The 144,179-nt window shown below is 39.8% G+C and overlaps 5 protein-coding genes across 7 annotated transcripts; 2 read left to right on the forward strand and 3 right to left on the reverse strand.

Moving 5' to 3' along the window:
* Positions 1-1,804: 1,804 nt before the first annotated feature.
* tmem267 (transmembrane protein 267) lies at positions 1,805-9,908 on the reverse strand. The gene is made up of 3 exons (XM_017700185.2): positions 9,860-9,908; positions 6,628-7,037; positions 1,805-3,322 (listed from the first exon to the last, which is right to left on the reverse strand). Exons 2-3 carry the CDS (start codon positions 6,997-6,999, stop codon positions 2,987-2,989), a joined length of 708 nt encoding a protein of 235 aa, XP_017555674.1. The 5' UTR covers positions 7,000-7,037; positions 9,860-9,908; the 3' UTR covers positions 1,805-2,986.
* A 5,831-nt stretch (positions 9,909-15,739) lies between these two features.
* Positions 15,740-18,597, forward strand: si:busm1-57f23.1 (uncharacterized protein LOC368621 homolog). The gene is made up of 4 exons (XM_017700183.2): positions 15,740-15,920; positions 16,880-17,031; positions 17,174-17,275; positions 17,418-18,597. Exons 1-4 carry the CDS (start codon positions 15,827-15,829, stop codon positions 17,496-17,498), a joined length of 429 nt encoding a protein of 142 aa, XP_017555672.2. The 5' UTR covers positions 15,740-15,826; the 3' UTR covers positions 17,499-18,597.
* A 366-nt stretch (positions 18,598-18,963) lies between these two features.
* On the reverse strand, positions 18,964-35,083 carry rassf6 (Ras association domain family member 6). Of its 2 annotated transcripts, none has more exons than XM_037547077.1 (11): positions 34,878-35,083; positions 32,211-32,281; positions 30,336-30,414; positions 27,704-27,858; positions 27,458-27,558; positions 25,771-25,964; positions 25,473-25,574; positions 24,453-24,504; positions 21,169-21,287; positions 20,986-21,083; positions 18,964-19,219 (listed from the first exon to the last, which is right to left on the reverse strand). In XM_037547077.1, the coding sequence occupies exons 2-11, from the start codon at positions 32,279-32,281 to the stop codon at positions 19,144-19,146; spliced, it is 1,047 nt and encodes a 348-aa protein (XP_037402974.1). In that variant the 5' UTR covers positions 34,878-35,083; the 3' UTR covers positions 18,964-19,143. The 2 variants fall into 2 exon arrangements, with proteins under 2 accessions (XP_037402974.1, XP_017555671.1); XM_017700182.1 differs by having other exon boundaries at positions 32,211-32,287.
* Positions 35,084-51,068: 15,985 nt separating this feature from the next.
* Positions 51,069-91,561, forward strand: musk (muscle, skeletal, receptor tyrosine kinase). Of its 2 annotated transcripts, none has more exons than XM_017700213.2 (17): positions 51,069-51,191; positions 58,506-58,632; positions 58,738-58,889; positions 60,468-60,595; positions 60,759-60,900; positions 62,209-62,333; positions 71,215-71,374; positions 75,059-75,065; positions 77,027-77,284; positions 79,209-79,381; positions 80,299-80,322; positions 80,468-80,556; positions 83,235-83,394; positions 83,544-83,730; positions 84,362-84,556; positions 88,136-88,284; positions 89,242-91,561. In XM_017700213.2, the coding sequence occupies exons 1-17, from the start codon at positions 51,113-51,115 to the stop codon at positions 89,922-89,924; spliced, it is 2,838 nt and encodes a 945-aa protein (XP_017555702.1). In that variant the 5' UTR covers positions 51,069-51,112; the 3' UTR covers positions 89,925-91,561. The 2 variants fall into 2 exon arrangements, with proteins under 2 accessions (XP_017555702.1, XP_017555703.1); XM_017700214.2 differs by having other exon boundaries at positions 84,365-84,556.
* Positions 91,562-97,059: 5,498 nt separating this feature from the next.
* Positions 97,060-121,214, reverse strand: lpar1 (lysophosphatidic acid receptor 1). The gene is made up of 3 exons (XM_017700211.2): positions 120,945-121,214; positions 108,113-108,858; positions 97,060-100,165 (listed from the first exon to the last, which is right to left on the reverse strand). Exons 2-3 carry the CDS (start codon positions 108,846-108,848, stop codon positions 99,864-99,866), a joined length of 1,038 nt encoding a protein of 345 aa, XP_017555700.1. The 5' UTR covers positions 108,849-108,858; positions 120,945-121,214; the 3' UTR covers positions 97,060-99,863.
* Between the last annotated feature and the right edge of the window lie 22,965 nt (positions 121,215-144,179).

Here is a 144,179-nt window from a genome sequence, read left to right on the forward strand (position 1 = left end):
TAGTTCTGCACCAAAGCTGTGTAGACGGATGAATTCTAAAGTGTACAAAAGGATTTTGACTGCCGAGATCTAAACGAACGCCTCAGCTCGCTGAGCAGCACAGAAACATACTGCTAAAGCAATGATGGAGCGCTCAGAGGCCAAAAAAGTGGAATGTTTTTGACCAGCCAAAGCAATTACTCAAGCTCAGTGACCCTTCAAAGCGACATCACAGACTGTGGGGAATGGTACGTGACATCACTGCAAGATTACTTCTCCTGAAATATGCGCCGTGAATCCTATGAGATTCACCCAGTATGGATCAGTATCATTAAAATAACGCTGACAGTCTCCACCTTAACCTCAGTCAAACTGGAGCACAGTGGCAAAACAACAGAAACCATGTCACTGTCCAGCTGCCTTTGGTCTGCACTGTACCCAACAGTGTAATCTCTGCCCACTTCACCTACTCTTTGTTCAGATGGACAATCTGTTCAGGGCGTTTTGTTCCAGTCAGCTGATGCTAATCTCCACTTTCCGGAATTCGAAACGGCAAACAGACCTTTTCCATTCACCTTCACATCCCGACACATTCACTACAGCACACGATCACACGTTGACAGCGTATCTAAAGCGCTTTTCACACAAGCTTTACAAACGACTGTAGACCACGCTGGCAAAACTGAGCCGTCGCAGGTTGTATCCATTCTAATAGTCATGGGCGCTACAATGATCTGTACATCACGATGGAATGGACATGACGACAGTGGAATCGATTTTGAATGTGTTAGTCAATTATAATAGTATATTCAAATGTAGCGCATTGCTTTATTTATTTATATTCTACTTCTGTAGCTTCTAATCTGAATATACTATTATCAGCTTCTATATTCTAATCCTCCAGCTACGTATTCAATGTACACTTCCAGTCAAAAGTTTGGACAACTAAATATGCATTTTTCATAACTAATATTTTTATCTAAAAGTTACAGTACATTTAAATAGAAATTAAGTTTCTACTTAAGAGACAAACCGTGAAGTTAATGCTTATCGCTGTTGTCGGAACAAAATCTCCAAAATGTTAACTTTGAAGGAGAAGGAAAAAACCTACTTTACTTTTAATGCAAGTCAATGGAACCAGACATTCTTCTAAGTAATTTTAGGTTATTTCTTTTAGTCCATTCATCATGAAATTTACACACAATGTAAAGGGCAACAGGTATTTTCAGATCATGTTAAAAACTGAAAAACAACAAAAATGGAGATTTTCTTCCGACAGCAACGTTATGTATAATGTTATTTCAAAGATGTAAAATGTGCATTAACCTCATTTTTATTATTATTATTTTTTAATGGTTATTTTTATTTATTTATTTTTATTTTTATTTTTTTAGGTATATCTAACTTGCGTTTACACTCATTGTCAATTTTATGAGGTCTACCTAGCCTATAGGTGTATTTTGTAGTTTAACAAGCACAGTCCATTCGTTTCTACATTTAATTTGTAGATCTGTTTAATTGCAGTGACTACACTCTGTAACTGTACAACCACAAAGTGCACCTATATCATAAACGGAGCTGGTAAATTAATTAATTAAGTGAGCCTTATTAGTCCCACAACTTTTTCACCTCCGCATTTAACCCATCCGTGAAGTGAAACACCACATACACTCGTGAGCACACACACACACACACACACACACACACACACACACACACTAGGGGGCAGTGAGCACACTTGCCCGGAGCGGTGGGCAGGCTTATCCACAGCACCCGGGGAGCAGTTGGGGGTTAGGTGTCTTGCTGAAGGACACCTCAGTCATGTGCTCTTGGCTCTGGTCGAACCGGCGACCTTCCGGTCACGAGGCTGGTTCCCTAACCTCCAGCCCACGACTGCCCCCAAAATTACAAAGATGGACAAAGAGTGTAGATTCAAGGTAGGTGCACCTGATAAAATAACCATGTGTATCTTCTTAATTCCTAACAGAAACACATTTCAGGTGGCTCTTTGTGATGCTGCTTGAGAGAATGTGAAAGTGTGTGCATTTTTTCAACAATTTATCTCTACATAATTCCATGTGCTATTTCAGTTTTGAAAAAGAAAAAAAAAAAAAAAAAAAAAAATAAGGAAAACGCTTCTATGAGCAGATGTGTCCAACTCTTGACTGGTAGCGTTTAAGTAAATTCTGATTTAGACTAAAGTAATCAGATCATGGTTAAATTTAAATTTCAGGATGTACTGAATCCTTTCCTAGGGAATCACATTCAAATTAAATTAGGTCAGAAGTTTAGACCACTATTATTAATAAGTATGACACCGACTATGAGTATACACATTATGGACACATTCACTAGCAAAGCCGCCGTTTCGCACAGAACTAAGTTCGAGGATTAATAATTTAGCGCCCTGAGCTCCCCTGTATATAATATTCAGCAAAACACCATGCTGACTGAACACAGCTAGCCAAGCTGCCACTGGGTCTTGACGTCAAAATTCAATGATGTACAGTATCTCTGGACTTTGGTGAGACTTGACCTACAGCTCAGGCTGTCTGTGCAGACAGAGTGACCGATATTCCTCTGGTGAGTGAGTGGATGCTTGAAACACATCTGGCAAATACAGCCAAAAAAAGTACACAGGAAAAAAAGCCATTAAGGGCAAAATGCACCAACATGTTCAATGTGACCACAAGGCAAAAAAATCCTTCCAAGCGCAACAGCTTGTTCAGTCTCTCTTACAGTTAAAAATAGTTTAAAAGTCCAATAAGGGAAGTTGATAAAACCTGATAGCAAAGAACCTGACCAGCTAGTTAAAATGACCATACATACAAGGGACAAGGAAAGAACCCACTGCAAATGGAAGTGAGGCAATGATGACCTATAAAGAAGACCAAAAAGTCACACCAGGTGTCGGCAGGCACAGATCATTCCAGCGCAGGAGTTTCCTTGGAGAAGATAAGAAAAAGACCCAGACATCGTACAAGCCCACGTAGGTTAAAGGCTCCCCTCAGACATCAATGGCCACGCCATGTTTGGTGGAGATCATGTCTCTGGTTCCGGTGAGATACATGAGTACAGAACAGAGGTGTGGCAGAGTGGCGGTGATGGTGATGTACAGCCAGTAGGAGATGGGCGCTGTGTTGCCGAAGGGACAGAGCCACAGGCCGTGGCGTACGCCATCCCGGATGTGGTGGGATGCCAGCGAGATGAAGAGCATCCAGGGCAGAGAGCACCAAGAATCCTTCAGGCGACAGGCCCACATCAGCAAGCGCAGGGAGAAGCAGAGTGCTGGGATGACCGTGGAACAGTGCAGTGGTGGCCGCTGGGGCAGATTCAAAGCAGCCTAGTCAGGAAAAGAGGACAACACAGAGTGAATAAGCAGCCATGGACTAAAAAAAAAAGGCTGAAAGGGGAAAAGAGGGCTGCACACACACACACACACACACACACACACACACACACACACACACACTTTATAAGCCGCTTCTCCCTCAGGGTCACGGTGGAAGGGGGGGGGGGGGGGGGCACTGGAGCCTATCCCAGCGGTCATTGGGCGGAAGGCAGGATGCAAGTCCATCATAGGGCAGACAGACAGACACACAAAAACACACATACACACACTCAAACCTAGGGGCAATGTAGCATGTCCAATTGGCCTGACAGCATGTCTTTGGACTGTGGGAGGAAACCGGACAACCCGGAAGAATCCCACGCAGACAAGGGGAGAACAAACACAGTCACAGTTAAACAAAAGTTTTCCCCCCATTACCCTAAACACTGTTGATAAGCTGAGGCATGTTTAGTGTCTGCACAACACTGTACAGTACTATTCAGATGAAATTAGTTTTACATGAACACTTAGTCAAATTGTATACCTCAAATAAGTTTCAGTGGTACATCACATTTTAGCTTTAAATTCAATTTTAATAGTGCTCTGAATGTGCCTTAGCTGGCTTCCAGAAGCCTGTCCAGCAAATAAAATTACTTTTACTGACATATTTAATCTCTTCTGGAAGCGTCCATCTTTTGAAAGAAAAAAAAACTAAAAAAAAAGCTTGGCTCCCAGATTTTAGGTCATAACTTATCTTTCTTCAACTTCAAATGACTACCAGATTCTAGAACCGATTCCTCTACTATTCCTGCTGTTTTTGGTAACCTCTATAGAATCAGAAGTACAGCCTCACACAAGAAAAATACTAATGAAACATCCATGCTTTCCATTACACTGTTGAAAAGTAATGTTATTACTATGGTGTAACGTGGATACTCGCATATTTCATTCTTGGAATTGCTCTCTATATGCATCACAAGTCATGGTGAGCTTCTTTTAACCAGTGATTTTGATTTTCATATTGATCATTCTTACTTAAAGACTCTAAAAAGCCAATTGTTTTATACTTCCACATTTAATTTACCTAAATTTACTCCGCTTGTGACAACCAACTCTTAAGCAGGGTCATACTCTAGATGTGAACATCTCTAATGGCTTAAGCATTAACATACATAACATTCCAGTGTATGTGGTGGTTTCAGATCATTACTGTTTTTTTTAGCTTAGCTGCTGGACTGACACAAAATGTAAAGAAAGTTTTAATTGGTAAAGAAACGCTGCTTTACAGAATCCACTTCAGCTGACTTGGTGAAAATGTCTGAGTGAATCCAGCCCATGTGTCTGACAGTACATGACCAAGGTGTGTTTGTCAACGCAAAGCTAACCAGTTTTTCCATGAAGTCTTTTCTGGGGGAAATCAAAGAGAAAGTGTTGCACAGTCAGCTAAAGGTTTTCATCCTACATTACAAGACATATGAAAAAACTCAGACATCGGGTCAGGCCACAGCACAGAAACAGCCTTGGTAAAAGTAGTTAATGACCTCAGATGGAATACCTCACTGCTACATTTGAAATTGTTGATCAAATTAAACTTTCTGGAAATGTACTTAAGTAGTTTCAAACATACTTGACAAGACATTGTTACCACTGGCGATTTTGTGTCAGGAAAACATGTAATTTGCTGTGGTATACCACAGAGGTCTATCCTCAGGCCACTCTTTTTTTTTTTATTATACATGCTGCCAGATGGTCATATCTTCAAAGAACACAGTGTTGATGACACACAGCTTAACATCTATGTTGCATCTGGTGAAAAGTGCTAATTTGATCAGCTAGTTAATTGTTTATCAAGTAGCATAAACCAGATGAACAATAATTTCTGGAAAACTGACAAAGACAAAACTGAAATTCTTCTAACTGGATCTACTGCACACAAAGTAGACTAGGAAGTTTCCTCAAAATCCCCCTGTAAAGCTAATGTAAAACATCCCCATGTAAAACTAATTCCATCTAAATAGCACTTATGACACACTATTATCATTAGAAATTGACCACTGCAGGCTTTGGAATGGCTCCAGGTGCTGTTTTTATAGATAAAACAAGAGTATGTCATACAAAGTCAGGAACCACATAAGCCTACCTGAGACCACTCAATGCTCCAATGCAAAACGGAAGAAGCAAATTTCAGGCACCAAATGTGCCTGGCGGATTAGGTATATATAGGATAAGAAGGGCCGGGAATATAGATGTTATGTTTCTCCGAAATATCACTTTAAGGTCTGTGGTGCTCAGTTCCTGTGATGTGGGTGCCCTGCACTGCTCCTGCTTCATGTCTTCCAATTACTTACCTAATCTAATTTACCACAAGAAATGCTGCTGGGCTGAACTAGGCAAACAACAGAATCACAGTGAAGTGGAGGAGGACTGATGCTGATCTGAGGTAATGATGACTGATGATCAGTACACCAGGTTGACCTATCTGGGCTTTTGGATTTTGCTCTACTGCATCAGTACCTAAGAGTAAAGGGCACAAAGTGTACAGAGGTCCTTAAAGTGCATCCAGTGACTAAATGCCTAGTGAATATTGAATGTTCTAGCCAATGAGAGGAATTATTGATCATGTCCTTCCTCCAATTTTAGTCACAGAGTAAGAAGAGAGATTAAGCCTCCTTTCTACACACATGCTGAAAATATCTGCAGTTTCATTATAAAGGAAAAACAAGCTAACATCGCAAATACAACACAAAGGCATGCTTAGTAAATCAACCTAACACTCAGAAGTTTTGATTTATTACTATACTGCTATATATTAGATTATTTACGTAATTATTTGTGTGTAATTGCAGAAATAATTATAGTATTTCAGTCACAGCACAACAGTAAAGCTGATAATAACGTACAATGAGTGTATATACAAGGAGGTGTACTTTAGGAAGTGACCAGTGAAGGAATTCATTGTTTTGAATTGTGCTATATATACATTCTTTATCTGTGTGCATGTGCTGACATTGTATTCTAGTCTGCCTATTTTTGTGGTTCCCCCTATATGGTTGTGTTTGTCACACCTGTTACTTGTCCTGTATGTGCTGGATCTATTCTTGGCTTCAGTCCAGCTATATAATTGTGTTAGCCCAATATCTTACGAGCTAGCTGTGGAGAGGTCTGGAAATAGTGGGCTATATGACGATGTTTTATTATTATCATCATGATAAACATATGCAATGATAAAAATATGCAATCAATTTTACAACACCTGAACCATCAAGACCTGAAGCAACACATTAAGCATTTTGTAAGAGGAAAATAAAAGGACTTACTTTGAGAGACAGCGATCCGGCCATGTAGAAGTGGTCCAGGTCAATGATGGAGGCGAGGAAGCCTGCTAATACGACTTCATAGAAGTCACTTTTCTTCCTCAGCCCAATGACAATGGCCCAGGACCACAGTCCAATCACACCATGCACAGAGTTATCCAGCACAGCCCTGAGCCACACATGGTGCTGGATGAATGGGGAGGTCAGTATATGGTCAGCCAGAAAGCAGAAGACTCCAAGGCCTGCGCTGGCCAGGAGGGAGGCTGTGCTGAATGTCTGGAGCAGAGCCTGAGCTTTTTCAGTCTCCACGGCCAGGTTCAGCGGCACCGCCATGCCCAGCGACGACGCATCCAGCTTGGAGTGGAAGCCTCGCATCGCTGGCCTCTACCACAAAGAGGGGTCAGCAACTGCTTCTGATGGAGACAAACACAAAGGCAAGAGAAGATTAAAAACAGAGAACAGACAAATATGTTATAACATGTAAAAATGACAGTGGCAAATCAGCTTACTCTAGATTACTACATTTGATTATAATCAATTATGTTAATACTCAATAGCAGGGGTGCAATGATTCATATTTCGATTAGATATGTTTTCGATACTGCAAAAATGAGGAGTGACTGAAAATGTGACTCATGTTAATATGTTAATACCTCCATTTCCATTTTTGGATCACACAGGCACTATACAGGATTCAATCATGTGCGTTGTTTTTCCCCTCTGCTATCCAGTTCAGCATTTTCTAATATCATTATCAACAGCACAATTCACTGAATCAGGGACAGGCCAGACAAGCTAATGAACTGCAAGGAAATGAGGCTATAGCCTCATGGAGCCTAGTCGCTTGGAGTTCAGATGCAGACCGAGGCTATGCTCTAAAAATACACCCACAAGTTCTAACGGACTGAGAGAACTCTACAGCCCACGACTGATGGAGTCACACTCAGCAGCCTCGCTCTCCAGAGCCTTGTGAATCACAGCAGGGGAGGAATACATTTTCTCTTTTTACCTATTCCATAGTGGTTGCTTTCTCCACAGTTCTTCTCTCCAAGTGAATACTTGAACCTGGTAATATTCTAAAATGCCTAGATACATAGGCTTACATGGTCAGTTCCTTAAACGTCCATGAAGCTTACACTTGTATAAAACTGCAAGCCCAAAAGCGTTTAAACATTTAAAACTTCTTGCCCAGGCTTAGACTTAATCTCAGTTTTGGTAGACCAGGCCATAATGTGTACCTGGAAAACTAAGGCTTAGGAAGTCTGCTAAATTCAGAGGAAGAGACAAGCAAGCAGCGAACGACAACACAAGAGATGTGCTGTGTAGATGAGTGTGTGCTGCATGTTCAATGATGCAGAAATTGATGAGGGTGCTGGCGGTATGCTTTAAAAATAGCAGATCCATCTGCCTGCCAAAGTGTAGGCTTATCTAACATCTGAATTGAAACCTACCATCAATGCGAGATTCCACCATATGACTTTCCTGTGTCATTTTAAATGTGCAGTCCATTGCTATGCAACTAAGGGCACTTTGAGAAAATAATTTGAAAAAGAATTAAAGGAGTGAACTAGCCAGTAACTTCTATTTTCACTCAAGAACCTGTATCAGGAACCACAACATTTAACCAGTAGCCAACCTGGGGGGTATTTCCCAAAGCAAGATTTTTCAGTTACCAATTTAACTATGGCCAAGTAGTGGAATTCCACATATTCCACATAATTCAGTTGCTGAGATGTACACAAAGCCATTCCAGAGTGGTTTGATGTAAAATGGCTCATTTGTAGAGAAACATACCAACCACAATTTCTTTACAGCGGCGGTGATAGGAATCAGGAGTCCTGATGTCTACAACGCAAATATAGCCATTTTATTTACTACTCAAAACCACCAGTGAACATTCATGCGTCTTCTAACTTTAAGGCGCAATGTATATTACCACAAAATTAAGCGACACTTTTTAATACCACAAACGGGGAAATTTCACCTCTGCATTTAACCCATCCACTAAGTGAAACACCACATACACACTAGTGAGCACACTTGCCCAGAGCAGTGGGCAGCCCTATCCATGGCGCCCGGGGAGCAGTTGGGGGTTAGGTGTCTTGCTCAAGGACACCTCAGTCATGGACTCTCGGCACTGGGGATCAAACCAACAACCTTCCGGTCACAGGGCCGGTTCCCTAACCTCCAGCCCACAACTGTCCCCAAACGTAAATCAATCAACCACTTCAAGTAATAAGTTTCTGCAGGGGAGTTTTCACACTTCTGGTTCCTATCACCATTACTATGAATAAGTCTGACTCTCTAGAACAAAGCATTTTACACCAAACCATGCTGAATGATTGCGTTGACATGTTTAATATTTAATTATGTGGAAATTTTGAAAAAACTTTAAGCCAAAGGTGATTCCTACTGAACAGTCCTTAGTTCAAAAGCATTTTCATGCCCTGAAACACTTGCTTCAGCTCCTGAAGGACTCATCAGCAAATGATGGGGCTCAGGTGCAAGAAAATACTATTCTGTGAGCAGCAGGTGGAGGAGCGGAGTGCAGAATGGTTTCTTTCTATTCGACCACTTACTACGAGGATGAATCGGTCTTCCTATTTAGCTTCTAGTCCACATTTTCCCGTTCCACCTTAAATGGCGCAGCAGTTACACTCTGTCGCCCAAACGTTATGATAATGACTGCTGCACCATTTAAGGTGGAACGGGAAAATACAAACAAGAACCTGGCGAATTAGAAGCTGGCTTGAGCTTCGGGAATTTACTACCCAACAGCCAGAAGCAAAGAGATTTGCTGAGGCTAATTTAAACCGAAGTGTAGAAAGAGCAGCAGCATCTGACAGCTCTGACATCGCGCCGCTAACAGCAACCTGACAACCGCACAACGGCAGGCTGTTCATTATCACGCTGCTGCAGGCAGAAATATCTCTAAATCAAACAAACGAAGGATTCTGACTCCCTGACACATTGAGTTCTTGTAGGAATAGCAAGGCCGGTGGAGGACACCGTTTTTAAACCAGCTAACCGAAGAGGCTTAAAACGCAGCTGCCTTTCCAGTGTAACCGCTGGCGGAGCTGCTAGCTAAAGGGCTAACCGGGCTAACAGGCTGCTGTTCGCTGTTGGTCGCCGCTAAGGACTCATTGATTTCAATGGTACTTGTTTAAACATCTCTGAACACAGTTTACTCGAAATGGGATTTAAAAATGGACAGAAATAAACAGCGTTCACTCACAACATCCTCCTGTCTCTCTCGCCTCCGACTCTCTTCAGCGCTACTGCTTCCTTTTGTGTATGAGGAGGGGGTGGAGCCACTGAGAACAGGGGCTTCTCTCATTGGTCGGAACACTAACAAGCCAGGAAGTATGTCATCAATAAGATATGGAGAACTTTATTTATTTGTTTATTTATTTAGCTCTTTGCTTATTTACTTGTTTAATTTATTGTTTATTTGCTGCCGTTAGTTAATTTGCCTAATTGCCTTGTTGTAGTGATGAGTATTATAATTGTTATGAATAACTGTGTCAGTTGCTTGCCTTGAGTATGCAATTTATTTCGTTAGTATTTCTGACAAGTAATATATTTATAAGCAGGGATTTAGCAACTCCACATTTAAACTGCACTGTTTTCCTTTGGAATTAACTCAAACATTTAATTAATAAAAAAACGCAAAAAATATTGACAATATTTAATGCTACAATTGCTGTGTTTGAATTTTCTTATTGCTGCAATAATAATAATAATAATAATAATAATAATAATAAGTAAAAATAGTAAAAACTTTCACAAAAAATATGTGTGCATGGTTTTCCACACAGTCTTTGGTCATTTCTCTCAATCTGGTAAGTTGTAACAATGATTACTGTGGTTGATTATTAAATAATTAAAGATCATGTCTGTTAGACTACAGGATGAGCTTTCACTGTCCCATAAAGCGCACCTGTGCTTCTGTACTCTTCATTTGCTTGCACCTGTGAGGACCTTAAGGCCTCTAATTTGCGCGCATCAAGTGGCCACTCATGAATGCCCTCTGCACACTCAGGACGGCCTTTGGTGAGGACCGCATTGACGTGCACTCAGCAGTGGCTTCATGCCAAAAATTCCTTGAGCTAGAGGATTAGACCAATCAGAGCGTCTGGCTTTGTTTACAGCTGTGTGACAACAATACAGAAAAGACAATATAAGGGTTTGAGCTAAAATGTGTTTGTTTGCCTGTGTGATGCATAGGTCTGTTTCAAATGCATGCTATCAAACCTGGCATCCCCAAAGTCCCTTGCCCTATACGTCTGCGTGGAGGAGGACTGAAGGGCTTGGACACCTTTTGCAATACATCTATTCTTATATTTCTGAAATAAGCTATACTGTATTTCAAATGGAACTTTGGATTGAGCACATAGTCTATTTATGCTGTTTATTAATCCAGTTAATCTGGACCTTCTCTTCTGTTGTTATGTGTGTCTTTTACTGTTTAAATGCTCATACTAATGAAACATTTTGCAATATATCAAAAACATTATTTCTTAGTTAGGATTTTGTGCGTGGGATTATTGTATTTATGTCTGTCAAGTCGCTACGCTATAAACTTAGTTTGTTCCATACCAAAGTAACGTTTGGCCAAGTAGATTGATATTCTATATCTATTGATAGACTAGTTTAACAGACATAGAAAAAACATGAACTTGACAAAGGACTTAGTCTTAATGTGAGACTAAGAAACTGACCCTAAAGCTTTTGTTCAATTCCAGTGTTTTTTTTTTCTTTTAAACTGAATCTACTTTTAAATGTGTGTTTTATTTTGCTGTTGTCAATTGTGGTGCATATTAGCTTGAGCCAACTGGAAGTCCTGGAAAATAATACAGCACATTAGACTGGCTTGGCAGATGTAGTACTTCCCAGTTGTGAGTTTTGAGGTCCTTCAAAATGCCACTGGCAGGACCCACTGGAAATCTATCGTCATCACATAAGAAAACTGGGAGGAAAGGATCGACATGCTTAGGGCTGCAAAGTTTTACCAAAAATTGTGTAGAGATCCATGGGAGTGAGATTTCTCTCGTCTAACGGCACCACAATGTCAACTTCAAGCTCTAAAGCCAAAAAGGAGGTGCTTCTAAAGATACATAGAGAGACAAACAGACAGACAGATAGATAGACCTGAAATAAAGTGTGTAGGTGTGGAGGGTCCAGATGTACAAGATGCATGGAAGGGGTTACAGAAAGTGCAATATGTACAGTAAGGTATCCATATGTGCAGATGGTTAGAACAAACCTATGATTTAGCCTGAGCTTCAGATTCAGTCCTCATCTCTCCTCTTTTTTTCTTCTGGCCCCACTGGGAAGAGGTGAACCTGACGGCTCTAAGGACAAAGGATCTCCTGAGTCTGTCAGTTGAGCAGCTCTGTGACAGCAACCTGCCACTAAACATGCTCCTCCTGTTAGGATGTTTAGTGGCAGATTGCTGTCACAGAGGGAGCAAAGCAGATTCATCCAAAAAAAAAGTAGTGAGAGGGGATGGAGTGCTGCCATCTGCTGGCTGAAAGATCTGTGAAGCAAAACCTAAGCTAAAAACAAACTAATGTAATGGGAATAATTATTTAGAAAGAGTTTGTAAATTGTATTCAGTCAATTGTATATTTTGTTATTGGTTACATGTTTGTTATTATGAGCATATCAATTTTCCACTATGCATTGTCCTATTTTCACTAATTACCTTGCAGATTTTAATGCAATTTGTGATGCAACAGGAGGTGGTGCCTCATGGTTTTCTAGGTTTATCTAGCACAACAGATGAACTGCTTTGTATATTAACCTAGATAACCACAGAAGTCACACTGGGTAGGGGGGATTTAGTACTTCACTTAAGTGCTCAGGCAAGCCTACCAGATAGTCGGGTCGTTTCAGTGCAAGAGCCTTGGAGCAAAGCTTTAAAGATCACCTCATCCTCACCAGTCTCTCAGTGAGATCTTAAGACATCAGTGGATCCTGTAACACCCTATAGACAGTGACTATCCACAGACAAGACACAAGCAACTACAGGCAAAAGACAGCTTTTACAACTCAGACCAAAGGATTTTACACTCTAAATAAATCTCCTAAGCAGCAAGAAGTTGTTTTCCTACATGCAGTGATCGCCTTTTACCTTAGCTCAGCTTCAGAGCTAGACAATCTTATAGACATTCTCCAGGCCAGTTTTAAGGACACAGATAGAACCCCAGTATTGGATTAAACCACTCCATGATGATTCTTAACTGGAAACTCTTACAAACCTACATCTGTATCAGAAATGAATAGCTCTCTTTACTTTCAGGTCAGTGGTACCTTACAGTATGTATTATGACTCAGTACGCATTCAAACCACCATCATTGTCAGAGCACCTGCATTATCTCAGTTTAAAACATCGTATGACCTCAGATGCCAGATTGTGCACATACATCCTTCCAAGGCACTGAAAAGATGTGAAACTGTCAAGAAGTCATTACTGGGAAAAATAAACAGAGAAGCTGCTGGTGTTATCAAAAAAATGGACTGGCCACTCCAGTGTTGGAGCTCCAGCAATGGAAGCTGACATGCTAATCACCACCAAAACCAGTGTGTGTTGTGTTTTGGATACTGGTATGCTGCTCAATCTGCATGATCATGTTCAACCAGTATAAAGTTGCTTTATTCAGAAGACTTGCATTTTAGTGTTCATTGTATGTTACGTGATATGATTCTCTATATCTATATGTCTGGCTTTTATCTGTGTACCTATCTATGCTTATTTACTAGACACCAATCAGTCTCAACATTAAAACTACCTCCTTGTTTCTACACTCATTGTCAACTCCACTTACCATATAGTAGCACCATGTAGTTCTACAGCTACAGACTGAAGTCCATCTGTTTCTCTTCATACTTTGTTGCTCCCTTTTACCCTGTTCTTCAATTGTCATGACCCCAGTAGGACCACCACAGAGCAGGTGGTGGAACACTATCAGCACTGCAGTGACACTGACATAGTGTCACCACATTAGTGTGCGTTGTGCTGGTACAAGTGGATCAGACACAGCAGTGCTGTTAAACAGAGTGTCCATCCATTGTCCACTCTATTAGACACACCTACCTTGTTGGTCCACCTCGTAGCTGTGCTGCACAGTTTATGCTGGTCATCCTCTAGTCCTTTATCGGTCATCACAGGAAGCTGTTGGCTGGATAGTTTTTGGATGGTGGACTATTCTCAGTCCAGCAGTGACCGTGAGGTGTTTAAAAACTCCAGCTGCTGCGTCTGATCCACTCTGTTGCAGCTGAGTTGCTCTGATTTTGGTATTTTTGTATGAATAACCTGTTTTATCACATGTTTGTACACTCTTTCTTCTCTTTTATTTATATTTCTGTTTTGGTATATTAGTGTATGTTTTTGTTTACTGTTTTCTTTAGTTTTTCTTCTCCTTTCTTTATTTAAAATGAGTTGATTTATGCTTACATCAGCACTTATAACAGTATAATGGCCACTGTCTGTTATTGCTACTGTGAGCATAGTTTCAAGACACTTTACATTATGCAACTCAAATGAAATATGATTTCATGCAAGTTTCAAGCAAAGAAACGTGAGTTTCACCATGTAAAGCCAGCCTTACGGCACCCTTTATCAAAGTAATAGCTAGATTCAGTACTTACCATCACGCTACCCAAATTATTTAGACACTGCTTTGGAGACTCTACACTACACTTACCTGGTCAACACCTAAAATTTGAGACACTATAAAAGGAGTTAGGTAAAGGAGTTACCCAAGCGTGTAAGTGTGAATTGCTGGGTAGGAGAGCACTGAATGGTTAGAATGCTAGGGCCTGATGTACTGGTGTCAGCATGGCTCAGCCTTTGTGCGGCCAGTGATTCATTTGCTTTGCCAGCACTTTTGTGTGCTGGGGAGGTGTGTCACTATGTAGCACATTCCACATTGTGTTTAATGTAGACTATGTGAAAGGCCGTCAGAACTGCATGACTCATTAAAGTATTTTCAGAAACAGACCATCAACAACAAGACGGTCATACCAACCGTAGAGTTTTGGTGAACGTTGGATGTGTTTTGCCATGTGTTTAGGTGATTTTACTCACACTGAATCCTTCACCTGTGTTTAACAGCAGTTAGGCTGCTCACACAAGCCAATAAAGCAGTCTGCATATGGACAGCAGGCTACAGGCTTAAGGCAATAATAAGATTAACTTTTTTCTCTTTCTCAGTTTTTCTTTTTTCTCTCTCCCTGCAATCTCGCGCCCACATATGTGCAAAAGCGAGCCCTCATTTATTTAATTTCCATTGAAATTGACTGTAAAGTACAAGTTATTTATTTGAAGATGTTTAAAGGAGGATTGCATATAGGATCCACCTGCACAATATGGGGGAAAGTCAAAGGAAGTGAAAACAACAGGAGTTTCCAAAACTGAAGTTCAAAAAATGACTAAAAGATGGGATGCCTAGTATCCATGTAAGGCCTGGTAGACCACCAAAACTGCCCCCATATAAACAGTACTTTTGTCTTTGAGAGAAAGAAGGAAATCAAGCTCCATTCTTGCTTCAGATCTGAAAAAATCCACAGGCGTTTCTGTCCATCCTTCCACTGTGAGACGAACTCAACACTCTGAGTCTGAAGGTGCTCTCAGAACAATGGACTGACCACCCAAGAGTCCAGACTTTAGCATCACTGAAAGTGTTGATTTTTTTCCTATTGCGAGAAGCAGAAAATGCAACCAACTTCTAAGACTGAACTTTGGAGGCGTGGAAAAATATCCCTGCAGGTTTTTCTGAAAAACTGAAAGCAAGACTGCTGAAAAGAATGGAAGCTGTAATAAAAGTGAAGATTTCTGTGTAATTTCCTTTAAAATATGTTTCCTGCTATTTTCCTGATGCTGAAAATTCAGTAACTTTTACTCGATGGCTGTTTTAACTAATACAATAATGAATGAAGGGTGGTTTCTGACTTTTGCACAGGACTGCATGTACACAGACAGTCCCCTGACTCACTGCATATACACACACACACACACCTGCATACACACACACATGCACAGTCTGGCATTCTATACAGCTCACACACTCCACCCACCCTGCCAGGAAGGGTGTAAGCTATCAGCCTGGTTTGACATTCTCGAGCTAAAGGAACTCCCTCACTCTCTCCTTTTCACTTCTCTCTCATTACTGCCTTAGACAGCACACGGCTAGAATCATGGATCTGTACCTCGTCCTGCTGTTTGGCTTTCTCTCAGTGGTCCAGCTGAGTCAAGCCCAACCACCAGTGGAGGAGGAACCCGTTATAGCAAGTGAGTAGATTTTATTATGAATTCATTATTATTATGATTTAAGCTGTTCAGGCAGCATTTGAAATTTTACATGTGAGCTGTTTTGTGATTAGGCTAACATGTATGTTAACACACAATACTATGCCAAAAGCAGTGACTATGTTTTTGTTTCTTTGATTTCAAGTTAAAACTGAGTTAAAAACAATATTAACATTTGAAGACGTTTTTAACAGAAAAGGAGATGACCACCTCAAGTACTAAACCTAACATGACATTTTTCAGTGTTTACTGTGTCCACTCTTTATCTTTATTACAGTGGTCATTCTTTTCAGGAATCTTGCTTTCAGTTTTTCAAAGAAATGTGGAGGGATATTTTCACACCTCCAAAGTTCAGTGATAAAAGCTCTATTTTCCTTTTTTTTCGATATTATTTATAATAAGTTCTCCAGTTTTGGAAACTCCTGCTTTTTCATTTCTTTTCCTTTCACGTTCCCTTTCCTTAGACAAGTGAATTGTATAATATGTTATCTCCAGTGAAATATCTCCAGTACAAATGAATGACTTATTTATACTACATGACAGTTTGAACAGAAATGGAATAAATGATGGATGATCTCTGACTTTTGCACAGCACTCTATAATTATGTGCTGGTATTAGAGTTCAGCATATCTGTTGTGTGATGTCACAGTTTATTTTAAAAACCTGAACCTATTTTAAGAAATATAGCTCTCTATTTGCGTTAAAAGTATGACCTAATATGTTTGACTTAACTGGGCACAATGATAAGTTTACAATAACAAACTATGGAGCCTGTAGTCGCTCAATGTGACATGTTTCTTTCCTCTTAAAATAAAACACATGCATCGTTAGAGTCATTAGGGTTCTGTTTTACATTAGCGGCACTCATTGACCTGTAATATCATAAAGAAAGCCAGACTTTACTGAACTCTGGCTTGTCTACCCTGTTCTCCTCTTTAAGTAAATATGGAGCCCCTGGGAGGCTGGATTGAAACCCATCCTGAAAGACCAGATGTCCAAAAAGCTGCTAGAAAAGGTTTGGAGAAATTTAACATGAAATCCAAGGCCAAGAAGTACTTCAAGCTTCTGGACATCACATCCGCACAAATACAGGTACACTATTGTTTTCTCTGACCAGTGCCAACAACTTACTCTCTCAGTGATTAAAGACAAACACGTCATGTTCAGTCAACTATTAATAGCTAATAGTCTGTGAGCTGTACTCTGTCCACAACCAGTGTGTTTGTGCCGGCAGGTCACCAATATGATAAACTTCAAGATCGAAGCGACTGTTGCAAAGACAAAGTGCCTAAAAACTGAGCCGGCAGATTTGGAGTCCTGCGCTTTGGGCCGAAAGGTATTATTCCTATTATCTTTTCTGCTTCTATTAAATGTTCTATCATTATTTTCTATTTAAAACAGTCGTTGACAAACCATCAAGCCTTTAGATTGTATTACCATTACAGACTTTTCAAATCACTTCTTTTTATTTTCTTTAGCGGCTGACATGCAAGTTTGAAGTTCAGTACAACCCGAGGAATGATAAGTACGTAGTGAAGGCAGTTTCTTGTAAGAAATGATCCGGCTTTTAATGTGGACCTGAGTGTGAACAGATTATAATTACTTATGTACAGTACTGCCCAAAAGTCAGAGACCACTCTTCATTTCTTTAATTTCCCGTCAAAATGGCCATTAAGTACAAATTATTCATTCATCAGGAGATATTTCTGAAAAGATTAGATATAAGACAATCCACTTGCATAAGGATGAGGAAAGTCAATGGAAATTAAGCAAAAAACAAGTTTCCAGAACAGAAGTTTAAAAAATACATAAAAATGGAATTCCTAACAAGCACCTGCAAGACCTGGTAAACCACTAGAACTCTCCCAAGCTCTACTTAAAGCTCTCATCTTTCTGAGAGAGGAAATTCAAGCTCAACTCTTGCTTAAGATCTGAAAATGTCCACAGGAATTTACGTCCATCCTGTGAGAAGAACTCAGTGCACTGGGTCTGAAAGGATGTGTAGCTGTCAATAAGGCCTTAGCGGGAAAAGTAAATAACCAAAAAATTACAAGTGAAAAAAGCTTCTCTTCCCAGAACATTAGACTGGGATTACTGGGATTCCCAGAAACAGAAAATGCAACCAACTTCTAAGTCTGAACTTTAAAGGTGTGGAAAAAGATGCTGATTTGGATATTTCTGAAAAGCTAAAGGCAAAAAAGAATTTAAGCTGTAACAAAGGCAAAGGTTGGACACACTAAATACTGAATATTTTGATATTATTTTAGTTGTTGAAGCTTGTGTGGCATTTTCTGTTAAATATCTATATATTTTTATATCATCTTCAGCTTTTCTGGCAGAGGAAAATGAAGTACTTGTTGGCCATATTTTGACTAGGAATGGCATGAATGAAGGGTGGTCTCTGACTTGTACACTTCTTATAAAGCATGTTTGTCACTGTTGGGGTGGAGGAACCTTCTCTCTCTTAGATGATGTCTAACTGTTGTAGGGAATGACTTGAGGTTTGTTGATGTACTAAAACAGAATGGCTCCCTCTGGAAGGGAAGAACTATTTTGATACTAAAAAAATTGAGAAGAGTCATTGTAAAATCTACATTTTGTAAGACTTGGAAATGGAAATGAATCTGTGAATTCTGAAAATAAAGAGATATGACTTTAGACTGTGTGTCGTTATTGTGGCGCAAACTCATCAATAGCATTTATAGCTTTAGTTTAGAGGTTGCTGTGGAGAATAACTGTGATGATGGAACATCTTTTGGAGAGATTTGGCGCGTGTTTGAAGTAGCAGACAGGGAGTGCGTCTGGCAGGCTGCTGCGGTGATGTACCAACTGGTCCACCATCAGTCATTTACAGCCATGACACTGTTTTTTCCACTCGTCTCCAAGCAACACTTTCTTCATTTCCTTTTTTTAGACTGGATTCCCACCCGTTTTTCCACACTGCTCTGCATTTAGAGCATTTACAGTTCAAAAGAGCTCTATAGTACAACACACAGTTATGTAGAAATGACCAGAGTTCTCAAAGAAGTTAAAGGAACAAAATTATATTCAGAGTTTTACAGTATTTAAATTACAATAGCACAGCCACAAAACCACAACAATGCAGAATTACATTCTTCTATTCAATGCTACAGTATAAAACAGTCATAGTTTCAGGTCACCGAACTGAGGACAGACCTGTCTGCAACAAAGTACTTCAGTCTTTTACACAGTCGTCTCTGTCTTTGACGTCAGCTTTGAGTTCAAGCAGTGTGAGAGGAAAATGTGCTGCTGCCTATACCTGCATAATAAAACATAACAGTTAATTATTATCTGTCATCCTGAGCTTGATGTATGTTCAGAATGGTTATAAGGTCAATCTGGGAACTAACCACTGTTAAAATGCAAGACTTTAGATCAACTGTCTCCTTCTTAAGCCAGGTGTAATCTAACATGGGTTTTTGAGGGGGTTAATATTATGCAGTACAACAACAGTGTTACTAGTTTACTAACTAGACAGGTGAGCAGTGTTTGCTAAAAGGCTGCCTACAGTGGAATATGCCAAAGGCTGTGTAAAACATGCCAAAACAGAGAGAAATACGCCAGTAAAAGTGTTAAAACAAAGATTGTCTGAATCTTCTTTGGGTAAATATGCCAGTGGCTGAGCAAATAATATTAAGTCTGCCAATGGCTAAGGGATATGTGGCAGCAACTACGTTCAATCTGCCAGTGGAGTGCAGTAGTAAGTTAACTGAGTTTAACCTGCCCATGGCTGGAGTGGAATAACCATTTGTGTTTGAGCTTTGAGTGACTTGAAAATCCTGAATTACTCTAAAGAGCAGCCACTTATGCCACAAATCAGCTCAGAGAAAGTCTGTGAATGAAAGAGGAGGTAACACCAGCATATCCATATCATTATAGAATGATGGAACCAGACCGTCAATGTGGCTAATTTGATGATCATATTGTCAAGCAATGAGTATTTGCAGCAAATACACGAAGAACAAACCCTGTTCTTCCAATATGGAGGAATGATTCCATAATGCAGCGGGACATGATGTCTATTCCTAAGCCTAAACCATGTTTTGATAATAGGCGGTGGGTTTTACTGCAGTGACAATAATTGAGGAGGAACGTCAAATATGCAGGGCATCTGTCCAAAATGGAGCTCTGACACTCACGCATGAAGTAAACAGTGTTGTCAAATACAATGGAAGTGTTTTGGTTTTGTTGTTGACGTGCACTTTTTCACTTGCTGTAGTTGCTCTCGACAGTCTTGTTACTTGTAACGAAGTTGTGGCTGTTATGGGCGAATAGAAGGGAATGGCTATCATTCATTGACATTGCAAGGTCAGAACTAACCGTGGTGTAATAGATAATTAGTTCTTTATGCTTTGCTGTGGAGGTTAAGCAAGCTGTGTATAAGCACTTAAACGCCTGTGTCAGCAATTGGAGTACCTTAAAGTAACTGCTGAATTCACTAATTAGAAGGGCGTTTACATACTTGTGGACATTTATTAAAAAGGTGATAACTACTGTTAGTCTAAAGACACTTTGCGCCTGTAGGGGTGGCCAGTTTAGCAGATTATCTACTAAGCACTTTCATGCACACAAACACAGGCACAAAATAATGACATTTTCACAAGATTGGGACTCAATGCATTAGTGTATGTCATGAGAAAGTGTGTGATTATTTCAACATATAATTATTTAATATAATATTTCAATATACATTTTTAGACTTTTTTAAACATACAAGGAAATTAGTAAACATCTTTCTGTTTCTGGATTTACTGAACTTGAAATTAACGCAATTATTTGGAAACATGAAATGCATCAAATAATCCTTCTGCTACACAAAGAACAAAATAATGAATAACTTATTAATTTAGAGCAATCCAGGAATAAAACTCCTATAAATACATACATAATGAGACAAAGTGCTAAAATGCTGCTGTGCATGTATAGACATTCTCAATAGTCACTGGGCAGAATGTTAGTAAATGTGGCCCAAATAATGCACATTTGAAAGATCTCCAGATAAAAGCTTCTTTTAGTAAGACTCACTTAGAAATGATGCGCTGTATCTCTTGGCTCTCCTCCTCTTGTAGCTTTAGCAGCACTCGCTGCAGAATGGGTAGCTCTAAATTGACGTACTGTGCCACCTAATAAAGCATTAAAGAGTTAGATTGGGTTCAGTAACGTAGGATGGATACGTAGCATAAAAAGATATTGTAGGGCTATACTTACATCCATGCTAACCTCTTCTTCATCTGTGTCCATGAGGAAAAATTTCGCAATGCTCTCTGAGGGTCCCTGAAGAAAACGCTCCCACAGAGGAAGGTCTGAGCTGCTCAGCTTTCGTCTTTCTGTGATCAATTCATAGAGTAAAATCAGGATTTTGAAATAGAGATATTTGAATTCTGTAGGCCATGTCGATTTTCAGTACTTAAACATTGGCACCTCAAACAGTTAAAGGTACTTGAGTATCCAGGTACATCCCAAATGTTTGGTGGCCAAAACCTGGGCTTCTGCAGGGCAGACAGACAGACACCCCTTCAAACAGCACTGTGTAAACTATAATCCTAAATCATCACACAGTTGCTTCACTTCTATGTTATGTTGAAAAGTAATTTTACTTATGTGGTTTCTGACATACAGCACTGCAAAAATGGTAACTTGTCAAGTGAAATGATCTTAAATCTAGTCAATATGTCCTATTTTGAGATGGTTATGCACTTTTTACGAGATTATCTAGTTTATTTGTAGACATTTTTAACTTTTATCAGGTATTTTTATAAATTAAAAACTGGCAGATAATTTTGCTGGTTTCCAGCACTTTTTTAAAACTAGCAAAATTATTTGCCAGCAAAGTGACATCATTTTACTCAACAATAGTAACTAAAAGAAGTCAAACATATTTGTAAATAAGATAGACTTGGAATTAGATAGATATGTTAAGCTTACAACAATCTCAACATGAGAAATATTAAATTTGTTGACTATGATCATTTTACTTGACATTTTTGGAGTGTGTTATCTATAAAATGTCTATTAAAAGGGGTCTGCCCTATGTTTTTAGGGCCATATGTTCCCTGGTTTATTTATTTGCTCACTGAAATGTCATCCCCAGGGTCCTATGATCCATTATTGATATTTTCTAGAAAACAACTGACCCCACTGGTTTTAGCAGGAGCTTCTGTGTTTGTAAAAATGGCATCTGATGACTCTTTAGTGTTTCACAAATATGTTTGCTTAGCAAAAACATTCTTCTGAAATGTAAATGGTAACTGTATTCTGAATAATGGAATTACAAAATGTAACACAGATTGAAGTTAGCATTCAGTAATCTCAGTAAAGGTTCCCGATGAGAAATGTGTTGCTGGCATTTAATTTAAAACGCACATATATCTTAAAGAAACAATACAATTTCTCAACTTCAGCATTTCATATGTTGCCTTTGTACTATTTTCAGTTAAACACAGGGTTTACATGATTTGCATATTATTGTATTTTATTTTTATCAACACATCCCAACCTTTTTGAAAATGAGGTTGTAGAATCCTAGAAACAGAGAACCCTAGGAACATAGATACACTCCCCTCAAAGTATGTCATGAAGCTAAAAATAGTGACATCAGCCTTCTTTTGCACTAAGACATACTGTTATGCATAGAAATGGACAAAAGTAGTTGTTACTATTAGTTTTAGCGATGAGACAAACTTTTGTTCATTTTACAGATAACAGATTGTCACGCAGTGTCAGAAAGAACAAAGGGAAGTCTAGTAGAGATGATAACTTGATGTAAGAGGCAATTGTATAATGCATTAGCCGTGAAGTTTGCACAGTTCTGCTTGGTGGGGCATAAACTTTCATCATCGTTAGCTACATTGGTTTCAGTGCAAAACTGCTGAAGCAAACAACAGATGCCTGGGATTATTGCAGACTGAGTCAGTACTGCAATTATATACCAAATAAGACGTCTTTGGCACTTCCATATCTGGCCAACATCATCATTTGTCTGAAAATGAGCCAACGCAAGAGCTTATCTTGGTTGTGGTGGTGTATTTTGACTGACTTCTTCAGAAAGCCATCCTTAATCAAATTTAGGAAGCTTGAGGACTAGTGGGCTCATATGATAAGACCATATGACTAACTAACAGACACTGTGTTGGTTTCTTCTAGGACTGGAACATCAGAACAGGAAGTGCAGACTCATATGTTATTGATAAACTCAAATAAGGACACCATGAGCCTTGGAAGATTGTGCCTGCCCTAATATGATGTCAGACAGTGGGTACAAACACACAGAAGGAGCTGTTAGGCCTTTTGAGCCTCTGGATATGGTAACTGAAAAGCTCTCATAATCCAGTGGGTGAGGTGCTGATTAAACAAAATGCAGCCTTGAGCTAGTTTGCATAAACAGATGGAAACTTGCTAACTTCACCACTCCTGCACAAACAAGCTGAGTCTGCCGAGGACATAATCCGAGCAGCAGCCAGTGTTCAAAAACAGAGTCATTAAACTGGCCTGTAAATGTGCCGTTTAATCTTAAAACACTCTAAAATGTTGTCTGGTTGAATTAACTATAACTATTTCAACTTAGACTGCATAGAGGAAGGTTTTAGATTATTTCTCAAAACTAGCCCATATCGTGAAACAAGTACCGCAGACAAACAGCAACATACACGGTGTGTCCAAAAGTTTGTAGACACCTGCTCACCCAGTGTTTCCTCTAATCTCAAGGGTAGTAATAGAGAGTTTGCCCCATTTTCACTGTAGTAACAGCCTCTACACTTCTGAAAAGGCTTCACACTAGAAGCTGGAACACTGCTGTGAGGATTTGATTGCATTCAACCAGAAAAGCAAATGTGTACATATGTTTATAACCCGCTAGCAGATGTATGGCATCGGGCATGGCGACCTTAGGTTCTTGTATGGCTGCACCAGTCAGTCCCCTTCTATGGGCAATTATTTTCTATGGTGATGATACAAGTTGTGTGTGTGGATTCCCAGTGTCAGCAATGGGTGCACTTTAAAGTAGCTGAATTCAGTAATTAGAGAGGATGTCTACGCTATATGTCCAAAGGTATCCAGGCACCTCTTCTAATTAGTGAATTCAGCTACTTTTAGATGCACCCACAGAGAAGCATTGGCAATAGAATGGGACAGTCCAGTGCTATACATAAACCCAAGGTTACCATGCAGCTTTGGGCTGTGGAGCATTCTCTGGAGTGATTGAGCTCCATCCAGTATCTCTGGGATGAGCTGCAGTGATCCAGAACTGATCTGCCAACATAGGTACCTGACCTCACTAATGCTGTTATGGCTGAATGCAATCAAAATCCTCACAGCAATATTCCAACATCTAGTGTAAAATCTCCCCAGAGGATCAAACTTTGTTACTATAACAAAGGGTAGACAAGCTACTTATTAACACCCTTGATTTCAGAAGAAATGTTGTATAAGCAGGTGTCTGCAAAATTCTGTACATGTAGTGTGTTGATTCACATTAAACTTTAAAGTAAACATACCTCCACTTTGATGAATGCAATATAGCGCAAATTCACTCGGATCATTTTCTACCTGTAACAAAAATGATTGCATGTCAACATGTTTGTACGAATCACAGAATAAAAAAAGTATAACGTACACTCCACTATGTGGTGGTAGGTATAGTGTAGTGAGTAACACCGCTGTTGACCAGGGTTCAGTCCCCAGGTGATAAGCACCCTATACTATACCAATTAGAGTCCTTGGGCAAGACTCTTAACACTACCATTGCCTACCTGTGTAAAATGATCAAATTGTGACTCACTCTGGATAAACGCCTTAAATGTAATGAGATACTATATGAATTTGTATGATGTATATCTCATAACATACTGCACAACAGTCAAGAGACAGCATTCCATTTATTTTCCACTCAAAGTAGCCATTAAGTAAAAGTTATTAGTTTTTCAACATCAGGAAAAATATTTTTTTCAATTCCTTTCAGTTTTTCAAAGAAATCTGCAGTAATATTTTTCCACACATCCAATAAATGCCAAACACATTCAGTGATGATCAAAGTCAGTGATGTTGAGGTCTGGACTGTGAGGTGGCCAGTCCATTGATCTGAGAACACCAGCAGCTTCTTTATGTGGTTTGCAAATTCATTTTCTCTGTAATATTTTCTTGACAGCTACACATCCTTTCTCCTGTGGATTTATCAGACCTGAAGTAAGAGTGGAGCTTGATTTTCCCCTCTTTCTCAAAAATGAAAGCTTTGAATGCTGTTCATCTCATATTGACAGTTTTGGGGGGTCTTCCAGGTCTTGCATGGTCCTTTTTTTTCCTTTAATAACTCTGGTTTTGGAAGTTTTTTTTTTTACTTTTTTTCTTTTGACCTTCCTCTCCATATAAACGTGTATTATTTTATATCTAACCTCCTCTGAAACATCTCAAAATAGCTTTCACTTAATGGTCATATTGACTAGAAATTAAATAAATGAAAGGTGATCTCTGGTTTTTGCACATTGTTGTATATAACAGTAAAATAGTATGAGCCATACCTTAAATTTGTGTAAAAGTTGACTGATGACCTCATGCGTTCTCATTCTGCTGTTGATGCGGACGTTTGTGGTTGCTCCGTATGATGGTGTAAAGATTGAAGTCTAAAAAAAAGAAACCATCCTCATTCTTTTGATCTAAGGTGCTTAGAACTATCCACATGTACAGTGAATATGTGTGCCTGCTCTGCTGTAATGCTCAATTCATCAGCTCATTAATAAGGACCTTCATGAGGATAAAATGAGTGTGTTAGAGCAGGATTCACTGTCTCAGTCACTGAATTCTCAGCAGTTCTCTGACCTTGTAATTATAGAAATGGCCGTTAATGGAGAAGCGATGCTGTCTGTCCCTCTGTCTCTCCTCCGTTGTCTTGTTTTGTACTCTCTTTGCCACCAGAGAGGCATCGCTCCTCGTGCGAAACAGGCTGGAACTCTCTTCTATAATGGCTTTGGGGCGTGGGGCTCTGAGCGTCCTGCTGTCAAACTCACTGTAGTCTACATTAAAGCAGGGAAATTGGAAGTGTCAATCACAATCACGGCATTTACATTCACTATATACACTCACCGTCCACTTTATTATGTACACCTTGCTAGTAAAAGGTTGGACCCCCTTTTGTCTTCAGAACTGCCTTAATTCTTCATGGCATACTTTTAACAAGGTGTTGGAAACATTCCTCAGAGATTTTGGTAGGTTATTTGAGTTACTGTTGCTTAAATCACCTTTCTTCCCCCATTCTGATGCTCGGTCTGCACTTCAGCAAGTTGTCTTGACCACCTCTACATGCTTAAATGCATTGAGTTGCAGCCATGTGATTGGCTGATTAGCTGTTTGTGTCAACAAGCAACTGAACCTAATAAAGTGGCCAGTGAGTGTATATCTTCTCTTTTCCTCAATGATCCTAATGCTCCCTGCTTTACTAGCACAGAGTAATAAAATCCATATTAGAGGTCTTGATAGCTGATCATTTGAAGCTTGGCGATGTGAGGCCACCGATGTCTGTACCACCTCTCTGAGCTGTAAAAGTTGTACGTTGCTTTGACAGTGGTGGTCTACAGTCTGAGTCGCTGGTGTTGGGATATAATAGTGTAATAGTGTCAAAGTTACTTCATGTGCAAGGGTGTTAGCTTGGTTGCAGCATGAGTGAATCAATATTCATATTTCAGCTCCTTAATAACCTTGTAATTTTAAAAATTCAGTGATATTCAGGGGAAAAGTGTACACAGAATAAACCTTATTGGCTTTTTAAAAAGACTGCATGAAAGTAAATGGTTTATTTAATGCACAGCTTGTGCAGGTATTGTCTAGCGCTACATTTAAGAATCTTTTGCTAGCTTGCTACGTTTGTTCAGTTAGGCAAGTCAAAATGCGAGTAACCCTTGATGGTTTAGACACACAATGAAGTCCACAGCACAAAACTACACTAGAGTTTTCAAATTATGCAAACCCCCCTAACCCCCCCCCCCCAAAAAAAACAGATATAAGGATAACATTTCAAATGAATTACATTCCATACATATTATAAATCATAATCAAAATCTAGAACATAAATATCTATGTGTGTGTTTTATTATAACTTCTGACAGTCATTTTAGGTTCATCTACAGCGTGTTTCATTTATTTTGGACAAAAAAATTATAAGAATTTATCTTGCAGCTTTCTATTAACTATTGCCACCATACTGCTTTAATATTATTGAAAATATCTAAAGTTTCCAACTGAAATTCCTCCAATTATCTAATAATTATTGATTAATATAGTGTTATAGAGTAATATAGTGTTCCTAATAAATAACTGGTATACTGGTATATACATATGATGGGCTATGTAAGGGGTCTTTCATTAGTATTTGTCCTGAAATCATTTATCACCTGTAATTAAACTACTGTGATCTAAAAACACAGCAAAAAAGGCACAGTGTTTTAGCATAGTGTGTCCCTGTTATAGTGATATGTCCTTTAATATGACTGTGCTTTGAAAGTAATGTAACCTGCAGCACAGCTTTCCAGAGTCTCTGCACCATCTTTAAGGATTTCTTCCAGTTCATCAATGTGATGAAGGTTGTCAAATTCTCCCCAGCGGGTCATTCCCCTAAAAATAACACGAAAACACCAAAACTTTTAGTATTATATAAAAAAAAATGCAAATAAAAGAGAGAAATGCATGACTGAAGCACATAAAGCATGTTAACTAAACAAAACCCTTTCTGTTGAAGGGACCACTGTAGGATACTAACCTCTTGTTTCCGAGTGGGCTGATGGGGTCTGGAGAAAAACCTGGTGGCTTGGAGCTGTCGGAATGTTTCTCATCCTGGATTTTGAGTCGGATCGGTCTCTTTATTCCCCAGGAGACCACCAGAAATCCCTCCAGTGTCACCTGCCCTGTGCTGTTCTGAATAGAAATGAAGCATCAAACAGACAAGCCTTTCCATATAAGACCAGAAGAGGGCAGTGCAGAGCGCATGTTTGCTGGGCTTGTTTGTACAGTGGCATGCTGGCCAAGGATGGGACATAAACTCCGAAACCAATCATACAGCCTTCTGTAGAATAGCTTATACAACATAATGCATTGACTCTCTGCAAAAGAGCTTTTATTTCCTCATTGCCCACTTACACGATAAGATCAGCAGCTGTCGAGTTAAAAGTGAGGCATGTTTGCCTTTCTTTTTGATCTTAATCCAGCTCTGTCCACTGAACTACTTTCACTCCTAAAAAAGACAACAACAGCTATCTAAAGTCAGTCTTTTGGAGCATGCCACATCAAACACTCATGATTGTTTATTTATGCCTTAGAAATCAGGTTTCTCTGAAAGTGAAGCAGGACCAGAATTGGATAAAGATCAAATATCTGGACAGCAGTACCAGTTCTGCTGCATTCAGAAAGTACCGGGAGTTCACCAGCATGACATACAAAAGCCAGACTGTAGGAATTAGTTTAGCTGATTTCTGTGATGATTTACCCCAGATGTAGAGTATCAACCAAGAAATGTCCGAACTGTCCAAATTTTACTTCATTAGTTTAGCACTGGAACTACAAGACTAACGCTACTAACAAATGCTGCAAGTCAATAGTCACCCAAATCTTTTCCATAAATACATCCCCAAAATTTCTCTCAATTCCCTCAAACCACATCCAGGTTTTTGTTAAGGTCACTCAGGGCACAGAATGACTTACTATAAAATGAGCATAACTTCACTGTGTAGCTGAATGCTGTGGGTAGTCACTCTAAACAATAGCTGTTGTGTTGAATTCTGACGGAGCAACATTGATGCTACAAATTATCTCCATGATTTTGATTGTTTCTTTTTACAGGTAACTGTTAGTTCAGAATTTTCAAACTGGAGATGAATATTTATAAACAGAAACACCAGAAACTGCAAACATAATCTAGGGTCCATTTGTGCACAAGACCCACATGAGCGTGAAAGAGAGTTGAATTCTGTGGAGGAGTCAGAATCCGGTAGAACACCTGCATAAGTTTTATTCTTTATATCTCACATCTGCACGTTTGCACACAAGTTTTTTGGGAACATATCTACAGAAAGGATTTGGGTGACTATTCTAGTACTGAAATATATTGTGCTCCACGTGTATATCATATTTTATTGTATTGCGCTGTGTTTTGTAGTTTATTGTTGAATGCACTGTGGATTGTAGTTTACTGGTATTGTATTGTTATTGTATTGCACTGCATGGCACAGAGTTCCATGTTCAACTCCATTCCTTTTTTCTGGATATCAACAGTGACTTTTTGTTTCTAGCAGTATCTGAGCTCAGGACTGTCTTTTTCTCTAACCTATTGGTAACTAGTACAGATACTCTTTCTAAATAGACAAAGCACTCCTTGTAAGTCACTCTGGATAATAGCATCTGCTAAATGCTGTAAATGTAAATGTAGTACTTGTTAGCAATATGTTATTCTAACCTTTAGCACTAAGCTAAAGAGGAACATTTGGACTTCAAACATGTCTTGGCTGATTGATTATTTCTGATGTAAGTGGAAAACTGTAATATTGTGTTTTTAAAAGTTTCTTTAGAAAACACTATCTGTCCCTTAATGCTTTCATTTTAATGTACGTAAAAAGTCAAAGTAAAAAGATGCCATTTCAATCAGTTTTGGAGCATTTCTGTTGGACCATTCATCAAGAGATTTTCATACAGCATAAAGGACGGTGGCTGAGCTCAAATGATGCGGAACAATAAAAATGTTATATATAACACTGTAGAACAGCCCTTAAATTCCCAAGCTTATTACAATATTAGGACTTATTATTATATAGTTATATGAAAACCAATTACAAACTGACTTATTTCCAATTTATTGGCATGCGGAATGTAAGCCTGGACCATCCAGCAGCTCTTGGCCAATTAATGGGTTAAAATCACTTAGATAAAAAGATCCATTGTGCTTTTAATATCAGAAATCAAAAGGCAAAGTGACATAACAATGAACACAAGAGACTGTACAATAGAAATGACTCAATAAGCGGAGGGTGGAGTGGATTTTCCATGAGATGCTTGACATTAAAAATATGAATTTTATAATTCACTAATTAATAACCACTAAACGATCTTTCTTAACCTTTCTGGGAAGTTTGTTCTGTAGACCTGTGAAAATGTGTTCCTACCAAATTGACTTTTGGAACTAGACTAAAATCTGTAGAGCTGCCTTTGTGAAATAAGTGCACCTCTTCTTGTAAACAGAGTGGAAGTCCTAATAAATTGTGGGTTAGAAAAGCATAATAACCACTCAAGACAAATAAGGAAACCTACTTTGAGAATCAATGTGACAAAATCATAAAGGTTGTCTGAACTCAATGTCCTTAAAAAGCTATTAGGTCAATGATCTAATGAACTGTGATTGTTACCTCATGGATGTTTAGCTGCAGTTGAGACATGTCTTTCAGAAAGCAATTGTAGGTGTTTAGCATAGAGCAAAATCTTGTCCTATGAAAGAGAGGGAGGGGAATCCCATTATATTAAACTACACAATAAATAAATAAATAAATAAACAAAAGGGAAAGCAATGATTAGTGAACTCTGATTAGTCAATTGGAAATATGACAAAAACATGATTTTGGATGTTTTACCTTATGAACTTTACTTAAAATTTAAACTGTCAAATGTAAAATCACTTCAGCATCTATCACTGACAGGTCTGGACTGCAGGCAGGTCAGTCTAGGACTGCTGTTATAACATGGGCAGAATGTGACTTGGCTTTGTCATGTATAAAAGAGACGACATCAAAAGAAACATGAAAGAAATGTCACCTGGAAAGGAGCATATTGTCACTGTTAGGAGTCTTTGTACCTCCATTTTTTTTAATGTGGTAAAATTTTGGATCATAGACACACACACACACACACACACACACACACACACACACACACACACAGACACTTTCTAAGCCGCTTCTCCCTCAGGGTCGCAGAGGGGTGCTGGAGCCTATCCCAGCGGTCATCAGGCGGAAGGCAAGATACACCCTGGACAGGTCGCCAGTCCATCGCAGGGCAGACAGACAGACACAGACAGTCACTCACACCTAGGGGCAATGTAACATGTCCAATTGGCCTGACTGCATGTCTTTGGACTGTGGGAGGAAACCAGAGAAAACCCACACAGACACGGGGAGAACATGCAAACTCCACAAAGAGAGGACCCCACTCGCCCAGCTGAGGAATCGAGCCCAGGCCCTCCTTGCTGGGAGGCGACAGCACTACCCACTGCACCGCCCATAGAATGCTCCAAAATTATTGACAACAATTATTGTTACACTAACTTCCATTCATAATTAAGAACATCTTTTCTTCTCCTGTAAAGTTACCATTTGGTGATCTGAGGCTTTGTGCTGACAGCAACAATATGTTGCTCCAAAATGTATTTTTATCTTTCAGCATCAATAGTTGCTTCAAAGATATGTTACCTAGGCCATGAGCACTAATACAACTTCATTCTTTAGGCTGGAGCACCCAGCAGCCAATATTTCCTTGAACACTCTGAAAAATCACCGACCATAATATGCGTTTTCACTGTGCATCAATCCATTTCGGATGAGCTTGAGCCCAGAGAATTTGGCAGTGTTTCTGGATGTTGTTGACATATGTCTTCCACTGCAAATAGTGCAGTGTATTCCTACAGTATTCCTGAACCCATGCGATAATATCCATCACAGAAGCATGCCAATGTGCAGTCTAGGGAGTGAAGGTCCCAGGCACTCAGTTGTGGTTTTTGGCCATGCCCCTTGCATGGATTCACTGAATCTATTGATGATATTATGCTCCATAGAGGGTTCTCAAATGTTATTATTCACAGTATTCTCAACTGTTGGTTGGGAGTCTTGACCTGCCCTTGCTTATGAACCTGGATGTTCATTTTGTACCCAAGCATGGTTGCCTCACTGTTGAAGATTTGACAACATATCTATTCTTACACTGCAATATCCAACTTTTAAAATATGCTGCATGCATCGGTTTTTAAACTAGCATATATTTACAAAAAACAATGAAGGAGACAAGGTAAAACATTACATTTATTATTTTTATGTATTAAATGTATTTAAATGAAATGTTTTTTACTGTTTTCATTTAAATACAGGATCAAAGCGGATTCACAAATCACTGCTTTCTGTTTACATGTGCATTCATACTGACTTATTTGGAACTAAGGTTTGTGAATAAACAAACAAATAAACAAATAAATCATGAATAAAACATAATCCAACTTGTTGTGCTCAGTTGCTAACCTTGAAAATGTTCTCCCATCCCCGATGTGGACAACCGTGCGTGACTGACCCGCAGACATTTCCCAAACCATCTGGATCTACCAAGAGAACAAGTTTTTAATTCAGGAAACTGTCACTGACCACAGGACATCAAAACACTACTGCTTTTTAAAGAAAAGAGATGTGCTGTTATTTCTACAGTCAATCACTCCACAGTATATTCATCGCGATAGTTTTTTCTGGCACACTCTGTTGGTTCAACTCATAGTTTCTCAGCTGTGTCCAAACCTGCTCTTTCAGATTTGGAATTCCTGGTATTTGACTTATGCTTGTCAAATAGGCTGTGCTTGCGTGTGAGGGACCGACAGGCCCTTGTAGACTCAACATTTACACTTCAGTGTTCTTGAATGGCCTGAGAAACACTGAGCTTCCGAGTGTTTACTGCTATTCTGCTTTCACTTTGTTGTTTGTGCTTTCCTAAGAGTTTCTATTAAAGTCTATTGAAGCTCTAGCACAAAGGTTCTTGTTTGTACTAACAGTTTTGAGGTCTACCAGTAAAAAGCACCTAAAAATAAAGGTTCCTAAACAGTTCTAACTTCAAACAAGAATCTTTAAGAAACTTCACACTTAAAACCATCCACTAACCAATTCTTTGGAGAAGTAAAAGTGGTTCTTCTATGGCGTCACTCCAAAGAACCTTTTTTTGCACCCTTATTTTGAAGAAAGCTCATCAAAGCCTCTCAAACAAGTGGCAAAATATGTTTCACAAAAATACAACAGATGTCTAGTTGACTTGACTTGCCACTCCACCTCTAGACAATGGCCTCCAATTGAAACCTCCAAAGACAATAGAGCTGTAGTTTAGTGCTTTCAGGTGATCTCAATGCTCCAAACAAACAGTGAGATCACTCTGGACAAAGGGAAATTCATTAAAATATTTCAAGTGAAAACCAGTGTAACTGGAGGGAGCATTTTACCTACTCCATGCCCCACTCAGCTGAAAAACTCCCCTGAGAAATATAACCAGTGACAGTGCTAGAGAAAAGAACCAGATGTTCTAAGAGTTTTTGACTCCAAAAGCTACCTCACAAAAATAATCACATGAAATAGGTATGAATTTGGTGCCTGATGCGTGAGACATTGTTTTCAGATAGTTTTGAGATAAGCCTGTGAGCTAAAATGTATATGTTTCAAATATGTTCCTGATAGAGAGGCAAGATATTTCCCAAATAATTTTTTTCCGGATGTACCAATGTATCAATATTACATTTCAAAAACTCAGGAGACATGTGTAGGCTCACTGGCTGGTTTGGATAGTAAATACAGCGACTATATTTGCATTGCAAACATAGCAACTCTTGGTTCCATTCACTACCACTATGAAGAGATCAGAGTCAGTGACTTTCCCTACAATGAACCATTTCACATCAAACCACTCTGAATGACTTTGTGGAGACACTTTATTTTGAGTGGTTCTTTTAGAACAAACACTGAACAAACTCTCAGTAACATATAAAAAACATGGGGTTTAGGATTAAGATTAGGTTTTTGGTTGAGTTTAAGGTTAGAGTTAGGATTAGGGCCAGGTTTAGGGTTAGGTTTAGGGTAAAGGGTAGGTTTCTCATAATGGAAGAAACATATTAACAAAACATCTACTTAATGTAGGTAATGTCTCAACAGAACATCTATAAGATATGAATTTCACTGTATTCAGATGCTTCACTACTGCTGCTTCACTGATATGTCATTGATGTGTGACTGATAGTCTGTTAAGAGTTTATAATTCATCTACAACGGTCAAATAAAGTGTAATATTTTCCACATATTAGATTACATCAATAAAAGGCCTTTCTTAGACATGTATGTCCCAACCACCAGCCATTTAGGACTTGTTAGTTCTAAGTGGTGTAAACGAACATAACATTCCACATCCAGTGCAGCTAATAATTAATATGTGATCAATTCTGATCAATTCTAGCATTCCAAAGTCAGCACAGTTGAGTTGCTGCCATCAAACTGACACTTCGGTGCATTTACAATCCTAGTAGTTGCAGGATGAAAAGTATTAACAGGGAATTTTACACATTTTTCAACATTTCTGCACAATTCAGGAATAACGTTTGAGGTGTAAACAAATTCATTCATGGATTGATTTATGGAAAGAATTGATTCATCTAATCATTCATTGTGAACAAACTCACTGATGTGGGTTCACACTGGTGGTGATAGGAACCAGGGCTTGCAACATCTACCACACAAACATAGCCATTTTATTTATTATCCTAAACAACCAGGGAACCTAAAAGAGTGGTATATACAAAAATATAATATGGATTTGTGTGCTTTTTTGGCTTATGATGATTTTCATGTACCTCTTCACCATGAATGGATCACTTATAATGATCATAGGGGTTAATTGAAGAAAAACTAGGTGTTCACTGGTGTAACCATTTCTTGTGATAGGCATTAAAGGCAAGTGGAATTCCTCTTGAAGCTTAATGATGGAATAAGCTTGCTGGGGCTCATTCACAGAGCTCAAGTAAGCATTGCATCCCACAGTGTCATCAACTTCCAGGCTCAAGTGCTGACCGATTTTGCTGACAGCTTTAAAACAGCCGGACAAAGTCTTTGAACACAATATCACTAACACCAACTCTCTGCAGATGGCTGTAAACACTGCGCACTCACCTGTTTCCAGCTCAGATCTAATGTCGGACACTCAAACGGGCCCCATAACTTCTTCAGGAGATCCAGCAGCCACAGCAGGTTAACGTCAGACCAGCAGCCCAGTCAGCGTGTGAGCAGAGTGGGGTACAAGCAAGGGCTCGAGTGCCTGTAGGGTGTTAATAACCAGCACTTTCAGAGAGTTTAGTCAGTGTTGTGCTGTAACTAGAGCTGACTCACCTCTGTGCATTCTGGGAGTGTTTGGCAACTTGTGGACTTTTGAACACACCCATAGGTACATGCCTCTCACCTTGCTGTATGATTGCAGGTTAACCCTTTCTGCTCTGGCCGAGAGAATGCGCTCTATAAAGTAATGCATTCAAGAGCCCATATCCCACATTTTTCTTGCTTTTTATGTTTTCCCCTTTTAACATTTGTGTGGTGTTATGATTTAAAAAAAGGCCGTAATTAATTTTTACATGATCATTTACAAATCTTTTATAATCCCTTAGAATTAAACATGTTGTTTTTATAACTATGCCTTTAAGACTGATGTAAGTAAATGGCCTCTGTTTTGATTGGCTGTGTATTGAGGCTTATTCTAAAAATGGTCCAGGCTGAAACCCTTCTAAATAACTTCAGCATGAATGGGCTAAACTACTGCTGGATGAATATGTGATTATACATACCGTGCTGTAAAAAAGTATTTGCCCCTCACCTGATTTCTTCTATTTCTGCTACTACGTCACATTTAAATGTTTCAGATCATCCAACCAATTTTAATGTAAGACAAACACACAAGTAAACACAAAATGCAGCTTTTAAATGATCAATCCATTTATTGAAGTTAAAGATTTATTCAAAACCTACATCATCCATGTGAAAAAGTCATTTCCCCCTAAATCTAATAACTGGTTGTGCCACTCTTGGCAATAACAACTGCAATCAAATGTTTGCAATAATTTGTGATGAGTCCTTTATCGTGGAGGTATTTTGACCCACTCTTCTTTGCAGAATTGTTTTAATTTGGCTTCATTGGATGGTTATCAAGCTTGAACTACTTAGGTCTTACCACAGAAACTTAATGGGAAAAGTCAGGTCTTTGACTTGGCCACGCTAAAACCGTTTTTGTTTCTTTTGAGCCATTCAGAGGTGGACTTGCCTGTGTATTTCATGTTATCATTCTCCTGCAAAACTCAACTATGTTTGAGCTGCAGGTCATAAACCGATGGGCAGACATTCTCCTTCCAGATTTTCTGATAGAGAGCAGAATTCATCGTTCCATTAATTTTGACAAGTCATCCAGGTCCTGCAGAAACAAAGCAGCCCCAGAGTATCACGCTACCACCACGTTTGTCTGTTGGTATATTTTTATGGTGGAATGCAGTGTTAGCTTTATGTCAGGTGTAACAGGACTCATGTCCTCCAAAATGTTCCATAATTGTTCCTTCACATTCCACGTCTTCCCAAAAGTCTTGGGGGTCATCTAGAAGCTTTTTGGCAAATGCGAGACAAGGCTTTGTGGGTTTTTTTTATCAGCAGTGATTTACACCTTGCAACTATCCCTTGGATGAATTTTTTTTGCAGTTTCTTTCTTATTGTGTAGTTGTGTAAATTGGTCTTAACTGAGGCAAATGAGGCCTGCAGTTCTTCAGATGTTCGTCTGGAATCTTTTGTGACCACCTGGACGAGTCGTTGCTGCATGCTTGGTGAGATTTTTCATAGACAGGCCACTCCTGGGAAGGTTCACCACTGTTCCAAGTTTTCTCCATTTTTGGATAATGGCTCTTACTGTGGTTCACTGGAGTCCCAGTGCCTTAGCAGTGGCTTTGCAACCCTTTCCAGACTGGCAGATTTCAGTGACTTTGTTTCACATGTGTATTTAAATCTTTTTAAAGCGTGGCATCATGCGTTGCTTTTTGAGACCTTCTAGCCTGCTTCATATTGCCACACAGGTTCTATTTAAGTGATGTTTAGATTCAACAGGTCTGTCAATGATGGGTGTGGCTAGTGAAATTGAACCCATTTGAATTTTGGTTAACTGGTTGATTTTGTAGTTAAGGGAACAATTACTTTTCTACATTTTGTGTTTACTTTGTCTAATATTAAACGTAGACTGATGATCTGAAAAATTTCATGCAAGAATACTTTTCACAGCACCCAGAATGTGTTGATTTTTGTGACATCACAAAAACAATGAATTCAAAACAAGATGTTTTTGCAGCTCAGTGTTCATATATGGTCTGTTTGGTCTGTGAGAGTGGATGGCAAATTTTGACACTTTAGCAATGTTTACAGACGACATCAAACTCTTATTTTGAAAAAAAAAACAAACAAGAAAAGTCAGTTAAGAGCTCTTTAAATTATTTAAACTGAATAAGAATAAAACATGTTGCAGCACAATTCTGGCTTGAAAACACGGAGAATATTTTGAGAGATATTAATACTTCACTTTCATAACTGCATAATTTCCGTATTAATGTCATAGCAGTCGCTGCATAATGAGTATTACGATAAATAAATGATAAATGAAAGCATCTAACATGACAAAACAATATTTTGATTAATATCTACAACATGACATGTATTTCCATGACTGTTGCAGTCATATCAATCACATTCACACAGAGCATGATAACAGTCCAGTAACTTCCCTGTGCACTATTTTTACTGAGCTGTTGCCCTTTAAATGTCCTGATCACTATCTGTCACTGTATTTATGTGGTAACATTCTCTCTTTATGTTGTGTTAAGCAGCTGGTGTGCATGTGCTGGTCCTGAGTGTCTTAAATCTAATGGTGACATCCACTGGAGAGAAGCCAGCGCAAACACCAGCGCACTTTGAACTCTCTGCTTTATGCAAAAGGCTGTAATGAGGTCGGTCACCACACAGGTTCCTCGCTGCTGTTTGAAGTGTCCTCTGAAGTGTCCTCTGCTTCCTGCATGTAGAGTAATCTCTGTGCAATCTCTCTCAGAGGAGATGTAGAGTGACACACACACACACACACACACACACACACACACACACATATATATATATATATATATATATATATATATATATATATATATATATATTATAGTGTATTGTTTTGGAGATGTGAGGTTATATATATATATATATATATATATATATATATATATATATATATATATATATATATAAAACCTCACATCTCCAAAACAATACACTTTATTTTTAATGTACGGCAGTGGAACCAGAGTTTTTTCCATGGCATTTTGAGTAGCTTTCATCATGTTCATCATCAAATATCTGCTATTGTGCAGACAAAAACTGTAAAATAACAAAAACGGAGGATTTGCTCCAACAGCAGCGATATATATATATATATATATATATATATATACGCTACTCGCGCTGGGGATATTTGGCTTTCAGTTGAAATTTATGGAAAACGTAAAAAGTTCATGTTACAGTGATATTATATCATGAAAGTAGGGCGTTTAAGTAGAAGCATGCAGTGGTGATTTCCTCCTCTCAAACAATTTATTGAAACAAAAGCCAACAACAGTGGTGGGTATACCCCAACAAAAAATCTCAATGTCTCAATAACGTCATGTGCCCCTGAGCATCAATTACAGCTCGACAGCGACGTCTCATGCTGTTCACAAGTCGACTTATTGTCTGCTGAGGCATGGCATCCCACTCTTCTTGAAGGGCGGCCCTCAGGTCATTGAGGTTTTGGGGTACGAGGCTCTACACGGCGACTCAGCTGATCCCATAGGTTTTCTATGGGATTCAGGTCTGGAGAAAGTGCAGGCCACTCCATTTGAGGTACCCCAGTCTCCAGCAGCCGTTGCCTAATGATGCGACCTCGATGGGCTGGAGCATTGTGGTCCATGAAGATGAAATTAGGCCTGTGTTATTCATGCAGAGGCACAATGACTGGATTAATGGTGTTATTCAGTAGTATGGGCTTGTCACTGTACCATTCACAAATTGTAGGGCAGTTTCTTTATTGACTAGACACACCTGCCCTCCACCACCACCACCTTGCCGTTAAGCTCCTTGTTAGAGAACATCCTGAAATTTCACCCGAAAGGCAAAGTAATTCTGCAGCATTTCTGTCGCTCCGTTCAACATGAAATATTCTCACAGTGTAAAGCTCAGCTAGAGATTACGTCAATATAAAAAATTACAACAATGGAGATTGTTCTGACAGTGATGATATATATGTATGTATATATATATATATATATATATATATATATATATATATATATATATATATATATATATATATATATATATATGTGTGTGTGTGTAAAAATAAGCGTGTGGAGTTAATTTTGTCCAAAAGGTTTCAAACAAGCAATAAAATTCATAAGAAATACATTGAGCATCAAAACATCCAAAATATTTTGCAAATACAAATAATGAGAAGCAAATCAAACTTAGTTTTTCAACAAGATTATTACTCAGTTTCTCTTATTTTGATATAAATGTATTATTCAGTTTGCCAGTGTCACGATTGGCCCCTCCCAGTCCTGTCCATGTGTTTGTGTTGTTTTGGTTTAGCTCATGTGCCTTTGTCTTGGTCCAGCCCCCTCGTTTCATGACTCCACCCCTCATTGTCTCCACCTGTTTCCTGCCTGTCCCTCGTTTACCCTGTGTATTTAAGCCCTGTGTTCACCCCTTGTGTTTGCTGGTCTTTGTTGTTTGTTCTGGTCTATGTACTGATGTTTGTTCTGTTTGATTCTGGCTTGTCATGTCTGTCCCCCGGTCAATCTGTGTTGGATCTATGACCCTGGACCATCTTGACTATGACCCTGGATTTGCCCACAATAAAAGTCGCTTATCTCTGCATGTGCATCCGCCTCCTCGCTCCCCGTTACAGCCAGTTTGCTTTAGTATTTTCTAAGTGCTGATTTTGTTGATGTATTTTGGTTCTGGAATCGTTCTTTTTCTTCTGAAATTTCATTGTTGCTTCCGACTTTTTGACAGAGGGTGGGTCTGAGAAGAGGACATTTATTCTATCTAATTTAAGTATGTTTTATGAAGGGGACGTGTTAGCGACAAAACATAATTTGATTGAAGGGTCCAAACTTTTGCACATTGTGATGTGATTGTGATCTTATGTCTCTCACTTCGTTAGTTTAACCATCCAACACCTCATTTATCTAATCAATCTTTTATTAAATGAAATCAGGTGTGCTGATGCTGAAATTAAACACTGTTAGAAATAAAGGTACTATGCAGGTACATGGTATTCATCAAGGTACAAACAATGTAAGTGTACCCTCAAAGGTACAACAGTGGTTTTAAGATCCAATAGTGTACCTTACATGAGTTTTTCCTAGTGGAAAAGTTAGATATTCATCTCCAGGCTTTTTATTTTACTGTTGTGTTTTAAAACATTTGGTTATGAAAAGGAGTCAATACCATCCATCCATCCATCCATCCATCATCTTCCGCTTCTCCGGGGTTCGGGTCGCGGGGGCAGCATCCTGAGCAATGAAGCCCAGACCTCCCTTTCCCCAGCCACTTCCACTAGCTCCCTGGGAGGGATTCCGAGGCGCTCCCAGGCCAGATGGGCGATATAGTCACGCCAGCGTGTCCTGGGTCTTCCCCGGGATCTCCTCCCCGGTGGACTTGCCTGTGACACCTCCCAAGGGAGGCGTCCAGGAGGCATCCTAACAAGATGCCCGAACCACCTCAACTGGCTCCTCTCGACGTGAAGAAGCAGCGGCTCTACTCCGAGTCCCTCCCGGATGACCGAACTTCTCACCCTATCTCTAAGGGAGAGTCCAGCCACCCTGCGGAGGAAACTCATTTCAGCCGCTTGTATTCGCGATCTCGTTCTTTCGGTCATTACCCAAAGCTCATGACCATAGGTGAGGGTGGGAACATAGATCGACCAGTAAATCGAGAGCCTTGCCTTATGGCTCAGCTCTTTCTTTACCACAACAGACCGGTAAAGAGCCCGCATCACTGCTGACCCAGCACCAATCCGCCTGTCAATCTCCCGCTCCCTTGTACCATCACTCGTGAACAAGACCCCAAGATACTTAAACTCCTCCACTTGAGGCAAGAGCTCATCCCCAACCCAGAGAGGGCTCTCCACCCTTTCCCGCGTGAGAACCATGGCCTCGGATTTGGAGGTACTGATCCTCATCCCGGCCGCTTCACACTCGGCTGCAAACCGATCCAGTGAAAGCTGAAGTTCGCGGCCTGATGTCCCCAATAGGACCACATCATCTGCAAACAGCAGCGATGTGACCCTGAGGTCACCAAACCGGACACCCTCCATCCCCTGACTGCGCCTAGAAATTCTATCCATAAAAATTATGAATAGAATCGGTGACAAAGGGCAGCCCTGACGGAGTCCAACTCTCACTGGGAAAAAGTCTGACTTACTGCCGGCCATGCGAACCAAGCTCCTGCTTTGTTTGTACAGGGCCTGAATGGCTCGTAGCAAAGAGCCATGTACCCCGTACTCCCGAAGCACCTCCCACAGAATACCCCGGGGAACACAGTCAAATGCCTTCTCCAAATCCACAAAGCACATGTGGACTGGTTGGGCAAACTCCCATGAACCCTCGAGAATCCTGGAGAGGGTAAAGAGTTGGTCCAGTGTTCCACGACCAGGGCGGAACCCGCACTGCTCCTCCTGAATCCGAGGTTCGACTATAAGCCGGACTCTCTTCTCCAGTACCCTTGCATAGACCTTACCAGGGAGGCTGAGGAGTGTGATTCCCCTGTAGTTGGAACACACCCTCCGGTCCCCCTTTTTAAAAAGAGGCACCACCACCCCAGTCTGCCAATCAAGTGGCACCACCCCTGATGTCCATGCAATGTTGAAAAGGCGTGTCAGCCAAGACAGCCCCACAACATCCAGAGCCTTGAGGAACTCGGGACGGATCTCATCCACCCCTGCAGCCCTGCCGCCAAGGAGCTTTTTAACTACCTTAGCGACTTCGGCCTCAGTAATGGACAAGCCTATTCCCGTGTCCCCAGACTCTGCCTCCTCACTGGAGAACATGTTGGTGGGATTGAGAAGGTCCTCAAAGTATTCCTTCCACCGCCCAATGACGTCTTCAGTCGAAGTCAGCAGCACACCATCTCCACTATATACAGTGCTAGTGGCACACTGCTTTCCCCTTCTGAGTCGCCTGACGGTTTGCCAGAATCTTTTCGGAGCCGACTTAAAGTCACTTTCCAAGGCCTCACCGAACTCTTCCCACACCCGGGTTTTTGCCTTGGCAACGACTGAAGCCGCAGATCGCTTGGCCTGTCGATACCTGCCAGCTGCCTCTGGTGTCCTACAGGCCAACCATGTCCGGTAGGACTCCTTCTTCAGCTTGACGGCATCTCTCACCTGGGGTGTCCACCACCGGGTTCGAGGATTACCGCCCCGACAGGCACCAACTACCTTGCGACCACAGCTACAGTCAGCCACTTCAACAATGGAGGAGCGGAACATGGCCCATTCTGAGTCAATGTCCCCTACCTCCCCCGATATCTGGTCAAAGTTCTGACGGAGGTGTGAGTTGAAGATCAATCTGACAGGTTCTTCTGCTAGACGTTCCCAGCAAACCCTCACTATACGTTTGGGTTTGCCTGGTCTGACTGGCATCTTCCCCCACCACCTGATCCAACTCACCACCAGGTGGTGATCAGTTGACAGCTCAGCTCCTCTCTTTACCCGAGTGTCCAGTACACATGGCCGCAAGTCCGCTGACACGACTACAAAGTCAATCATTGAACTGCGGCCTAGGGTGTCCTGGTGCCATGTGCACTTATGGACATCCTTGTGTTCAAACATGGTGTTCGTTATGGACAAACTGTGGTTTGCACAGAAGTCCAAAAACTGAACACCACTCGGGTTCAGATCAGAGAGGCCATTCCTCCCAATCACACCCCTCCAGGTCTTACTGTCGTTGCCCACGTGAGCGTTGAAGTCCCCCAGTAGGACAATCGAGTCTCCAGGAGGAGCACTTTCAAGCACCCCTTCCAAGGACTCTATGAAGGCTGGGTATTCTGAACTGCTGTTCGGTGCATAAGCACAGACAACAGTCAGGACCCGTTCCCCAACCCGAAGGCGTAGGGAAGCTACCCTCTCGTCCACCGGGGAAAACCCCAACATACAGGCGCCGAGTCGAGGGGCTATGAGAAAGCCCACACCTGCCCGCCGCCTCTCACCATGGGCAACTCCAGAAAAGAAAAAAGTCCAGCCCCTCTCAAGGAGATTGGACCCAGAGCCCAAGCTGTGTGTTGAGGTGAGCCCGACTATATCTAGCCGGTATCTCTCGACCTCGCGCACCAACTCAGGCTCCTTCCCCGCCAGTGAGGTAACGTTCCAAGTTCCAAAAGCCAGTTTCAGCAACCGAGGATCAGAACGCCAAGGCCCACGCCTTCGGACACTGCCCGATCCACAATGCACCGCCCCCCTACTACTGCCCCTCCCATCGGTGGTGGGTCGATGGGAGGGGGGACTCATGTAGCTCCTTCGGGCTGGGCCCGGCCGGGCACCATGAGTGAATGCCCGGCCACCAGACGCTCGCTGGCGAGCCCCTCCCCCAGGCCTGGCTCCAGGGTGGGGCCCCGGTAACCCTGATCCGGGCAGGGTATACGAGTCCTGCTTTGTTGTCCTCATAGGGGTGGTTATGGATCACACTTTGTCTGGCCTGTCACCTAGGACCAGTTTGCCATGGGAGACCATACCAGGAGCTTTTGCTCCAGACAACATAGCTCCTAGGGTCCTTCAAGCACACAAACCTCTCCACCACGATAAGGTGGTGATCCATGGAGAGGAGGAGTCAATACAACTTAGAAAATATCTTTTCAATGTATTCTAGTACAATTATGTTACCTGACCGAAGGTACTGGGGTGTACCCCTGAGGGTACAACCACAGTGGCAAGAGGGGTACTGCCCCAGTGACAGTGTCATACCTTTTTTCTGAGAGTATATGGTGACTGGAGTGCACTGAATGGTCAGGAACCAAACCTCCACCAGCATTTCACATGATGAAGCACGGAGTACCCAAACTACTGGATGATGCCAAGTACTATATTACATAACATTAAAATGATTAAAGTTTCTTCTTTGTTTTCAGTGAAATTTCTCTGATAAAACAGGCACTTAAACTGCACTGTCCCACACCCAAACCCATCAAGTAGTAACTCAACACTGAGAATGGTGTACAGGCTATATTTCTGTATGTAATGACAAATGTGTACTACAACATAATACTACAACATTTTGCCAGGGTTGATTTCACACACCTGAGCGTCGAGGGGATCATGGTGGGAAGATTGAACTGTTTTAAATTCCTGAAAGTTCATACAGCCAAGGATCCCACCTGGTCACCTTAACGTGTCACACCATGTCAAGAAGATCTAGCAACATCTTCTTTTCCTCAAGAGGCTTAGTAGAGTCAACCTGCCACAACAGCTTCAACAGATCCACAGTGGAGAGCATCCTGATCAGCTGCATCACGGTCTGGTATGACAGCTTCACTGCTGCAGACTGGAAGGCAGTGCAAAGAGTGTTAAAAACTGCCCACTCCATCACTGATGCTGTCCTCCCACCTATGCAGGACATTCACAAAAAAAGATGACGGAGGAAAGCCAGCAGTATCACCCCAGATCCTACACATCCCAGCCACTTCCTGTTCCACCTGCTGCAATCTAGGAAGAGATTTCAGACCATTCGAGCCAGAACCACCAGATTTCTACCCCCGAGCTGTTAAACCGGTCAGACTTACAGCACCCACCAGATCATGAATACAATCATGGTAATACTTTATTTTGAGTGGTCATTTTAGATTAAATAAACACCCAACAGACTCTCAGCAACATATCAACAACATATCAATGCGGTTGGTACAGTGTAGTGGGTAACACCTCTGCCTTCTATGCTGGGTAAACACCTTACACTATATCAATAAGAGTCCTTGGGCAAGACTCCTAACACTATCTTCACCTACCTGTGTAAAATCATCAAATTGTAAGTTGCTCTGGATAAGAGTGTCTGCCAAATGTCATATATGTAAATATCAAAGATGTAGCAGCAGTGAATATAATAATTAGAATATCATTCCATTTTTAAAACTTTATTCAGAAAATCCAAGTTCATATCTGTATATATATAACTTGAGAGGAATTGAACACATAACACGTTCAGTACAGACCATCTCAACATCCTCAACAAGCTGAGCTTAAATGGATTAGGTTTTGGCTAAGGCTAGGTTTAGGATTAGGGCCAGCATGAGGTTTAGGATTAGGTTTTGGGTGGAGGTTAAGGTTAGGATTAGGATTAGGGCCAGGGTGAGAGTTAGGTTTTGGTAAGGTTGGTATGGTTAGGTTTTTCATAATGGACATATCATATTAACAATACATCTACTTAATGTAGGTAATGTATCAACAGAACATCTACAGGATATTTACTTCAGTGTATTCAGATGCTTCACTACTGCTGCTTCACTGATATGTTGTCGATGTGTTACTGACAATCTGTTAAGAGTTTATTATTCATCCACAAAGAAAATGATACCCCAAACACTACTCAAACTGTATGCACATTGCACTTTACTGCTATCCTGAACTCAGCATATACACTCGGACTGAACACCTGATTTAACATGTTGATCTCCAAATGAACGGCAGATGGCAGTAGAGTGTTGATGATAGACAGCTGCACTCTGAATGCTGTTGAAATGATGGTCCATTGTACATTACATAACCTAGCACTTCTATCCCCATGCTATGCTGCCCCATAAACAAACCTATTTGCTCTACAAATGAAATTAAAATGAGCCTTATTCAGTTTGCTACTTTTCACGGTCACATAATTAAGTGAATGTGAGTCATGCATGTCTGCTAGTTTGATATATTAATCCAGACCCTCTAAGAATACAAAAATGCTGAATTAGCTTCAACATGCTAACTTGAATTAACTTAAAATTACACTGCACTTTTTAATGGTTGAGATGTAAACAAAGTCATTCAGAGTGGTCTGATGTAAAATCCATCACTCTGTCCCCAGTTCAAAAGCCTGCATGACGTGCACTAAGGTTTCAGGCTGCTTTGGAATCCTGCATTGTGCCTCTCACTCATATTGTGTTGCAGAATGCTCTGTGTGTGATGAGAGGCAGCCAAGACCCCAAGTGACATTGCTGTATTAATCTCTGTCTGCTTGTGATGGAACATTACACGTGAGCAGCCTCAGCTGTCTGTACTGTAGCTGACATTAAGATGTTGATTAGAGCTTATCAGCATACACTGAAGACCTCCTCAGAGGATTCTGTGAGGTTCAGGCCTAAATTCACTTTCAGCTTTACAGCAGCAGGTTAAAGCAAGGCACACCACAAGTACTATTAGTCAAAGTTAGTTTTCATCTTTTTCAATTATTTTTGAACATTTTAAGCATTTTCTTTGGGCAGAGCTTTAAAACACTCTCAACACACTAAACAATATTTGTTTTTTGTTTTTTTTTTAGATTATTTTTCTCACTTCTTAGCATTTACTTAAGATGAGGAAATGTGATTCAGGGCCATATTCAGCATCAGCTTTGACACTGTGTCATGGCACAGCATCTCTGTCATTAATCAAACACATTTTTTTTGGTCATAATTTTTTTTACTATTTATAAAAATTATTTTCTGACTCTTTATTGTTCCTCCAGATACACATTTTCAGTGGAACGAAGGTGCAGATATCCATTTCTCATGCTAGGCATCCAGCACGCACGTTGCATGAGCCAGTTTGCATCTAAAACCTAAAAACAAGCTATTCTTTTTGCAACATCAGCAAAACAGCAGAAAATCACACTCAAGAATCAACTATAATGACATTTTCAGTATAGGGTGTGTTCAGTGTTTCGAAGACCTAGCAGGAACAGATTTCTACACCTCCACCGTTCAGTCTTAGAAGTTGGTGAAATGTTCTGCTTCTGATGAAGTAATCTTGAACACATACAGTAATGATGAGGCCTGGAATCTGGGATGGTCAGTCCGTTGGTTTGAGAACAACAGCAGCTTTGATTGATTTACAAACTTTCATCTATTTTCTTTTCTCAGTAATGGCTGAGATTGGCTCTGTAATATCAGAGTTGTCTACTCACAGTGGCAGGATGGACAGAAACCGATGTATTTTTTTTTTCAAAGAGGTGCTTGATTTTCTCCTGTCACTTAAAGATGAAACGTTAACTGCTGCTTATCTTGTTTTGGTGGTTCTATATAGCACCAAAAAGGGTGCTGCTATTATTGCGATGTCAGTGACAACAGAAGAACCCTTTATATTATAACCATGCAAAGAACCATTTGAGCATGAAATGGTTCTGTATAGAAATCATGGTTTAAAAAACAACCATTCTCTTTACTAAAGAACCCTTGAGGAACCATCTTTTTACGTGTGAACCATACATGCTAAGCTACTTGCTAACAGACATCCATTGGCAGACTTTAAGAAATCACACAGTAATTAGTCAATACATCTGATAACTGGAGTTCTGTAATTGGAGTTAATGCAGCTAATGTAATACTAAATAATGTCACTAGTGCTACTAATACGAGTTACTATCATTACTTGTGGCTACAAATGCTAGTTAATGTAGCTAAATAATGTAACATAGGGTTAATGCCGTTAACAAGTAATTCTATGTAATGGAAAAAAAATTGAAATAGGCTTCTATTAATCAGACACCAAACTATGTGCAGTGTAAGGGGGAAATGATTAATCATTTCTTTCGATGTATCAGGCCTGGACAACTAAGATTCACACATTTCTTCCTATTAGGCTGGTTCAACCATCACTACTATCAGCTCTACAGCATTTTTCTTTTCAACTGAGAGACCTTTAAAGGAGGAGACTTTTAAAGGATCCATGCTTTTTATGCTACATCAAGAATCCCTTTTGCTCCAGCGTTCTATCTCTGTTTCCTCCTTTGCAGTCACTTTCAGCCGTGAAAGCACTTTGGAGGCGAGGCGTTATCTTTGTTGCGGCTTCTTGAAATCAGCATGTCCCCCATGAAGATAGGTTTGTTTTCGTTTTCGCATCTGTGAGTGTGTTGGAGCTTTTATTTCGTGTCTTTGACCCTCATGGAGCCATAAGCATGCTGAGTGTCACAACAGCAAGTCAGAGTTGATATTTTTACAAGCACATGATCTGCTGACACATACAAACCCAGCGTCCTTGAAGATGCAGCCTCCTAAAAACTCTACTAAAAGAAACTCCGCACAGCGAAGCATTTCCTCAGTACTCAATGTTTCCAGGTTCTTCGTTTCGTACGCTGAACTGCTCAGAATAGCCTTATTTATTTTTTCACACTACTATGGCCCTAAAAGGCAAAAGAGCAGAGGATGGGGCCATAAACAAACACTTTGGGAAATGTCAGCCCCCTGCTTAAAATAAATCAGAGCACACAGGCCAGCAGGCAACAGGTGGGTCCCTCCACACAAAGGCTGTCTGAATGCAGGAGCTGCGCCAGTCAGGCTACAGCTATGAGCGCTATGACTGAGAGCTGGCCTGCTCTGCACTAACTGCTTACAGGACAAACCACAGCTTTTAGCCTCTGCACTGGAGAGGAGACACTGGTCTAATGTCTCACCACACACTTTTACACAAATTGGTCCAAAATCTTTTGATAGATGTATTAAACAAAGTGATCATTTTATGACAAATCATGTTTGACACTAGGACTAGGAATCTTTAGGCACCTCATGATTCAATTTGATTATGATTCAGAGGGCTGCGATGCCACTATTTTTTTCTAAACAGGATTTCTATTTTCTTAGGATAGTAGTAGTTTTAAAGCAAAGCATTTGTAATGATCCATAATTAATTTACTTCCAATATCTTTCATTAATAAATCAAATGGAAGTGATGTGGTAAGTGAACTGGAAGACTCTCATTCACTGCGCATGTTTGGAGCACCTGAGATGCTGCTGCCACTCATCTGCGATAAAATGCGCGGTTACAGTGAAATAAGATCCTGTGATAACGGATGTGCACGTTACAGCCGTCCTGCCCGCTTTCTTTAGTGATTTTATCATTTCGGTTTTGGTCTCATTGTAGAGGGAGGGAGTAAAATATTTTAGAGACTGGACGTTGAATCTCGGCTCCAAAGTGTGCAACATAGCACGAAAGCACTGGTTACATGGACTTACTTGTATTTATAAGCAGCGCAGTTGGTTTTGTGGTACGTTAAATCTGCAATGAGAAAAGGTGGAATTAAATGTTGTGGCTCCCAAGGTGGTTTGATTTTTGTTGAAAGGACAAAATGGCTCTTCTAAACATTTGGGTTGTGACTCCTGACCGAATCTGGCTTCTAATGCACAGTGAGCCGGTTGGATTTCTCGCTCATCCATGTGTGTTTTTGTTACGTGCCACCACAGACTGTCTGGGCGCTGCACTTGCCCACTTCCAAGTTCCGCCTTTTGCATTCTGTCAACATTACATTATAAATTAAATATTCAGAAAATCGATTCAGAATCGTTCACATCCGCATCGCGATGCATCTAAGACTCGAGTTTTTCCCGCACCCATATTTAACACAATGTCTAATGTTACATATTGTTGCCATTGGCACAAAATCTGCACTGTTCTTTTCCATTTTTAACAGAACTTGCCACTTGCCCTTTTTACGTTGCTATAAAATTTCATTATGAATGAAATAGAAATGCTCCAGTATTACTTGAAAACGGCTTCTTCCCCTAATTTCCATTTATTGTTAAGGTTTTTCCTTCTCATGTGAAGCTACCTTTTGGAAACTTACCTTTCCGGTGCTGTATCAGGGAAATTCTAAATTACCTCTTTTTAGCTGATAGAGTCTGATGTAGTAACAAGTTTTAAAACATACTCTTCACATGTATGGAAAGTAAGCGGCCAAAAGAACTCAGATCGCTTTCAGTGTTTGTGTCACGAAAAACAAATACATTTACATATATTTGTCTTCTTTGTCATTATAAAGAGTGTTTGAGCCTGAACTGTGTATGAGGCACAATATAGGACAGCTAATCAGAACAGAGCTCATTTACATACATGACCTCACAGACACAGTATCAAAAACAGTCTTTAGAGTTTAGCTCTGTGAACATAGCCTGCAAAGTCATATGTAAAGTAAATCATGACTGTTTATTTTGCTTAAACCCACACAGATGTCAATCAAAACTGGATTATGTGTTATTATTTACTTTCTATATTTCTATCCACAAAAAAAAATAGACTTTCAAAATTTCTCAATGATTTTTTTTTAAGACGTTCGTTCAGAGTGGTTTTGGTGTGAAATGTTCCATTCTAGAGTAACTCAGAGTCAGAACTGTTTACAGTGGTGGTGATAGGAACCAGACATCTGAAGAGTTTAATGCTTCTAAAAGCTCCATCACAAATTGATTTTTTAAATGTAAATGAGTACAAATACATTGATCGTTGTCTGAGACACTGTTTTGCAAGAGTTCTGAGAGAAAGTTTTGGTCTCCCAAAATGGGAAAAATGATGGAAAGACATTATACATGCAAAGTGTAAAATAGGACCCGAAGATATCTTATACTTCTACATACGCCACTCTTTTACTCTGTTTTTAGGCTCACTGGTGGGTTTAGATAGTAAATAAAATGGTTATATTTGTTCTGTAGATACAGAGACCCCTGGATCATCATGACCATCACTGTGAAGACATTCAGATCTGTATGTTTCTCTACAATGAACTGTTGCACATTAAAACCACTCTGAATGACTTTGTTTACATCTCAGTGACTTAATTATGCAGAATTTGTTTTTAAAACGTTCCCCTTGTTACAACTCTAACTGCTGCCATATATCTATAACCATAAAAACAATAATAATAACAGAATATTGTTCCATTATTATTGTTGTTATCCTTATTAGAAGTAAAATTAATAGTAGAAATATAGCTTATTATTATTATTATTATTAACTGTATAAAGGTCCTAGAGAAGCAGTGTGTGGTTTGTGTGAGGTGAGTGTTAGCTGAGCATTGTTTGCTGTTCTGAAGCTGCTCTGCACAGTTCCTGTGGACTCTGATGCCTCATATGCCTGCATGGATATCGAGCAGCTGCTGCTGTCCATCTCCTTCAGCACACCGCACATGTACAGCAGCCCTGACAGATTGAAAGGCTGGGCCTGCTACACGCGCATACCCGCACATGCACACTTGAACGCACCGCCCTGTCTGTGGGAACTCTCTCTTCTGAAAAGAAACAAATTAGCTTGGATTTTAAGATGAAGCTGACGGATGGATTTTTGAAGCTGGTGTGAAACACAGCCTTCTTCAAGCATGAAGCTCCTCGGAAACATTCCACTGCTACAGATCCTCTTTCTGCCATGTTTCAGCCTGATCGGGGGCTTACAGAGAGGTGGGTCCATATGTCTTGTTACGGTGGAATTGCTCAGTGACTGGAATAATTTTATTAACACTGGCATAAAAAGTATATAGATCATCATATAGATCAGGTTTCTTGTTGCAAACAACAACATACATCATAAAAAGCTCTTTTAACTTTGAATTTACTGTGCTCTGGTTAGACAGTGAACACTGGAAGAAAGATCCAGCAATAGGTGTTGAAGCTATCACACTGCAAATGGCATTTGCACCTTAAAATGAGCTGCTACTGTGCGCATAACGATTTCTATGAGCGTAAACAGTAACATACTGTTGAAAACATTAATATAATCTGCTACTGTATGCATAATGATTTTTCATCAACACAAATCATGTCATACATACAACATTAGGAAGCTTTCATTTGATCTCTTTTACATATTTAACATGAGGCATTTACATATTTTACATATTCATCACAGTGCATTTCCCCACCATATGGTAAATGTAATCATGGCTTAAATTATTACATGGAACTTGACTCCCCTGTGTGGAGCGCAGAGGCACTGAAAGAGGGACTCAAATCCATGCTTTTCTGATTTGAAGCATGAAGTCATATGTTACCTTGAGCCATAATGTAAAAGAGCCCACAGCTGAAGATTTGTGTTTGATGGTTTCGGGAGAAGGAAATCCAGATGGAGAGTCATCCATGTACGTCTAGACATGGTCACATAGAATTTGTCATCCCAAGACAATTCATGAGGTCATACACAGAGCACAGTGAGGCTTTAGGCAAGCTTTTATGAAGTTTGGTGTAATATGTAAAATGTTTCATAACGTATCATTCACTGCTGAGTCCATACAGCATTTATATCTGCCCATCCTTCCACCCTACAGCAGTTTAGCTCCGCCCATTCACTTTGAAGTTATAAAGAGTGTTTCAGGTCTGAGAGCTTTTTGAACAAGAGCAACCAATCAGAACAAAGCTCATTTATCTAATATCAGTCTTAAAGGAATAAAGAAAGATGGAAAATGGTCATGTAAAAATAAATTTTTTACCATTTTTAGTAAATAAAAACAAACAATCCTTTTTTTCTTTTTACGAACCAAAACCAGCCCAATACATTTTTACAAGACCATTTTCCATCCTTCCCGTGTCACTCACTACGTAAAAAAATTAAGCATCTTAAAAATTTAGGTAACTGATTTAACAGTTTTTTCTGCATTAGCTTAACTTTACCTTAGTTTAAAACACTGACTTAGTTCATGTTTTAAAACTAGAGCTTACTGTAACAAAGAAGTGAATGTTCTGCCTCCTTGTAAGATGAAATTACTTAATTTTATATTGTTGGATCTTTACTCAGTTTCATCTTCTCTTCAATGCATTCATTGCTAACTCAGACTTACAGGTTAGCACTCCCCATCACATAATGTCCCCAGGTTGGGGGACTCCTGACCATGGATAACTAAGTAAACTAAAAAAAAAATCTGTGAAAACTTTTAATTTCAGCTTCAATTTCAAAATCAATTTCAATTTTATTCTTAATTTCAGCTTTTCAACTTTCTATTTCAGCTTATAAAGAGAAAACACACTCACTGTTTTTTGTGAGTTAGCTCAGCTTATTTGAAAATGCAGTCCAGACAGCCAGGAACAGCACAACGTTTAATCACTTTCACCATGTTCCACCCCAATAACTATAAATGCTCAGCAGTAACAACACTCCACATGACTTCAGTGTGAATGGGTGGGGCTAGACAGCTGTAGGCTCAGTAAGCGGGCATATAGAAATGAGTTCATGGTTGTGACATCATAACCAAGAATTAAAACAGGCCATTTTCAGAGTTAAATATCTATGTATGAACTGGGCCTAGTTTCTGAAAACATCTGTGTTAAGATGAACCTACTCATCTCAACCTACTGTAACTCAATTCTGAATCATCGTTATGCTAAGATGCTGTTTGCAAATCCAGTTCTGAAAGGTATGTTTAAAATGTCAATAATGGGCCACATTCACCAACCATTCTTAAGAAGAAATTTCAGTAACACTTTCTATAAATGTCACATTTTAAGCATCTATAAACACATTTATAACATGTTATAATGCATTAATAAGGCATTACGAACACGGTTATAAATATTCATAAAAATAAATTACACTTAATAGCCAAGTTTATAATATGTTATGAATTGTTAATATAATGCATTATAAGTAGTGTTGATAACATGTTATACTGTCAGTGCCAAATAAATCAGACCCAGCTTAGAGAGCATAAAGACAAATGCAAAGTTTCTTTATGTCATTCCAGTATTTTATTTCTCACCACTGGTGCTGTTAGGACTGCAGATTCAAATGCTCTAACAGGCTGTCCAGCCAACAACTACTGCTACAATGTGCTTTACTTAACCAGTGCCCACACTTTAAATGTTACATTAGATAACAGTAAACCAAGGACCTATTAGCCCCTCCTCTGAACCCCCCTCGGACATCATCCTGAACGTTACTATAGAGTGAAGGCCTGAAGAGGGAGAGGCGAGACAGTAGAGTGCTGTCATGGTAATTTGTTCCCTAACTGGTTCTAACATTAAGCACTAGAAACCTTCACTCTGTAACATCACACTACACAACAGTACAGTAATGTTAATTTCTGCTAGCATTCTATTGGATATGCAGTGTTAAGTTAGTGCCAAGCTAGTGGTGGTGTACATTGACTTTGCCAAATTGGGTAAATCTACTGGTGGCAGCACTACATTAAAATCTGACATTTGAAGCCTGTAGTGTCCTTTAATGTGTATGTTTTCGTGTTTCAGTAACTTCTTCAGTAAATACTTCAACTTGAAGACTTACTCTTAACACTGGAGGAGGCTTTGGTACAGCATGCTTCACTTTACTTACAACTTATGAGCTCTTATTATTTGTTATGAACATTACTTATAATGCATTATGTTAACAATATATTGCATAATATGCATAATGTATATGTGTCATGCATTTTTATACACTTTTATAGCCATGTTTATGATGCTTTATGATACATGTTCTATGCTTTATGATACATGTTCTGAATGTATTTATAGATGCTTACAGACATGACATTCAAAGAAAGTGTTACCAACATTTCTTCTTAAAACCCACTTATGCAATTTTGATGAAGATTCTTACGATCAGCAATGTTTTCTTATTTGCAACTGGGTTCTGCAGTTAAAGAACACATCATTTATCTGATATATACTATTTCTTAGAACCTTTCTCAAGAACAAATTTAAGAAAAAACTCAAGAAGGTGTTGGTGAATGAGGCCCAACGTTTACATCATGTTTTCAAAAAAGAAAGAAAAATCTGTCATTCCACAATGTGGGAACATTTAAGAAAAAACAAGCCACCAGTTGAAGCCACCAGTTTGAAAGAGTCATTTTAACAGGTTTCACTGATGTGGATGGAGAGTTAAGACTTTTTTCTTTTGGCTCCTTTAGCACTGAACATCTGAGGAGTCTGACCTCTAGAATGATTTTATTACAGTTCACCATTTAAAAGCTGATCTGCTGTAATATGTGATGCGACGGGCAAAATTCAGAGGGATTGCCAGCTATAAATTTGACATTGACGTAAGACTCACCTCAATTGAATTACTTGAGGAGAAACCATCCCACCACAATCTGCGCTGTAAGAGGAAAATTAATTGATATCTCTCCTCACCTTTAGGGTACGGTACATCCAGCTTGGCACAGCATCCAGAGTAGGCCACAGTAGAAGGTGAATCATGACATTACAGAATGAAACAACAGAGCAGTGATGATGTGATGGTTGGCTTAGACCATAGAGGTGGACCTTGCTCTAGGATTTTTTCATTCTCCTCAACTGTTACCACTCAGCCCAGACATTTTAGTTGTTGACAATATGTCATACCGTGTCAGAAGGTACGTAAGCAAGTTTATTTGAGATTACTTTACAAGTTGACGTAGTTTGGGAGAATGTAGTCATACACATGAATGATTCAAATTGGTGGCTATAAACTTCCAAAACTTTAGATACAAATCTGTTTTAGCTGATTGCCTACATTTGGATCAGTCCAAACTATTTATAAACCCACAAAAACTGTTGATGGCCATATGTGCATAGAATTGGTACGAGCTGTGAATTGATGCTAGCGCTGTGTAGCACAGAGGAAGTCCTTGGCGGACACACTTGCAAACTTCAGTGTGAGGAACAGGTGACATATCCGCTGCTTCACACATTGGGAACTGGCAGGTTGTGTTCCAGGAGGTGCAGTGGGCCAGTGTTAATGCATCTCCGTGAGAAAATGTGGTAGGGAGCATGCAAGGTTTGCAGAGTCATGGTGTAAATTAGTGAGCCGCTGACTTTGGGCTAGTGATCGAGATTGACCCACAGACTGTGTGGGGGCTAGAACAGGTCAGAATATGTTGTCCTGGGATAACGCTCTTCAGTGTTTTGTTTTTGTATAATGCTAAGCTACATGGTAAATACAGGTCATCAGGTCAATACAGGTCAATACAGACATTCAGGGCCTTACCATTTGAGCAGTTTCCTCCAGCAGATGAATCTTTTGACTAGAGTAAACAACCGTTAATGACAGTCACAACACAGCAGCCATTTAAGTGAAGTTAGCATCAGTTGCTATGACTCCCTGTTGTGTTCACATCTTACTGCTGCTTTACTTGGATCGTCCTCTGTAGATTCTTTGTAAGTAACATTCAACTAAATAGCCATTAAATGCAACTGATTGTGAAGTTGAGTGTTACTGGGATGGTCCAGTGTAGCTGTTTTGTAAATGTTTAGTCAGTCTTAAAGTAATGTTCAACTAAATATCCATTAAATTCATCTGAACTTCAGGTTCACTGTGAAAGATTTTATTAAAACTATCCCTAAGCCTAAACCTAACCCTAACCTTAAGCTCAAGGCAAAACCTACACCTATTTCCAACACTAACTCTAACCAAAATGGTGTTGAATATCAACTGAACATCACCAGAAAGTTTGTTAATGATTTAAGTGTCTGTAGAGCATCTATAAGGGACCATCCAAATAAAGTGTCCAGAATCTTTCGAAACCTTTAGAATCATGTGCTCCACCTTTCATTTCAGTCTACAGATCCAAGTGCGGTCAGGGCTTGATTTGTAAAATGTCCATCCCCTCTTTCCATTTTCTGGTGGTATCAATCAACAACTCTATTACTAATATTTTCATTCAATCCATATGTGAGATTTACATACTACAGTTCTTCAAATCAAAGAAATGAGTCCTGATCAGGCAGAGCATGCACACCTACAACCCCAATTCCAATGAAGATATACATTTATTAAAATATAAATAAAAACAGAAAACAATGATTTGCAAATCCTTTTCAACCTTTATTCAATTGAATATGCTACAAAGACAAGATATTTAATGTTCAAACGGATAAACTTCATTGTTTTTTGCAAATATTCACTCATTTTTAGTTTGATGCCTGCAACACGTTCCAAAGAGATTGGGACAGGGGCAAGTTTACCACTGTGTTATTTATGTTTTACACAATGTCCCAACTTCATTGGAATTGGGGTTGTACATAAGAGGTGCTTATGCAGAATCATGCACTTACACTTTTCATTCATTATGCTGTGGAGTGTTTGGTACAGTGTCAGGGTTACCAGGGTTGCTGATAGCGAAAAGACTCTTATCTTTAAGGTGCAAACACCTGGCCCACATTGAAGTAGAAGCCAATGACGTGGCAGAAATATTGAGATGGCATCTGGGGTTGCCAATCAGTTTTCAGGGAAGCCATTGGCCACACCAGCAACACCCCCCACCAGCCCCCCCCCCCCCACACCTAAACCAGTCTTAACGTTTATGGTAAAGGTCTTGTTAGAGGGAATAAAATGCCCAACGAAGAACTAACAGGTCGAGAGCCAACTTTAAATTATCTAGCATTGCATAAAGTTAGCAGTACTGAGTAGCTTGACTTATCTTATTCTTAAAGAGACAAGACAAGTATGTGAAGTATATCTGCACTGGGTTAAAACTACCAATCCCCCCTTGAACTCCACCACTGGGTAGTCTATAGCCAGCTAGTAAGAGGCTCTTAGGTGTAGATGTTTAAGTTAAAAAATGATAAAGCTTAAAATTAACGTCCATAATGTAACCTGTAACCAAAGCCAAAGGAAAAGATTTGTGAGATGTAGAAGAGAGCTATGAAAGAAAATGATGATATCTTACCTTTTTCTTTCATAAAATTGTTCAACTTAAACTGGGGTGAGTCAGACGACTTTATTTATTTATTTATTGTTTCTACATAATTAAATGATTAGAAGTCAATTAAAAGTTAGTCAAAGTGGTTTATTGTGAAATGTGCCATTCTGGAAAAACTTACTTCAGTCAGAAGTTCACAGCAGTGGGGATAAGAACCAGTTGTCCAAAGAGTTCAACGTCTTTAAAAGCTACCTGACTGAAAGATACTGCATGTGAATATTTTGCCTGATACACTGTTTTATGATGGTTTTTAAATAAAATTTTGCCGTAAAACACAAGTCTATAAGTTGCTCTACAGTGAACCATTTCACACCAAAATAGACTTTACATCTGAACAATTTTATTGTGCACGGGTTTAGAATTCCACTTTAAAATAACTGTGGGACATTGTTTCATTCAGTGTGAGAGGATCTGAGTGTTCTTCCTCAGAGGTCCAGTTTCAGGAACAGGAGAAAAATCCTGAAGACTTGTGCTGATTTCAAATATGACTTTCTTGTAGAATATTTCTTTCCTTTATACCCGTTTCACAATGTCCACAAACGGTATGTATGCTATCAGCTTGCTGAACAAGCCTTGGAGTTTATTCAGGCGAGCTTTGAGATAACGCTGGTGCAACATCCGCAGTATTAGCAGTGCTACGTCCACATTATTATTGGCATGCCTTTTCTCCCTCCATGACCCTCGTTGAGGTCAGTTGAGCATGGCGTTGCGAAGAAGACCGTTCAGAATGTAAACTATGCTGTTGTGAAAGCTTCATTTCACAACAGACACAATAAATGCTTAGTTTGCAATTTGAGGTCAAACGCCGTGTGCCATTTTTCTTGAAAATTTGTCCTCCTTCTTAACTTGATTAATGACAATGAAAGCTAACTTTGACCACAAGAAATGCTACGTTTTGACCACTGCGTGTGACTCATCGGGACTTTTGTTGCCTTTAAGGCCTAGGTCTAGTACAGGCTAAATAGCTTGAGAATGCTATTTGTGCTATTTATGCACAGTAGTCTGCAGAAGTTTGATGCTAATGAATCACTTTCTCTGCCTCCCTCACCTCTGCGTCCCCGTCTATTCTCCTCCATCCCTCTCTCTATCTTTATCTCTTTTTCAGCTCCTCGAATCACAACCTTACTTGAAACTGTGGATGCCTTGTTGGATCATAATGCAACTTTTATATGTGAGGTAGACTCTTACCCTTTAGCAGACATTTCTTGGACACGCAACAATTACCCCATACGGTCAGTCATTTTTCCATTAATCTGCTGTAAATAAACATCTCCTGATATAACACACAGGAATGCCCTCCATGTCTTGCAATAATTGTGCTCTTTTGTTTACCAAAGGCATTACGATCCACGATACATTATCCGAGAAAATGGCCAAATGTTGATCATTCCCAATGTGAAGGACTCAGACAATGGAGAATACTGTTGCAATGCCAACAATGGAATTGGAGAGCCAGCAAAAAGCTGTGGAGCTTTGCAGCTGAAGATGAGTATGTTGTATATATGACATAATATAATGCTCTAAATATGATATACATCATATGACTATATGACACGACTTCACACATGACTTGTAAAGTCATAGACATAACCAGAAACCCAATACACATTACGTACCATGACCTTCATCCAAGTAATATCACTACCCTGCACTGCTTTTGTAACGGTTTATGCTCTGTTGGTAAAAATGATTTGTTATTTTCTAAAAGTGCATCGCATGGTAAACAAAAATTTCCCAAAGCCAATACATGTTTTCCTTTGTACACATTTCCCACAAATGTCACATGATGCTTGGAATTAGAAGTTTGTTAAGCACTCAAAACATGAATAATGCTACATTCAAACTACAAGCAAACTAACAATAGTTATTCTAATACTGTTATTCAATTTGGTTATACACCCCCAGCTGCTCAAACTGTAGGCTACTACAGGCAAAGTAACTTAACTATCATAACTGGCCATGCTTGGTGGTTTGTGTGGGGTATTTTGGTGAGTCGTATGACGTCAAGTCAATGCTCATATGTGATGTTTGTGTTTTAAATCATTAATAACCTCTTAATTTAGAGGATCCAGTGATATTCAAATCATTTTTGAGAACACCTCTTTAAACGTTCCTGGAATCAGGTTGGTAAAACCCGATGCATTTTATCCTACATACATCTTTCCTCTGAATATCAGTAAATCCTCTAAATTATGAAGTCATTGAAAAGTTGAAATATGACTACATGAGCGAACAACACTGCTCAAAATATATCATAAAAATAGCTTATATAAGTGCAGTGGTTAAGCAGTAGTGAGTACATTTGAAGTAGCTGGTGCTGTTATATGTTAGTGTTGAAGCTTAATAATTCTCACTTTCATGCATTCTTACTGCATTCTTATGTGATGTCAATGTGCAGGAGTGGTAGTTTGCTGTTAACATGGACATAACCATATTCATATTTCAACTCATTAATGGCACTGCAAGTAAAGGATAGACAGGTTAACAGGAACTTTTTTGAGGTTTTGTCAAAGAGAAGAACTACAGAATGATGCCATCAATTTATTAAGTACACCTCAAAGTCACACCTCTGTCTATCTCCACTCTGTTTATCAGCTCCATTTACGATACAGATGCACTTCGTAGTTCTACAATTACAGATTGTAGCTCATCTGTTTCTCTGGATACTTTGTTAGCCCCCTTTCAATGGTCAGGACCTCCAGGACCACCACAAAGCAGGTACTATTTGGGTGGTGGATCATTCTCAGCACTGCGGTAACACTAATGTGGTGGTGGTGAGTTAGTGTGTGTTGTGCTGGTACAAGTGGATCAGACACATCAGTGCTGCTGGAGTTTTTAAACACCTCAGTGTCACTGCTGGACTGAGAATAGTCCACCAACCAAAAATATCCAGCCAACTGCCTTCTATTCACAGTGTCCTCTGACCACTGATGAAGGACTAGGGGATGACCAACACAAACTGAGCAGCAGCAGATGAGCTACTGCTTATTGTGTTGTCCATTTTAATAACTTCACAGTCCTTGAGAGATATTTCTATGTGTATCCTAAATTCCTGCTACTCTTTCAGAGCCTCAAATTAAGAGACATCCAACAAACATCACACTGCTACTGGAGTCCAAGGCAGTGTTGCCATGCGTAACGTTAGGATATCCCAAACCGGACATTTCCTGGATTAAAGATGATGATTTAATTAAGGTAAATCTAGGGGTTCAACAATTTTTCCAATTGTTAATCTAATACTTTTGTGGTAGAGAAAAAGTGGATAATTATCAAAGTCAAGTTTTGACAGTTTTTAGTGGTAAAGAAAACAATAGAAAATATTAATTCCTTGTCTTTTTGCTGTGTGTCGCTACTGCAGGTTGATAGCCGAATTTCGATTTTGGAATTTGGTGCCTTAAAAATTCACAATATCAAGAAAGAGGATGCTGGCCAATACCGATGTGTAGCTAAAAACAGCTTTGGGATTGCCGTCTCAAAACCAGTCACCATCGAAGTACAAGGTGAAGCTACTAAAAGAAATAGAATGGCAAAAGAAATCTGACTTACATCATTTTATTTACATTTCAACCACTGAATTGGTTCAGTGGTCGAAATGTAAACAATGTCATTCAAAGTGATTCGAAATGGTTCATATGTGGAGAAACTCACTGATTTCTTTACAGTGGTGGTGATAAGAACCAGGAGTCCTGATGTCTACAACACAATTATAGCCATTTTATTTAATATCCAAAACCAATAATGTATGCAAATCTTCTGAGTGTTTATTTGTGATGTTGATAATGGTAAAATACCGGTAAGTCTGAAACAAAGAATTTTTGGGGGGACTTTTTTGCCTTAGAACACCCTTCATGTATCCCTCCACCATGAACCCATTAAAAGAAATACATTTTAGGCCAAACCTTTTATTTCAAACCTATTGCAAAACAATGTCTCAGACACCAGGCTGATTCCTGATGTCCTGTGATGGAGCTTTTAGAGGCATTAAACTCTTCAGACATCTGGTTCATATCACCACCACTGTGAAGGATTCTAAATTTCTGAGTTTCTTTAGATTTTTTTCTTTTTTTTTGCCTCAAACTACTCTGAACGACTTTGTTTACATCTTAACCATTTAATTATGCAGACTTTTTTAAGAATCAGTGGAGTTCTCCTTTAATTATTCACAAACAGACTTGCTTATGTGGTTTCTGAAGTCGTATGGATACTGTTATCTATAAAAATGGTCAAAATTTAAGCTTTAAGTTGGCTGCTACCCCTATTTTTTAATTATATTATTAACCCTTTGTCCATTTTTATAAATAACAGTTTGTCATAGAGCGTCAGAGACCATGCAAGTCTGATCAAAAGCAACACAAACATGAATTCCATGTCTTAGAAGAGCATAGACTGTTTCTACCTATAGCAGACTTACACATACAAAATACAGTACCTTGTCCTGTTCTATGACATTACAAGTGACACATACGGTGGCCGCATTACAGCCGTAAGTTCTGAAATGTTGGCACGTATTTCATCTTAATAATGTAACACAAGTCCTTAATGCAGTAGGACTTTTTAGGCATAACAGAAGCAGATCAAAGATCAAAGAGCTTCTAGAATTTTACTGCAGACCCCCTGTAGCCCCTTGAATTGCTATTTTAGAGGCATTGAATGCTTCAAATGACTGGTTTCCTTCACCACCACTGTGAGCAATTCTTATCCTATAAGTTTGAATAGAATGGCACATTCCACATAGGCCACTCCGAATGACTGCTTGCATCTTTGTGATTAAATGTGTAGATTTTTTTTTTTAATCTTTCATTTTTCAGCTCCTGCTAAAATACTTAAAGTTCCAAAAGAGAGGAAGGTGCAGATTGGAACAGAAGTGGCTTTGGAGTGCAATGCCACTGGCAACCCCATCCCCTCCATAACTTGGCTGGAAAACGGCAACACGGTAGGTCTATGCTTCATTATTTAACCAGGTACCTTATTTTCCTGCACTCATTTTCCACTGCCCTTTCCCCTTCTTCTCTGTCTGCCTGCTTCTCCACATTTCCTTCTTTGTCATATTCATCTGAGCTCCAAAGAGCAAACTAATGGTAATTTAATCGCAGTCATTTGACTGGAGCTTTGAGCAAAGCACAGCCAGCTCAAACCAAATGTCAGACTTTGCATTTCTAACATGTATTGTCCACTCAGGCCAGTGGGAGGCCTTGGGGGGAGTTGTGCATTCTCCGCTCGATACCACTATTAACACCATTCGAGCTATGTTAATGACCTCAGAACACTGATGTGAGATCACTGATAAAAACAGCATGGGGGCTCTTTTAGCCAGACCTTTGAAATCAAGTTTATCAGTTTGTACAGAACCACAATCACAGCTGCTGATATCAAGATCCAAACACTGGCTGCTTATTAATGACAAAAGACGGGGCTTTCAGAAACACTGCTGTTGGGAAATGTATGTATTGCGTGAGCTAATCACTCTGCAAAAAGCCATTCAAGACGTTTATCAGAAGTGGACAATATCTCAAGCCCAGTTCACATCTATTCAACAAGACGAGAACATTGTAAAAAGCAGAGTGATCAGTATGAACTCTCCAGGTTTGGTTCTTTAGATTGCCAAATGTTGGTGTTTTAAAAAGGCCTCTATCACGGAAAACTGAATTTTTGTAGGTTTTGAAATAAGAGTTTAATATAGCATGTAAACGTTGCTAAAGTTCTAAATGAGTCCATTCAGTCCATATATACTCAGTCCATTCAGTCCTTATATATGAAAACTAAGCTGCAAAAACAACATTTTAAATGAATTGTCTTTGTGATGTCACGAAAAGCAAGAGAGTAAAACATACCTATGTATTCAGCCTACAGCAGTTTAGCTCTGCCCATTACCACTCGAGTTATAAGGCCTGTTTCAGCCTGGGCTGCTGGTGAAGACACAATAGAGCAGCCAATCAGAACAGAGGTACATATATGAATCTTAAAAGCACAGTAATAAAACCACTTGGTTAGTCCTAAGGGTTAAAGAAAGGGTGGAAACTTTGTTTTTTACATGAGTTGGGCCATTTAAGAGAGTGGGCTTGAAAGGTAAACTAGACCTCTCTGGCCTCTGTTTGAGGGGAGGCTGGCTGGCTGGCTGCCCCCCTCGAGAGTTCACTACACAGAACATGAGCTAGTGGCTTAGACACACTTTATACAGAAAGGCACAGGATATCCAATAAGCATTTCTTTGTGATTCAGTTTTACTCTGTACCCTAAGGACAAAGTCTCTATTCTGTGAAGTATGTGCTTTTTTCCTGTTTTCTGGTGAAATGAGAAAGTGCTGACATTGATTTACAGCAGCAGTATCTGACAGCTATGCTGTAAATGCCTTTTTAGTTCTTGATAAGGAGCTGCGCAGACGGGTTGCTGAAGACAGGCTATAGTGGGAGGTCATTTTAACCCCACTGTGCTCTGTTGGCTGCTCTGCCAGCTGGAGTCTAAAGTTACCAAACATGACCTCCTCACTCCTTTATTTATGACTGGCCCTTTCTCCATCTTCAGCTGCCTTGCTGTCCCAAAGTCAAACTGTACTAAGTTATAAATTGACCAGGGAGGCTGTGCATAAGAGCCGTGTGAATTATCAGAGGCTTTTACTGTTTGTTATTATTTAAAAAGCCAGATCAGCGATTAGTTACAGGCAAACAAGGACTTTTGGATTATAACAACACAGCCACAAAAATGTACAATATATACATTTATATTTCCCGAGCTGGTCTTCTTGAGGTGCATCAGAGTTGTTTTTGACTGCTTCTTGGTAGCATGTACTCTACCATGCAGAAGTTTGGAAACATCATTCAAAAGTTTGAATATCAATCATTTTAGTAATGCAAAACTATTTTAGGTGCAGGTAAATGCATAAAATGATTATAATGTAACCCTAATACTACTACTGTGCAACTTCATAAGCTACCAACATGAACATTTTGTGGCTGATGGCGAATTTGTAAGTTTTTATCATAGATTATTTTTAGTTAATTTTAGTTTATTTTACTGACTGATCAACAATTCTCAATGACAGTCATATTTCTTAAACTCCAGTAAACACCACAAATGTTACATTAATACACATATTGTAGTGAGGGTGGAGCTTCTTTGTGGTTTCTTTAAATTACCTTTTGTCCAAAAAAAAACCCCAAAAAAAACCAGAGCATCTCCATCTTTTATTGTTATTTTTGTCCATCATTTAAACACACTAGCTGTTCATTATGTGTAAACATTTCATGATGAATGGACTAAAATAAATGGGCTAAAATTGTAATATATTTTTTTTATGTTAACTTTCATTAAATGTTAAGAATGTTTTTGCCATCTCTCATATAGTAACTCTTTTGGAGGTGATTATTTTTGTTTGCACAGCGATATTATTTTTCTTCATTTTTTTCGGTGGTACCATGTTGTTCTCATGTTGAAGACTTGATTTAGATGCATTTTTTCATTTTTCCATGTTGTATATTATATTATATTATTGGTTATATTATATTATGTTATATTACAACCAATTTCACAAAGCTTCTCAAATATGCAATATAATCCTGGTTAGTTTTTACACATTTTGTTAAAATTTGAGATCATTTGAGGGGGAATTGGCTGCTATTAGACTATGAAATTGTCAATTTTTTGGGACAGACTGTATATACACAGAATAAAAGAAGACTGATATGGAGTGATATGGCACTTGAAGGCGTGGAAGAATAAATAAATGACTATGTTTTTAATTTACGGCATTTTGGCTGACACTCTTATCCAGAGTGACTTACAATTTGATCATTTTACACAGGTAGGCGAAGGTGGTGTTAGGAGTCTTGCCCAAGGACTCTTATGGGTGTAGTGTAGAGTGCTTGCCCTGGTGGGGGATTGAACCCCAGTCTACAGTGTAGAGCACAGAGGAGTTAACAACTACACTAAACCACTTACTTACACCTAAAGGGAAAGTAAAATAAATAAAAGAAACAATAAGATAATAAGATATTAATAAGATGTTAATAAGATATTACAGAATTATGCCTTTGAGTGAAAGCTCTAAATCTGGATTTCTGTGTGTATTTTGATATTTTAATCTACAGTGTTAACATTGAGCAAAATCACACAAATTGTTAAACTGAGAAGTGGTACTGGTAGTGGAAGTGTGGAATGGTGGTGGTGGGAATGGTAGTGTACACTATGCAGTGCTATATTTCTTGCTCTTATTTTTATGTTCACTGGGGACAATAATTAGAAATTTTACTGTCTGCTCCATATAGCAATCAGATGAGCAGAAGTTGAAGACTCGTCTTCTAGTTTTTCTTGTGTAAGGAATGAACTTTGCTCTCTGAAGTGTCTCTGAAATACACAGCATTGTCAGATGAATGATTAAAATTACCCGGCGTGAGCGCAGCCTTGGCAGATCTTTCAGCTCATTAATTTCCTTTAGCCGGATGAAGTGCTTCTAAAAGCAGCTCTGTGAGGAGCCCATTTCAAATTTAGATCCATGATTAAAGCTTGAGATTCTCAAACAAGCTCATAATGTTCTCCTAAAGTCAGCAGATTGTACTGAATAACTGGGTTCTTATGAAGAGGGTGTAGTGGAAGGTTGGAGGTGCAATCATGAATGAAATTTGATAGAATTGCTCTGTCAATATTTTATCTGCATTTCAATTTATAACAGAAATGACAGAAAAGACTGATGCACATTTACAAGTGTATATCTCTAACATGTCAATGTATGAATATCAGTGTGGGCAGTGCAGTTAGTTTCAACCAAACAATCACACTCAAGCACATTTTCAGCATACCTGTATCATTCTGTGGTCGCTTAGTAACAGCAATGGTTGCTTTATAGGCATTTGGCAAAACAAAGTATTATCAGAGGTGGACAGTAACTAAGTAAATGTAATTACTGTACTTAAGTAGTTTTTTGTGTGTCTGTACTTTACTTAAGTTTTTCCATTTTGGGCGACTTTTTACTTTCACTCCACTACATTTCAAAGTCTAATATCTTAATTTTTACTCCGCTACATTTTGAGAAATCTGTCATTCCTTTTGGTTTCTGTGTGAATAAAAATGTAACATGTCAAAACAAAAGAAGCACAAAGCAAGAACACCAATCAGGGCACAGCGGTCACTTTCTTCTGAGCTTGTTTTGACCTGTTGGTCATACTGACCCAGTGCAAGCACACGGTTCAACGTCAGCGCAGCAGTGTAAAAATTTGGGAGCACATACATCGACCTAAATGATGGAACTAACCTAACTTTGTGTAAATAGACCACAATATAGAAATATGTACACATATGCAGTCGTGACTGGCGTGTTTCTTTTTTCCTGAATTCATACAAACACTTCATTTTATAGTAAATTAGTTTGGGTTAGTTTATGTTTATGAACAGAGACCTACAGATCAACACAGTAAAGGAAAACCTATTTGTGATCCTGAGTTTAAAGCCAGTTTTTATTAAATTTGTAACTAATTTTTCAAAGTAATCTTAAACTGAAACTTTTCTTGTTTGTAAAAGTGATTTCAGAGCCACTCGGTTCTCCCTGATTGAAACTGTTTACCTTCAGTGTTTTGTGCTTATGATCATTTTAATAGACGTCAGCGTCACTAATTAATGACGTTCTATTAAAAGACTGGTTTATCAAGAGAGACGCTGGAGGATTTTCACCTAAAATGAGTTCACAAAGCGAGTCTTGTTATAAAAATGATAACAGGACATCAGAGCCATAATGAATCTTTTAGTACTTTTACTTTTGATACTTAAGTACATTTGAAGGCAAATACTTTTGTACTTTTACTCAAGTTGAGGTCTAGAATAAGGACTTCTACTTTTACTGGAGTAATATTTTACCTTGGGTATTTCTACTTTAAATCAAGTACATGATTTGTGTACTTCGTCCACCTCTGCATATTATATTGTTTAAAACTGTACTGCAGTGTTTCATATTGCATCATGACTATTGTATTAGCTTGATACTAACATATTACTAACTTTTGTTTCAAATATTGTACCTTTATCATGTTAAATGTAAACATTAACAGTAATGTGAGGCAGATTTTCAACTACGTCTCTATGTAGAAAAGTGTATCAAATCAAGACTCTGTGGTATCATATCAAATCCAATAATTTTGTGAATTATTACAGTCCTATTGCTTTACTTTAAGTTCCATCCATCCATCCATCCATTATCTTCCGCTTCTCCGGGGTTCGGGTCGCGGGGGCAGCATCCTAAGCAATGAAGCCCAGACCTCCCTTTCCCCAGCCACTTCCACAAGCTCTGCAAGGGGGATTCCGAGGCGCTCCCAGGCCAGCTGGGCGATATAGTCGCGCCAGCGTGTCCTGGGTCTTCCCCGGGGTCTCCTCCCGGGTGGACTCGCCTGTGACACCTCCCGAGGGAGGCGTCCAGGAGGCATCCTAACCAGATGCCCGAACCACCTCAGCTGGCTCCTCTCGACGTGAAGAAGCAGCGGCTCTACCACGAGTCCCTCCCGGATGACTGAACTTCTCACCCTATCTCTCAGGGAGAGTCCAGACACCCTGCGGAGGAAACTCATTTCGGCCGCTTGTATTCGCGATCTTATTCTTTCGGTCATTACCCAAAGCTCATGACCATAGGTGAGGGTGGGAACGTAGATCGACCGGTAAATCGAGAGCCTTGCCTTATGGCTCAGCTCTTTCTTTACCACAACAGACCGGTAAAGAGCCCGCATCACTGCTGACCCAGCACCAATCCGCCTGTCAATCTCCCGCTCCCTTGTACCATCACTCGTGAACAAGACCCCGAGATACTCGAACTCCTCCACTTGAGGCAAGAGCCTATCCCCGACCCAGAGAGGGCTCTCCACCCTTTTCCGCCTGAGAACCATGGTCTCGGATTTAGAGGTACTGATTCTCATCCCAGCCGCTTCACACTCGGCTGCAAACCGATCCAGCGAAAGCTGAAGTTCGCGGCCTGATGTCCCCAATAGGACCACATCATCTGCAAACAGCAGCGATGTGACCCTGAGGTCACCAAACCAGACACCCTCCATCCCTTGACTGCGCCTAGAAATTCTATCCATAAAAATTATGAATAGAATCGGTGACAAAGGGCAGCCCTGACGGAGTCCAACTCTCACTGGGAACGAGTCTGACTTACTGCCGGCCATGCGAACCAAACTCCTGCTTTGTTTGTACAGGGCCTGAATGGCTCGTAGCAAAGAGCCATGTACCCCGTACTCCCGAAGCACCTCCCACAGAATACCCCGGGGAACACAGTCGAATGCCTTCTCCAGATCCACAAAGCACATGTGGACTGGTTGGGCAAACTCCCATGAACCCTCCAGAATCCTGGAGAGGGTGAAGAGTTGGTCCAGTGTTCCACGACCAGGGCGGAACCCGCACTGTTCCTCCTGGATCCGAGGTTCGACTATAAGCCGGACTCTCTTCTCCAGTACCCCTGCATAGACCTTGCCAGGGAGGCTGAGGAGTGTGATTCCCCTGTAGTTGGAACACACCCTCCGGTCCCCTTTTTTAAAAAGAGGCACCACCACCCCAGTCTGCCAATCCAGTGGCACCGCCCCCGATGTCCACGCAATGTTGAAAAGGCGTGTCAGCCAAGACAGCCCCACAACATCCAGAGCCTTGAGGAACTCAGGGCGGATCTCATCCACCCCTGGAGCCTTGCCACCAAGGAGCTTCTTAACTACCTTAGCGACTTCGGCCTCAGTAATGGACAAGCCTATTCCCATGTCCCCAGACTCAGCCTCCTCACTGGAGAACGTGTCGGTGGGATTGAGAAGGTCCTCAAAGTACTCCTTCCACCGCCCAATGACGTCTTCAGTCGAAGTCAGCAGCACACCATCTCCACTATATACAGTGCTAGTGGCACACTGCTTTCCCCTTCTGAGTCGCCTGACGGTTTGCCAGAATCTTTTCGGAGCCGACTTAAAGTCACTTTCCAAGGCCTCACCAAACTCCTCCCATACACGGGTTTTTGCCTTGGCGACAACTGAAGCCGCAGATCGCTTGGCCTGTCGATACCTGCCAGCTGCCTCTGGTGTCCCACAGGCCAACCATGCCCGGTAGGACTCCTTCTTCAGCTTGATGGCATCTCTCACCTGGGGTGTCCACCACCGGGTTCAAGGATTACCGCCCCGACAGGCACCAACTACCTTACGGCCACAGCTACAGTCAGCCGCTTCAGCAATGGAGGAACGGAACATGGCCCATTCTGAGTCAATGTCCCCCACCTCCCCCGATATCTGGTCAAAGTTCTGACGGAGGTGTGAGTTGAAGATCAATCTGACAGGTTCTTCTGCTAGACGTTCCCAGCAAACCCTCACTATACGTTTGGGCTTGCCTGGTCTGACCGGCATCTTCCCCCACCACCTGATCCAACTCACCACCAGGTGGTGATCAGTTGACAGCTCAGCTCCTCTCTTTACCCGAGTGTCCAAAACACATGGCCGCAAGTCCGATGACACGACTACAAAGTCAATCATTGAACTGCGGCCTAGGGTGTCCTGGTGCCATGTGCACTTATGGACATCCTTGTGTTCAAACATGGTGTTCGTGATGGACAAACTGTGGTTTGCGCAGAAGTCCAAAAACTGAACACCACTCGGGTTCAGATCAGAGAGGCCATTCCTCCCAATCACACCCCTCCAGGTCTCACTGTCATTGCCCACGTGAGCATTGAAGTCCCCCAGTAGGACAATAGAGTCTCCAGGAGGAGCACCTTCAAGCACCCTTCCCAAGGACTCTAAGAAGGCTGGGTACTCTGAACTGCTGTTTGGTGCATAAGCACAGACAACAGTCAGGACCCGTTCCCCAACCCGAAGGCGTAGGGAAGCTACCCTCTCGTCCACCGGAGAAAACCCCAACATACAGGCACCGAGTCGAGGGGCTATGAGAAAGCCCACACCTGCCCGCCGCCTCTCACCATGGGCAACTCCAGAAAAGAATAAAGTCCAGCCCCTCTCAAGGAGATTGGACCCAGATCCCAAGCTGTGTGTTGAGGTGAGCCCGACTATATCTAGCCGGTATCTCTCAACCTCGCGCACCAACTCAGGCTCTTTCCCCGCCAGTGAGGTAACGTTCCAAGTTCCAAAAGCCAATTTCAGCAACCGAGGATCAGAACGCCAAGGCCCACGCCTTTGGACACTGCCCGATCCACAACGCACCGAACCCCTACTACTGCCCCTCCCATTGGTGGTGGGTCGATGGGAGGGGGGACTCATGTAACTCCTTCGGGCTGGGCCCGGCCGGGCACCATGAGTAAATGCCCGGCCACCAGACGCTCGCTGGCGAGCCCCTCCCCCAGGCCTGGCTCCAGGGTGGGGCCCCGGTAACCCTGTTCCGGGCAGGGTACACAAGTCCTGCTTTTGTGTCTTCATAGGGGTTATTATGGATCACACTTTGTCTGACCTGTCACCTAGGACCAGTTTGCCATGGGAGACCCTACCAGGAGCTTTTGCTCCAGACAACATAGCTCCTAAGATCATTCAAGCACGCAAACCCCTCCACCACGATAAGGTGGTGATCCAAGGAGAGGTTTACTTTAAGTTGCTGGAGCTAAATTTTTTTGCTGTAAGCAAGTTGCCAGTGTTAAAATCGTACATTTGAAGCAGTCATCTGGGTTTTTACCTTGCAATAGTTGTATTAAAGCAATACACAGACTGTTTGGAATTCTTTCTTCATACTCATCCTTCAGCTGGTGAACTCTAAAAATAATTAATAGTATTTATTAAGCTAAGTCTTGAGTTTTATTAAGTTCTAAAATTAATACTAAACATTAATTTAGCGGTTTTAACGAGTCCAAAATTGCTTCTCTTCTGCAGATCATGGGGGCGTCAGTAGAGGAGACTCTGGTTGGGGAGGTCATCCTATCAGTACTGCGAGTGGTGGTCAATAAACCAGCCCTCTACACCTGCCAGGCCACCAACCACCACAGTGGAGGAGCCAACACTGTCAAAGCTACAGCCAAAATCACCGTCTTAGGTGGGTAGAAATAGACAGGACAACTGTCATAAGAAAACCTCATATTTCCAAAATTGTAACTTTATAGGAGAAGGAAAACATACATTAACTTTCATGTTTGTTAATGTGCTAAGTTTTTTATCCAGAGTCATTTGAGATCATTTCTAATGGCTTGCTCACCATGAAATGTTCACACAATGTAAAAGACAGCCAGTACTTTCAAATTACATATAAACATAAATAAATTCAAAAATAGATCAATTAAACAAATTAAAAATGGAGTTATGAGGTTTTCATATGACAAAGACAACATACATTAGCTTTCAGAAGTTTAATATCACAGTTCATGATATAGAAATCAATGTTTTCAATAATGCAAAACTAATTTTGTTGCAAGTTGCATGTATAAAATGACTAATATGATGCTAGGCCTCCACACACGGCCATGTTCCAAATCATTTGCAGGAAGCTGAAAAAGAATTGAGACATGAAACACTTAAAAAGATGGTTCTTCAAGGGTTCTTAGGTAAAGAAAATGGTTACCATTAACACTTAAAGAACCATTTGTATGATTAAAGGGTTCATTAAATGATTCTTCAGATTGATGTAGAATGCGCTGTAGATGGTTCTATACAGAACCTTTTAGAAAATGGTTCAATATAGCACCAAAAATGGTTTGATGGTTGTTATAATTTCAAGCTTATAATAACAGAAGAACCCTGTTCAAAAACATTGGATATAGAACCATCTACAGCACAATCTCCATCAATGTGAAGAATCATTTAAGAAGCCTTTAATCATGTTAAAGGTCCTTTGAGTGTTTATGGTTCTATACAGAAGAACCCTTGGAGAACCATCTTTTTTTAAGTGTGTAAGATCAAATGAATTTATAATAACATACACAAAGAGGTAATCAAATTTCAAAGCTAATAACTTCTCCTATTAATATTATAAATATTGGTTTTTATTGGACAGCAATGATATATGACATTATAAAGTATTTACAGTGCACGAATATATCTTCTATGATTTAAAAAATATTGTAAAAGTATTGCAAAATATTACAAAAAATGCTGGAAATGTTCATTATTCATTTTTTAAAATATATTTTGCATCACGTTACTAACAGTTTGTTACTTACTGCATATCACAACAAATCACATGCATAATTAACACGGCAAGTGACTCCAAATGTACATTTTCAATCATTTTTCTGCATTCAGTGCTGCACATTGTAAAATAATCATATTTTCAATGCAACATACTACAGCCTAAGCTTGCTGAGGCCTGTTCTATTTGAATGCTGTATAAAATTTATAATGTGGCCTTTGTGTTTATAATTTAGTCTTGTAATATTTGTGGCCTGTATTTTCTTACCCTCTAAATGAGCCTGGGCTGTTGAGGGCTTCAGTCCACACTGCTACACTGTTTATAAGCACATACTTGTCTAGCTGTTTCAGTTAATGGAATTGCTTTGAGGTTTTTTTAAAGCTCATCAGCTGTTTGTTTATTTGGTGAGGCTGTTATTTCAGTCAGTCAGGCCTCCTTTGTTAGGAAAGCTGTTCTTTACCAACTAACCAAACACTCTGCAGACACATAGATAATAGCAGGGCTACACATTTTCAGGTTTCTTCGATCATATTTTTACATGTCCAAATGAATTCAGCAACAGCACAGCAGAATCATGTTATTCAAGCTAACACAATCTTTTCCTCTGCATTACAGGGTCACTTCAGAACTGAACTTTTAATCAGATCAATCTTCTAGAGCTGAACGATTTGGGAAAAATATCAGTAACACTTCAACGCTGTTTCATAACACTGACATAATTGTGCCATAAACATGTTATAGCAGATGTCATATGCTGACAGCAGTTGTCATAATAGACCATGTTCAGGAATAGAACCGTCTCGTGTTACAGTTACTTATGACAGATACCATAATGTTTGATGTGAAACAGAAAGAGAATCTACAGATCTAAAATCGCATGTTGGAACATAAACAGACATTCTGTGAGGCACGCAGGTGCATGAACAGAATTAAGAGCTTTCAGAACCAATTAAAGGACTATAAAATCTGTCCTAAATAATACCGTGAGGAAGCGCAGCTATTTTAAAAAGAAGGTGATGTGAGCTTTTGTTGCTTTTGTTTTGTTTTGGTTAGCATTCGTGCTGGTACTTTCTGTACAAGTGGCTTGTTTTCTCAGAATGTTCAGTAAAAAGTGCTTTGCAATAGTCAAAGCTGCTACTAACTAATACCTGTACTTCAGCAATACTTCTTAGTTTATAGAACTTTTTCTGGTTTGAGATGTTAATCATGTGACCCAGAACTTGGGTGTTTCTGATTGGTCTAACTCTGGGCTGCCCAATCCTGCTCCTGGAGATACTACCACCCTGGAGGGTTCATATCCAACATGCATGGGGCCGGATTCACGAAAGCATCTTAAGAAAATATTTAAGACAAAAGATGATTCTTATGACAAACACTAAGGAGTTCATAAGAATGTTCTTAAATGCTATTCTCAAATAAAAAAAGAAATTCTCAAATATTTGTATCAAAGATAACCTTCGTTGTTTTCTTACGATGGCTACGTTGAATTTTACCATATGCCATAAACAATGCAAGATACATTCTGAATTGGTATTACCTGTTTGCCCAGAGGAGCAAAGCAAAGGAAAAACATCAAACCAAACATTTTAAAAAATGTAGTAAATAAGAACTAGAAGAGATGATGAAAGAAACAGCCTACAAGAAAAAAAAAAACCTCATTTGAAAATATGATACCAGGGAGGGGGAGACTGATGAAGATGGGCAGAAAAAGCAGAGACAGTGTCCAAGATAAATTTAGACACTAACCTTGTCAACTCTTACTGCCTAAAGACAGTAGAGTGTAAGACTGTCGTAACATTGACAAAACATTTAAGAACATATTATTTTCAAAATTACCATGGTTATTCTTCAAGAATACCAAAGAATGTTTGAAGAATAATAATTTCTTGTAACTTTTTTCTTAGAAATGAAGTCAAGAAAAGCACACATTTAAGAAGACATTCATTCTTTCATAAGACACCTTTGTGAATCCAGCCCCTGTTTCTTGTATTCAGTTGCATTTGAAGGCCTTCATTACCTGGATCAGATTTTTTTGACTGGGATTAGAGCTAAATTCTGCTATGCTCTCAGATGCTCTGGGTCTAACTCGTTCCCCACTTAAAACTTAAGACAGCATTGTTGATAAAGTTGGCTGTAATGCAAATTCCATCTCTTGTGATTTAAACATTGCAGCTGTATAATATATGCTCCTCATAAAAGCATGATTCACTCAGCCCCACAGCCACCACATATGGCCACAGCAGTGCTGTGCTAATTCAAAACCTCTTGATGATATATGCACCAGGAAAGCAGAGAAAGTAATGTTTTTTGAGCAGAATATGTTGCCCTACCACTGTTTGCATAAAATATAGGGGGTTCTACCAGCACCCCCTTTAACTGTGCCCATTCAGACGCGCTAAAGTTCACACCTGCTTTCCTCCAGGCCACACACATGCACACACACATTGTAGGCCAAGCACAACATCACAAGCATGGCCTGCTTTGCAGAGTGGATGCATTATTCTTTGTCATGGTTGAAGAAAAACGGCTTAACTTTTTCTTTCTTCTTGGGCCATTTCCTGCTGCTGGCTTCTGGATCCTGTTTTTTCCCCATAGAATGGAGGTAAGAACATCCTACAATGCAAACACGATTAACTGCACTGTTAAACTCATTGATGTGCTCTATTCAATCCCTCAACTTGATAAATTTAACTTTGTGTTCATTCATCAGTGGAAATTTTGCTATATAATTTCCTTCCATATGTTTTTTTCTGTACTAAATCCCAGCAATAAATATGAATTCATATCTATTGCTTCCTGTGGTTTTGTTGAATCCTTTGGTAATCCCATCCAAAGGCGTTAAGTCTTGGATTTGGCCTAAATTATGATGCAGAATCTTGATCAAAAAGAACAGATAAATTCCATAAATTGGAGACAAAATATGCAAGGCAAAATTCATTATCATGATGTCTGGCAGCTCAAGAATGGCTTTCCTGCCAGCAGCTAACTTGCCACTGGAAAAAGGAACAATGTGGAGTGGATAAGAGTCGATGAATGTAAACATATACATAAGCGTCCTGTGATGCACTGCTGCTGCACATTAAGCCGCCCGTGCCATCTGGTCTAAGTTACATATGAACTCAAGTAAACTCTCCTTAAGATTTGCTTCAGATTTGACATCTGCTCATAATTAGAGGGAAGTTAAATAGAATAAAAGAGTCATGTGCTTTGCGCTTTGTTCTTGTCCAGTGTGTAAACATACTTTACATTAGACATAAGGAGGCCTGCAATGGTGAATAGAATGCATTACCCCAGTATAAACCCTTACTCAACATTCCTTTTAGAAGTAACATATGGTTTAGTGTTTGTTTTCAGTTTGTTTGGTAATGCATTCCAAACGAATCATGGAGACCACCTATCAAAAGTTTGGGTACAGCCAACTTTTCAGAACGGCTTTAATAGAAACGAAAGCATGCCTTCTTTGCTGTTTTGCAGTCATTTAGACACAGAAATATATGAGAAATGTGATGATATCTGTGGTAGAGAGTGGGGAAAAGCCAAAAGCTGCACATTTTATCCAGTTGTAGTGATCTCAGCGCTCATCATCACATTCAGGTGTTTAAACCACCTTTCAACCAAAAGAGTTTCAGTCTTTGCTTTTAAGAATAGTTTGAGGGGAAATGGTCAAATCATAATTTTGGCAAAAGCTGATCTTCCAACTGAGGAGGACACTTTTATTAACATGAAGCTGAGTGGTGAACCTTCATATATCCACAGTATTAACAGTGTTTTAGCAACTTCTTGGTTAACGAAACCTTTGCAGGATTATTTTTTCTTGCTTATTTGAAAAGCTACAGTGAGAAAATTCACATTTTAAAAGTGCTACAAAAATTACAACCAGTCATCTTTACATACTTTTACTTAATGTAACAGTTCTATAAAATTAAAGGGCTCTTTCTCAAACATTTACATTACATAGAGGCTCTTTGAGGTTCTTCACTCTCACACAGGGAACCAAAAAAATTGGCTATTTTATGGAATTGTGCAAAGAACCCTGTTTGGCATCTTTGTTTTTAAGAGTATATGTCCAAATGTTTTTGTAAATAAATTCATTTTTGATCTAAATAAATGTGTTTCCAAACAAAGAACTCCATTTTTCAATGTACCGCAAATCCAAGAAAGTCAATATTCAAGAAAGTCAATATTTCAAGAGACTAAGTCAATATTTAGATAAAAGTAGTCACTATTTTAGATATTGAGACAATATTTTGAGGAAATAAATCATTTTTGAAGGTGAACAGAAACAGAGAAAGCCAAAAAAAGGCCACAGGCAGTTTTTCTCCTCTATGAGAAATGGGCTTCCATAGACAGCCACTCTTTACATCACATGTGTATAAACATTTCATCATGTATGGATCAACAGAAATGAGATTTATAGCGACCTTTGTAAAAGAAATAAAGTACAGCCTATTCAGAGGTGTTAATAATCACACCTTCTCTCATATCTTAAATACTGCAGGTCTGCCAAGAACAAGCTGTTTTCCCACTGTGCTGTACTTTGACATGTGCTGTTGATTTGTGCAGGCTGTATAAAGGTAGTGCTGGATACTGCAGTACATACCGGGGTGAAGTGTGTCGTGGTGTGTTGAGACGAGATGCACTCATCTTCTTTAACTATTCCCTGCCTGAAGAGGAGCAAGAGCTGCTGGCCCAGGGCAGCTGGGCAGAGTTGGATGGGGCCAGTGCTCTGTGCAGGCCGGCTGCACGCTCTCTGCTCTGCCACAACACTTTCCAGGACTGCAGCCCTTCCGGCCTGGGACCTTCACCCAAACCCATCTGCAGGTAAAGCCAACCAATATCCAGTTCTCAGGGACTCTCAGTCAGTCCACAGAACTTTTCTGTTACAGTTGTAAATGTTTTATGTTAACAAGACTCCCCGCCCCCTTTTCTTCTACTTTATTAAAATGTAACACTGAATATGAAACTGTCAAAATGTCCCAAAACTTTGATGGACAGTGTAGACCACGTACATAGATTACCTGTCTCACGTTTTTGGAGCTAGAACAGAATGAAAACATGGACTTTCTGGGTTTCCAAAGACTTGACTGAGGACCTCTGGATTAGTGATAATGCTGTTTTAAACAAGACCAGGCCAATCCAGTTTGCCTGGACCAGTACAGAACAGTATTATTAGCACAGTACATTACTACTGCTTCTAATACTAGCAATAATAATAGGTAGAATGTTGATTTTTTATGTTGAGTCGAGTTAAACTGAAGGATTATACTCATTGTAATAACAGATAGGTTGACCTAGCTTTCTAGCCTGGTCAAAATAAGCACAGTAACTTTTATCAGACTCTAAGATGGTGCATGTACGCTTACACAAATGTCTACTGTTGTTCAGGATCATATGTATATTGTGGAGGCAAGCGAAACATACATTTATTTGTTTCTCTTGCTGCTAGCGTATAGCACTAGCATTATAGCTTTGGAGCTATCTAACATTAACTTGGGTCACTATTTACAAAGTCATCACTGCAAAAATAGCCGTCAACACATTGGAATAGTATTCCGCTTTACATTCGAGTGCACTCAGTGGTCATGTACTAGCACTTCATGACTTTATCGTCATATAACAAATAGTTATATAAGGCTGCCCACACAACGAAATAAAGGAAAAACTCCTACTGACATTGTTCAAACTCAAATAGGAGCACTTGCCTTCTATAAGTCCCATGATTTGTTTTAATTAAATTTGTAGTATTGGTAGAGGTGGCTTTGTATAACACTGCACACTGCAGCCTACTGTCTATCTTTGGCTATGCTTCTGCATGTATTTTTGAGTAACGTGTGTCAGGGACACTTCAGATCAGTCAGTCACTCAGTCAGTCAGTGACTCAGTAAGAGCTCACTGAGTGGCCCAGCAAACATAGATCTTGAATTCGAGTTTTAAGCGGCCCATTTCACAGAAACCTGAAGTGTCTTCTCTTTTTAGAATGAAAAACTCTAAAATAGTATGTAAACATAGTTCAAGTTTCAAAATCCTCCATTCACAGCCTAGTCAATAAGGTCCACATGTGGAAACGAAGCTTTAAAAACAGCCCATTTTGAAGTCATTGTTTTAGTGAGGTCACAAAAACCAAAACATTGACATATTCAGTCTTATTCTTATTCACTTATTCAGCATAGAGCAGTTTAGCCCCTCTCATTTAGGTGAGGAATGATTTGGTGCCAGAATGTTTTTTTAATGATGGACAATTCAGGGAAGCCAATTGGAACAGAGCTCATTTACATATATATCAGTCTTGAAAGCACAATAACAAAAAAAAGGCTGTTTAATTTGGATAAATATAGGGTGGAAATTTGTCAGGTAAAAATATATTATGGCTGTTTTCGGTGCATAAAACCACACACACACACACACACACACACACACACACACACACACACACAAACGGACTTCAAGGAAAAACAATAAAATATAATAACAAAAAAAAGGAAAAATGATAGTATATGGGCCATTTAAATGCATTTAAAGACAGAATATAAATCTGACTTATAAGGAGGATCATTTTCAGTTGTCATATAATATATGACTTCGTTATTTCAGTCTCAGAGGGAGACAAGCTAACAAACCATTAACTAAAATGCTCTCATACTGCCTCATGTCCACATTTGGGACTGGGATAGTTGTGGAACTGTAAACTTTTCCCCTCACACTGCGCCTGCACAGTACTGAATGCTGGCTCTGAACTGCCTCACAGGGAGCACTGTGTGGTGGTGAAGGAGCTGTACTGTTATAAGGAGTGGCGCTCTATGGATGAGAGGAGTCACAGGGGAGTCGTTTCTCCAGGCCTGAGCATCATTCTACCGGACTGTGGAACACTGCCTAGCCTGCAGGCAGATCCAGGCTCATGTACCTCTGTGGCTTTTGTGGGTAAGAACAGCTGTAGAAACCTTTGATTTGAACTGCACTAATTCTTATTGTAGATGGGTTAGTCAATATGGATTATTTTCCACAGTGTATTGTTTATGGGTCAAAAAAGTAGTCTTACCAAATAACATCTGGACTGGCTCTTGAATGTCCATTTCCATGACACTCTTCTAGGAATGAAAAGGCTTTCTTTCCTATCCTTATATATATATATATATATATATATACAATATGTGTATATGTACACAATATATACACAATCACTGCTGTTGGAACAAAACCTTGTATCTCCATTTTTGTTGTTTTTCAGTTCTTGACATAATTTGAAAATGCCCTGTTGTCCTTTACATCGTTTGTAAATTTAATGATGAATGGACCAAAAGAAATGGCCCAAAATGACTTGAAAAACATACGTTAAAAGTAAGGTGGGTTTTTTCCTTCACCTGTAAAGTTACTATTTTGGAGATATGGGATTTTGTCCCAACAACAGTGATATATAAATATCTATATCTATATCTATATGACTGATGGGATGTTGGTATTAAAGCAGTACTCCAGCATTTTTATCTTAGTGTCTGTGTGTAGTATCTGCAGGATGTGTTTGATTACCATGGGCAATGATTCTGACATGTTTTCCTGTCCTCAGTAAAAGAACAGAAAATTCACTGATATCAAACATATGAATAATAGATGCCATTGGGCAGTTGCTGATGCACAGTACGGGAAACGTGTTGAAATTGTCGTCACAATACATATGTGTCAGATTAGGTTGTAACATGCTGGAGTCTCTCTTTAATAATCACTTTTTGAAAAGTGAATGCCAAAACAATTAGAATAAAAATAGAAAATAACAATAATAAAAATAATACATTTTAAACGCATATATGTTTTTTAAAATCAATTTTCTCTTTGCTGTACAGAACTCAAGAAAGACCAAATTACAAGTAAGTGACATTTTACACTTGGCATCATTTTCTCCTCCATTATTACTTAATAGATTTGCCTGAATACAAATAAAAGTGAGATGAAAGAGGCAGGAAATGCAGATTTATACCATCATAACTTACAGATCAGTGTTTACTCCTACAGCAACATGCTACAATGACAGAGGAAGGTTGTATCAAGGAACACACAATGTCACCGTGTCTGGTATTCCCTGTCAGCGCTGGGACCAGCAGGTAAATATTTATCTGTTTTCACTTTAATTAGTCCCAGTGGGGAGCTGGGATAAAAACACAGCCAACCAGGCTTATTCATAGTCATTAGTGATGGTCTTTGAATAAAGAGATCCAAGGCAACTTATGACGTGGGCTTGAGGGAAAAGGAGAAGCAAAAGAGCAAAGACTTGCATAAAACCCCAACACCCAAATGCACATGCTCATACAACTACACACAAACAAGCTTTTTCGTCTTTATAAATAACTTTTCTGGCTAGTTTTGCAGTTTCTGTCATTTGCTTCAAACAAAACATGAACCCAAACAAGCTGCCATATGGTGCATGATATCCGGATGATATGAATAATGTAAAGCGAGCAAACATTTTCATAACAAAGAGAAGAGATGTCAGAAGCCAGACACACAAAACTAGTTTGTAATATACAGGCATAATTCATTGTAGTTTAATTCTATTGAAAACACTGATAAAAAGTTAATCCCCAGGGCTGAAGTAAACTGTCTGAGTGTCCATATATCCATTTCTCATTACTAATACCAGTATTATTTTTGGAATAAAAAAAAAGATGTTATTCTAATGTTGTCCTTTAAACTCAAAGGATATGAACCAAACTCAAGTAAAAAGAAATACTTAATATCTGTCAATGTGCTGCAGCAATTAATGAGAAATACCAACTTTGTTAAATGTGTTGAGAATTTGCTTTCAAATACTTCGTTCAACAACAGTTTACAGAGTATGGAAAGAAAAACTGGGGAAAAAATATTCCACGCATCCATATATACAGGGCATCATTTCCTTCTTAATGTGTCATGGTAATGACAATTTGGTCACTTAAATTGAGAAATGTTGCTAAATATCAACTTAACATCAATTAAAAAATTTTGTTTACTTATACAGGCAATCAGCATAGTTTATACTGTATATCCAAAAAAGAAGAAAACAGTAAGTCTTAGTCATTTAATTCAATGAAAACAAATGCTGCTGAGTGGGGGCTTTTGGACATATACATAACATGAACGAAAGTATTGGGACAACCACACATTACACCTACAGGGACTTTTCTGACATCCCTTTCTAAATCCATACACAATAATAAGGAGTTGGTCCCCCTTTGCAGCTACAACAGCTTCCACTCTTCTGGGAATTTTTGCCCATTCATCCAGAAAGCATTTGTGAGGTCAGACACTCATGGTGGATGAGAGGGTCTGACTCGCAGTGTCTGTTCTAGTTCATCCCAAAGTTGTTTGATAGGTTTGATGCCAGTGCTCTGTATGGTCCAGTCAAGTTCTTCCACAGCACCCAGCCACGCCTTTATGGACCTTGCTTTATGCACTGGGGCTCAGTTATGCTGGAACAGAAAAGGGCCATCCTCACATGTTCCCATAAAGTTGGAAGCAAAGAATTGTCCAAAATGTCTTTGTATGCAGAGGCATTAAGATTTCCCTTCACTGGAACTTAGGGGTCTAGGTCAACCTCTGAAAACCAACCCAATAGCATTTTTCCTCCTCCACCAAACTTTACAGTTGGCACAATGCAGTGAGACAGGTAACATTCATCAAGACTCCTCCAGCAGACTGCCAGATAGAGAAGAGATTCATCACTTCACAGTACATGTTTCCACTGCTCCAGAGTCCAATGGCAGCATGTTTTACATCGCTTGGCATTGTGCTTGGTGATGTCAGGCTTGCATTCAACTGCCTTGGAAACCCATGCTGTGAAGCTCCTGGCTCACAGTTTTTGTGCTGATGTTAATCCCAGAAGAGGTTTGTAGCTCTGCAGTTGAGTCAGCAGAGTGTTGGTGACTTTTATGCACTATGCTCCTCAGCACTCGACAAAACGTTCTGTAACTTTATGTGGTCTGACACTTTGTTGGTTTGAGTTCCTAAACACTTCCATTATTTATTATTACCACTCACAGTTGATTATGGAACATCTAGAAGGGAAGAAATTTCATGAACTGACTTGCTGCAATGGTGGCCTTATTACAGTACCAATTCGAATTCAGTCAACTCGGCAGCATTGCCAGCATTGCAAAGATGGCCACCAATTGAACAGATTTTCCCAGAAGGATTTTGTCAGAGCTCAGTTGGAGTTGAGACATAAATGTGTACATGGTTGTGATGTCTAAATAATGCCAAATTTAGCTGTTTTTACAGCTAAAATTCCATATCACTGCTGACGGAACAAAACCTTGTATCTAAAAAATGATAACTTTACAGGAGGAAAAGAAGGAAAAAACATACTGTACTTTTAATGTAAGTCAATGGAACAAGACTTTTTTCCAAGTAATTTTGAGCTATTTCTTTTGGCCTATTCACCATGAAATTTACACACAATGTAAATGCCAACATGTATTTTCAAATTATGCCAAAAACTGAAAAACAAGATACAAGGTTTTGTTCTGACAGCAGCAAAATATAGATATGGGGAGAGAACAGTACATTATGAAACTGTTTTATGAAAAAAAAAAAAAAAAGGAAAGTTTGTTTTTCTATGAAGTGGACCCTTCTGAGTTTATGCACAGCTACCCTCATATTTATGCACTGCCTTTAGCTACATTAGCATGTCCCTGTTTTCTGAAACCTTTATCTTTTGAGTATCTTGTGTTTGGCACATGATAGACATGAATCGGACCCCTTTTTGGTACAACTTCATCGTAGTGATTCTCACTCTTCCTCTCAGGATCCTCACCCTCACAGGCTGCCTGTGGACATCATCCCTGAGCTGAGGAACGCAGAGAATTTCTGTCGCAATCCCGGGGGAGAGAGTGACAGGCCATGGTGCTACTCCAGCAGCCCCAGAGTACGCTGGGAATACTGCCTGGTGCCCAAATGTGGAGAAGGTACTGTTACCTTTCAGCATGGCTGTAGGTGCTGGCTTGACTAGTTACAGTGTACCCACTACTTCAGAATGGACTACTGATATAATCCTAGTACTATAATTTGTAATACACCAGTATCAGTTATTCTCAAAACCATTTTCCTTTCTCAGCAGTGACAAGTGTGAGAGCAGCATCTGCTCCTAAATCGGTGCCTCCAAACCCGGTTTCCCCCGTCTCCACTGCCTACTACATGAGCGTCATCATATTCATCATCGCAGGCTTTGCAGGTGCAGCCTTCCTCACCATACTCATCCTCATGTGTCACAAGAGGAAGAAAATGTGGAAACGTCGGAAAAGGTGGGTGAACAACCACCTCATTCATGGTTTTTATTTTTGGGGGGGCGGTAGACAAAAGACATAGAATATTATGACTATATGACTATTACTGATGATGTATTGATGAGGAAATATTCATATGTATAGAATAAGGAGAAAATCAAGAATATGCAATATATCATCAATATAAGATAGGCCCTAGCTTGCTTATACTCTGTAAAACTAATATGTTATGGTCTTAAGCCTTGTGTGGTGTTCATGTCGGCACTCAGTTGGTCTGAAGGACCTACCATTTCATTATTTTTAAATATGAACAGCCGCAACAATTTATGTAAAAAATACCAGATGTTTAAAATATCACAAGTGGCCAGCGAAGGGTTCTCCTTTAGCAGCTGTAGCCAGTCAGCAGCCTGTGCCTGCTGTCCACCCTCGCACACACACACACACACACACACACACACACACACACACACACACACACACACACACACACACAATTTCAGAACCAGTGCAGTTCATCAATGCATTTTTACAACCCTAATTAATAATAATAATAATACTAATAATAGCAGCTCATAAATGTCACCTCTAATAAAATCAATGTGTAGTTTTTTTTTTCTCTCTAAGCTTGTAATGTGTGCTTTGGCCTCAGCAGGGCCATGGAGACCCCTACCCTCACTGCTCTCCCTTCTGAACTACTACTGGACAGACTGCACCCCAACCCCATGTACCAGCGCCTGCCCCTCCTGCTCAACTCTAAGCTGCTGACGCTGGAGTACCCACGCAACAACATCGAATACGTGAGGGATATCGGAGAGGGGGCCTTCGGCAGGGTGTTTCAGGCAAGGTGAGGCGAAGCGCCATGTCATGTCTACACAGCACTTCTGCCCCTAATGCAAAAAGTGACCAGTCATGCTCTGGCCAGATTAGCAGAAGGTTTATGTGACAGCTAATCTCATGTTTCTGCTTTGTGAATATCTCCAAAAGAAATACAGTGGCTCGTTCTGCATTTCTAACTTTTACTTGTTTGTCTTGAAACAAAAAAAAAGGTAAAAGAATAAAAAAAAATTGTAAAGGATCAATTCTCATTCTTCAAATTCTAATCATAACAAAAATCTTAAACTCACAAAATATAACACACAAGTGTTTATAAGGTTATATGACAACAACACTAGTGATAACTGGCATCAACCTATATAGACATATACAGGCTTTTTCCAACAAGCATCAGATGTCTTAACATTTGCTGAGATTAAATGACATCAACACGGGCAAAAGCAACTTTTAAAGAAAACTGACATTGTTAGCATTCACTGTTATAAATAATTAAGTAATTTTCATGTGTCAGTTGTTATGAAAGGCTTAGGTAGGAACTTTGTGCCCTTATGAATGCTGCCCTTCATATACTTAAATTCAAGAATAGGTTTAGGAGTCTTAATAAATCACAATACTTGGGCAAATGAGCAAAAAAAGCAAGGCAAATGGCCCAAATATGCTATTTGGTTTAGCTCCAAAAACAACATAGTGAAGATTTTAGCTTTATTCTTTGATGCCAAACTTTTTGTTTTTGCTCATTTTCATCAATAAGCTGGGGCTTTGGCTAAGCCTGCATGAAAAATATGCTCTCATAGCAACTGTGAGTCGTCCTGTACGGACATGACAAATATACACATGCATGCAGTGCATCAACTACTGTTCATCTAATCCACAGCCATGTAATCTGACTGCAAAAGGAAAGCATCCAGGCGGTACATGGAGACTCCTGGGAATGACAGTGAGGGGTGTCTAACTCACACGGCCTGAGCCTGAAATAGGAGAGAGATGAGGCTACAGCGGGCATCATATGGGTTTCAATGTGAAACTTCCCCAGCAGACGCAACTGTGTCAGCAGGCGCAGCTTGGGGCACTATTTATAGAGGCCTCGCCAGTGTTTACCTTCTCCAGGAACATTCAGTAGTCTCCAGCACAGGAAGTGCACTTTTAATGCCATGCTAAGTCCGCTCCTGAACGCCTGCCATAATGGTGTTTGTAGGAATTGACCTTTCGTCCTCATCTGAGACCAATATTTTGATCTCCTTTTATGATGGGATTGGGCCTCTATCAGCAGACACTGCTAGATTTGAGTTTGAAGGGTTAAAAAAGAACAAATCCAGCCTGATTCTATGACAAATCTAGCCTGAAATATCACAGCACAACATTACATGAAGTGAATTGAGAATAACTCATGTGAAAACAACAGCAGCCATATGGAACAAAGATAACACAAGATAAGATAAGATAAGATAAGATAAGATAAGATAAGATAAGATAAGATAAGATAAGATAAGAACAGCTATAACATGGTGCTAAATTAGAAGGGCTTTAAATAGTCTAATTTTGCACAGATTTTCACTGAAAGTGATATTTTTAGTTGTTTTTAAAGGAAACATTTTGAAGCAATATCACTATCAATCAATACATCATCGGTATGATGCTATCTCTAACTCTGGGCACAGAGTTTAAGGAGAGCAGCCTGTCAAGTCATGGGACAAAAGAGTAACACAGCATGTCTGTTTACCATTACAGCCCAGAATGTGTATGCTAGAAGCCCACCAGAGCAGGTCTGCATGCACTCTAAGATAAACCCTCTAGCCACAGGATCGTAAAGCGCTGTTGTGGCCAAGAACGCTTGTATCGTTTCAGCACATTAATTCAACCACTTTGTGATAAGGAGGCTGAACCAAACAGCTCCTCGCATGACTACTCTACTCACATTTGTGGTACAACTAAGTTCTCAGAAAGCTAAAAACCTAGGAAAGCTGTGATTGCTACCCTGCTGATATAAGCCAAAAAAATTCAGCAAACCACCAAAATCAGAACAAAAACAACTGCCAGTGCTATTTCAGACTTTAAATGCTACCAGGAAGTAGTTTGCTGAAAAGCTAAAGAAGGAAAAGTTGCAAAAAGTAGCACCAAGAATAGCTACAGATGCTAATCTATACAAGATTACTTAATAGCTCGATGCCGTTAGAGGGACAGTGTGTGATGATTTAGGTATGCTGTGAATGATACTACTTGGTAGGTTACAGCCTTTACTTGGAGTGTACCTAAATTCTCAAGGCCCTATGTTTCCAGGACTCTTTGTTGCCGCAGCATATTTATATGCCACATCATGATTCAATATGATTGTGATGGGGAGCGAGGAGGCGGACGCACGTGCTGAGATAAGCGAGATTTATTAAGGGCAAATCCAGGGTCATAGTCAAGACGGTCCAGGGTCATAGATCCAACACGGATTGATCAGGGGACAGACATGACAAATCAGAATCAAACAAAAAGTACAAACAGAACATCCAAAACAGCATATAACAACCAACATACATCATACAAAGACCAGCCAAGACAAGGGGCAAACACAGGGCTTAAATACACATGGAAAAGGAGGGACAAGTGGAAAACAGGTGGAGACAATCAGGGGCGGAGTCATGAAATGAGGGGGCTAAACCAAAACATGAACACATGGACAGGACTGGGAGGAGCCAATCGTGACATATATTAAGGAAACCTATAAAAGGCTTTCTAAGGTCATGGTCTTGGGGAAACAGAATTTTTTCAGTTTTTCATTAGCGAGTAAGCAAACTTTGTAATGCAAATGTTTTTTGGGAATTCCAATGTAAAATACATGAACTTTTTGAATAAATCCTTTGTCTAGTTTAGGCATGGTGCATTACCCTTTTTTGTTATAGTTGTGTAGCCCTTACCTTGCTAGCTAGCAAGTTAGCAGAGCAAAGTAACAAACGTACATGAGCAGGGATGGACAGTAGGTGGAGCAGTTTGAACTACATTAAGCCCAGTTTGAAAGTAGGGAAGTAAGTGTCATCAGTGTTAAAACAGATCACACAGAAATCTCAGCAAGTTCTGCTCCTGAAGAACTTTAGGAAACATGATTTGGGGTTGAAACACATGGGTCATGGTTTTTTCCTTGACCATTTTAGTGAGGGAATGTATGGCCCTGGTAATAGAGGGATATTTCTAAATTTACAGGAGGACCAGACCTGGGGAACATTGGATCTGGACACATAGGCCTGTTTTCTAGAACAGTGTTCCCCAACTCAATCCTTAGGACCCTCCAGAATGCCAACATTTTTCCTCCAACCTAACTCACATCACAGTGGGATGAAGAAAAAATGTGTACCATCTTGGGAGTCCTGAGGACTGGGTTGGGAAACACTGTCCTAGCCATTGCAGTAAGAAAATAAAGGGTGCTGGGAACATAAAAACAACCCCCTTTTTCTTGTTTGCTACATGAGCCTTGCAGCTGGAGCGCAAAACTAAAGAAGTGAGCTTCATGTTCACCAAATATGTCTCGGTTGATTAACTACATTTGGGATAAGAAGGAAAATGCTGTGAAGTCTTTCCTTATCTGAAGTATGGTGATTGTGTGCAGGGCTCCTGGCTTGTTACCACATGAGCCCTTCACTATGGTAGCAGTGAAGATGCTGAAGGAGGAGGCCTCAGCCGATATGCAGAATGACTTCCAGAGAGAAGCTGCTCTAATGGCAGAATTTGATCATCCCAACATTGTCCGGCTCCTGGGTATGTGCTACTGCAGTGTAACACATTTGATAAAGTCGCAGGAATGAAAACAGATTCTTTGCTTGATTGAGTTGAGCTTGTTATAACGAAATACTTGAAATTCACATCACATCCCAGACATGATTCTCAGGTTTTTTAAGCACACGGAGCCTTAGTGACATTTCTCACAATGGTCTCGTGTTCCTGGTGTGTCCTTCTCTCAAGGGTATGACAACAGAAAAAAAAACTAAAATAGATTTACATGTTCATTTCAGTGTTGATCCAATGCCTACTGAGGACAGCAGAAAGATATATAGCATACTGGAATAATGCTTCATGCCTCATAGCATTAGCCTAAGAGTCACAGAGGGTATTTTTGGTGAGGGGGTTAATTTTGTAAATGAAGCTGAGCCTCTTCTGGATGTGTGTTGTCTAGAGGTACATCATGAAGCACTGAAGCATGGTGCGTATTCAACTGCAGTGATTTGGAAAGTTAGAACTGATTGTAAGAAAATTCTTGAGTTGTTTTCAAACACACAAATAAAAAAAGGGTACAGTACAGATCTGAGCTACTATGCAATAATGATTTATTAGTTTTTACTTTTTTATAATTATTTAAAGTAATAAATGAACATTTTAGCTAGGAACCTTCAAAAAGCCCTTCAAAAAATAATAATAATTTTTTTTTTTAATCTAAGCAGTTAATTTCCTGAGTCTGGTTCTGGTTGGTGCTTGAAAATGCACAGCAATGGACCATAAGCATAGTGATGAAATGAGCGATGGTCCCTTCTTTCAAAGAGCAAATTTGAAGGAAAATGTCCAGAAATAGTTGAGACAGTTAATTAACATAATAATATTAATATCTTCTTATGGCTTGTCTGTAAAGTTGCTTATGGGGTCGCAGCACCAATTGTTTCCTTTATAATCAAGCTGAATAATTTGAGATCGTACATTTATACCCACGTTGTTTTCCTACAGGGGTCTGTGCTGTGGGGAAGCCCATGTGCCTGATGTTTGAGTACATGGCCCATGGGGATTTGAACGAGTACCTGCGGAAGTGTTCCCCAGCCCAGCAGCGCAGCCTGAGCCAGGGAACCCTGACAGGCCAAAGTGTCGCTTCTCAGTCAGAACCATCGCCCCTCAGCTGCCTGGAGCAGCTCTCCATCTCCAAGCAGGTGGCCGCAGGCATGGCCTACCTGTCCGAGCGGAAATTTGTGCACCGCGACCTGGCCACGCGTAACTGTCTGGTGGGTGAGGACCTAGTGGTGAAGATTGCTGATTTCGGCCTGTCACGAAACATCTACGCAGCTGATTACTACAAGGCCAGCGAAAATGATGCCATCCCAATTCGATGGATGCCACCAGAGTCCATCTTCTACAACCGCTACACCAGTGAGTCGGACGTGTGGGCCTATGGGGTAGTTCTGTGGGAGATTTTCTCACATGGCATGCAACCTTATTACGGCATGGCCCACGAGGAGGTCATCTACTATGTTAGAGATGGCCATGTGCTGGCCTGCCCTGAGAACTGTCCGCTCGAACTCTACAACCTGATGCGTCTGTGCTGGAGCCGCCAGCCCAGTGACCGGCCCAGCTTTGCCAGCATCCACCGCATCCTGGAGAGGATGCACTGCCAGATGCTCCACTCCAGCATGGCCTGAGACTCTCATCCACACATGAAGTCTGAAGAACCATGAGTAGCAATGGAGAACCTTTTCAAAATCCAGAACTATCATGGATTAGCTCTGAAGAATCTTTAGACAGCCTGGGGTACTGCTGATAGAGGTCAAAGTATATATAGTCAAACTACCTTCAGTAGAAAAAAGTCAGTTAGCTTTTTAATGCTAGCCATTCATCTTATACAAGTTTGGGAAGAGGTAGATTGCATAAACACAATAGTAACAGTCTGAATTTTGTCCACACTTTTGCCCACCTTTGTAGGTTACAGTGTGTCATACAGTGTTAGAAACCAAATATGCAAGTCTATGATGCTAATTACTAAGGTATATGCTTTCTTGTTAGCTACATTAGCCATGTAGCTTTACCACAAAAGTAAGGAAACCAAACATAAGTTGACAGTTCATTGGCTTCAATAGGATAAGCAAAAAGGTGTAGATTTTTCGCTGAACCTCTCCATTAACTGAAGTTTGGTGGTTCTCCACATGGACCCTGAAGAACCACAAGAAGCAGCGATGAACCTTAAATCATGGAGGAGCTCAGAGGAATCTTCAGACTTTGACCCATCTGAAGAATTACTTTGCGTACTGATCCCCTGGTCAAGTCAGCGTGTAGGGATCCAGTTATAGGAGAATGAAGCAGACCATTGATGGGAGACAACCAAAGTACAGCTGTACTAGACTTAGGTCAAAAGTACACCATTGACTTTTCTGAGGAAAATGATGGATGCAAGCTCAACGTCAGGAGGACATTCTCTTCAGCTCATCATGGTTGAAGGGCATGCTCATGGTGGCTAAGTAAGTGGACGCAGCCCAGATCAATGAACATTTTTCTAAGAACTGTTGCTTTTGGAGTGTATATTTGACATAATTATTGAGTTCCTGCATATTTATCGATTAACAGGAAAGGTCAAGTGGAGCACACAGAATGCTTGATGCTGCATCTCACTGTCACTGCAGTATTGTTTGAATAAAGTAGCATATTCCAAGTTGGCACAGCATCACTTTACTAATGTTTGTGTTTGATATTTTTGCCTGACTAATAGACAACTTATGTCTACTTATTATTATTTTTTACTGAAAATAATTAGCTACATAAAAAAGTGACATTTAATGTGCATATTACACTTACTTACACTTCCCAAATACACACACACACACAATATATATATATATTATTGATTCATTCATTGATTTTATCCAGTTATGATATGTAAAGTTATTGTGCATCTCTATAATAAACATGTTTGTATTGCATACTAACATAGCAGCATAAAGGAACATAAAGCATAAAGGAACTGGCCATACTGGTCATTACAAATTAGCATATATGTGAGTGGTTTCATTTCATACTAAATTGTGAATTCGGTTGGATGTTTTAGTTTAAAAGCCATATAAAATCTGTGGAAACTCAAAGGAAAATTCCCTGGTTAGGCATGTGCCATACAAAAATGTACTAACATTTCTTCATGGTTTACAGTGTTATCACACTATTGTTTTGTACATGTTTAACCAAACTATATTCTCCATGCTGTTTTTAAATAACTGCAGGTGCAGGTGTTTATACTTCTACAATATGTACAGTAAAACAACAGAAAAATAAAAACTCCACATTTTGATAATCACTGTTTGTATAATTGTCATACTAACCTATTTGCAGTTGGGACTGGATTCATGAAACCCTGCTATACATTTCTGAGACCTGGAAAAAAAAGACTGTCATCTTAGAGGCTCTATATAAAGGTCTAATCATACACAGCAAAAATGACATTATAAGAGCTTTCAGGACTAAATGGTCACATTGTGAGCCCTATGTCTGATCTCCTACTTCAGTTTCTATGTAGTGCTTTAAAAGAGCAGCTGATCCAAAGATTCAGTGATATTTTATAAAAACATAAATGGGCTCTTTATACCTGGTAGAATCACTGAGGGAGCATTACAGCATTAGCATTACAAACTCCATACCTGTGTATATTACCATGAATATTTATGTGAAATAAAGCCACTGTGCACACGCACTCCATTTCTTTTTTCATGGGATCCATGCTCTCAAAAAAAAAGAAAAAAAAAAGAAACTGTACCTTTCAGGAAACAAACGGTCACTCAATGGTATATCTTCAATATTTATAGATTTTTTTACGTATTTATACACAATTGTGCACATTTTAATATGCAACAGTTGAATATAGAAATAGAATAAATATTTTTTAGTTTTTAGTTGTGTTCTCTATCAACTCTGTCAACATTTTCTCACTTACAAAAATCAAAAACATAATTTTATTGGGATTTTTCATATTTTATTCACAACTGTTTGGGAAATTCAATATAATGAACCTTTAAACTCACTTAATGTACACAAATGGACCCCCATACAGACATGCACTGATATATGGCCATATTTCATAAAGGGCCAAGCATGGATTTCAAAATATATATATATACATCTATGTTGTGTACTTTTAATACATCTGAAAAAATGAACCAGTGTTTTTTTTGAATTACAAACGTAAAACATGCTGATATTAAAGAACTGAATTGTGTTTTCTTTAAGTAATTGGTTCTCATAACTTAGACAAAAATGAACGAAAGTACATTTCAGTAAATGAAAACTGTTTACATTGATCCAAAGAGAATAAACTGCACTGAAATCTTCCCATTTTGTTTCAACATTTGACCTATAAGTTGAGATAACAAAGTCGGTGTGTACGACTCTGCTCAGTTTGATTGGATAGAAATGTTTGCAATTTCTTAATTAAGTTCAAACAAGAATTTAATTGTTTGTAAGTATCAAATATTGTATGTATATATATATATATATATATATATGGATCATAACCATAGGGCTGATAGGTAAGTGAACACATTGCAGTTATGACATACAGTTATGAGTGTTTATGTTACCTGTTTGCTTTTAAATATTGCATAATTTAAATGTGTCATGGAACAATACTTTCATTTATTTCATGTTTTAATGATTTTATAAGAGAAGATGCATAACAACCTGTATAACAAGAAAAATATAAATATGACATCAAGCTAGAATATATGAATAATATATGTCATCCATATATGAATGTTTTCCATCATGTATTCTTAAATATGTATTACATTTACATGTCTGTATATGGTGATGTAGGGCTGAAATATGTGTCCCATGCCACATATGTCCATATGTGCCAAATATAAAATACATAAAAGGGAAATAATATGTCAGATATTTGAAATCCATATCGCTGCTTTCGGAAGAAAACCTGATATCTCCAGCACTGTAAATTTACAGGAAAAAAAACCCATTCTTTTCTTTTAACGTAAGTCAATGGAACCAGACTTTCTCTTGAGTCATTTTGGGCCATTTCCTTTAGTCCATTCTTCATGAAATTCACACACAATGTGAAGGACGGCATTTTCAAATTGTGTCAAAAACTCAAAAATGTTTTCTTCTAACAGCAGCGACATAATGCCATATATCAGATTTCTGTATGGACCATGTTGGACTTTTGACAGTACATTTACATTGTCTCTTGGGGGACTAAAATGTCCCTGGACAGCACCCTGTTTACTGTCTTCATCTTTTCTTGCACATTCAGTGTGAGCTGCTCAGAATAACAGGTAGGGGGCAGCACTCTGTCAAAAGATTCAGACTGTTCCATCAAGCATTAGGTTACCTCTTCTCTTAACTATGGACACTGAGTGTGCCGGGACAACAGTGACTCCCTCAGCCGACTGTAAAATGGGATGTTTAAACAATATTTGCTGTGTGTGGAAAAGAGAGAGGGCAGTTGACTTTCTCAGCCATTTTCCAACCTGTTCAAGCTTCAGGTCTCCTCTGATGATGTTAAAAAGGGCTCATCTGTGCCACTAGTTAAAGAAACCCGGAGCAGCATAGCAGTGCAGACCACAGGCGTCCCCACAACAGGCCAGAAAAAACACACTCAGCACACTCGAGGAGTGCAGGAGGTAAAACTGGGGCTTAGAGCACTCAGGCGAAACATTCAACTCTCCCTGACCCGCATTACGCCGCGGTTTTTACCAAAAAAATCAGCTTGTTCCAAAGAAAAAGGGGAGTCATTTTTCCCCCATTGACATTCTGCCACAACAGAGAAGGGAGGAACCATCAACTAGAGGCTTCCTATAGTAAATCGCCCTGTCATAATACTGCCTACTCCAGTCTAGATATGAAGCACTATTTTGGTTTTGGTGCGCTGGAGCTGTTGAAAAGTGCACGGCTGACTCCTCCTGCTTTTCTAAACTGTTTGTGGCCATCGAGGACTTGTGGTCCAGCAGCATCTGCCTCCTCCGCTCATATAAACTCTGCAGCTCTGAGTCACATGTAAACATGCTGACTAAACCTGCCCAAAGTAAATACTGACTGAGCCATCTTAGTAATACTTCGCTCAGTGATTAAGACTGTAACTCAACCTTAATCTCTATTTGGCAAGATAAACCACAATATTGTCTTTCTTTGACCTCCTCATGGTCCATGTTCTTAGGCTCCTTTGCATTTGTATGAGAAGTAGTTTTTGAGTAGTATTTATTGGAAAAACTTTAAATATTATCCCTTCCATAATAGACACAGGAACGCACAGCTGGCCATCCCTACAGCTCTGAACAGCTGGGAACCTCTGGGTCACAATCTGTGCAAGAGCTCGACAATACTTTTCATTACCATGATAAACGCCATGATACTTCACAATATATGTATATCAATTTGGATTTCATCAGTACTTAACAATGTTTCATTGCAAATAGAGCATATTGCACTCTTCAACTGGATGTTGTACAGTTTAGTATGTAAAATATTCATATTTTTAAGGAACCATGACATGAAAAAAGCCATTTTCCTCAACTTTTAATGTATGAGTTTAATGTAGCCTGTATATACTGAACCAAAACACTTCCATTCAGTGCATATATGGAAGAGAAGTCCATTTCCATATGTATGGAAAATAGTCCATTTTAAACTCATCGATTTGATGATGTCATATGTCTGCAAATTCAGCCTAGAGCAATTCAGCTCAAGTCTCCTTAAAGTTGCAAAGATTGTTTCAGCCTGGAATGCTTTTTTTGAATGAGGCACAATACAGGGCAGCCAATCAGAACAGAGGGCATTTATATTTATTTATTTATTTATTACACACAGTGTTACCCAGGCATGAGGTAATTCTTAATTTTGGAGGGTAGCCTCTTAAAACTCCTTGGAACCGTCGCTGGTTCCAAAAAAACGCACGTCGTCACATTCTTCATAACTTTCCTATTTCATAAGCTACATTCAAAAGGTTGGTGTCATGTGAGGCTGTAACTGTCTTCTTTCCAGTCAAATAGATGGGTGATGTAATTTTAATCCCTTATAATAAAAGAAGCTGAACTCACATTTTTTTTCTACTGAAAGTCGACCCATTTTTCCACAGATCTGGGCTATAAACTATAAACAGACTATAAACTGAATAATTTGCCTCATGATTTGGTCATGCAAATTCAGACGGACAAACCAAAATATACCCTGGAGCATATGAGGTTAAGATGTTAAAGGAATACTCCAGACACTTTCAACCTGACTTATATCTGCCATATTTGTATCACAGTAAGTGACCATTGGTTTCTATTATAAGCGTTTTTAAGTCATCAGTTTTTCTTTCAAGAAACACATCAAAACCTTTGACAATGGTACTGAACTCTACTAAACAGAAATGCCAGACAGAGATTAGGTCGAAAGATGCTGGAGTACTCCCTAAAGTAGTTTCAGGATCAGCCTATTGACTTCTATTATAAGTGTGATCTGGATCATTAAAGTACTCATTGTAAAGAACTCAACTGACCGACAAGCCAAAAGACTTTCTTGGCCTTTGAATGCAGAGGGCAACCCACTAATAAAGCAAGCCTGGAAACGACAGGAAACATGGATATCCCTCATAAGTTGTCAAAGAATTCCATGTTCAATATCAAATATTACTCAAGAGCAACGCAAACGCAGAGGAATGCCGGCTCCAGCTGCTCCGGTTTAGGAACTTGGCTATCTGCACCGGACAGACTGAGCTCCAATTGTCTTTGCAATCTCACACGCTCTACATTTCACATACCACACATTTTCATGGCTGTTCCCAAAATGTTCGGCATGTGTCCTATAGAAAACAACACATACAAAACTCCAGAGTTTTTTCTAGGTTGTTCTTTTAAGTGCATGTGTGAATCCCTCTTGGAAAAGCAGTGGTGTTACTGATAGCGTGATATCCCTCTCACTCAGCAGTCCGTGTCTGCTCTGGACACAGGAACTTCCTGTCAGTCTGGAGGAAAAACTGGAAAACTGTTTTCATTGTCATGGCCCGTCTCCTGAGGGATGAACTGGACATGCGGCCTAAATATGTCATCTATGGGCCGTGAAATGAAGTGGCAGTTAAACACTGCCTTTCTGTAGGTCTGAAAAAAGACATGGTTAAAAGTATTTATAATTATACACTGAACATCGCTCAATATTGTCAACAATATTAGCCTTGTAGACAAAGTGAGAGGGCTATTGACTGCAAGAGACCTATGTAAGAAACATTGATTAGCAGTAAACTATAAGGTGGAAATATAGGTGGAAAGCTCCAGCTCCTCTAAGAGCCTCTACTACAACAAGAATATAGCGGCATATCGTTTGCACAGACCACATCTTTGCCAATATGTTAAAATATTGGAAAACGCTTGTGAAATGATTAAAACTTTGGAAGTGTGTTCTCTGCGGAGGAAGCGTTAACTTACTTTTACTTACAAAATCAACAAAACATCATTTGACAAAGGCGCCCAAACTTTGCCTACAACTGTGCATATGATACTTGCACTCATCGGCTGGAACTTGCAGCCACTGTTGCTCTACATCAGTGAAACTGGAAACTGCATTTATTCTGTGGAAATCACGTGATTTTCATGTTCAGGTTCGATTGAACACTGTCATAGTGTCATAATAATATCACTGAATGATTGCAAGTAATAAAAACATTCTAAGCTTATTTTGTCCACATATAACAAAAAGCACTGTTTTGTAAATGAAACTAATCTTTCTTTAGGGTCACATTTTAGCAATTTGATATGCTGATCAATAGTTAATGTATTTATATAAGCATTTCAACAATAACAAAGTGAGTGTTTGATACCATACAAGTTTATTTTAAGAAGATTCGCTGATTGAATTATACTGTTAAATGAATGTTACCATACAGAATTCAATGGGCTTCAGCAAGAGAACAAACAAAATGATGAATGCTTTTTGAAGGAGATCAGAATTTCTTTTAAATAAACATCATGAACAATGTAGTCAAACTATAAAGGTTGAAAGGAGTTAACTATGTGGTCCATGACAGTTCATAGACATAGTGGTTCTAGACTGTCTCCTCCAGGGTCTTTCCATGCTTAGAGGAGGCAATCTATTTGACAGGGTAATAGTGAACCAATAAGCTATTAGAAAACTCAGTCTAGGTTATCTTGTCTGATTTGCAGGCAAATAAAGTAGCTACAGAATTGTGTGTATTATAGTGCTACATTCTTGAAAGGACAAACCAATGATAGTACACACTGTGTTTGAAACCATTCACAACAGACCTCTGAAGTAGTATGGCATTCTGTACTTGCTGTCAAGACCATATTAAGATCTACAGATCTGAGCTGATTTTCTCTACTAGACAAGTAAAACCGCAAAACTGTTCATTACAAACACCAGCTACTCAAACTTTAGCCTTCTGCAATCAAACAATGCAACTCAACCATCGTATTTTTACAAAGCTGGCTGGTTTGTGTGAGGCATTTTTATGAGGTTGTGAGTAGAGGTCTGCATGAGACCTCCTACCGGCACACAAGATCTCGCTCACGCTGAAAATCTGCACCATTTGTCCTGCTCCTACCTGCAACCTACATGTTTGGTCCCACTCCCGCCTGCAGACCCAAACAGCTGGCCATCTGGATTAGCCATGAATGACTGCCAAATGTCAGACTTGTCGTTATCCAGTTGTCGTTATCTAGTCGTGTATTTGTCTTTATTACAAGCACTTTTCACAGCTGTGGCTGTTTGACTGTCTAAAGGCTCCTCCATCTCTGCAGCCTCTAAGAATACGATTCATGTGTTGTTCAGGCAATTGGTGGCTTAACTACTACTTAGAATGAATTTATTCATTTTGCTTATTTTGTTTTTAGATATTATTATATTTAGTATTTATTATTCACTAATTTGTGGGATTTTTTTTACATGTACATGTTGTCCCGCTTCCCCCCTGTACAGCACCAGTTAATTGCCCACTGAAAAAGCTTTGTAACATTTTTGCTTATCCCCGGGTATAACAACAGCAATTTTAGGATTTAAAAAAATTATTTTTTTGGCCTTCATTTTATCACACAGAAAACCAGCATGGAGTTCCTAATATGGGCATGATGCCGAACACAGAATGACAACATGACTTCAGAGGTTATAAGGACAGTCCCATCCAGCACAGAGCAGAGTTGTGTCTAAAATTTTAGGTCAATTAAAAGGAAATAACATGTTTGGCCCTAAAGTTAAAGTAAAATTAATTTAAGTAAATTTAAAGCAAAATACAACTGAGAGAATAAAAGAAATAAAACGATCCAATTTTTATCCTTAAAAATAAACATTCCCTTTTTAACTAACATTGAATATATACATATACTATATACATACATACATACATACACTTCCTACACTGATAATTTAATTTCTTTTGTCTAGTCATAAAAAGAATTCATTGTTTTTTCCAACATGATTACACTGCATGGTGCTTGTGGCCATGACTCAAGAATAAAAAGCGTTTTCGGTCGGCCCTGAAGGCTAAACTCATACAATAATCCACACACAACCTACTCTGTGACCTCCTCTGTTTTCGATCACCACTCCAAAACATTATTACAAGATTTTTGAGTATATGTGTTCTGTGTTACGTCTGTTAGCAAAAGTGTCATTCATTCATCAATGAAACGTGGCCGTTCCTCAAAAGAATCACACAAAATCCAAAATATTCAAAACATATAATAAAAGTCTTCTACAGGGCACTTGTGGATTTCTCATGTGGTTGAAAGTTCTTGGACTCCCTGAAAAAATGGCTCATGTATGTAAGTGGTCCGTGTCCATACAGGGACGAAACCGTAAATAATGTCGAAAACCTACTCAGATATGAGGTGGAAGATGTCCCCACATGAAAAATGATCAGTTTGTTATTTTGAATACCATTGCCAGGATCGCAGCGGAGACTTGTGAATGCTATCACGGTCTGCTTGGACAAAAGACCTAAGATCCATGAAGCCATTTAAGCTGTAAGTGATTCAAGTTATTGAGGCAGGGACCTGCTGTAACTTTTCTTGGTCCACATACTGAAATGTTTAATACACTGTTGGCTTCGTCCTAAATGTGCTTAGCGCTTCTGCTTCTGCTCTGTGTGTAACAGCACAGGAAGAAACCGCAGTGCAAAGTAGAGGATGGCACAAATCCAATAACATATACACCCCATCTCCTTCGTAGAATATCTGGTGGCCTTTCATCAGTGGTCCCAAGAGTGCACTGCTTATGTCTATAGTGCAAAAGCATAAGCAAAAAAGGTAAATATAATTAATATTCTGGCAGGTTTCTATGACTATTTCTAAATTCATGACTAAAAAAAAGATCGTTTTGTAAATACTCATTAGACCTTCTCTCCTGCTCCTGGCATTGTGAAAGGTATGAGGGAAATGTGTTCTATACTGGCTGGAACTTTGTAACATAGATTAGTCCTTAAATACTTAATATAATGTCAACAATGAACATGTACAAAAATAAAAGGAACAAACAAATCCCTCCATAAGCCCACAACAATTAAGTCATTGCTGATGCAAATGCTTCCAGGAGCGAGGGGCTTCTCTCCAGTCCTGGGTTTGATCCTGATAGTGCCTGCTTAGCTCCTACATTCCGTTTCAGACCACTGAGTGGTCATTATTGTGGGGTGAGCTGAGGACCGTGTGGTTAAAGGATGAAGCCGAGCGGTCAGAACCTTCTGCTGTACCGTTTACGTTCTCCTGCCGCTGACAGCACAGGATCTGCTTGAACGTTACGCTCATCTCTTTGTCCCGGTACGAGTATATGATGGGGTTCATGGCCGAGTTAAACTCAGCTAAGAGGAGCAAGAACTTCTCGTACGCCAAAACGTTACAGTCGTTGCAGAAAACGTCCAGTAACAGGAGGACTAAACCAGGTGTCCAGCACACGATGAAAGCACCTGTGGAACGAAAGAAAATGGAGGCAAACATTTAGTGCAGGCTTTTAACTTTTGGTCTAAAATAATGAAACATGTGGGTTAGACAACAAGATGATATGGTATTTTTATTGGGGTAAGTTATTTCACAAATGCACTTTTCTGGATATATCATGAGTATCATAAAAACTTCTAGAATACTGATCAACTGGAAGTATCATAAAAAACAACAGTCAGGGTTTTATGTCATTATTTCATTAATGCATCTTAATAATGTCATTTTTAACTATTTTCTTTTGTTTGTTTGTTTTCATGGATTGGATCTACTGTTTTGCTGGTGAATTTTGTCCATTCCAGCCTGTCGTGATATTGTGATTTGTATTGTGCAGTGTGAAAATATCAGCGTGCATCATAATGCATCACCTTTAATGACAATTCCTTGTGAAATCGTTAATATTTCTGAGGACAAAATTAAACACACCTTATAATCAGTCCGCTTTTATTTACAATCAGGCATTTTTTCCCATTCTTTTGTCTACTTTGAAACTTAATTAGACACTTATAGGCATTATTCCTTTAACTAAATAGATTGCTGGACGTTTTTAAGCATAAAACCTTTATCAGAACTGAAAAACAACAGTAGGAAAAGAAAACACTTTATACGCTGATATCTCTTGATATTAAGCTCTATTTCTATTATTAAATGGAGGTGGACATCCACTACCACTCTTTCTAACACAGAAACATATTAAATAAGTCATATTACTGGATTTTTGCATGGAGTATTTATGACAACTTCCCTTTTAAACAATATGAGGCATCTGGGGTTGTGTTATGTGACCTTTTAATGAAAAACTGATGGGAACGCAGGTGTGTCAGTGGTTTCCCAAGGGCAATTATTCCGAGCAACATTTCAACACATGCAGTACAGCCACTCACAGCATTCACCTCACATCTTTATCAATGTAACCTCAGAAACAGCTTCTCAAACTAATGGCGCACAGTTTTTTTTTGATTGCCATTTCTCAGTGTGCGTGTGTAAAAAAAGAAATATTTTGGCTACAGATGGTATTTTGCAAGAGAGAATGATTCTTGCAAGGGCCTGCTTTTCTTTTAGGGAACACAGCTGGTCTTGTATGCTTTACATCACTTGAAAGTCATGTAGGGACTCTCAGGAGTTAGATAAACTCCAGCGACCCGTTTCCAGCACGACTCGGCCACATGTTTTGCTCTTTCGGAACAAGCTTAACAGGGAAGGGAGTTGTGTTCCTATCACTGGTACTTCTGGGTCTTACAGATACAGGCTTAATTTCCTCCACCAAAGCCTCTCTGTCCAGAATAACCTGCTAGCTGTCCCTTGAATTTCAAGCTGTATATTTTGTATACTGAATCAACCAATAAAGAAATACAATAAGGATGAGTCCAGTCTGTCTTTGTTTGCCCAAACTAAGACAAATAAGGTGAAAATTGATGGTCCATCAATTGGCCATATTACATCACTATCATGGGCAAAAACCAGATATTGATTATGAACCAGAAACTTCTAAAAGACTGCATTAGAGCAACATCAGATTAAAGGACAACTATCCTATTATTAAAGAAAAAGAAACAGCACAGGCATTTGTGGAGGAAATAATCATTAATAACCAATTGTTTTACTTCAAATCGTTGCAATTTAGCAATGTAAAAAGACAAGAAAAGCACAGCATTCACAGAATATAATTAGGAATCTTAATGTGCCCCATTAGCAGCTAATTAGGATGCATTGCTCAGTGAGTATCTATTAATATGTGACAGCACAGTGTTGGTTTCAGCAGTAAGTAGTTGTGGTCAAAACCACAAAAAATAAAAATAAAAAATAGCGGCTAGACAGAGTGTGAACATTTAAATGAACCACAAGCTAATTTTAATAAGCTTCACCGCTAGCTTTTTTGAAGCAAGGGTGGTCTTTAACTCTTAACATGAAACACGTCTGACTGATGTATTGATATGTGCTTTTGAGTGAATCCTTGGCTTTCTCACTGTTTATTAAGCTGAACACTAAGAACTTTTTAAAGATGTTTTCATTATTTAATATTGGTGTGAATCAAGACATGGCTACATTTGGCCTTTAAGGATGCAGGTGGAGCTTGGTTAATATAGCACTGATTGTGCTTTAAAGTAAAAACCGGGTATAATTCTGAATTAAAACTACATACTGTAAAACCTTTCCAGTCAACTGTACACGAATGCGCACAACAGATTTCTAAATAGAACAAAGCTGTTAGATCAACTTCTTAAAAAAGAAAAAGGCTGACCAGCACTAATGACGTGATGTTGTAACATGCAGGCTAACACAGTTTCGTTTAAGCACCCCTCCCCTTCCCAGATGGTCTTTTTTACTTTCAAGCTGAGAAAGTATTTCAAGTGAGCAGCTGCTCAAAGCTTTGCCTCGACTCCAAGCAAGATTTCAATTTATTACTTCCGCTAAGGTATATTACCACAATTTGGCACAATGACTGGGCTGTTCACACTAATACTGAAAATCTCCACCACCTTCAAGGCGTGATATACTGCTGTGGTGTTGGTGAATGCTGGTTCTTTCATGGTTCAAGTAAAAATGTGCCATGTACATTGACAGACATAAGCAATGGTCTATGTTCTGATGAGAAGCTTGACACCACCTTACTTACTTGACAAAGGCTCAGTATGTTCTGGTATATTAAGTTTCCACATTACATTTCAGAGATTTCTCAACATAAAACAGGAAGTAAAAGATGTTAAAAGTTTTTTCTGTAGACCCCTCACACATCTGACGGTGGCATAGAATAACCTTTCACAGGAACCAATTTGGCTTTTGGAAAAGAAGAACTAAGAGTTGAACTTAGAGCTGCGTGTTACTGTAGCTCTTTTGACTGGACTGTTTTTGTCATGAAGGACAAAATATTGTTGAACTTCTGATAAGGCTTCTAGAGACACTCATTGAATAACCCTGTAAACCACTTACTTCTCACAAAGCATACAATCTTGAGCAATCAATGTTAAAAAAGCATTCAGCACATGACTCAGGCTAATCTAGGACTACCAAGACCCTTTTCCTGTTGATTACGAATAGAACGGAAAAAAAGGTTGTATTTCATATGAGTCAGGTTTGTGATGCTCTAACAACAGACATGGCCAAACGTCTGCGGTCTCAGGAGTACGCAGGCGTGGATCGGGGATTGATGGATGGGTGAGGTGGGGGAGGTGTGTAGTGGAGCCTCACTGAGATGCCAATACCTGTGGAAGTGCTTAGCACATGCTTTGCGCGCTTTCACGCAGACTTGAGACTCAACTCTCTGGCAAATGGGCAGTCGTTCTGGATTACCCATTCAGACACTGTTTCTCAAGCTGCCTTTCTTGGGATCTAGCTGCTACTCCGGATATTAAAACATACAGGGTCGAGCTGTGAGATCATTGCAATTGAGCTCTGCCTCTATTTTCCGCTTCATTGCCAAGCAGCCATGGTGTGAAGACAATGCCGTAAGACAATTGTTCACCAGTTCACCTTTCTTTCTCAGAATCCAAAGACTTTAGCATGGAGTCATGTACTGACTATTGGACGAGTGAGCAAATACGCAAGAACAGAGACAGAATTATTACTTTGTCATGACAGACAAACACATGACAGACAAACATGACAGCTCCACTGGTTCATTATGAAAAGAATCTACTGTTGCCTGGTTAGAATTAAATTGGCCCATACTCAGCATAATTCCAACTCTTCCAGGAAAACATTACGTCTCTTAATCTAGAATAAACACAATCAAACAGTGCTTCTATTAGAATGTCTTCCAATCCATCTGCATCTATAATCTAATATAAGTATACCACTGAATCAAACACTAAATTAACACATCAAGACTGTGGCAGCATCTGAGTCCGGAAACATGAAAACACAGAATCAATCTGGTGTGGCAACTAATATCTTCTTTAAAAAGCTTTGTATCTCAACAGAGAGAGATGAAAAGCAGCCTTTGTTTAAGTTCTTAGATATATTAGCAAGATGATACATTTTGTGCAGACATTCTTGCAAAAGTGACTTCTTTGGAAGCGCTACCAAAAACATAAACACAACCACCAGTCCACCCAACAAGAATGCAGTAAGTAGGCACGATCACCTGCTGTAAATATGCACTGTGGTATAAAAGCCAAATCATAATAATTCCACTGTCTCTGTGCAATTAACGTTCTTTTAAAAAGTAAAAGTCACAGTGGATGTAAATTACTGCTCCTGGCTCCCTGCCATGCATGCCTCTAGACAACACACAGTAATAAACTGAACAGAACAGCCATGTTTATTAATTAGGTTTTAGCTGTAATTTTTATTTACATTGTAGTTTTTTTTTTTTGGAAGTCCAACAAAAAGTGTATCAGTATAACACTTGTGGTGGAACAATTTCAAAGTGTTTTAATGCTTTTCAAACATTTTCAGTATATATTATCAATATTTTGATAATAAGAAAATCCATCCCTAGTTGCTAATATTATCGTATGAAATTTCCATTCCCCCCATCCCTAGAATGCACTGCTGTCATCCAATGATTTATATCTGCCTATAAAAAGAAGAGTAATAGGTGTACAATGTTGTTCTGTTAAAGTGGACTACATAAAATAAACTTTTTCTTAAACCAAATTTGCAACCGCTGAACAGTCACTGGGCTCTAGTGGCAGTTATACAGCCGAAGTTTTGCAGCGCAAAATCTTCCGAGTGGGAGTAAGTTATGACACTACACTAATCTGAAAACCCTAGACTGTAAACTGGTGCCCACACCCTGGGAATGTGCTATTTATGAGTCTTGATGCAGACGGTCCAAGAGCCATGTTATTTTCCATCTCTGATAGAGCTTTCCTGGAGAAATCAGGAATAACTGTGCTCTAGCCTCCCGAGAGTTGGGGACCTGCCTGCTCATCTGTGTAGCAGATGTGGGACTTGAAAAGGCATCACCCTGAAATGATCAGTTTTGCTACAAAGCTGTGGAGTGCATCACTTCTAAGATGGTTTTAGCATGATACCATTTACCCATCGAACTCTAAGATACTATGTATACATCAGCAAAATGAACTAATCTGGAGACACAAGCTCAAACGTATGAACTGAATATTAACTAATGAACACCACAGAGATTTTTGGTTAAGCAGGCTAAGGCTTTCTGCCTCATTAGTACCTGTACAAAAAGAATACCCAGAGGTCAAAATGCCTAGGAATGCATGATTATATTGAAATCATATCAGTATTGGCAGAAATCTCTGTATAAGACAGATGTTTAGATTTGACCAATATTTCAAACCCATATTTGATGTATTTATTGTTATCTAGAAGAATAGAATCTTTAGGTATCTGCATTTTGTTCACTTTACTGTATTTGTAACAGAAATAAATGCTTATCTATCTGGATTGACATCAGCAGATATATATATGAAAAATAATGTATATCGTTACTAGGCAACAGTGCTCATATGGGTGTATCTGTAAAAATGGTTGTTGTGTTTATTGATTTACTTGTCTGTATTTTAGATGGTCCCGATGAAAAACTAAACCTTAGACAATTCCAACATAGTAAGTCCAACATAAGGTTCTTGTGAGCAGTTGTGAAAGGCTTAATGAAACAAATTTCACCTCTTTGAAATTGATACACTTGACTTTTGCCATTTGAATTTATAAAAAATATTTCTGCCTCAAGATGTGCTCCAAACATCAGGACCATCCTCCTGTTAGAGAAATGCAAGTAGGCCTAGTCACTTCTCTTGCATTTTTTGAGTTTTAATAACTTATCCATAGGAAAATATATAGATCATAGATACACACAACACTGTATGTCCAACAATCACCATTTTACCTCATCAGCCAAGTCTGGCAGTTATGGAAGAGAACTAAAATGGACAAAAGTACAAAATTCAGGCATCAAGATAGGTGCAGCTAACTGTTTTTAGCTATGCAATATACTCTAGTCCGTTTTCGTAAATAACAGCAGAGTGTAACCATGAAAAGCAAGTCTATTTAAATTATATAACTTAATGTGGTTTGAGGTGTGTGACGATTTAGGCATGTAGTTTGAACGATGTTAACCGGAGACTGTAAATTTCCATTAAAGGTACATTCACTGTAACCCACTTTAGTTCCAGGGCATAAAAAAGGAAGGGGAAGTAAATAGACATACGTATCTTGGTCGACTAGATTTAGGGTAAGGGGAAAGTTGTGCACATTTATTTTTTGCCCAAACAATTCATTTAATGTTTAAAACATTAAAACACCTCAAATGTGAAACTGAATGAAGGACGTCTGATCAGCTCTGATGCGGACATCATATTCTCACAGCCATCAGACCAACACATTCTCAGACATATGCAGTATAATGGTATTAAAGCCGTTTTATCTGCGGAGTGACAGCACTACCTAAGAACCGTGTGTGTTCCTCTCCTGCCCTGATCCATTGCTCTCCACTTTCCCCCAAGCTTCATGTCGAACCCCACACAGCTCCGAAACAACAACAGCACTGTTTCCTCCTGGCTCTAGCAGCTCTGGGGTCTTTCTCCATGACTGGGGTCCTTTCTCTGCGCCCAGCTTTCTCCGGGGAGCCGGTGGGGCGTGACGCTGACGCAGTGCAAGGCAAACACTGGAACTGGCGAAAAGATCACGACGACAGAACCTCAGCTGTAGAGCACTCAACGGCCGTATTGTTCGAACGCTCCAGAGTTGGCACAACAGCGTAACAGGATAACATACTGTTTCATGGTGTGAGATATCTAGGTAGCTGCTTACATATGGATGAATGGCTCAGTCAAGTGAACAGAAATGGCATTAGGTGAGAATGTGATGTGAGGATACAGAGTTGGGAACTATCTACTGTAGACCCAGCCAAGGCCAAAGTGCAACTCAGGAAGGGAATTCATGAAAATCGGAGCAGAATGTACTGTGAGAACCACCATCAGAGATGATAAATAGACCCCAAGGACAAATCCCTATGACAGTGTGACATCATTGCAATAAAGAGACTAAAAAGAACAATACACTGTATTGACTCCATAAAGCTGACATTATTTTCAGAATTATGAAAAGTGGTCTTTGTTGAAGGTGCCACACCAGAGGATATGGTGCATATTTTTTATGCCCCAATGACCAGTGGGATTTTATTTTTTAATCAAGAGTATTGAACTTTTTGAACGTTTCCAGCTATTTTTTGATTCATTGAAAACAAATACTAGTATGAATTTATTCCCATAAAAATGTATTATACTCACTAAAATACTTTTATTTACAGGGCCAAGGACCCATGCTTGCACCACAGTGTTCACTGAAGAAAAGGTGTACTTAAATATGATGAATGTGTAAATCTCTGTCAAAGTCATTTACATACCATGTATGTAAGCGGATCACTTTAACATACTTTAGTGGATCACTTTAACAGAAAGTGCATAGTAACACACCTCGAAAATGATTTCTAATCCCTAATTTCATACCCAGGGACAGCCCTGTCAGTATTTCTAAAATTGTTCATATTGAAGAACTATTAGATATATAAGATCAACAATTTTACGGACACATGTTGGACAAGGGTTTAACACTAATGCAGTAGCCCTGCATCTTGTAATATTTGAAAAGGAAAACAGTATTTCAAATTTGCAACAGAATCAAATGTTTGTTACACATTTATCTAAAAACTGTAAAATAAGCACATTCTCAGTATGATTTCAATTCATACAAACAAATGAAAAATAAGTGCAATTTCTGATTTAGCACTCAAGAAATGTTAAACCATCACACAATGCTGGTGCTATTTTAGCTAGCAGGTTACCAGTTTCCCATACCACAGGACAGGTTTAATTTCACCCACTTCTATCATGGACTCCATGTTAAATGTATACTTGGCATAAGTGCATTAAAACTGTCCAGTGTTAAAAACTGTCACAACTGCATCTTAACAACAGCAGAAAAAAACGAGAAATGCTCACCTAGCACAATCACCACAGTCTTCAGCAAGCTCATCATGGTGTCCCTGTTCCTCCGCTGGCCAGAGCTGTGCCGTGACATCCTCATGGTGCGCTGGCGGACGTACATGAATATGTGAGCGTACAGCACCACCATAACCACAAAGGTCACCAGGTTGAAGATGGCCCAGAAGACGAGGTATGAGTTGCTGTAGAGTGGCGCCATGCTGGAGCAAGTTTCAATGGCACAAATGCAGTTCCAGCCCACGCTGGGGATTGCTCCCATGATGATAGACATGGTCCAGATGATCATGATGACCACTACCACACGCCGATTGCTCATGCGCGTGTGAAGCTGCATACGGAAGACTGTGATGTGCCGCTCAATGGCGATGGCTAGCAGATTAGCAACGGAGGCTGTTAGGCTAGTGTCAATGAGGCCCTGACGTAGCAACCACGTGCTGACAGTCAGTCGTCGTGTGTTGGGCCCCGTGTTAAACATCAAATAGAAGTAAGCCAGTCCGGCAAAAAAGTCCGCTGCTGCTAGGTTAGCCATTAGATAATAGATGGGGAAATGGAAACGGCGGTTGATGTAGATGGCTACCATCACTAGCAGGTTAGCTAGCATGATAAAGATACATACTGTAATTCCAAGTCCCATCACAAGTTTGCTGACTGTATTCCATTCGGTGGCCAGGTACTTCCCACTTTTATTGTAAAAGAAGGCAATGGTTTCATTGTAGTAGCACTGTTCTTCCATGTTGAAGGATCTGAAAATAAGATGCAGAAGATATCAGAGAAATTCTGCACATTGGTTTTCACATTCAATAAGGTGTCAAGTGCAACCGTAATACTTGTGATTATTTTATGTAAATTTGTAAATTAATATTACTTTTTTTTTGGTTAAGAAGATCAGCCCTTCCACTTTTTCTGAAGCTCGAACTATTAAAAAACTAGTGCATGACGATTTTAATTATGTGGCCACGTATTACAGACTCCACAGGTAAGCCACTGGATTTTCCAGTTAACCCACTCTGACGTAAAACATATGCAAAGCTAAAATCCTTAGAGAGGGACACAGGACTGCCGTTAGACATATTAACAAAGCGCACATTGTTCAGCATTCCCCGCAACAACAAACAGCAGTGTTGAACCTTTAGGTGTGAAATGAACTCAGACGGATATTACACAGGCACAAAAGTTTGACATTTTTGCCTCTGGTCAAATTTTATTAGTGGTCCTTCCCACAATGGTGAAAGCTAAGGCCATCCAGACTAGCACCCCAGCTAGTGGCTAACAAAAACACACAAAATCCAACACACTGGTACTTTGTAACGCAGCCTGCAGGCTCTCTATGCCAGCTATTAGTCACATCAGTGCCAGGTCTCATTTGAATTGGCTGATTCTGTCCTCTGAAACACCCAGCACAGGAAATGGGGCTCTGGACCTTGCATGAGCTGAATGTGCTTCTGTAATTTAAACCTTATCATGCACACAAAAAAGCAGGGGACTTTACTACAGTTTACTTACTTTGCAAGATGGACACACAGCATGAGAACATTAGTCCGCAGTGTGTCTGAAAAAGCAAAAATACCCCTGGCAGTTTTTTAACTGTGGGTGGACAGGAATTGAATTCAGCCAGGTGGCTCGTTCAGCAACAATCTGTCAATGACTTATTGGGATATCAGCTGTTGTCTTTGTGATTATCCATGAATTTCAAACATATCCTTTCATATTACACATATACTTAGCAATGGACATAATAAATCAAGCACCAATAACCAAACCTGTGAGTAATAGCCACATTTGCATGCATTATTTCAAACTTAGTAATAGCCGTTGCAGTAATTTTTACCACAGCATGCTCAGAATACTTTGTTACTTGCACAAAATGCAAACAGTTCACATTCTGCAAGTTGTCTCTTATCAGTTGTTTATAACTCAAATGTCAAAGCAAAAGTAAGTGACCTTTCTACGCCTTTTGTGCGTAATCCCAAACCTATCATCTGCAGTGGCTGTGAGACAAATCCTGGCATTGTATGCATGTGTTTTATCATATAGCCTCAGGCCTCTGATCTCATTGGGCTGAAGGCACTGAACAAGAAGTGGTCTGTGCACAAACGTCTATGAACTTCCTTCTCTCATTGAAAAGTGTGCTAGGAGAAAGAGCATGTGTTTCCCCCCATCGATCTGACAAGACCACCCGGCAGACTTGTGCGCTCTGGAAAACCACAGCCTTAGCATTATCGCAGCGCCCATCCACAATGAATAAAGAGACGCTCAAGGAAATTCCAGCTGAGCCTGCAGCGTCAGCCCGATAACACTGTAGCCTGGTGGTCTTATCATAAACGCTGCAACTTCTGCTATGAAACATCCATGACCATAAATACAGCTTCGAGGTCTTAATAAAGGGTTAAGGTTATCTGTGCTTCGCAGCATGACATATATACTAATTAAAACTTCACGAGCTGCTTGGTGCGCTTAGCAAAACAGTCCTGGTCAACAGCAGGTTTCTGTAGCTACCACTCAGATTAAACACACTTGATAGGGCAGTGAGTAGATTTGGGGCTACATGTAAGAAAATATCAAAACTGTGAACTCAATGCGATTCGACTCAAGTACACTGCAACACTGCCATGGTAGCACGCAGAGTCTGCATCTGAGATCAGAAGCATTAACTATGATGTTCAGCACTGCATCACTGCTGCTTGTAAACCACCCATGTGTTATCAGTTAAAGCTTTAGCTTTTTGTTGTTTGCTGTGAGCCGGACACCACTAGAACACTGCCTGCTGCCTTTAAAAAGGATAATTTGTGAGTTCAGACCATGCCTTCGACTCGGCGGGAGATTCACTCAAAAGAGGCCCCGAAAATATTCTGTATTAACTCTCGCTAGGATGAAGCAATCTGAACAAAACATGACAATGTGCAATGTGCTCCTCAGTATATGGAGCTTCAAACAAGCCGGGACGCCTCTGCGTCGGAGCAATGAGGTAGGCCCAGGCAGCTGTCACGACGTTTAACCTCCATTTGCAACTTCCGGGTGCATATCCCCATACAAGGATCACTTTCAGCATCGCATGTAATGCAATCGATTACACATACGTCAAGGTATGTAGCACATTTTTGGAACTTACAACAAAATATTCGGGGCCTTTTTCAAGTGATTTCCCTGTAGTATGAGGAAGAACCGATTGAGTGAGGTTAGAACACTGAGAACTTGGATTGGAGTTCCGGGCAGCTTCTGCCTGGAGACTGGAGCTTGATGGCCAGACCCCGCTCACAGCTATAGTAGGACTGATGTAGAACTGAGGAAAAGGGAGGAGATGGGGTGGTGGTAGGAACTGCAAACCCTTCATCACAGGAATGGAAAGTGAGGATGTGAATTTATAGCGCAGTAGATTGGAAGAAAGAGGGGTTTCAGGCATGTTCCTGCCCCCAAACTTCAGTTAAAACAAAACTACATCTGTTTGTGTTATATTCGTCAACTAAAAAAAGTTTGAGCAATGTGGGCGTGTCCAGTCCTCTCCAAAAAGGGCCACTGTGGCTGCAGGTTTTCATTTTAACATTTGTATACAATTTATTTAGGCTATATATTTGTAATATCTTTATTAATCATTACTTATATTAACCTCTGTTATTATACATGTTGCAAGTTTTTCTATGTAAGTATTTGGTAAATACACATACTGTGCCTCACAAAACTGGTATGTTGAAGAATCGTAAGTTGTGAAGACTGTCTTTGAAAGAAAGCTCATAAACTAAGAAACTAAGGAGACTTGGGTTTTATATCTATGAGAGGGACCTCTGTAAATAAAGCTGGAAATCATCTCAACCCAACTGAACACCAATGGGAGATTTTGGACTGATGCATTAGACGGTGCTCTCGACTACCATGATCCAAACTTCTTTTGGAAGAAAAATGCTTCAAACCTTCAGCTCAGTTCCAGAGACGTAGAATTTATTCCATATCAAGCTCTGTTCCTTATTGAAGGAGAGCCCAGCAGGCATATGTAAAATAATATCATGCAAACTAGCTACTTACTAATTGCTGCATATTTGACGAAGTACATTTTATCCGGGCAGCTAATAGTGGCTCAAGACCTTACTTAAAACTTTGTTGTTTTTTCCTTTCTGTTCTTACGCTGTTCTATTAACAGTTAAACATTTCAATTTTTCAAGCATGTTGCTAAAACTGTCAGACGTAATCTATTTAATCTAATCTAACAGCAGTGAACCATTTAGGGATATTTTTTCTGTTTTTTCCGCCTGAGACACATATTGAAAACCAACACGAAAAAAGGCCGTCTGAATCTCCAGTCAGATTTGCCAGGCAACATCAAACTCAGGCATCTACTACAGCAGCACACTCTCTGTCAGGTTGCAAATAAGAAAAAGGCAAGGCACCAGCCTAGATCCATTTCAGCACTGATCCCCTGCCTTTCTGAGAACACAATGAGGGCATTGTTTAGTACACATCCAGTAAAAAAGTAACAGAACAAGACTTTACAATGAATAAATTGTTCACATTTGTGTACAGTCCTGCTGAGGCAGGGCACGCTAGTGAGTTTCACATCAAATGTGCATCTAATTTATTACCTTAATTAAGTATGACATCTGAAAGCAGTTAGCAATCTAGAGGGAACTCAGCATTTCAAGGAGTCCTGGAGAACGCTGACCAATGGACTGTGCATTCAGAATCACTTGATTACAAGACTTTTGTCAATAAATAGCAAGTATTTATAGTAATCATGTATGTTTACTAAAATAGTTCACAGAAAACTCTCACTTTGTGTTGGATGTGTGTAAGTCGAGCCTCTCATTTTCCACAAAATCTAAGTCCCCAAAATGTAAAAAACCAAATATGTAATAAATGTGTAGCTAGAAGCAGAAATACCCAGCATCTGTACCAGGCAACCAGCAGTAAATCCGGGATTAGATAACAGAGGGAAAATAATGAATCTGATTTGATTCTATAAGAACTCTAGCCCGACACTGACTTGTAGCCATGGGGGACAGACACTGCCAGGTGCCCCCGGCCACAACATTTCACATTTTGACCACTAAAATAGGAGAGCCTGTGGTCTGAATGACCACATGTCTGAGATTCTTTGGGTCTTTCCAACAAACCTGTTCCAACTAATCAGAGAAATCAGATTTTGTTGCAATATGTTAACTGTAACCACTGCAATAGCCTATGTGACAGTGTGGTAACTGTGCTGATCACAGCAGCTACAAACAAACAGCTCACAAAAACTGCAATATAAGCTAACTCGAGCGCAACTACCAAGCATCATAGTGGCTTTAACAGCAGTTAGTAAAGGATACTTCATTCATTGGAGGCCATTTGTGTTGTCTACATCAGGGAAGTACCTGTGCAGTTGTGGGGTCAACTGATTAAATTAAATGAGGAATAATTTAATAATTTTTTGACATACTTTGGCTACTTTGTCTTGATGACACTGGGCTCTTTTTAAGCATCGAGTGGCCAAATCATCAGTAAGAAATGCCATTAAAATTCCTTTAATTCACCAAGGCACCCTTCCAGATTTTGAATCATGACCACAAAATGAGGCACCAAAACTGACTCATGAAAAAATGTCACACTAAAATGAGACCTTTGTGAGTAGACAGGGAATGAGTGTGCACAGTCCACGTTGGGAGACAAAATGAAACACATAAAAGGCTTCTCGCTTTCAGGACATTTAAAAGGCCCATATCCTGGAAACCTCATTATTCTCGTTATTGGTGGGGGGCTTGATGTATAACTGTACTGTTCACATCCCGGTCTACACAGTCCATATATTCATCAATTAGTCTTCAAAAAAGTTTTACATTTGTTCCTTTTGTGATGGTATGAAAACTGACACATGAACATGTATTGACCTTTTGAGTGCACTGCAGTTCATCTCTGCCCATTCCTGCTGAAGTGTTGTGGTCCATACTGCATTATGAATGAGGAACAATACAGGGCAATCAGAGGTAATTTATTTTTATCAGTACAGTATCAGGTACAGTAAACAGTTTTCAACCAAACCATTTAATTCCAATCTAGGGATATAGAGAGGTTGGAAATGGTTGTTTGGTACATAAAACCATGCAAATATCCTACATGGACCACAGGGGAAAAGAAAAATAAAGTAAAGTAAAATAAAATATGGGGCATTTAAACAGAAATCAGCAAGATTCTCCATCAATTATAAGCACGAAATACAGCAGAACATGAGTCTGTTCACATGAATCAGAGCCATTTCCGTGAGGTAAGCCTGAAGTGAAACGACTTCCATGATCAGGGTTCCAATTTAGCAAAACAAGATAAACCTGGGCTGGGAAGCATTTCCCCATAACTATCTACACCACACACCTCATTATCTACTTCAGAGAAATTCAGGTGAGATATCGCACCCCTGTTCGTTGCGTGTTTGCTCTGGTTTGAGTGACCTCATTGATAAACATCCTTTTTTTATTTGCCTGCCAGGCAAGTTCTGTAAATGCAAGCTGCTGAAAGAGAGAACTGAGAAAAAACAAAATAACTTGCTAACCACACTGAAAACTGGCAAACCATTAGTTTCTCCCCAGGTACTGACATACTGAAGTACTGATGTATGTACAAATGCTCATTTCAAAAGCTTGTTCCTTCCTTAAATCTCTTTTGCTAAGAGACTGTACGATGTAATGCTTGCTCAGTGAGTGTGTCAGCTCTTCACTTTCCATTGCCCTGTTATGACCCCTTACTCAGCAATATGACAGCGGAAAACATTTTATTCTAGCGCTCCACTGTTTCCAACCAAACAGTTTAACACTAAGCTGACAACAGGCCTGGTAGAATGGCATTGTTTCTTTTCCAGTCCTGATACTGATTTGATTTTCTTTTCTGTAAAAGCTTTTAAGCTTTAAAATGAGCTATTTTTTACTGAAGCGCTTCAAATAAGATGTGCTTCTATCATGTGAAGGCTATCAGACTTAAACGGCTCTATACGGATCTGATCTGACCTTTTTCCTTCCAATATCTGATCCAGCACTTTCTACTGATCTCAGCCTGATAACTGTTGTTGATCAGTGGAACTGCTGTATAACTAGTTATTATTTTTTTGCTCTTGTGAATGTAGGGGTGACATCATGAATAGACATTCATGATGTAATTCGGTATCGCCCAATACATATGCAAATACTTAGCTGATCCTGAGAACTGATCGGTGACATAAAACAGATGCACCACATTTCACCTGAGATGCCTTAACTTAACCGCTGCACCATTTAAAGTGGAATGAAAAAAACTGAACAAGAAGCTGGCGAAAAAGAACATGACCTCAGCTTCATCAAGAGTTACTCTGTTTCTGCTTGACGGGTAACATGAACTTAGTTTTGCTGTTTCACTGAACTAACAGGTCGGTACTGTTTTGTCCTGTTTGTGATAGTTGTGATATCCCAACTGGTAAACTTCACTTTAGGGACTGTAGTAACAATTTGCAAACCCACAACCAAGCTAACGTTACATTACTTGCTCTGTCATTGTTCACTCTAACATCATGGTGTTTGTCCGTATAATGGTTTATGGCCAGAGACCTAAAACGTTTGACCTGGCAATGCCCATCCATTAATCTGAGGGGTGGAGCTACTGAAGGAGCACTGAAAGGAGGGGTATATTTGTATTAATGTTGAGCTCAATTATTAACAATCATTCTCCAGAATTGCTTCTCCTGCTTCCAATGTGTTTCCATATACTGGTGGTCAAACCTTATTCTCTGCTGTTATTGTTTGCTATTCGGTGTCAACCAGTGGAGGTTGGGTTGCCCTTTCGAGTCTTGGTTCCTCTCAAGGTTCTTTCTTCTTGCTCTTAGAGAATTTTTCCTTGCCACAGTCGCCACTGGCGGAGCTCATAGGGCCCCAGACCTGTTTTTTTCTATAAAGCTGCTTTGTGGCAACACCTGTTGTAAAAAGCACTACATAAATAAACTTGACTTACTGTGCCATTAAAAATTTGGTGTCCAGCCCTGCCCCTAGGTTAATATCGGCTACTGGATGATCACGTTGAAAGGTGAATGGCAATCGGTACAGGCCCCAAAAACGCTGAACAGTCCATCTCCAATTCTAATGATACACAATATGCATCACTATATTTAGTTGTTCTGAGGTCTGATCTTTTGTAATGGAAATAAAAGAACTGTATTATAAAATAATATTCAACTCAAAGACTATTAGTATTAATTATTTTTATTATTTTTATTCAACATACTTCACCAGGACTTTTCATAGCCTCCTTGTAATGAAACATGTGGCTGGTCAGTGTCCTTTACAAACTAGCAAAAGCCACATTATGCGCATCATTTACCACAGCAAAGTTAAATATGCTTATATTGGCTATATATTTATTTAGGATTATTGTATTATCGTCAGCAATAACTGCAACTTCCAATAGTAAAGTAAAGCCCTACTATACATGAAAAACATTACCATTTGAGAGGATTTTTGTTCACAGCTGTTGTTGTTTGTGCTGTTTGATATTGTGCTATTTGATATTGTGAGAGTCAGTACAATTATGCACGTAATCTGTTATTATATATATATATATATATATATATATTTCAAAGCTGTCAGAGACCTTTGGTTTCTATGTAAATAAAATAATTGCTGCTTTAATGGCTTAATCAGTTATGTAAGAAACTACTTTTATATTCTATTTACATTTTGTATCGACAGGTTCAACTCAATTAAGTTTTCTTCTGTCTGTTTCAGTGTCAAGAAATGACAAAAACATAAAATTGATAGAATCACAATCGAAAGAATTTTTTACTTATTTCAATGAAAAGTGAGAAATAACATGGAATATCGAATTACACCATGCTTTTCTTATCACCAGCAATAGCAGCAACCTCCATGTGTTAAGCGAACTACTATCAGAAACAAAAGACAGCTTCCCCAAAGACAGCTTGAACCCAAGTTTCCAGTGTCAACTGAGAAGCAGCCTCACTGTAATAACAAGAAGCATAGAAAGTGCTATTGTTGTAAACTAAAACACAAGAACATATGGAGAGCAGGCTACTCTCTGATGTTAGATTGTTACTATGCCAGCTTGATTAACCTGAAACTATATCCTACCCAACAGTGTGAAATTTGGCAGGCATGTAAAATAAATTTCATATGACATTAACAGCACATCATAACTGCTTTAATGGCTCATCACAACACAAATGAACAGCTCTTATCTACAATTCATCGACATCTCTGCCTACAGGATTCACTATTTTCACAAAGAGCAGTAGAAAGCCAACATCTTACAAGATTTAACAGATCAGCCTGTACGTGCCTCTCTAATTAGAAAAATCTGTCTTCAGTTAAGTAATGTGATGTGTGCCTGTGTCCTTTGATGCTGGCCTTTTGGATAGATAACCACCCACTGACAACTGCAAGTAACGGGTCATCTGTGTGCAGCAGACGTGTTGGCAGAGGTGTGAGCAAAGACACTCAGTGAGCTTCACAGAATGTGACTTTTCCTGTTATCCTATGGTCAGTAAAGAGCAGTACATGTCTACATGATGAGGTTTGTACTTTTGCTGATTTTAAAGCTTACATACCGTAGGTATAAGAAAGTTGTTCTGAGTAGGAAAGAAAGAGGCATGCTTATATATAACCTAGGCATGCCTATAGAAGACATGTATATTCATTTATAAGAGGCAGGCATCATTACTTGTGCACACAGCTAAGTATAACTGTGTTAAGTATATACCATCATTAAGCAGAGTTGAGGATGTGGCTTTTTATTCTTTGATGTACCTTACTGAATACAACAGGAAATGTTATTTAGAGCCATTCACCTTAAGTATTACCATGACGAGTTATCGTGCTTGGAAGGATCAACCTTTTAGCTAGGAGTGTGCCCACATACAAATTAGAGATCTACACTGGTATGAAACTAAAGCCTGAAGGATGTGGCTTTTTATTCTTTGATGTACCTTACTGAATACGACAGGAAATGTTATTTAGAGCCATTCACCTTAAGTATTACCATGACGAGTTATCGTGCTTTGAAGGATCAACCTTTTAGCTAGGAGTGTGCCCACATACAAATTAGAGATCTACACTGGTATGAAACTAAAGCCTGAACCCAATCTGACCCTGGTACTACTAAATTTGATACCCGAACCTGGCCCAAACCTGCATGCATGCACTAAACAGAGAGGGATTATCATAGTTTTATAGAGCTTTGCTTTGTTATTATGCGCTTAAGTTGATCGACGGAAAATGTGGGATAAAGTGGTATTTTACACATCTGTAATACACCAATTTTCACTATTAGTACATTTTTGTGGAATCAGCAGAGAACAACACTGACCCTTTTGTGACCAACTATTAACGTTAGGACCACTGCACTGAGTTTTCTCACTATGCTGACAGTCTCCTTTAAGAAGCGCTTAACACTTGAGCCAAGCCCAAAACATGATATTGTGACAGCCCATTCAGACCCATCAGGGTAGCAGACCTCTAACACAAATTTCACAAAAGGATATAGAGTGGATGGATGGATATAGAGTGTGGTATTCAATCCATGATACAATACATTTCCAATAGAGAAGCAAAAAAGAAGTGGTACCATTCACTTGCCCGACTGATCTATTGGTTGTCTGATATTAACAGAATAGAACAGCAGAAGCAGTTCCAAATTTATGTCAGTGTATCTAATGTCACAAATATTTAGCAGATAATCTGGCTGTATTCAGTTTACAGCATGTACTGTCTCGTGACCTCTGCACTGAGAAAACACACGTTAATGTGTGTATTGTAACACCCTTGCTTTCAGCAACTTCCCACATATTTCATAGCCAGTGCTGAAAAAAGAATCTCAAATCTAGCCATAAACATCACAATAGACTGGTTTATTTATATCCGGCTGACATAGCCACCACACTGTGTTTGGGTGGGACGCAGTGATACCACACAATGGAACAAGTCATTTAACTGTGGCAGGTCGAGCCTGCACGGCCAGGCCCATCGGGACACATTTTTAGAGAAAAGCGCCACTCCTTTAATTGAAGGGCACTGAACACATTTCAGAATTTGATGTTTCCATTCAGCAGCCATAACACAGAGCAGGAAGGGCAGGACCCATACCTGACCCGGGAGCTGACAAAGAAAAATTGATGTGTGTGTGTGTGTGTGTGTGTGTATGTGTGTGTGTGTGTGTGTGCTTGTTTTCCTGCCTAGCAAGCAACAGACCACCTACTGGCCGAGTTGAGCCCTGTCCACTCAATACTAAATATGACACATGCCTTGTTATCTAAGCACAGTACCTCTTAAATGAGGGACCTCTGAGTATTACAGCAAGTGCATATGGCACTGTGCCTCCAGCAATTATTGGGCGACAAGTTGATGTGACGCAATAATTTTTACTGAGCTTCCTTCCAAGAAGGGCAAAGTTTGTGGGATTGTACACGCAATTCCAGAGAACGGCAAACCCACACGCATTTCTGGATCATGAAAGCAAAACTGAAATCACCATGTTCCTGCAAAGACGCACTCATCAGCTCCACTTATCTAAATTAAAACTCAGTGTTTCTCTCCTGCCCACACCCACTTGTTAAAGCAGAGCAAAAGAACCGGGTCTCTAATGAAACAAGCTTTTTTCCACCTTTTTCAATTAGAAATCACGGTAAATGAAAACAGCTGGTTACAGTCTTTGCTAGAGATGCCTATCGGTATGATCTGGTATCAGTATCGGGCAGATATCAGCAGACCAGGACTGGATTCATCCTTTTCTTCCCCTCAGATATCCAGTCCTGGTAGCCTACAATCCCTTGAGAGTCGAATCTTAAGTGAAGTGCTTCCAAACAACTCATAAAGCTTAGCAGTTTGCACAGAAAAAAAGATGGGACTGGCATTAGCTGATACGACAGGTTTCAATACAGAAAAAAACTGGCATCATCCCATCTCTGCTCTTTGCATGTGTATAGAGCTCCATATCAAAGGGTGTTCGGTCACAGAGTAGGATGTGCTGCTTTTACAACCTAGAGCCCTGGCACAGCCTGACCTTTCTGCAAGTTCATATGACCAGTGTGCGACCACACCACAAAATCATGATGCAGGAAAATGCGGGCAAGTAAACCATTCCACGTTTTTTGCTACGTAGACTTGACTCTGCACAGGGACTACAAATGTGGCACTACTGTACATGTCCTTAGCTGAACGAGTATCAAAATAAGCTGATATTTTGAAATCCAGCCCTCCGCCCAGGCCAGTGAGCGAGTGCAGTTCAGTGCTGTGATACAGCTGAGGCGGCTACACTGTGCTCATGCCAAAAGCAGCACAAACGCTTTAGTCCCAGCAAAGTAAGCGCAGCAGACCAACGGAGAGCGTTTTCAACGGCAGTAAAACAAAAAACCGTCATGTTTTGTAACCTAGAGGTAGATTTTAGAGGGGAAATGACTGAGCTGACGGTTAACGGAGTTTGCTAACACACCTATACTCGGCAGCAGGACCTGTCTGCACGTCTTCTCTGGAGTTGCCGCGTTAGCGTGAGCTGTTTTATTAAGTACTTATGTATTCAGCAAAGATATGGTCTTAAAGTGAGTAGCCTACTTCCATTCAACAGGTCTGCTGGATTTTTTTTCTTTTTGCCACACATTATCAGACACTTCACTCCAGCGACTGCTCTGCCGTTGCTCTTCTGCGAGTTCAGCTTAAACACGGCTAGCTTTAAAAAATATGACGGACCAAAACGAACGTGTAGGTCAGTAACATCTAAACCTGCCCACACAGCACACTTTTGTTTAAAAACCAAAACACGACTAACTCGAAAATAGACGTTTCGGTCACTTCTCAAAGCCAACAGGTCCAAAAAGCTAAGAGAGAGCGTTACTTACGTCTGGAGAACTTCCACTAGACTTTCCCGTTGGCTGATAACTCCACGAGTTTCCCCCCCAAAACGCCGTTAAAAACCAAAAACGTTTTCAGGTCCAGATCTTTGAATCAAAAAGGGTGAGAAAAAAGTGTCAAGAGTGGAGAGGTAAGCCTCGTTTTGTGGTGTAAAGTCCAGAATTGTGTCGTATCTTCATCTTCCATCCATAGAGGTGAGAGCAGTAGATGCAGCTGGAGTCATTTTCCCGTTAGTCTCCTCAGAGAAAGTGAGAGAGAGAGAGAGAGAGAGAGAGAGTGGTAGAGCGGCAGCGACACAGAGCGAGAGAGAGAGAGAGGACCGTTGGCTCTCGTCGTGACGTCACGCACACGCGGACTTTCTGTGCGGATAATTGAAAACACATTGTCAATTGTTTCTCAGGGCTGGAAAAAAGTAAATTAACAGTCTTTGTGTGAAGACAAAAGGCTGAAAGTTACTGAAACTAGGTGTGTATTTTCGACGAGATGACCCCAAAAATAGTGCGCTGTGCAATAATAGAACACATGTATTTATACTTTATATGTATATTTGTACTCGTGTGAGCGTGGGCGCGCGCGAGTGTGTAATTTAGGTCTCTTGTATTTTTGTGGTTGGATTGAAAATCATTTTTTTTCCCCAAAAAAAAGCCTAAGCTTTAAAGGGCCCATGTCCTGCACTGTATCCATTATTTCACACCCCTGACACCCACTTAGGACATCTGTGTGGTTTTATGTACCAAAAACAGCCATAACTGATCCTTACCTCTTAGAATCAAACCAGCTTATTTTATTTTTATTTTACTGAGCCTTTAAGACTGATGTATGTAAATTGTCTATGTTCTAATTAGCTGCTCTGTCTCATGACTCAGCACTCAGAAGGTCAGTGTGAGTGGCCAGAGCTAAACTACTGTAGTTTGAAGGATTGGATATATAGACCAATGTAAAAGTGTTGGCTTTTGTGACATCACAAATATAATGAAGTTAAAATTGAATTTTGCAGACGTTTCCATGTATAGATTGAATGGGAAATGGTGACAATATTTACATACCAAACTGTTTACTTTAAAAAAAAAAAAAGATTTAAACCACAGTGTTCAAAAGAGGAAACACCCCTTTCTTATCACGACTTCATAATATAATTATTTACCATGCCTACAACCATGATTTCATTAGAGTTCATCCTTTAGACTCTTAAAGGGCATGTATGGTACATTTTTCTTGCATTGTGCTTTTTCTGAGAAGTCTACTTAAGTGTGGGTTTATGTACTGTATGTTCATTTTAATACGGCTATTTTGCAACATCTTTTTCTGCGCTAGAATTAAATAGGCTGTTTTTCATTATTGTTCCTTTATAAATTATGTATTATCCTTTATATGAATAATATGTAAATGACCTCTGTTCTGACTGGCTGTCCTATGTTATGTTTCATTCAAAAGACGCCCAGGCTGAAACACTCCTTATAACTTCAACTTCCACAAACGTCCTATTAGGAAATTTGTGTTAGTTGTCATGTTTTGGGCCGGGTTTGGGCCGATGTTTTAGTGTGCAACATTGGGCTCAAGCGTTTCTTGAAGAAGGAGACTATCAGCATAGTGAGGAACCACAGTGCAGTGGTCCTAAAATTAGTAGTTGGTCACAGAAGGGTCAATGTTGTCCTCTGCCAATTTTACAAAAATATACTAATAGTAAAAATTGTTGTATTACAGATCTAATGTAATACATAATCTAATGTAATCAGATGTAAAATATTCCAACCATACATTTTCCATCTATCAATTTAAGCAGACATATGAATGAATAGACAAATATATGTGAAGGCTTTGGTTTTTGTGACATTTTGCAGCTTAGTTTTCATATGTAGACTTTCCAATTTTCCAATATGAATGGGCAGAGCTAAACTGTATTAGACTGATCAGATGGACGTGTGTAAATGAGTTGGTTCTGTTGACATATGGTTTCCAACTATTAACGTTAGGACCACTGCACTGAGATTCCTCACTATGCTGATAGTCGCCTTGTTGATTTGTCTTCCATGATATGGACCCTTTAATACACTGCGATGCAGCATAAACACCTTTTCATTGAGGTGGTGAATGTGGAACACCTATCAGGAAGACAGGAGCTACCCACAGTGGCTCTGTGTCTTTTTAAGAAACTACTGGAGGAGAACAGTGGACTGTTTATAATAGAACACTTCAAATAAATGAAAATCACAAGAGTAAAGCTATACCTTCCAACTGTGAGATTATAACAGTGATTCTGTTTGAACTGTAATGTCTACACCGATTACTGAGCCAGCTTTGGACAAGTCAGACTAAACTGAATATGCAGTGGGGCATTAAATTTATCTGATTCAAACATATACGTCATTTCCGTGTGAATAAATCTACATAATTTTCTCTTTCACTTGACTGACTTTTGGCAAGAGTTGAGTTTATGTAATACATATGATGGGAAATGATGTCCAGATTCACAGCAAATACATTCAGTGTGTTACTTTCTCAGTGTTCCTGCAGAATCTCACGTTGCCTTCTGTACGACGTGAGCTCAGACTAATGCTGGGGAAAGTGCCTGTAAGCGAGTTTAAACCCAGCTTAAGAGCTTTAAAGCTCACCCATGTAGGAGCTCATTCAACTAACAGCCATTTCTTTGAAGTGTTTTGAGAAATATGCCAACGTTAATTCTCATGAGATTCGCATATAGCAGGATGTACAGTAAGCGGAGGACATTCTGGTTGCTGATACGTATAAAGCCAGTGATTTGCTGGCTGACTGTGAGAAAGACCCACCTGAGCGCAGACAGCAACATGTTTCAAACCCTCAGGCCTCTCTTGGTGGTTTTCAGCAATATCAGGAGTTTCATGTGGGTGTGGAATCAGAAACAGGCAGAGCAGCATAAACCGAAAGTCAATTGAAATTTCAGTAGCTTGTCAAAACAGCTACATGAGTAAAAAAGTCATGTCTGGAAACGGAGTTGGTTAGTACACGGCCAGCCTGCCCTAGTTTAGGGCTATTTTTACAAAAATATATTATTATATATTACGCAATGCGCATATGATAAACAGTATATTAACCAATACAATTAGAATGCAGTGTTTATGTATAATTTATATTAAATCTGTAACAAGTCGTTCTTACCACTAAGCTAAAGGCCAGTTGGTGATCAGTAAGTCTATCTCAAGATGAAAATGAATTCATTCTGAACCAAAAAGGGATTTGCATTAATATGAAATGAAATCTGAAATATTAGTGGAGGACCTCTACATTTTCCAGCACATTCCGTATGTCTTACTGATTCCAGAAGCATTTTTGCCATTAAATGTTTAGATCTGTGGTTTGGTTTACATTTTAACAGTCCAAATGAAATGTAAATAAACAAATAAAAACAGAGGACTTTTACTTTGTCCACCACATTCCTTGTGTTTATTTAAATAGTGTCATTTGACATTAAATGTCTATATGTATGGTTTGGTTTCATTAAAAACATTCCCTATGTAAATACAAAATAAAATATAAATAAATAAATATCACATAAATAAGATACAAAGAGAGGATCTTTACTTTGTCCACCACATTCCTTATGTTTGATGCAAAAAGCATCATTTGTCCTGAAATGTTTGTGACTTGAATGAAAAACTTTCCCTATAATGTACCAACCAGTCCGATGTCATGGCTGGCTGGCACAAGCGCACACGTGAATGCACACTTTACCAGCCCCACTCTCCCTGACTGAGTTCCTTATAGAAGCGTAGTGGAAACTCTTAGCACATCCGGCGAGTACCAACAAAAGAACTAGTTTGAGCTTGTCATTTTGAGATCTTTTAGGTCTTAAATAAAGTGCTAAAAATAAAGCTCAAATCTGAGAACTTTGAGCAACATCCTAAAGTCAGTGTGCTGAGCCAACACAACAGAACAGAATGAAAGCCAGTGAAATAAAATGAGTAACTCCGTGAATGACTAAAATGGACCACCATCCCATAAATATGCTTAAATTAATATACATATTTAGCCTAAAAAAGTACAAAACCATCAAATTTACCTATAAACACATGTAACTAAGTAAACAGTAGTAGTACTTAATACCTTGTATTCAAGGGTGCATTTACCAACATTCTTTTGGCTCCAATTCTGCAGTTGGTTAAATCCGACTCTGTAACAGGGCTGACATAGTCCCTCCCTCCTGAATGCAATCAACTACCCACATACAAACAAGCACTGCAAGCTATAAAACAACCCTGCAGGAAGCATAAAAGTCAACTATTTGGTTTCAATCTGTAGAAAAACCAAGACCTATATTCTGAAAAGAACCACAGAACCACCAACCTTGGTAGCTCTACTATTTATATCAGTTTGAGTGATAAATGACAGCCTATTTCCTGGACTTATTCTCTCACTATCTATAGGAGTAATACCAGTCCAGATTTGAACTGGAAATATGCCATCATACAGAGCCAGCCCAGGACTTGGTTCTTCACATTCAGAAGCAATGATATCATTTAGGCTGTATTACAGCAGCTTAAATGTTGGGAAATTAGATTCAGTGCTATTTTGCAACCCTCCTTCCCCTTAAATCAACAAATATAGGACAAAGGATGAGGTCATTTGAAGCAGAAGGGAAGAAGCATTCATATTAAAACCAAAGGAAGGGCCTGTATAATATTACTAATGGCAGCAAATTAGATAATGGATATCACAATGACAGCTTAAAAGACAGACCGGCAGAAGACAGTGTCTCCTTTGAGGTGCCAAAGGAAAGGTTTTGGTGAATAGGTGGTTGTTTTTAGCTGTGAGTGATATCAGGGGGCTGTGGCCCATTAGCAGGCATTAATAACAATATTAGGTTCTAGTGTTAGAAATAAAGGTTCTATGCAGGTACGTTGTTCATTCATCAAGGTATAAACAATGTAAATGTACCCTAAAAGGTATAACAGTAGTTTTACGGCCCAATTTTGTACTTCAAGTATGTTTTCTCAGGTAAAAAAAAACACATATTTGTACTTAGCTTAAACAGAACAATAAAATAAAAGGCCTGGAGACGAGACGGGGTGTGTGGAGTCCATTTTATAATAAAATCATTTCAATGGATCATGGTTAATTGATCTGAAGCCGACAGCTTCAGAAACCACGACACATTATGTGTCTTTTGGGACAAAGTGGACACGTAGGGACAATATTTGCAGGGTACACTTGATTCAATCTGGTTGATTATGTATAGCCTACCCAACTAGCTAGCCCAGTTGGTGGCCTTTAACAAGTTATCTCACTGCAAAGCTAGGTAACACTAAAGGCCACATCACACATGTGCAGTGACCAAAATTCTAAACCATTGTTTATAATGAAGGTACATGCGCTGGTGCTGACACAACACTTTGTTCAGTTTCTCTGTCCACAGCAGCATGTCACTCAGCATTTTGCCATTACTGCGTTAGATTAAACCCAGAGCCACAAAAAAGCCAAAGTAGATCACAAGTGGCTTGAAATTTACACCTAGAAAGGCAAGACGCTAATCATCTCAGCTAATGTTGGAAGACTAGTCTTTTTTTCAGCTTGAAATATTTGGCCTTATACACCAGTATCTTCCTACATATCGCTGTTGTTGGAAGAAAACCTCTCCAAATTTTTAACTTTACAGGAGAAGGAAAAGACTTACTTTACTTTTAATGTAAGTCAATGGAACCAGACTTTTTTACAAGTCATTTTGGGTCATTTCTTTTAGTCCATTTATCATAAAATGTATGAACAATGTAAAGAACAACAGACGCTTTCAAAGTATGTCAATAACTGAAAAACAACAAAAATGGAGATACGAGGTTTCGTTCCGTCAGAAGCGATATATTCTTAAATTTGTTCTTGAGAAAGGTCTGAAGAGAAAGTCTGTCAGACTCTGACATGTTCTTAAACTGCAGAACAATTCATAACTGTTCAGTGTGATGCACTCCATGTGGTCTAGCTGTGCTTTGCGTGGCACGGCACATCTGGTGTGCAGTAATGTCAGCTTGAGTATCTATGCTAAGGTCTGGATTTCACGAAACTACCTAATTATTTTTAATAACTGAACAGAAATGTACTTGCTTATGAAACCAAGTCTTGATTTCTATTCATCCCACACACGTAAAAACATGGTTCTTTAAGAGTTTTTTAGTAAAGAAAATGGTTTTATATAGAACCATGAACACTCACAGAACCCTTTATATGATGAAGAGGTTCTTCATATGGCGACATGGTTCTTCAGACTGATAGACAATGTCTTGAAAAGGATTCTTTATAGCACCAAAAAGGATTCTTCTATTGTAACAAGGCTGACATTGCAACAATAGAAGAACCCTTCTGGGTGCTATCAAGAATCCTTCAAAAAGGTTTCCGTTTACAACACATTGTCCATCAATCTGAGGAAGTCTTTCACGATGCAAAGGGTTCTTTGAATGTTCAAGGTTCTATATAGAACCATTTACTTTACTAAAGAACCCTTAAATGACCCTGCTTTTTATGTGTGTTTTAAGTGTGTTAAACAATATTTGATGAAAATTGATAAGTACGGAGTTGTTGGTGGCATCCACACTCCTATATACTAAATACAACAGTTTGCATTCTATGTTCTTGTCATTTTGACCGTCAATTAACACAATACTCTTCACAGTTTTCAGCACCAGCAAAACAAAAGGCACATCCTCTTGTCTGCCATTGTACAGTGTTTTACAGCAGACAATTCTGCTGTAAAACTCTTGAAGTGCTTCAAAATCTCCAGGAGGGCCCCAAAAGGAGTAGTCCAAGAGTGCTCCAAAATCTCCAAAACCCCATCTTGAATGTATAAGGGCTTATGTCTAAAAGCAGTGCTGGAGCATCAGAGCCAAGTGCTTACAGCAGAATGCTGAAATCGCTCGACTTTCTTCCAAGCATTACATGACCTAACCTGCTGCGTGTGTTCCATATTTCTTAGATTTTCCTTTTTTTAGAGGGAGCAGAGCCATTTCTAAACAAGCTTTGGGTGCGCTGGAGGGAAGCCAGTGAGTGTTGAGTAAGGCTTGATGGCTCCAGTATTGCCAGAACAGACTGACCTCTGAGCAAGAGTTCAGTATAGAAGGAAGAGTGAGAAGAAACAGTAGGTTCAGTGCTGGAGAGGCTGGAAGTGAAGGGTTAAACAAGCACAGATGGAGACGAGGAGTGTGTTGGACATTGTCACAGTAAAGAAAGAGAGATCCATGCCGACCCTGTCCGCATGTTCCGCATGTATACAGAAAAAGTGAATACATGTATGACTTTTTTTACAGCGATGACATGACAGCATCAGCTTGTGCAAGCTCATGGCTTCTTTTTGCGTGGATAGAACATTGCTAACTGATGGCAAGATTGTCAGTAATGCTGGATTTCATTACATGTTTACTCAACTTTGTCATTCTTTGTTTTCTTAATATGTTTAGACATGACCATTGTGTTTTTAGATTTATAACACACAGTCACACCCTCTTTTCAACTTTCTTGCTATAAGCCATCTAAGCAATCACTTAGAGACCCCCTGCCACTGGGAACTCTGTGTGTACATAGTTACTTTCTCAAACCCAAGGACGCTTTACAATGGTAACAAAATACACTATCAACAATAGATAAAACAACACACACAAACACATACACACACACAGTTCCTCAGCTGGGAGAAGGAAAACTCCTCAGATCATGGCGCAGTCACTTTGCTGGCCCAGGAAGAGTACTTTGCCAGGGGCAATGGTCCCTCTTAGGCCTAGAGCGTGTGTGGCTGTGGTGCAGCATCACATAGGTGGCCAGCCCAGGCAGACTCAATGTAGCATAGGTCAAGTGGATGGCGCTGAAAGCCTTGTGGCCCAGAAAGAGTCCATTAGCCGTGAGCTAAGGGTTATTTTCACCTAGGAGAGATCGTTGTTACAATGTTGCATAGTTCCAGTGGCCAGCTCAAGCAGCTTCATAGACACTGTGTAGAGTAGTTCAAGTGGACGGCCCGGGAAGCCTTGTCTATTAGCCATGGGGAAAGGTGAATTTTTACCTAGCTACAGTGCAGCTTAACTCCAGTGGCCCAGGAAGCCTCACAGCCCAGAGGGCAAGGTTCTGATTAACCATTGTAAACCTCGTAGTTGGGATGGTAGCATCGCTCAATTGGCCAGAAAGAGAGCCACGTGAAGAGGTCAGTATTGGCTGATATGGTGAAACATTTCTTAGCCAGTGTGGAAACATCAAAATAAACACACAAACAATAGAAAAATAGCACCCAAACAAACATGCCTAACCAATGAAAAGCAGAACACTTGACTGGAACAAACACACAATCTTCTAGTACTATAATAAAAAGCTCTTTTTTCTTGATAACATTGATTTTATATTAATGTATAAAAGTACTCTTTTTATTTTCAATTCTTACTAGGGTGGGGGACCCAAAATAAAGTTGTTTAGGGCCCCTAGTGTTCAGAAAAGGCCTTGCACACTTGTAAAGCTCTCAAGGCATTTGACATCATGATTTATCATCTCCTCATGCACTGGCATGCTCACGTGTGTTTTTGCGTTTTCGTGTGGATGGAGAGATCCAGAAATATTGGACTGTAGTATTCGTGATGAGTTTGAATGAAAACATCAAGAGTACAGTGACATAAGCTCCATTTGAACCCCATTGAAAAAACACTGCTGCTCTAGTGTGGGACGCTAATGGACTCGTGTTTACAATCTCCCATCCTTGGTTATTGCGCCATTCCAAAAGCAGCAGTTGTGTCTTATTACCAGTGGTGGCTTAAAATACAAGAGCAAAAAATATGTAATATTCACCATGTGACTTTTAAACTACAAGAGCCAGCTGTGAAAGAAATGTGCTAGCTTGTGTAGGTCATTTCCCCCTCTCTAACCCAGCGACTCCCACAAAGTCAAGAGAGGCCATAATGAGCTTGTTAGGCAGCGAGAGGGTGACGTTAACACTTTGCAGACAGGACGCCATGACCCATATTCCACACTTTATGACCTCTCTGTCCATTAGAGGCTCATTTGAGGAGTGTTCCAAAACATCAGTACTTGTACTTCACTCTTTTATCACACAAGCTGTGCTGTGTTCTTCTGCTGCGCTTCAGCAAACTGGATCTTGGACCAGCAAACAGAAACAGATGAATAGTAGGGATCACTCACAAACTAACCACCATAGCAACTCAACAATAACACCAATGTCTTGAAGGAAGTGCAAGCAGCTTTGCTCTTGTAAATTGTAATGTTGAAACCCTCGACTTTGGGTCTGTTTTTGTGCTTGTCGAGCAATACCGAAAGACTGCTTTGCTCTCCTACAAGGTCTTTTTTTGTGAAGTTGCTCTTTACCCTAGATTCAGCAGCACTCTGCAGCTTACCCAGGTTGAGGCCGACTGCCATGTGAATGGCACTTCATGCTGGTATGGAATGTGGGCCGTCGCTGAAAAGCGGGCCGGCTAAATGACGCTTTTGTTTGCTTTCTTAAATGGATCTTTCAGGATGTGAGCTCCTGGTAGCGTCAGAGCGTCCATGCAGGCACTTGGCCACTCACTGAGTCCCTTTCTCCTCCAGATGTTTGTTGTTGAAAGCGTTGAGGTCAGTAATCGCATTTTCACTGGGTGTTAGCGATGCCTCACCGTGGGTGCGTCCCAGAGGTCAAGGGGATCGGCGGCCCCCTTTGAAGCCTGTCAGGATTTTTGCACCCCGCCTTGTCAGCTTCTTGACCAAGATTCAAAGGAATTGAGGAGTTAATGCCTTCCATATAGGAGCATAAACTAGAATGCTGCAATATCACCTCGCCTGCACTCCTTTGAGTTCATCCTCTCTTCAGAAAAGAAAGAGAAGAGTGGATCGGAGAACATAAAACAGGGTCTTCAAAGGCCTCAGAAGTCTGCTCCATATTACCCCAAGTATCTATATGGTTTTAATCAGCGAGCGAATCCACAAGAGAGTGAAACAGGTGCTATGCAGCCCTACAATAGCTTTCTTTTTCTTTCTTTTTTTTGCACACTGCTCTAAAGACCATGGCGCACTGCTCCAACATTCTCCAGCAAATATCAGCAAACCCATTCATTGGGATGGGTGCTGTTCTCATTTGTGATTTTTCCCAAATGATTGATGCACGTGTTGCTCAAAAATATGTTCTTTTGTTACAACTGTTGCAAGGCTGGACAAATTTTGACAAAAACACCAAACAACTCAGTAGTTCAAATCATTTTTTCTGTGCATGTGGATGGCATGGTGGCAAAATTTCCAATCTGTGGAACCCTACTGGTGACAGCAAGTACAAATAAAACAAATGTGTGGTCATGTCAATTTAACGTATGGGACTGAGATGATAATGTGTGGCCATGGCGTATTAACATGTAGGTAGGAGAACCTAATGCATGCCCTCAACGTAATAAGACGTGGGACCAAGAAAATTAAGTCCGGCCATGACTTAGTAAGGCATAGTAGGCCTTACTAAATAGTAGCCACAACTTCATTATCTCATTGTCTAAGTCGTGGCCACGCATTATTTTTATTTATTCGAGATGTCAGAAGCAGGGCTCTGTACCATTCTGCTGTGTATGGATACAGTACAGTAGCTCAGTAGCATTTTAACCCTTTGAGACTGACTCAGAGAAGTGCCTAGTTCTGCCGTTAAGTCTCCTCTGTTCCATTCATTACATGTTTTCTCAGTGCTGTTGTTGCATTTCTTTGATATGTAACAAAAGTAAAGGACCCCAACCAATCCGGGTTCAAACCAGCCCACTCTACTGAAACTGCCCTCATCGCAGTTTCAGAGAAACTCCATGCAGCAAGGTCAGCTGGACTGTCATCAGTTCTGATTCTTCTCGACCTCTCTGCAGCCTTTGACACTGTCAATCACAAGATTCTTCTGTCTATCCTTTCTGGCCTTGGCATTTCAGGAACAGCATGGAAGTGGTTTAAGTCCTACCTAGAGGGGCGCTCCTACCAGGTAACATGGAGGGGCTCAACATCCACTCCATGCAACCTCTCCACTGGTGTTCCTCAAGGTTCAGTTCTGGGTCCTCTCCTATTTTCTCTCTATACCCGCTCACTCGGACATGTTATTTCTTCTCATGGCTTTTCATATCACTGCTATGCTGATGACACACAACTCATCCTTTCTTTTCCTCCTAATGACACACAGGTCTCGACTCGGATCGCAGCATGTCTGGCAGACGTTGCATCGTGGATGACAACCCACCACCTCAAGCTGAACCCAAGCAAGACAGAGATGCTTTACATCCCGGGATCTTCTGGTATTCGGTGTGATCTCTCAATTCCCTTTGAGAACACCCTGATTACTCCATCTACAGAAGCTCGTAGTCTTGGGGTAGTTGTAGATGACCAGCTCTCTTTCACGGCTCATGTTGCTAACCTGACTCGGTCATGCAGATTTCTCCTTTACAACATCCGGAGTATTCGACCTTTTCTCTCTAGAGAGGCCACACAGGTACTCGTTCAGTCTTTAGTCATTTCTAGACTAGATTACTGTAACTCCCTTCTGGCTGGTCTTCCAATGCGCACCATCAGGCCACTGCAACTGATCCAGAATGCTGCAGCTCGACTTGTCTTCAACCTTCCTAAATTCAGCCATGTCACTCCACTGCTGCGTTCCCTTCATTGGCTTCCTGATGCAGCTCGCATCAGATATAAAACCCTGATGTTGGCCTACAAAGCCAAAAATGGTCCAGCTCCTTCCTACTTGAGATCAATGGTGAAAGCTAGATCCGTACCGAGAGACCTTCGTGCTTCAAGTACGGCTCGACTTGACCCACCATCTTGCAGATCACAAGGAAAACATGCCTCCAGACTGTTCTCTGTCCTGGCACCAAGGTGGTGGAATGAACTTCCCCTAAGTGTCCGAACAGCAGAATCACTTGCTGTCTTTAAACGACGTCTGAAGACCCATCTCTTTACACTACACTTATCTAATCACTAACACTGTCTATTAAAGATCTTCACATCTTTTTGTTCACTGTATTTTATTACAAACTTTTTTTCAGCAGGTTTAGTGTTGTGTAGACTCTGTGTTGAGTTGTAGGTATTTTTCTACTTGTTGTATTTGTTTTAGGTCTCAATGCATAGATAACTTCAGGTAGCAATTTAGAGCAAAGCTCTTTAAATTTATGTCAACCTTTATTAACATGAGATATTCTGAAGTAATGACAAGCACTTTTGTCTGGATAAGAGCGTCTGCTAAATGCCATAAATGTAAATGTAAATGTAAAGCCAAAAATCTGCATAATGTCACAAACTACTTTTTTGAATAAGTAAATAAAACATTGTGTCAGTGTTCTGATGACGCTAAACAATAACAATCTGAACTGAGCTTTGAATGAGGTCATTTAACAATAATCCTTTATTAATAATAATCTTAGCCTCGTGTGTCTTTTACAGTGGTGCTTATATACAAGTTATGTACAATAAGTAGACAAATAAGTCTAGATTTTGGTCTCATTTCATTTGGTATTCTATATCGACCTTTAGGACGGAAAATCTGATGAAGTTTTAGTTCAAACTAATGCAGAAATATAGAAAATTCTAAAGGGTTCACAAACTTTCAAGCACCACTGCACATAGTGATACAAAACACAGTAGCACACAGAAAGCTCCGATTCTATGCACTGCTTTATTTTCCTATGATCAACTTGGACCTGCATGTGCCATAAATCCTCTGGTGGCAGATTTAAACAGCTTAAAGAGAACATTGCCAAAATCTCTGAAAGTATTGCCAGCAAGACGTTCCATTCCATAGGCTTAAACTGGGACCTCAGGAAGGCACAGCTACTCTAACCAATTGTTGCAAACATTTGAGAAGGCTTGTCCAGTCTTACAACTGTTGGTACGGAACACATCTGTGGGTGGAGCTTGGATAACTAAATTCACATTTGTTCATTTAGTATGTTTGTTATTCTGGAAGAGCATAAAGCCAATGTCCAACATTAGAATGCTAGGGTGTGTTGGGGAATGTGGGGCCATGGCCTTAAAGCTACAGTTTGTCTGAAACCCGTAAGCACACAGGCAGCCCTCAACTACTCAATACTCTCTCTGTCTTCCATATGGAAAGTCACTCACTCTGCCGCCACCACCATGCCAAATATTTCAGGTCTACCAGATAGTGGAAATGGAAAGAGCTGTTTTTCCCTTCAGGCCATATTTCGAATGGTCACAAAAACCCAAAATGCAATATAGTTTGTAATTTTACAAAGTAAGGGAAAGCAAATGATTACCAAAGAGCTGAGTCAGCACAAAGCATCTCAAAGAGGATTAAAACTGCATACCTGGCAATAGACTTAGCATTTAGCTGTTTCAATAATGGCAACAGCATGTCGTAATTTAGTTCACAGCGATTTGCTCTCTGTTCAGCCGCTTTGGGGGATTGTTTTCAGGGAGCATGGAAAGCTACAGTAAGGACAGAAAAGTGAGCCACTAGATCAAAACTTCATCTATGAGCTTGCTGCTTAAGCCACCATCAGTGCAAATGGAAAAGCCATTATTGGAAAGAAAAAAAGGGCCCCATTATTTAGAGAAGAGTGCAGCTTGACATAAGGAACCAATTACGTTCCTTTCCTTTCCAGCCCCCTCTGCACCCCCACCTCTTTCTCAGCCACCCCGGAGAGTGGCAGTGGGCACAGGAGAAATCTCTGAGGATCAGTGTTTAAGCCTGAGCCCTTTCTGTATGTGCTGTTTCCATTGAGAGACTTGCGCCTCTGTCGGTTTAGAGCTGTGGAACCTAATGGAACCAGATCATTAAAAATTACCTACTAACTTCCTCTTATCCCTTTTCATATCATACAGTCAGCATATACACACTTTATTAGCTCAACATACAGTGCCATTGCAATGAATGTTGACGTTCTTCAATTTGTAAGGCAATGACTTTGGTTCTTTTTTTCCCCCACTATGTCACACGCAGTATTCAGTCTTCACGGATGTGAACATGTCAAAAAGGTAGATTTTCTTATTATGGAATTCATAGATTGGTGAATGGAGTGAAAAGACTTGACTTAGCAGAAAATTCTGCCTAGACTTGCATTTCACACATGCTCCCCTTTCTCCAAAAATACAGGGTTCGTTCTGCTTCAGTGATGCAGGAGGTGATAAGACAGCATGATGAAGTCCAGATGATGCAGTATTGTTAGCTGGAAACCAGAAATACATAAAATCCTCTGTTATCTGTTCACAGAGTACAAACACTCCTCTCTGGTGCTACAATAACATTTTTCTGCTCACTGTTAGCTCAACTCACAATTGATTTTTAAAACTTTCAACCCAGTGTAATTGATTCTAACTCTGGGTTCCATATGGTCATAAGCTCCCCTGTTTATCACATGGTGCTATCAGTGTGGGAAAGTGAAATCTAAGCAACAAAGCCTCCAGCATGTGAAGACATGAAGCCTGCTGCACCAAACCAATACAGATAAACACTACATGTCTGTGTAAGAGAATTCTTGTGCCATCTCTAAACAAAACAACACTGCGGACACATGAGTAAATCAGAGTACTATTCTTCACAGTGACCATTAGTGTACTGTATGGGACAAAAGCCTGTAGAGATGTCCTGTCATGATATCACTTTTCAATTCTTTATTATTGTGAAAATATACTGGAAATGTTTTAAGTGCACTAAACCACCTCAAAATCATTTCACTAGTGTTATATTGATAGACATTTATTTATATCCTATTCCTTCAGAACACCAAGAAAATTGAACCCCTAAAAGCCACCACTGTCACCAGCGATGACAATAGCATGGTGCCATTTTATATGTCTTATTTCCAATCAGTGCAGTAAAGAGAAATTATATATATTATATATAACATTATTTGGATACCAAGCTCCGGACAAAATATTGGTCACCTTGTGTGTTTAAGGTTGTAGTAACTTTGGGCTGCTACAGATGGTGTTGCACGAGGATGATCAGGGTATAAATAACTATGGGGTGTGTGACGGGATTCATAGATTGAGAAGTGGTGGCACAGTCCACTGAGTGTCTCATTCGATGTGTGGAAAATGGGTTGCAAAGCTGTTGGTGATTGGCAAAGTGATTGCATTTGGGCGTATCAAAGGCCATAGTAAGGATTCAAATCTGTCGGATTACCTAGAACAGCAAGTAAGATGGCAGGGAAGGCATCCACGAAATCTGGCCAAACTGTGCAACTCTTTAATGCAACAGGGGCTGACCATTCATGTTGCCTACATCCAGAAACTTGTCCAGTCCACGCCAAATTGAATCACAGCTGTTATTTGTGCTCACGGAGGTATTTTACATGCTATTAGGCACATTTTGGTCACAAGTGAGCTTATATTTGTGTTCATAAAGCATTGCTTATACAGGAGTTTTGGCATTTATTTTCCAAATTAAAGGCCTAGATGTAATAGTCATCACCTGCCCCTGTTTTTATGTCCCTTTTCAATCCACTATGTCAGTTTTTTCATATTAATAAAGTGTGAACTGCAATGTTGGTAACTACATTCTCTGAGTCTATCTTAAGTATGGAGGAACTCAACAAAGCATTTAGGCTACTTGTATCCTCTGTGGGCCAAATCTAAATCCAAAGATGTTCTGTCCTAGCTCAAGTGTACAACTCTGTACATTTAAACATGTAAAATGATTTCATTCTCCATTGTGGACTGTTGGCTATAACTTCCCAAGTTAATGACACACTGCATTCACTCAAAACAGCTGGGTAGATGGTTAGGGTACCCCTACTGTTTAGCGTCATATTATAATTATGTACATTTCAAACAAAACTATAATTGTAGATGGTTATCAGAATTCTCAAAATTTGAAAGAGTATGATTGTCATTTTGGTATATTATTAAAACCAGTCACTTACCCATCCATAGTGTGCCGTCTTGCCCATTGAGAATGTGTCTAGTTACATTTCTCAACATTTAATTGCCACATTCGCCAGAAAGCACAGTTAGAATCTCTGCATCTCCGACATTCGGCAACATTGTACACAATCAACTATGTGTAATGCAGGGTACTGAATTCCTAATCAACTCCGTACACATAACCGTCTGCCTACTCATGCTAGTAGCCTCTGATCAAAGCAACATGAATCAGCAAAGGGGTCTTTGACTCAACATGGCTTCCATAGAACGAGTCTGGAGTAACTAAAAGACCTCTGTTAGGATGAGGCTTTTGATGTTAGTGAAATCTTCATAGGCTCCTTAACCGTCTTTCTGTGCTGTACACTTTGAGTTATGCTTCAGTGAAAGGGCAAAGCTGTTCGTTTGGGTAAAGCATGTGGGTATATGCAAGTCTACTTTGTGTAAAACAAAGTTAGTTTAGTTTGACCCCTAAACAGATGCAATGCAGATGGTGCAGCACAAAGCACACCTTCTATTCTAAGGTTATGAAAAGAGAGGAGAAAAAAAAGGTTGGGTTAGGGGGGCTGTCATTTAAGGGATCTAAATGTGTTCCTCATGAGTATCAGCTCCTCACAGGCTACATTTCCTGATGGGATTGAGGCTAGCCAAAACACTGGTTGACTGCCTTCCCGTTTTGGTCTTTCGGCTGATTCTGTCACTCGTGGATCACGTTCACAACTCATAACACTTGGTTACTTTATGCAGTCCCACCCTGGCTCAAACGCCTGCGGTGAGCCTCATATGCTCACAGGCTAATGTGCTGAAGTTACAAGTAGCCAATGCAGGGTTCATTTCAGTTCAATACTTTTCAGTACTATGAAACAAAAAGAGCAATTCAGCAAAAAATAAAAAAGCACATTACAAATAGTTGAATGATAAGCTGTTTCTTGACATAACAGTGTGTTTTACATGGGGAGGTGGGTAATGTAAGTTTTACCAGCATTTCTCAGTGATTTTAGTTCCATCTGATTTTGGCATTTGGGTCAGTTTTGCGTCTGCGCACTTTCGCTTTAGTAAAATTTGCCTTTTATCTTCTATACAACAAGCAATAGAAATAACCTCAGGTTATAATGATCCTTTGTGAATACACATGCCAATATATATCAAATATATTTTTCTACATTTAATTTAAGAGTTCTGTAAATATGACCCAAAAGCTAGATAAAATAGCCACTGGTAGCTAATAGTAAAGGGCACAGATTTTTCGAAATGTCTGTATAATCATGGTCAGAGTGGTCATATGTGAGATGCTCCACTGTGAGAAATTTAGCAAGTCAGAATCGTTTGCAGTGGTTGTGATGGATATAAGATTAATGCCTTCAGAATCTATACGTCATATAAAGTAATTACATGAAATAATTATGTATATGATGTCTGATGCCTGACATTGCTTTGTGGTAGTTTTGCCATAAACTTTTAGCTTAAAACTTATTTTTAAAAAACCATTCATAATGGACAGGTGAATGTAAGGTGCTAAAAGGCCAAAAACATTTTTGAGTTATATACACTGTGACCCCCTGGTTCCCATCATCATCACTGTAAAGAAGCAATGAACCAGTGTTTTCAAATCAAACCACTCTGAATGATTTTGTTTACATCTTAGTGTTTGGATGATGTAGAAATTTTGAATTCCCCTTTATTATGAACTCACCTAGTGGGAAATATAAAATATTATAGGTCACAACAAGAGTCTAAATGGGTACTATTTCTAGCAGATACTTATTTTGTAATGCCTGTTTGATTCACATTTAAAAGACACTTTACTTGGATTTTCGTGTTAATCTGTTGCTTTTCTTTATTGTCAAAAGTTCATATAGAATGGCAATAAAAGTCAAATTCTTTAATCATCACTGAGAATTTTTAAGTGTATATAGGCTAGGTGTGTCCAAGCAGGCATACAGCATATTCCTGGGAATAATGTAGGCTGTACAGATTGTAAAATTTATACTTATAACTGATCAGGACTGTCTTGGGTCCAGAGTGGGCTGCTGCATGTGTACAGAAGTACAAGGCCATGGCTGAAGCAGGAAATGATACAGTGGATGTCTCTGGCCTCTGGATTAGAACTCAGTGTGTGCCCCATCCTGACAGGCCACCACAACGAAAAGAGAGAGAGAGCAGAGCTACTGAGCTCCCCTCAGCGATGTCAGTTTATCCTCTCTCATTTGGTTTGGCCACTTATCAAGGCCTTGACAAATCATGTATTACTCCTCTTTACTTTAATGAAGGCTATTAAGTTTCGGAAGGGATGTTCTGTAATATATACTGCGCATAAATTGCAGAGGCAGGGGGGTTGGACAGAAGGACATGTTGTTGGTTGTTTGGAGGGGATCCAAGAAGTGGGGGTGAGGCTGTTTAGTCAAAGCTTTGTGTAGGATGGGGGGCTTCAGGGCCTGGGTGGGCTGCTATATCCGCACTGAGCCTGTCAGGGAAATTAATTCATTCATGATGCAGTAAAAATGCACAAGGCTGGAAGACTTGCCCTGATTTCCTAGACATATGCTTATAAATGTAGTCAAACATGGACGCTTATACCCAGAGACCTACACAGAGGGATAAAATGCAGGTCAAAAGTTTGTGTACATCTTCAAGGCTAGAGTGGCTGGGCATGCTCATGACTAAGGGACAAAAAAATTAGGCTTACGCAAAATAGAATTTAACTGTACTAGAACGTGGGCGGCATGGTGGCGTTCTGGGTAGCGCTGTCGCAAGGAGGGCCTGGGTTTGAGTCCCCGGCCGGGCAACAATGGTCCACTCTGTGCGGAGTTTGCATGTTCTCCCCATTTTAAAATGTTAATACTGCGTCCACATGTTTGCAATAGACGGACGATGGCAAACAAAATTACCAGTCCCATTACTCTCAATAGAGCCATGACGGACAATTGTCACCATATCTGGCAACGATCCACAGATCACAGTGGTATGTGGAACGATCCACCAAAAGTTCCATGTTCCCAACTTTTGCCATTGACCACAGCAGGAATAAACCGAATGCTGATTTTTTTGGAAGCCATAGATGCCAAACGTCTCCCTATTGAATTACAGAGGAACTCGGTATTGTACAGCTTTGTACAGCATCGTCCTGATTTTTCCACTTTAAATTAGCAAAGTAGCTCTCCTCTAATAATTGTCATTGGTACTGTGGTTACCGTGGTAACTTTCTGTTGGCTGCATACTGCTATGTGGCGCAGAATGATGATTTTTTTCAACTAAATTATGTGAATGTAGCATAAGTGTCCCCAAACATCTGACAGGCTGAGTACACCCAGACTCCCCACATTCTCTAAATATGTGCACAACCACCCACACAAACATGCTCAACAATTCATGGCTTTCCCCCCCTCTCTTGAATCTTAATATGCCAGACTGCTCAATGACACTAATACCCCACTACAGAGCACTGAGTGTATACCAAATCCCAAAAATTTCCTTAAGCTTAGCTATTCAAGCATGGATCTAATTCAATAGCTGGATGCGAAGGTATTAGTAACTGCAGTAACAACAGCATTGGGAGTGAAGCGCTCCGGCCCAGCCGGAAAGAGCGAGAAGGGTTCATATATCTCTCTTGGATAAAGCCTTGCTTGTTTAGTGACTCTTTAGAGAAGGATACAACCAGCCACCCATCGTGATGCAATGCTGACTAAGTTGGCCTACAGTCTACTCTGAGCTATAAAACCCCACACATGTGTGAAAAGAGCTGTGGGACGCACGCATGAAGGGCGGACTTTTGGAAGTTCACAGAGGCTCATTTCCAGCGGCTTTTGCAATCCATACAACTCTTCAACACGTTCACTTCCACATTTTACTCCCAGCTGCCTCAGTCTGAATGGATGTCACAAATGTGCTAACATTTTTAAGTGATTTGTTTGCTGAGGAATCAAATTTACATATGAAGTTGCTCGGCCAAAGCACTGGTCTGAAATTTGCTTCTTTAGTACTGGAGCTGTGGCTAATGTGGCTAATAAACAGTGGGGAACCCTCAGAGCCTTCTAGAGGAAGCCTAATAATTTCTGAGAAAAAAAAAAAAGTTATTTATTTATTTTTTTAACGATCATGCTTGCTGTACTTAAAATCTATTAGTAATATTTGTATCTCATCGGTATGTTTTAGTTGGGTATCTAGATAGATACAGTCAAGCAAGCTCTCCCATTGGTTAGGACTTCAGGAGCTGAAATGAAGGCCTAAAATGTCAGAATATCCAATCACATGGTCATTCTAGGCCACTCTGTGTCAGTGACTATGAACATGAGTGTTAGCCCGACCAATATGTTCCAATTAGAAATGGAAAATAGCAGCAGCAGCTGTGTCAGGGCTTCTTGCTGAAGGGCTTAGAATTCACAAGGTAAAATATGTTAATATGTTGGGTACAAGCTTCACTTCACACATACGTGTTCAAATGTGAATGTTTAATCTGAAAGCTCCATAAAATGTTCATTTGTAGAATGCAGCAGAAAAAAACATTTTAGAGGTGTTTTTTCCTCATTTTTGACCAAGTTTTGATATTTACTAAGGCCTAGCTCTAATGAGTTCACGGTTCACCGCTGCTAATACGTGATAGTAGATTATACTCCATGCATAAGCATTACATAAACTGATATATACAAATATATGTAATGTCAAATAGACTTATAGACTTATCTATAAAAACAGACAAAACCAGGCAAGCCAAAACAGTAGTTAGTCTGAATTATGTCCATTTTTGTGTACAACAGAATATTATACAGCATCAGAAACCACATAAGCAAGTCTATTTGGGAATATTTAACACCTTGACATGGTATCAGACATGTGTGTGATTATTTAGGCATTTGGTTTGCATGATGCTAATTGTTAGGGCACGTTTCTATTACTTGTTAGCTACATCAGCCTCACAGCTCCAGTGCAAAAACAAAAGAATCAAACTTCAGATACCAAGCATGTCTTGGCTGAGTATGTTGGGAGTAAATGGGAAAATTATGTGATTTTTGTGCCAAACTAGGACATTAATGTAGATAAATCTGAAAGATTTTTCAAAATTACAAATTGAATAAACACAAACAAGTGGTTATTCTTCAGCAGTGTGGACTCGCATCATGTGTTTATCTGGAGGTCAACAGGGCCACAGGGTTAGAGTTGCAGTGGCCTCATGAACGCGATGTAGCATGGTCATTATCTGCGGAACGTCTTCTCCCCCGCATTCCGGTGTGTTCTCAGAGAGGAGGAATAGCTGGCATTCTCCAGCAGGCTCAGGGGAAAACTGACTACTCTCTCTCTCTTCTGTCTTGAGCTGTCTTTCATTAACCTCTCTCAGCCTGAGTGAAGTGCTGTGACGTAAATCTACGGCCTGCTGGGCTCTGCTGGTGGCCCTCACTGTCCTCCACCTGATAAGAGCTGCTGGGCTGATGATGGGTATAACCCTGCTTATGTATGGTTACTGTTTGGCCAAAAATGTCATTTTCATTTGAATTTTTCACATCAAACTGAGCCCATCTGCATATTCATGTTTGGTGTCTGCAAATGTGGTGGAATTTTGCACAAAGCTAACTTGGTGACTAGTATCTACCATTAAATGTTAGCCACATTAGCATTGTAGCAAACATTTTTGAAGCAAACTTCAGACACTGAACATGACTGGACTGATGGACAGCAATTGGAGAAAGTGAAAAATCGTAGTTGTTTCTGGGTAGAACCATAATTTTAAGGATGTACACTTCTGTTCAAAAATGTGGAATCACTTTTCAGTGCCTTTTAATAATACCTGTTATTGGCTGGACTTACAATGTCCATACAGCATTTGTTGATACTGCTGTGTAGGGTAAACTTCACTACATACACTAACACCTCACCACTATGTCACTGTCACTGCAGTGCTGAAAGTGATCCACCACCCTGCTCTGTGGTGACCTGTGGGGGTCCTGACCATTGAAGAACAGGGTAAAAGGGGGCTGACAAAGAATGCAGAAAGAATGTAGCAGATGGACTGCAGTCTGTAATTGTAGAATTACAAAGTGCTACTATATGGTAAGAAGAGCTGATAAAATGGACAATGAGCATAGAAACAATGAGTTTTAATGTTATAACTGATCGGTGTAGCATGGCTATACCTCTACCTCTTATTCCATCAAAGTCAGTATACACTCTTTAGCCAAATATTTTGGACACCACTCTTATGTCACCATCATACAACCTCCTGGCAATAGCTTAGAAGCACCTTAGCAACCACCTGGGATACCATAGCAACACCCCAGCTACACTTTAGCAACTACCAGGGATACCATCACAAGAGTCTAACAACCATTAAGCAGTGCCATAACAACAAGCTGGAATGCCACAGCAACCTCATCACAACACCATTAAAAACAATCAACAGTTACTGCTGAAATGTTATTAGATGGCCTTAACAGTTTGTTCACATACTTTCTCTTTCTCGTTTTATTTGTTTTGTATTTATTATTCTGCTTAAACATTTTATTTGCTTGTTTTGAAAATTAAACCTTGTGGTATTGTGCTTGTTGGATCAGCATCACCCTCAGTGTAGCCTAAATAAAGGCTGACTGATAGACTGCCGTTGAGAAATAATAAGAAGCATTGAATTAACTGTATAAAAATGCCTGTTTATGTTTAAGCTGACATCGTATGAGTTAATATGGAATAAAATGACAAGTATTAATATGACAAGTGATTCCAAACTGTTCATCATGAGTGCTGTCTGTCTCTTCTCGCCACAGTCAATCTGTCTCTCTCGTTCCATCTTATTTTGGATTTTTTTCCCCACTCTCCTGCACTTGCTTGTTTTCTCTGCCCCTGCTTTGGCCTGCCTCAGCGCGCCCCCCTCCCTCCCAACCAGCAGACGGTTTATTTGATTTATTGTGGAGTTGCAGAGGGATTCGGGTTACAGCTTTGAAGTCGGGGCTGACTGCGGGACCCTTGGCTTGCACACGCTTTTCAAACACAAGCCAGAGCAGCTGAGAGAAAGGCAGGCCTTGTTGTGCTGCTAAAAGCTAAAGCCTGAGCTCAGGTTTTTCACTCCTTTCACAAATGGAGATGTTGGCAGGCTGAGGTTTTGTAAAATGTGGCCCATTCCAGTGATGTGGACATCACAGGGTTTTGGATCAAACGGCGGGGTGAAAGTTAAGTTTGGAACGCAGAGGCTGAATACAGGCACACAAAAGGAGCAATTTATTTGGGTGAAGAAAGGCCTCTCCAGAATGGTGTAAGTGAAATGACTCTGTGCGTGTGAGTCAAACACATGTTTCTGAGCCCTGTGTATTTCAAAATGTCCAAGGACGCTCAATTTGAAGCACATGGTTAGCATCTCGGTGTCCAATTAAAGGGATAAAAACCCTGTTGGTCAACATTGATTATGACATGAGCATATCAACACA

The sequence above is a fragment of the Pygocentrus nattereri genome, chromosome 18 (genome assembly GCF_015220715.1).
Source record: "Pygocentrus nattereri isolate fPygNat1 chromosome 18, fPygNat1.pri, whole genome shotgun sequence".
In the NCBI taxonomy this organism is placed as follows: domain Eukaryota; kingdom Metazoa; phylum Chordata; class Actinopteri; order Characiformes; family Serrasalmidae; genus Pygocentrus; species Pygocentrus nattereri.

What these genes read in the sequence shown, in the direction of transcription:
- tmem267 (XM_017700185.2), bottom strand. Translation starts at nt 6,999, where the DNA reads ATGCGAGGCTTCCACTCCAAGCTGGATGCGTCGTCGCTGGGCATGGCG. An exon ending in CCGGATCGCTGTCTCTCAAA is followed by an intron (nt 3,323 to 6,627) that starts GTAAGTCCTTTT and finishes TTTCCTGACTAG; the next exon opens with GCTGCTTTGAATCTGCCCCA.
- si:busm1-57f23.1 (XM_017700183.2), top strand. Translation starts at nt 15,827, where the DNA reads ATGGATCTGTACCTCGTCCTGCTGTTTGGCTTTCTCTCAGTGGTCCAG. An exon ending in GGAGGAACCCGTTATAGCAA is followed by an intron (nt 15,921 to 16,879) that starts GTGAGTAGATTT and finishes CTCCTCTTTAAG; the next exon opens with TAAATATGGAGCCCCTGGGA. An exon ending in CCTGCGCTTTGGGCCGAAAG is followed by an intron (nt 17,276 to 17,417) that starts GTATTATTCCTA and finishes TATTTTCTTTAG; the next exon opens with CGGCTGACATGCAAGTTTGA.
- rassf6 (XM_037547077.1), bottom strand. Translation starts at nt 32,281, where the DNA reads ATGGTTTGGGAAATGTCTGCGGGTCAGTCACGCACGGTTGTCCACATC. An exon ending in TGCAGCTAAACATCCATGAG is followed by an intron (nt 27,859 to 30,335) that starts GTAACAATCACA and finishes ATTTCTATTCAG; the next exon opens with AACAGCACAGGGCAGGTGAC. An exon ending in AGCCCACTCGGAAACAAGAG is followed by an intron (nt 27,559 to 27,703) that starts GTTAGTATCCTA and finishes TGTTATTTTTAG; the next exon opens with GGGAATGACCCGCTGGGGAG.
- musk (XM_017700213.2), top strand. Translation starts at nt 51,113, where the DNA reads ATGAAGCTCCTCGGAAACATTCCACTGCTACAGATCCTCTTTCTGCCA. An exon ending in AGTCACCATCGAAGTACAAG is followed by an intron (nt 60,901 to 62,208) that starts GTGAAGCTACTA and finishes TTCATTTTTCAG; the next exon opens with CTCCTGCTAAAATACTTAAA. An exon ending in GGCAGGGTGTTTCAGGCAAG is followed by an intron (nt 84,557 to 88,135) that starts GTGAGGCGAAGC and finishes GATTGTGTGCAG; the next exon opens with GGCTCCTGGCTTGTTACCAC.
- lpar1 (XM_017700211.2), bottom strand. Translation starts at nt 108,848, where the DNA reads ATGGAAGAACAGTGCTACTACAATGAAACCATTGCCTTCTTTTACAAT. An exon ending in GACTGTGGTGATTGTGCTAG is followed by an intron (nt 100,166 to 108,112) that starts GTGAGCATTTCT and finishes TTCGTTCCACAG; the next exon opens with GTGCTTTCATCGTGTGCTGG.